The 139,594-nt window shown below is 44.0% G+C and overlaps 14 protein-coding genes, 1 non-coding gene and 2 pseudogenes across 24 annotated transcripts; 10 read left to right on the top strand and 7 right to left on the bottom strand.

The window, feature by feature from the left end:
• On the top strand, positions 13,390-18,194 carry LOC8085068 (sugar transporter ERD6-like 5). 3 transcript variants are annotated; one of them, XM_021456891.1, is made up of 18 exons: positions 13,390-13,690; positions 13,886-13,948; positions 14,043-14,132; positions 14,295-14,354; positions 14,482-14,547; positions 14,623-14,688; positions 14,770-14,845; positions 15,052-15,116; positions 16,199-16,291; positions 16,388-16,468; positions 16,549-16,633; positions 16,758-16,804; positions 16,882-16,944; positions 17,059-17,118; positions 17,208-17,261; positions 17,380-17,439; positions 17,537-17,651; positions 17,803-18,194. In XM_021456891.1, exons 1-18 carry the CDS (start codon positions 13,526-13,528, stop codon positions 17,940-17,942), a joined length of 1,449 nt encoding a protein of 482 aa, XP_021312566.1. In that variant the 5' UTR covers positions 13,390-13,525; the 3' UTR covers positions 17,943-18,194. The 3 variants fall into 3 exon arrangements, with proteins under 3 accessions (XP_021312566.1, XP_021312568.1, XP_021312567.1); XM_021456892.1 differs by having other exon boundaries at positions 13,557-13,690; positions 13,761-13,948; XM_021456893.1 differs by having other exon boundaries at positions 13,548-13,962.
• LOC110433890 lies at positions 18,409-19,987 on the top strand. Its single transcript, XM_021456897.1, has 3 exons — positions 18,409-19,089; positions 19,469-19,520; positions 19,677-19,987. The coding sequence occupies exons 1-3, from the start codon at positions 18,551-18,553 to the stop codon at positions 19,737-19,739; spliced, it is 654 nt and encodes a 217-aa protein (XP_021312572.1). The 5' UTR covers positions 18,409-18,550; the 3' UTR covers positions 19,740-19,987.
• TRNAI-UAU lies at positions 29,577-29,650 on the bottom strand. Its single transcript has one exon. It is a non-coding gene; the product is annotated as a tRNA-Ile (tRNA).
• Positions 31,620-33,172, top strand: LOC8085067 (GDSL esterase/lipase At1g33811). Its single transcript, XM_021456894.1, has 2 exons — positions 31,620-32,084; positions 32,175-33,172. The coding sequence occupies exons 1-2, from the start codon at positions 31,689-31,691 to the stop codon at positions 33,135-33,137; spliced, it is 1,359 nt and encodes a 452-aa protein (XP_021312569.1). The 5' UTR covers positions 31,620-31,688; the 3' UTR covers positions 33,138-33,172.
• LOC8085066 (transcription termination factor MTERF2, chloroplastic) lies at positions 33,130-34,370 on the bottom strand (the record flags this gene model as incomplete). The annotated part of the gene is made up of 1 exon (XM_002455316.2): positions 33,130-34,370. A coding segment is annotated over one exon (1,122 nt), but the record flags the coding sequence as incomplete, so codon positions are not given.
• LOC8072390 (probable uridine nucleosidase 2) lies at positions 36,025-39,122 on the bottom strand. The gene is made up of 9 exons (XM_002455315.2): positions 38,860-39,122; positions 38,616-38,731; positions 38,440-38,499; positions 38,123-38,308; positions 37,883-37,987; positions 37,517-37,613; positions 36,919-37,026; positions 36,665-36,800; positions 36,025-36,456 (listed from the first exon to the last, which is right to left on the bottom strand). Exons 1-9 carry the CDS (start codon positions 38,918-38,920, stop codon positions 36,345-36,347), a joined length of 981 nt encoding a protein of 326 aa, XP_002455360.1. The 5' UTR covers positions 38,921-39,122; the 3' UTR covers positions 36,025-36,344.
• LOC8072388 (2-alkenal reductase (NADP(+)-dependent)) lies at positions 49,067-50,598 on the top strand. Its single transcript, XM_002457510.2, has one exon. The coding sequence runs from the start codon at positions 49,316-49,318 to the stop codon at positions 50,396-50,398; it is 1,083 nt and encodes a 360-aa protein (XP_002457555.1). The 5' UTR covers positions 49,067-49,315; the 3' UTR covers positions 50,399-50,598.
• LOC8072387 (cysteine synthase) lies at positions 54,139-57,738 on the top strand. Its single transcript, XM_002457509.2, has 10 exons — positions 54,139-54,592; positions 54,866-54,975; positions 55,070-55,127; positions 55,423-55,686; positions 55,783-55,920; positions 56,006-56,057; positions 56,137-56,216; positions 56,546-56,605; positions 57,157-57,237; positions 57,358-57,738. Exons 1-10 carry the CDS (start codon positions 54,320-54,322, stop codon positions 57,448-57,450), a joined length of 1,209 nt encoding a protein of 402 aa, XP_002457554.1. The 5' UTR covers positions 54,139-54,319; the 3' UTR covers positions 57,451-57,738.
• On the top strand, positions 60,228-66,381 carry LOC8072386 (small G protein signaling modulator 1). Of its 3 annotated transcripts, none has more exons than XM_021456889.1 (12): positions 60,228-60,571; positions 60,666-60,992; positions 61,998-62,096; positions 62,448-62,551; positions 63,214-63,971; positions 64,055-64,177; positions 64,272-64,360; positions 64,473-64,658; positions 64,993-65,397; positions 65,492-65,575; positions 65,709-65,882; positions 66,003-66,381. In XM_021456889.1, the coding sequence occupies exons 2-11, from the start codon at positions 60,825-60,827 to the stop codon at positions 65,745-65,747; spliced, it is 2,055 nt and encodes a 684-aa protein (XP_021312564.1). In that variant the 5' UTR covers positions 60,228-60,571; positions 60,666-60,824; the 3' UTR covers positions 65,748-65,882; positions 66,003-66,381. The 3 variants fall into 3 exon arrangements, with proteins under 3 accessions (XP_021312564.1, XP_021312562.1, XP_021312563.1); XM_021456887.1 differs by having other exon boundaries at positions 64,458-64,658; XM_021456888.1 differs by having other exon boundaries at positions 60,246-60,571; positions 60,666-60,986; positions 64,458-64,658; positions 66,003-66,363.
• On the top strand, positions 69,242-73,986 carry LOC8085065 (protein AATF). 3 transcript variants are annotated; one of them, XM_021456895.1, is made up of 12 exons: positions 69,242-69,544; positions 70,359-70,526; positions 70,622-70,696; positions 70,814-70,924; positions 71,051-71,090; positions 71,183-71,246; positions 72,472-72,574; positions 72,669-72,764; positions 72,848-72,877; positions 73,136-73,235; positions 73,521-73,605; positions 73,705-73,986. In XM_021456895.1, the coding sequence occupies exons 2-12, from the start codon at positions 70,467-70,469 to the stop codon at positions 73,808-73,810; spliced, it is 870 nt and encodes a 289-aa protein (XP_021312570.1). In that variant the 5' UTR covers positions 69,242-69,544; positions 70,359-70,466; the 3' UTR covers positions 73,811-73,986. The 3 variants fall into 3 exon arrangements, with proteins under 3 accessions (XP_021312570.1, XP_021312571.1, XP_002457552.1); XM_021456896.1 differs by having other exon boundaries at positions 69,242-69,548; XM_002457507.2 differs by lacking the exon at positions 69,242-69,544 and adding an exon at positions 70,002-70,044.
• Positions 74,060-76,664, bottom strand: LOC8072385 (annotated as a pseudogene).
• Positions 81,606-85,097, bottom strand: LOC8155579 (annotated as a pseudogene).
• LOC8072383 lies at positions 92,291-97,550 on the top strand. Of its 3 annotated transcripts, none has more exons than XM_021457765.1 (8): positions 92,291-93,265; positions 93,975-94,066; positions 94,162-94,862; positions 96,018-96,088; positions 96,464-96,553; positions 96,642-96,818; positions 97,017-97,078; positions 97,202-97,550. In XM_021457765.1, the coding sequence occupies exons 1-8, from the start codon at positions 92,846-92,848 to the stop codon at positions 97,227-97,229; spliced, it is 1,641 nt and encodes a 546-aa protein (XP_021313440.1). In that variant the 5' UTR covers positions 92,291-92,845; the 3' UTR covers positions 97,230-97,550. The 3 variants fall into 3 exon arrangements, with proteins under 3 accessions (XP_021313440.1, XP_021313442.1, XP_021313441.1); XM_021457767.1 differs by having other exon boundaries at positions 97,017-97,097; positions 97,202-97,340; XM_021457766.1 differs by having other exon boundaries at positions 92,292-93,265; positions 97,017-97,124; positions 97,202-97,343.
• On the top strand, positions 99,109-100,975 carry LOC110433540 (40S ribosomal protein S5). The gene is made up of 4 exons (XM_021455894.1): positions 99,109-99,363; positions 99,466-99,737; positions 100,388-100,591; positions 100,685-100,975. Exons 1-4 carry the CDS (start codon positions 99,292-99,294, stop codon positions 100,737-100,739), a joined length of 603 nt encoding a protein of 200 aa, XP_021311569.1. The 5' UTR covers positions 99,109-99,291; the 3' UTR covers positions 100,740-100,975.
• LOC8085064 lies at positions 103,998-109,276 on the top strand. Its single transcript, XM_002457504.2, has 14 exons — positions 103,998-104,193; positions 104,703-104,779; positions 104,936-105,013; positions 105,095-105,173; positions 105,654-105,721; positions 105,932-106,033; positions 106,940-107,029; positions 107,107-107,181; positions 107,280-107,312; positions 107,391-107,471; positions 107,723-107,776; positions 107,875-107,931; positions 108,004-108,078; positions 108,799-109,276. The coding sequence occupies exons 1-14, from the start codon at positions 104,157-104,159 to the stop codon at positions 108,952-108,954; spliced, it is 1,062 nt and encodes a 353-aa protein (XP_002457549.1). The 5' UTR covers positions 103,998-104,156; the 3' UTR covers positions 108,955-109,276.
• Positions 114,914-116,322, bottom strand: LOC8085063 (probable sarcosine oxidase). The gene has a single exon (XM_002455313.2). It carries the CDS (start codon positions 116,320-116,322, stop codon positions 115,081-115,083), a length of 1,242 nt encoding a protein of 413 aa, XP_002455358.1. The 3' UTR covers positions 114,914-115,080.
• On the bottom strand, positions 121,289-128,910 carry LOC8085062 (gametogenetin). 2 transcript variants are annotated; one of them, XR_002451560.1, is made up of 2 exons: positions 124,983-128,910; positions 121,289-121,810 (listed from the first exon to the last, which is right to left on the bottom strand). XR_002451560.1 is itself a non-coding variant. In XM_002455312.2 (2 exons), exons 1-2 carry the CDS (start codon positions 128,855-128,857, stop codon positions 121,701-121,703), a joined length of 777 nt encoding a protein of 258 aa, XP_002455357.1. In that variant the 5' UTR covers positions 128,858-128,900; the 3' UTR covers positions 121,289-121,700. The 2 variants fall into 2 exon arrangements, 1 of the variants encoding a protein (XP_002455357.1); XM_002455312.2 differs by having other exon boundaries at positions 128,191-128,900.

Genomic DNA, 139,594 nt, shown 5'->3' with positions numbered 1-139,594 from the left:
GTGAATAGTTTTAAGAAATACTATGATGAGGTACTATCATAGTCTCATACTTGCTTGTAATAGTGCAGGTGCAAACCTAGACGATAGGTAATGATACTTTCAACTTGAGCCAATTAAAAGAAGAAAGACTTATGTAGGTTATGTTAGCGAAATACTGCGGTTTTGCAAAATGGTCGTCAGCTACCCCACTATATAGCCTTCATGATCCTTGATGAGTCTTTATTTTAAGTTTATGACGGGTAAGTCTAGCTGAGTACCTTCTCGTACTCAGGGTTCTATTCCCATGTTGTTTTGCAGATGGTCAAATGTACTATGGTTATTGCATCCTCTGTCTGTACCCAGCTATGGGTGATGACTAGACCAAGGGCGATGGTCACTCCGTCTCTTCTTTTGCTTTTGTGGGAATGACCGAACTATGGCACTGTATCAGACTTATCGTGTGTGTTGTAATTTCAAACTATGAAGCTTCCGCTACTTGAAGAACTTGGTTTGTAATAACTTTAAGCACTCCGATGTATTTTATGAATGTTGTAATCTAGATGTACTTGTGGATGGCGACCGCTAAACTTATTACGATCTTGGCTGTTATGTGATGTGTGGTTTGAAATCCATCGAGATTTCACGGACTACCGGGATTATATGGGCTTAAGCGTGATAGTTCGACTATGCAAATGGTCACTATTAGGCTTAATCTCTTATAATTTGGTCGGTTCTGTTACAGCTGGCATCGGAGCAAGGTTTAGCGAGTTACTGTTCATAAGTACATTCTAAACAAAATCTAAACCGGGCTAATGAAGGATTTTGGTAATTAATAAGGATCAAGGTGTTAAATTAAGTTTTGGAAAATTATCTAGTGTGCCATGGTCATATCCTTTATGCCCAGTTAAGGACTCTAAGGTGGCTAGTTAAGTACTGACTTGGGGGTTAATGCATCATATTTTCATTTCGTCGCTCATACGGCGTGCAAATAGTATGAGTGCCATTCATTTGAGTGGTAATGTATGGATCAATTCTTCCTCTACGCCATGGTAAGTGGGAGTTGTGAGAGCATGATCGGATACACTGCCGGTCTAGGGGAGTGTTGTCAGGTGCTGTGCCATGCGCACATGTTGGTGTGTCTTGGGAACAGTACCGCATGCTGGGAATTCCGTCCTGAGAGGCGATGCCGTCAATAGGGCGATGATGTGGGTAGTGGCACGTCACATGCATGGACGGGTGTCTGTGTATGTGAAGTGCATGGTTTTAAATTCTTGCTCTGCATGATCATATTGTGGGTGGGCTGAAATGAGTTTTCTGCAGGTACACTAACCCCGTTCTCGCTTAGAACGCTAGTTACGTTATGAGAGAACGTTGTGTGCCGCCGCATATACCGCTTAGTGTTAACCTTTGTTTCTAAGTTTGTGAGATCGTAAGCTCGTGCATACATCATGTTCATTTCATATCATTGCTTACTTTCCCCCTTAATTTAATCTGTCCCAATTCTAAATAAAATAATTAAAGGTAATCCTCACTCTTACCCACGGTATTCCATTTGCAGCAGATGGCACGCACTAGGCTCACCGCTCGCAAGTCCACTGGTGGGCGGGCCCCTCGCCGTCCGTTGGCAGCTAGGAGCTCGTGACATAAGAGCAAGTTCCTAGAGGAGTTTGGGATGCCCACTTTGCTTTGGAGGGTGCTCAGTTCGATGGGGTATCCCGAAGGAAGGGAGCCTCGCTACTATTGGGATAAGGAGCCGCTTGGTGATGAGACCCTGGTGGGGATCGAGGCAGTTGTCCCTACCAGTGGAGGAGACCCTGCTTGGGGCGGTTGGGTGTACGAGTCCCGAGGTGTCACGCCTTTCCACGGTGCCAGCAGGGCAGCTTTCGCAGTTCTGAGGGACCTCATGGAGAGGTTTCCACAGGAGCTGGCCCACACCTTCGCTGGGGTGTTTCCCCGGGGTGACCCTTACACTTCGGTGTGGGATCAGTCCGAGGTGAATGCTCTAGAGAGGAGTGCGGATGAGGACCAACACAGTGACAGTGCAGCTATGAGTGCCATGTACGCGTTGATGAAGACCTATGGAAGCCTGGAGCGTTGTTTGGGTCGCTTGTCCGGGTCTCTCCTCACCGTCCAGGATGAGAAGCGTCAGTTGCAGCGTGAGTTTGACTCTAAGGTTGAGAGGCTACAGGCAGAGTTGGCTCGTGTGACCAGAGAGAGAGACCAGGCAGTCCAGAAGAACAGTGAGCTGAGTCAGGACCTGCTTGCAGTGCGGGAGCAGAAGGACAGGGTGACTACTGCTCACAGGAACAGCGAGCGCATGCTAGTCCATGTGCTTGGACAGAGGAATGAAGCCTGGCACGAGGAGGACACTTTGAGAGCCCGACAGCTGGAGCTAGAGCAGCAGCTAGCTAATGCCGAGGAGTACAATGAGAACTTGCATGAGGAGATCCACCAGCTGCATAACCAGCTCCACCCTCACCACCTGCCTGGAGCAGCGGAGCTAGACTCTGAGGACGAGATGGACGCGGATCCCGAGATAGGAGCAGCTGCTAGTGGTGACGAGGATGAGGATGGCTCTGGCATGGACAGTGATCATAGCGACTAGATGCTAGGGCTCTAGAGCTAGTCTTTCCTCTTTTGTGATGTATGTTGCATGGCATGTCATGTACTTGTGGATCTGGGCTGTGCAAGACTTTATGAGTTGATGCTGAAAGTCCAGTGTATGTATGCTGGCAAGTTGGATGTACGCGAACCTTGTTGCGTGAATGTTAAGTAATCTGTTAGTGATGTTGTGCGTGGATGATGAGTTGTTGTGCCTTTGTTTATTGTGTGAATTTATTCCCTCAGTAAATTCAGTATGGCACGATTTTACACATTTTCTACCGGTTGATGGCAACTCCTAACGATTGCTTATCATTGGCGTATGCAGATGGTACAAACACGTGGCGGGGGTAACGGCAACCCGGGTCTTGGAGCAGGTACATCCGGAAATGGGGCTCAACAGAATGAGGACCGAGCGCCAACACCACCACCACCTCCCCCGTACACTGCGGATGTGTTTTTCGCGCAGTTTCTGGGAAGCCAACGCAACATGGAGCAGATGCAGCGCAACATGGAAGAAGCTTTGCGCAACATAGCTGACAATACCCGTCGTGGGGATAATCAGGGTGGCCGGGAGGTCAACCAGTACAGTTCGTTCAAGGACTTCATGGATACCAAGCCACCAATCTTTAAGGAGGCCTTGGAACCGCTCGAAGCAGATGAGTGGATCAACACCATGGAGCAGAAGTTTCGTCTTCTCCGAATGACAGAAGAACTCAAGGCTGAATATGCGGCACATCAGTTACAAGGACCCGCTGGGATTTGGTGGTCCCATCACCGTACCACCTACCCAGAAGGGACCCCAATCACTTGGAACCGCTTCACCACCGCTTTCCGGGGAAATTACATTCCTCCTGGTGTGGTTGAAATGAAGGTTGGGGAGTTCATGAGGCTGTCCCAAGGGACGAAGTCTGTGAAGGAGTATCTACACGCTTTCAACAATCTCGCTCGCTATGCCCCTGAGTTTGTAAACACGGAGGCTAAGAAGATTGCTAGTTTCCAGAGAGGTTTGAATCCAAAGATGCTGAAGACCATGGGTACAGGGGCCATGGCTACTTTCAATGCCTATATCAGCGACTGTCTGACCCAAGAGAACAATAACAACAACTACAGTGCATCCAAGTCTCGTAAGAGGGCTTTTGAAGCCGGATCATCTCAGTCCAGGGCACCAGTGGCAGGGCGACAGCAGTATCGTCCTCCTGCCCCGGGTGCTAGGTTCCGACCGCCGCAGAGAAGGAACACCGGGCATCCAACACAACAGAAGCCGTACAAGGTGGCGATAGCCCCTGCCAAGCCAAAGGCAATTCAAGCTGCAGCACCTGCCGCCAACAATGCGCCCAAGGGTCCATGCTATAACTGCCACAAGATGGGGCACTTTGCTAAGGAATGTCCCTACCCCAAAAGGCAGCAGCCAACCTATCCAGCTCGTGTGCACCATACCTCGATCGAGGAGATTCCGGAAGGAGAACCGGTAACAGCTGGTATGTTTCCTGTCAACCAACATCTTGCAGTTGTTTTGTTTGATTCTGGATCATCGCATTCATTCATGAGCCAAGCATTTGCACAAAAGCATGATCAGCCAGTTACTGAGTTAGGTTATGGCTATCGCATCAGCTCAGCTGGAGCCGATGTGTTGACTAATAAAACGGTAACAGGAGTTACCTTGGATATCAGTGGCCGGAGGTTCCGTGTAAATCTTGTGGTCATGCCAGGACTGGTTTTGGATGTCATCATTGGAATGAACAAGATGACTGATTGGGGCGCGGTTATAGATACCGGGAACAGAACTCTTTCCCTTAGAGACCCGCAAGAAAAGGGGGTGCTTCAGGTCAAGCTACCTAGACGGTTGGACTTCGCCAGTCTTTCATGTACAGTACAGGTAGTCCCTCTAGAACACATACCCGTGGTATGTGAGTTCCCTGATGTGTTTCCTGAGGATTTACCAGGACTTCCCCCAGATAGGGAGGTAGAGTTTGCAATCGAATTGATACCAGGTACAGCACCAATATCTAGAAGGCCGTATCGGATGCCCCCAAATGAACTCGCTGAGTTGAAGAATCAACTAAAAGAGTTGCTGGATAAAGGGTTCATCCGGCCAAGCTCGTCGGAATGGGGTTGTCCAGCGTTGTTTGTGAAAAAGAAGGATCAGTCGTTGCGCATGTGCGTGGACTATCGTCCACTCAATGCAGTGACAATCAAAAATAAGTATCCCTTGCCAAGGATTGATATCCTGTTTGATCAGTTATCCAAGGCAAGAGTGTTTTCTAAGATAGATTTGAGATCTGGGTATCACCAAATCAAGATTCGTCCGCAAGATATCCCGAAGACTGCTTTTTCCACCAGATATGGGTTGTATGAGTATCTTGTCATGTCCTTTGGGTTGACGAATGCTCCTGCATACTTTATGTATCTGATGAATTCAGTCTTTATGCCTGAATTGGATAAGTTTGTTGTGGTGTTTATCGATGATATCCTGGTGTATTCAGAAAATGAGCAAGATCACGCCGAACATCTGAGAATCGTGCTGACACGGTTACGAGAGCATCAGTTATATGCCAAGTTCAGCAAGTGTGAGTTCTGGTTAAAGAAAGTTCCTTTCCTAGGGCACATTCTGTCTGAAGAAGGAATTGCTGTGGATCCATCAAAAGTGCAGGAAGTCATGGACTGGAAGGCACCAACTTCGGTCTCGGAAGTTAGAAGTTTTCTTGGTCTGGCCGGGTATTATCGTCGTTATATACCTGACTTCTCCAAGATTGCTAAGCCAATGACAAGTTTGCTACAAAAGGACCATAAGTTTGTCTGGACGGAAGGGTGTGAGTTAGCCTTCCGCACCTTGCGAAAGTTGCTAACCACTGCTCCCGTTCTGGCACAACCTAATACAGAGAAGCCTTTTGATGTGTTTTGTGACGCATCGAAGAGTGGCCTCGGGTGTGTGTTGATGCAAGATGGCAGGGTGATAGCTTATGCTTCCCGACAGTTGAGAAAGCATGAAGTCAATTACCCAACGCACGACCTCGAGTTAGCAGCTGTGGTGCATGCTTTGAAGATTTGGAGACATTATCTGCTGGGAAATAAGTGTCACATTTATACCGATCATAAGAGCTTGAAGTACATCTTCACGCAGTCCGAGCTGAATATGAGGCAACGACGGTGGTTAGAGCTAATCAAGGACTATGACCTGGAAGTTCACTATCATCCAGGCAAGGCTAATGTAGTAGCAGATGCTCTAAGTCGTAAACCACACTGTCAAGTGGTTCAACCGTTGTTTGAAGATGGGTTCAATCTCATGCATCCTGAGGTCTTATGTCATATACAACTCAGTTGTTCACTCGAGAGTCAAGTCATTGAAGGTCAGAAAACAGACAAGGGTATCTTCCATATCAAAGAAAAGATCAAAGATGACCCAAAGACTCAGTTTCGGGTTGATGAGAAGGGGGTCTTGTGGTTTCAACAGCGGTTAGTGGTCCCGAAGGATCGGGAGTTGAAGAATCGCATCATGGATGAAGCCCATCTCTCTAAGCTTTCTATTCATCCTGGCAGCAGCAAAATGTATCAAGATCTAAAGCCCCACTTTTGGTGGACCAAGATGAAGAAAGAAATAGCCGCTTATGTGGCCCGTTGTGACACGTGTTGCAGAGTTAAGGCCATCCATATGAAACCTACAGGTCTGTTGCAACCGTTATCAGTTCCGGAGTGGAAATGGGAAGAGGTCAGTATGGACTTTATCACGGGCTTACCGACAACCAGGAAGGGGAATGACTCGATTTGGGTAATCATAGATCGATTGACCAAATCGGCCCATTTCATCCCTGTGAAGACTCGTTACCGACCTCCTGAGTATGCCGATATATATATGGCTGAGATTGTCAAGTTGCATGGTATTCCCAAGACAATCATATCAGATAGAGGACCGCAGTTCACCGCTCACTTCTGGGAGCGCATGCATAAGAGCTTGGGGACCAGTCTGATAAGAAGCACGGCGTATCATCCCCAGACTTCAGGTCAAACCGAGAGGCTAAATCAAGTGTTAGAAGATATGCTGAGGGCCTGTGTGCTATCATCCAGGGGATCGTGGGAATCATGGTTACCTCTGGCTGAGTTCTCATACAATAATAGTTATCAAGAGAGCATCAAGATGGCCCCGTTTGAAGCTTTGTATGGTCGAAGATGTAGAACTCCGTTAAACTGGGTTGAACCTGGTGAAAGAAGATACTATGGTATCGACTTTGTGAATGATGCCGAGAAAAAGGTGCATATCATACAGCAGCATATGCAAGCGGCACAGTCACGGCAAAAGAGTTATGCGGATAAGAGAAGAAGGCCACTTGAATTCAACATAGGTGACTATGTGTACCTCAAGGTTACGCCAATGAAGAAAGTTCAACGTTTCCGAGTTCGAAGCAAGCTTGCACCCAGATATGTGGGACCGTACCAAGTGCTAGAGAGGAAAGGCCCAGTGGCCTATAAGATTCAGTTACCTGAAGAGATGAGCTCGATCTTTCCGGTCTTCCATGTGTCGCAACTACGGAAATGTTTGAAAGTGCCTGAGCAAGGAATTGAACCTCGAGGGATCAAGATAAAAGCAGACCTAGAGTATAAAGAGCAGCCAGTGGGGATTGTGGATACCAAGGAGCGAGTAACCCGAAACAAAGTTGTCAGAACTTATAAAGTGGTGTGGAGTCATCATGACGATAGGGATGCCACTTGGGAAACAGAGGATTACTTAAAAACAGTTTATCCAAAATTTCACAAGAAATGGTTAGTAACCCAAAATATCGGGACGAGATTTCCCTAAGGGGGGAAGGGCTGTAACACCCTAGGTGTTAAGCATGCACTTAGTCTCATCAAAGTCATGCATAAGCACTCTCATCAATCATAAGCATCATGAGCATGTCATTCTTCTAAGAATATGATTTTATGTGCATCATTTCATAAGTTTTAAATATGTTAAAAATGTGGTGCTTGTTTCAAAAATTGTGAAATATTCAAACTAGGTTGGTTTATGTGTAAGAAGAATTAAGAACATTTTTGTGCAATTTTTGGAGCTATGGAAATTGAGAAATGGAATTTATACAAAATATCCAAAATAACTTTATTTAAAAACCTAGAACTAAGTTTTAATTTGTAATTCAAATTCTATTTAGAATTTGGTCTTACCTATTAAAGCAAAGTTGTAGAGCTTTTAGTTTGGCACCACTTTGCTTTTGGGTGAAAATGGTGAAAATGATTTGAAAATGGTCAAAATGCTTTTGGAAGAGGATTTAAGAAAAGAAAATTTAAAAAAAATGGAAAAGGGAAAAGGGGGCGCTAGCAGGCCGCGGCCTCGCTTCTGGCCCACTGGCCGAAGCCGGCTCGGCCCGCCCGCGCTCTCCCCTCCCCCTTCCCCGCGCTCGCGCCCGCGTCCGCGCGCGGACGGCCTCGCCGCGACGCCGTGGCGCGCCGGCAGGACTCGGCCGCCGCGTGGCGGGCATGCGGCAGCGAGGACGCGCCCCGGTCGCGCTCGCCTCCGCCCCCGCTCCCATTTGCGCCCCTCAGCTCCCTCTCTCTCGCTCTCTCGCCCTCGCCCCGCACGCGCAGAGCGCCGCCGTCGCCATTGGAGCCCGAGCTCCGCCTCGGCTGTTCCTCCCCCGTGCGTGCGCCATTCTTCAATTAGTTCTTCCCCGAGCTTCGCCCTCGCTCCGCCGTTGCGAAACGCTCATCTGAGCGCTCGGTAAGGCACGGTGAGCCCCGCTCGCCCTCGCTTTCTTCTCCGGCGAGAGCTCCGCCGCCGCACGCGTGGTCCGCGCGTCTCCATGCCTTCCGGTGCTGCGTAGTTGGCGCATCGTGTTCGCCTTGGCATCCGCGATGCTCGCAAGCCCCTCCAGCCACGCTCTACCGAGCCGGCGTCCCGTACCGACGACGAGTAGCGCCGCCGCTCCGCCATGGCCGGTGGCGAGCCTGCTCCGGTCCGTTTTAGGCCGCGCAAATGGGTGCCCTAGGTCTGCCGTGAGCCGTAGAGCGTGTAGAGCCGCTTGATTCGCCGAAAGGGGTCGCCGACGGTGAGCTCCGGCTCGCCGGAGCTCCTCCCCCTCTGCGCTCTGACCAGCGGGCCCGGCTGGCAGGCGGGTCCGCTCGTCAGCGGCCGCGGGTGCACTGCACCGGGTGCACCTAGCAGGTCTCGGGGTGGATTTGATTTGTTTTCAGAAAAATAATTTTCAGGAAATGATTTAAATGTTCAAAAATCCATATCTTGATGAATATAGCTCCAAAAATGGTGAAATAAATTTTGGTGTGTTCCTTATTTCCAGATCTATAGCCTAGTATGATTGCATGTCATGTTTGAGTAACTTTCCTGTAAGAATATAATTAATCCATGTTTTTCCTAAACTTGGAAAATGCATAGTAAATAAAATAGGGTTCAGAAAAATGTAAAACTTGTTTTGCTGGCTCTGCATGTGTGTTTAATCACTAAGAAAATATTGTTACATATTATTTGGTGTATAAATGAATTTAGGGTAATTTAAATGCTTGCATGGCAGTGCTTTATGATTTTTAATAATTAAATGGGTCATGCAATAAATCTGGAAAATTTTGTGGGTATTTCTTATGATATTAGATAAATTGTAAAAATGTGAAATCTGTTGTTTGACACTTATATCACAGTAGGGTGATTATACTTGCCTTATCCATTAATCTTGTGATTTTTGTGGCTCAAAATAAGTAACCAAAAATTATGAAAAATTTACAGTAGACTTTATGATTAGCTAGTAGTCTCCTGTAATTTTTCTGGAGTTTATTGATGAACAGAATTGCATGTGATTTTTAATGGGCTTAGAAATAAATAAAGAAAATTATGAATGGTTGTGTATGTAGGTTGAATGGACTAAGTTGGGTTTGGTGTATCTTTAAAGCATCATGTAGGTTGCTGATTTCATTTGAAAAAAAATAATTGTAGAAGAGAATGCAATAGATGCTTAATCCAAGTGCCTGTTCTTTGATGATGTTGCATACATTGTAATGAACATGACCAGGTGTATCATCCATGCATCATGTCATGGTCCTTTGGCACTTTCTCATACAAGCATCCACTCGGGCATCTCGCACTCCACTCATGAGCATATATGCATCATACAGGCTCGCAGGAGAACGAAGTGGGACCCGAGGAACCCGAGGAGATACAGGAGCAGGAACCTCCGGAAGCACAGGAAACCGGAGAGGAATTGCAAGAGTGTCCGGATCACCGACCCAGCACCTTGAGAAAGGCAAGCCCCGGAGCATTCTAAGTCTCCCTATTCTCGCTAACTCATATAAAGTGTTATACTTGTTCTACTGTATTGCATATTAAGTGATAGGAGTTGCCTGATACCGTTGCTGCATATGTACTCCTTGTTATCCCTACTCGTTTATCTACCTTGTCCTATGTAGATAGGCGCGGAGTCTATGCTTAGCTTGCTTAGTCCGGTAGAAGTCGGGTGATGTCCTGTCACCTGCGAGATATAGGTGTATACCTGCTTGATTAAGCAGTGGTTGCTTGGGGAAAGAAATAACCAAGTGTGAAATGTAATTGGAGACCGGGCAGGGTCTTTTGGTGGGTTGCCCATAGAGCCCCTGCCTGTGTCGATTAAGGACCGATCGTTGACGGCCCTCTTGTCATGTTGAACGCATGTCCCACATTTAGCTGGAAGGATAAGTCGTTCCGACCGCGAAGCCTGAGCACTATCCGGGCCGGGAATCGGCCCGATGTACGCGCTGTATTGGTGATGGTTGAGGAGAACGACGAGGGCGCGGCGCGCAACCTTGGTATACCTTGGATACCTCGGTCGCCGGAACGGTCCTCGGGTACGGGCGGTGCCTGTCGAACCCGCGAATTGGTCCTGGATAGTGCAACACGGTGACCTGTAGCTCACTTGATCAGTGAGTGTGGTTTGTGTGGGGAATAAATTCGCCAGCTGGTTAGAAATCGATTCGAATCGCCATCGCTCCTGGATAGTGAGCACTTGACATGAGCCCTGTCCTCGTAGTAAGGACTATGGAACACTTGGGTTATAATGGTGAATAGTTTTAAGAAATACTATGATGAGGTACTATCATAGTCTCATACTTGCTTGTAATAGTGCAGGTGCAAACCTAGACGATAGGTAATGATACTTTCAACTTGAGCCAATTAAAAGAAGAAAGACTTATGTAGGTTATGTTAGCGAAATACTACGGTTTTGCAAAATGGTCGTCAGCTACCCCACTATATAGCCTTCATGATCCTTGATGAGTCTTTATTTTAAGTTTATGACGGGTAAGTCTAGCTGAGTACCTTCTCGTACTCAGGGTTCTATTCCCATGTTGTTTTGCAGATGGTCAAATGTACTATGGTTATTGCATCCTCTGTCTGTACCCAGCTATGGGTGATGACTAGACCAAGGGCGATGGTCACTCCGTCTCTTCTTTTGCTTTTGTGGGAATGACCGAACTATGGCACTGTATCAGACTTATCGTGTGTGTTGTAATTTCAAACTATGAAGCTTCCGCTACTTGAAGAACTTGGTTTGTAATAACTTTAAGCACTCCGATGTATTTTATGAATGTTGTAATCTAGATGTACTTGTGGATGGCGACCGCTAAACTTATTACGATCTTGGCTGTTATGTGATGTGTGGTTTGAAATCCATCGAGATTTCACGGACTACCGGGATTATATGGGCTTAAGCGTGATAGTTCGACTATGCAAATGGTCACTATTAGGCTTAATCTCTTATAATTTGGTCGGTTCTGTTACAGCTACCATATGCAACATTCGAATAGAACACATGCAAACATATGTGTAGAACATCTACAATATCAAATAAACACAATTGCAACATGCATTCGGAAAACACAAATGAAACATTACCGCTGAAATATCTGAAACACTCGAAACATACTACTGCAACATGACTCTTAAACGATTGCAACATATGCAACAAGTGCAACATCCCCCGATCTACTTTTGCAACATCCGTATGATTCAACTTCCACATGTCTCTGAAGCGATTGAAACAATTGAAACATAGAATTGCAACATGGAGAGAGAGAGAGAGCTTGACGTGGGGAGCACCATGGCCACCAGGATAGGGGGAGCTCGGGTCACAGAGTGTGAGAGATGATGCCACCAGGACTAGGGAGGATGCCGAGCGAGGGTGGGGAAGAGTGCCGCGCTAGGTTCAGCGGCTTCTGGTGGGAGAGGATGCCACGCCAGGGGAGGATGTTGTGCTAGGGGAGGGTGCTGGGGGAGAGGGAGGACGGCAGGGGAGACAGTGGGGCGAGGGAAGGACGCCGCGCCTTGACTCGTTGGGGGTGGAGGGCGCCGCGCTTGGGGTGGGGAAGGGCATCGCACGCATCAGCGAGGGTGGAAGGGCAACATGCGTGGGCAGAGTGTGGGAGAGGGCATCGCACCAGGCTGGGTTGAATCCTCTGGAGTTCGAGGAAGGAAGGCGGCGGCTGTTATTTTAAGAGGAAGAGTAGAGTCAAGTGGATAAGGATGCACCGCATGCGGATGGAGCACGTTCATCAGAAAAGAAAAGGGGCAGAGTGGGCGCGCGGTCCGTCCGGCGTGGACGGACGCCCGTCCTCAATCATTACCGTACTTTTTTCACCGATGGATACTTTTTTCACCGATAGACTATTTGGAAATTGAAGTTCTCTCTTATAGGATAAAAGTCTTCCTGTGCTACCCCTAGAGAGGGATTATCTTAACGAAGGACAATTTAGCTAGGATGAATTGAACTGGTAATCAAAAGTTTTTTTTCTGTGAATGCAATAAAATAATTAAGCACTTTTTTCTATTACTACCATGACAAGACTATTTTGGAACATTGTTCATATACCTTTTTCTCCTACTTCACCTCACAGCCCATCAGCATTGAGTGAGCTAATATACCATGTCTCTTACTCCACTTCATGGCAACATTAAGCTTATGCACCACACCTACACCCTCCCCATCACTCATCCCTCAACTTCTTCCACGTCTTTGGTTCCTTCCTTTAGCTTTCGCCTCCAACTCTTACAGTTCTATTGACTTTTTTTCCATAAAATTTATCACTGATATGACATGATTGTCATGATACCATCCAAAGTTATGATACCGAATGTTACATTTCAACGGTGCTACAGTGTCAATCTGTCTTCGCTATAGAAAGATTTCTATAATTTTGTTAAGAGCAATTTTAAGAGTCCCTCTATATCCTTCCTAATTGAAAGAAAACGCTATTTTGATAAAAAAAACTTCAACAACTTATTTGTTTAAACAAATATCAATATCTTTTATTCTAGATCTCTCGTTATCCAAAGATAAAGAATAAAAATAGCTCTCTAAAACCCACTTGACATATAAAAACATTTAAAGAATGAAAAAATAGAGAGCTGTTTTTGCTCAGATTAGTTTTCAAATGACGATCTAGAGAATGAGTTTAGAAAGGACTATCAGATGGTATGATCCTGACGAAATGACAAGTCATGGATGGTCCCATCTGCATTAAAATTATGGCGACTAATAAACTAGCCCGTAACTGCGCAATTAGCCCTTTCGCATCGATGAACGAAATAAAAAATGACAGAAAGGACAAGAGAGGAAGAAACGTACTCCCTCCGTCCGAAAATAAGTAGCGTTTTCGCTTTCCAAGAAATAACTTTAACTAAATATATAATAAAATATATTAATATTTATAATATATAATTAATATTATTGAAAGATCTTTAAGTCTATTTTTTTAACAAATTTATTTAGAGATATAAATGTTGCACAAGTTAAACGTGTGGCACGAAAACCTAAAACGATAGGACGGAGGGAGTACGAGCGTCTGCACATGTCAGTACATCGGTCACTAGTGGACTGCACCGATCCACGCCGGTCGTCGGTCGTCCTCGTCAGCTCAGCTCGAGAGAAACACTAGCCGACGGAGTGGAGAAGGAGAACCCAGGCCGGCCGCCGGCCCGATGGAGCACGAGGATCAAGAAGCGCAGAAGCCTCTCCTGGTCACCGCGCCCGGGAGAAGCGGTGATGGCTGTGCGTCCGGCGCCGCCTCGTCCTCCTCTTCGATTGCGGTGGTGGTCGCCAGCACCGCCGTCGCCGTCGCCGGATCCTTCGAGTTCGGCATCTCGGTAATCAAGCCCTTCTTCCTCTGTAGTGTCTGCTACAGCATGCTTCAAATTTCCTGCCTGTATGGAATAGATAACCAAGCTAGAAGACAATTAAGACCCCAAGAACTGGTGGTATATTCTGGCAACTGGCGAATCGTCAGCAGTTGGCTTGGCCGGGCAAGTTAATTTCGATTTTCGAGTTCTTGCATCCTGCAGGTCGGCTACTCGTCGCCTTCTCAGCCTGGCATCATGCGTGACCTCAACCTCTCCTTAGCAGAGGTACCCACCCTCCTGTAAGGCTGTAAAAGATTTGACAGAAAAGGACACGAGGTCCTGTTCGTCCGCAACTGACACAAATCTTGCTCGTATGCAGTACTCTCTCTTTGGCTCGATACTAACCATTGGAGCAATGCTAGGAGCTATTGTCAGTGGTACCGTGGCAGACCGAGTTGGTCGAAGAAGTGTTAGTGTTAATCTACTTTTTCTCTTTGAAAATAGTTCCCATAATGTGCACCTACGGCTACACAAGAAAGGAAATCACTTGTTCACTTTCCACTGGGCACTGGGCAGTGGACATTGACTGCCACAATATCGCCAAACTTTTCTTGTTTGCTGCCACATGCAGGCAATGGCGATATCAGATCTTCTCTGCATTCTTGGATATCTCTTGATAACCTTTTCCCAGGTCTTCTTCCCCTCCGCCCCTCTATTAGTGTATTTCAACATTAGTGGGCCATCAACTTTTGAGAAATGATATCTTCTGAGTTCACTTAATAAATCCTATAGTGCGATTTACGTGTATTCTCCCGTAGAATTTCTGGTGGCTTGACATTGGAAGGTTCTCAATTGGATGTGGAATTGGCCTTCTTTCATATGTGGTGATTATAATAACCTACTCTTTTGTGTTATCCCTTTCAAACGGATTTGGTCTGAATCTTGTAGCATCTGAACAGGTTCCAGTCTATATATCAGAGATAACACCAAAGAATCTTAGAGGAGGATTCGCAACTGTAAACCAGGTACTGTGCATGATCAAGGGAGAGTTCATTGCTGAATGTTCATAGCTTTATCTTAACAAAACAGCTTGCCTATTTATGCAGTTTATGATATGTTGTGGGGCATCACTTGCTTATGTTCTGGGAACTTTTATCACCTGGCGGACTTTGGCAATCATTGGTAAGAAAGTTTCTTGGGTACATCATTCGACCATTCCTAAATAAAACGAGTATAGATTTTAGGTGTGCATTAATGAGGAGCAGATATTGCACCAATTTTAGCTGACCCCTTTTTTCTTAACTATATCTACTTCAAAATTCATGCACAAGGGTACCAAGAGATTCAATGCATGTCATTGCATACAGATTTTAACTTTCCTATTGTAGGAGTGGCGCCATGTTTGCTGCAGTTGGTTGGCCTTCTTGTGACTCCTGAGTCCCCAAGATGGCTGGTTAGTAGCTTATCTGAAGTACTAATACTTGATGATCTTTTTTTTGGTTACATAATCATCCAAGTTTAGAACACTTCCCTTATTAGAAGTTTAGAACTAAAGATGACATTGCAAACTGAAATCATACATTTCTTAATAACGTCATGGAGATACAGTCATGTGAATATCATACAAGGATCATAAGAGCAACTCCAAGAGACTTGCTATTTGCTTCCGCATATTCCGATTTGGATATTTTGATGTAAAACATGCTTCCAACAGATTGTCTATCCCGTTGTCTAAAAATAGCCACTAGCTCCCTCGTTTTTCGCTCGGCAAAGAAAGCTAGCGGGCTCACTCGCCAAATGTCATGGGCATAAAGAGGGGCGCCGTAGGGCGCAAGTGTCCTAGTTGGGCCTTAAGCCCATTAGTGTCTCTTAGTTATTTGTCTATAGGAATAGTACCATATTGTCTAGGCACAAGAGGTGTTAGTCCTATGTACCTTTTATATTCAGCCCATGGGGCACAATGGAAAGCAAGCAATGAATTATGAAGAAACAATTCTAGTCTCCCTCAATCTCTCAAGCTCTTGGCAAAGCATAAGGCCTAGTTATCCCAAATACACCTCGTTCATAACACCAAACCATGCGTGAATTGTGCGGCAGGGTCCTCTGGACGGATGAGCAGCAGCCGTGACCATCGGTTTCCTCGTATAGTCGTATGGACGGAAGATAGGATGATGATAGCCTTTTGTTTTGTGATGAGTGGGCCCTTAGCAATTTTTAACTAGACTGTTGGAGTAGTCCAATTTTTTGGGTGGCCTTTTATTTTACAAAATAGCTAAATCATTAAGTTTAGAATATGTTTTTTGCTAATCTCTTGGAGATGCTCTAAGGGAGCAGATTTTGACATATAAATATTTAGCTTTTGGACTAAATTTAGAATCAGTTTTGAACTTATGATAAGATATGCATCTGGACTAAACAATGGAAAAGGGTAAAACCATCTCCTCTTCTGACCATATATCATTAGATAGAACACACAACTTCATAACATGGAAATCAGAACAATACCTGACGCAGATCATGTATGATGTATCTCAGGCTAGGTTCGGCCACCCAGGTGCATTTGAGGCAGCATTACAGAAGCTAAGGGGAAAAGCGACTGATATCTCTGACGAAGCAACAGAAATCAAAGTATGGAGTGCTTGACAGCTTGAGAATAAAAATAAGCATTCAACTTAATCATGCATTAAAGAAACATCTTGATAATTCTCTAATATTAGTATTCAGGATTTTACAGAAAAGCTTCAGCAATTACCAGAGTCGAAAATGTTCGACCTGTTTCGGAAGGACTATATTCGTGCTGTTACAGTAAGTATCTTTAATATGCCTTTCTTCCTATTAGGACATGTCTCTCTTGTTGTTTCGTGATGGATCAGGTCTGCGTTCAGGTTGGAGTAGGGTTAATGGTCCTTCAACAGTTTGGGGGAGTGAATGCCATTTGCTTTTATGCCAGTGAAATATTTGTTTCAGCCGGTAATGAAGAATGACTTATTTCCTTAGCTCGCATAAATTTGTTTTGGTCCTGACAAGAGATTTTTTTACAATGGATCGCCCTTGAATACTATGCTAATTACTAAGTGCCCATGCTACAAATCAGGTTTCTCATCAGGAAATACAGGAATGCTCGCTATGGTTGCTGTTCAGGTCTCTTCAACAAGACCCTAGTCTACTCATGTGCTTTTTACTGAATGTAGGTGTATAATTTGAGTACTGATCTGCAGATTCCGATGACCGGACTAGGAGTACTTCTAATGGACAAAGCTGGACGGAGGCCACTTTTGATGGTAAACAAAAGATATTCAGAGTTAAAAATTTCTCTAGTAATATAATGATATACAGTTGTCCTGATAGTGATGAATTATGACCACGGTGATAAAATGTATTCTACAATATTTCAGGTATCTGCAGCTGGAACATGCCTGGGTTGCCTACTAGTCGGTTTGTCATTCTTAGCTAAGGTCTGGTGCGATTTCATCCTGATAAGAAGATCAACAACTTCCCATTTGTCAGAACAATAAGTGTTAATTTTTTTTTCTTCGTGGAACAGGAACATCACTGGGGAAAGGATCTGAACTTAGTGCTGGCTTTGGCAGGCATTCTGGTACATTACTATTTCTTGTCTACTTTCCTCTAATACCTTCAGAGCTCTCACGCACTTTTGCTCGCGTATGCACACACACAAACTATTGTTCTGATGATTTTTATCATTTGCAAACCAGATTTTTGGCGGATCTTTTTCACTGGGTATGGGTGGAATACCATGGGTTATAATGTCAGAGGTACTTTCCTGCCATAAGTAAAGACAAAGGATATTACGGTCCAAAACAAAATTTTGAGAACAGGCAGATTCAAAGTATACTTGAATTGGACATGCAGATCTTTCCTATAAACATGAAAGGAGCAGCAGGAAGCCTTGTGACACTCGTCAGCTGGCTTGGTTCGTGGATTGTCTCATACGCCTTCAACTTCCTCTTGGTGTGGAACTCCTATGGTAAGTCAAGGCGCACCAAGTGGAATAGGATTTTGGTCAGAGTGTAGCATACTAGCACCCACATAAACATTGATGCCGGCAGTTTCATGACTCTGCAGCAACTTCTGAATTCTGATGATAGATATTTGTGTGTGGCTTGGACGGAATGCAGGCACATTCTTCATCTTTGCAAGCATCTGTGGGCTCACAGTTGTGTTTGTAGAGCGGCTGGTGCCAGAAACCAAAGGAAGAACCCTAGAGGAGATCCAAGCATCCATGAACTCATCCTTAACGCCCCCCTTTCACTTATGATTTGCTTGTCTAGTTTACATAGCCAAATACCTGGACGGGATGCGCATGTAAAGCTTCAGTGGTTATGTGGTTATTGTTTGTACACATACAAGTTTGTATATCAAAAACATATGCAGTGTAATAGATATTTCTCTCGCTCCCTAAACCATGAATTAGAATTCATACACAAAGTTCTGGTTCCATCAGTTTGTGGATCCTGCGTGACACTGATTGTCGATTTATACATTGATGTGGTATAGGCGTACAAAATTATATCCATGTGTACAGAAAAAGAAATTGTGTTTTCCCTTGTACCAGTTTGCTGCTTCTGTGTGTATCTGAAGATGACAGTATTTACTACAAGTTCAGTCATGTTTGGAAATTACTACATGCTACTCTGGAATGGAGGACAGGAACGGCCAAGGCACAGTGAATGAACAGGTACATAAGTGCAAAACGCCTGGCACAGGAATTTGTATGTGGAGAATTTGTGCAGCAAAGAAAATGCGCTGATATAGAGAAATGGAGGGACTCGAAAGAAAATCCGTGCAGCGTGACAAGTAGCAACGGGAAGAGATAAGGTTCTTGGCACCAACAGAGGCTGGGCGTGCAGCGTGCACGCTTGGACGATGCCGCTCCAGCATGGCCCTCGACTTCGAATGGCCGCAGCCTCCGGCGCGGCTCGTCGTCCCCGCAGTCGTCTCCCCGGCCGACCTACAAGCCTCCCGTGCGGCGGCAGCAGGACAAGGACGACGGCGCTGGTTCTTGTAGCCGCAACGACAAGAGAAGGGGCGAAGACGACGGCGGCAGTGGCCACGGCCACGGCGGCGGACGTGGTGAGGGCGTTCTACGACGGCGTGAACCGGCGGGACCTGGCGGCGGTGGAGCCGCTCATCGCGGAGGGCTGCGTGTACGAGGACCTGGTGTTCCCGCGGCCCTTCGTGGGGCGGGAGCGGATCATCGGCTTCTTCGGCGAGTTCATGGGCACCATCAGCCCCGACCTCCAGTTCGTCATCGACGACATCTCCGCCGACGACTCCGCCGCCGTCGGGGTCACCTGGCACCTGGAGTGGAGGGGGAAGCCGTTTCCTTTCAGCAGGGGATGCAGCTTCTACCGCTTGCTCGCCGGCTCGGAGTCGGAGTCGGAGCAGCAGCCGCTGCAGATTGTGTACGAACAACAGCTCCATCTATCTGCTCCCTCCTCTCATTTTGCAGTACTGAATTTGTTGACTCAAAACAACTTCTACATTCAAATCGATATTTGTGATATTGACAAGGCATTGTTTAGTTCACCCCAAAACCAAAAAGTTTTCAAGATTTCCCGTGACATCGAATCTTTCGACATATGCATAAATCATTAAGTATAGACGAAAATAAAAACTAATTGCATAGTTTACCTGTAAATCGCGAGACGAATCTTTTGATCCTAGTTAGTCCATAATTGGACAATATTTGCCACAAACAAACGAAAATGCTAGGGTAGCGAAAACTAAAATCTTTTCGTATCTAAACAAGACCAAGAATCTCATGATCGATCTTTTGATCAGGTATGGCCGAGACTGCGTGGAGCCTGCCGCCAAGCCTGGGGATTTGGCACTGGTACGTAGAACTCGGGCATGATTGACTGTTCCTACGCACATGTTTACAGTTTGCGGCTGCAGTTCTGCAATTGCATCATCGTCATCGCTCAGCTTGTGTATATTCAGTAGTACGTTTCATGGCGGCCGGAGCTAGGAATGAAAGTTTTCATTGCAGGTGATCATCAGGGGAGTGACATGGATCCTTGAACGATTTCCAAGCCTTGCAAGCAGGTTCTGATGACCTTTTATGAGCACAACCGCGAAGGCGCCAACTGAGGCAATAGCTACAGGCTAGGCTACGCAGCTTGTTCAAAATGTCCGGTGAGAGCAAGCGTGTATAATGTTGAGTAGTACTCGTTCTAAATTATAAAAGGTGTGTTGATTTTCGAGATGCATTATTTTAACTATGTACTTAGATACATAGTGTATATTTAAATATTTAAAAAAGGGTACATATAAAAAAAAAGCCAAATCACCTTTTAATTATGAATGCAGGGAGTAATAATTTGTATATCATAGATGTCTAGGGTGCAGCGAGCTATCATTTGTTTTTTTTAACAAAAAAAAATGGCTCTTATGACTACTCCAGCTTGTGAGCAATGTTGAATAATGGACAGATCATATAACGGGTTTAGGGGTCAAAACAGATGCAATAAATCACGTCCCATTTTCTACTTTTTTTTGTCCCGTTCGTTTATGTATTTAAGGCCTTGTTTAGTTTACAAAAATTTCTGAGTTTGCCCAAAAAGCTGACATGTCAGGTTTTAGGGCCAAAACCTGCCATCCGCCAAATTCTGTATTCTCCTGCTCACTTGCCCAAAAATTTTGGGTTTGCATTTAATGCTTCCCATGCAAACAGGTCCATGCACATGCACATGGCTCATAGCAAACTGTGTATACAATCAACAAACACCAAAATTGTTACATTACACAAAACTGTTACCATTACACAAAACTGTTACAATATAAACACCAATCCAGCACATAGTCTACACAGTGCGATACGTTCTAATGTTTACAATAATGAATCACCTGTAATCATCATAAAAAATACTCTGAAATACACGCACATCAAACAAAACTGATAAAATACAACACCAATTCTTGAACACAAGAAAATTTCAAGAATGGTGAACCAAAGCACACGCAATGGACTCACGAAATGCATTCATGAGCTGTGAGTCATCTTCCACTACTTTTGGCTCTGGCTGATCCTCAAATGCTTCTTCTGGCACAAAGTTCTCATCACGGTCACACCTAGCAAAGTGTCTATCCTGTATGCCACTTGTCCTTATGAAATTATGTAAAGCACAACATGCTACTATGATTCGGCTTTGTTTCTCAGTTGAGTAACTAGGGATTTCACGTAACATCCGCCACTTCATTTTGAGCACTCCGAAAGCCCTTTCTATGACATTCCTAAGGCTCGAATGTGCATAATTGAAGGTTTCCTCTTTACCTTCAGGCTGAGGTCCCTCTCGGTACTCCTGCAGATGATACTTTGTTCCCTTGTATGGAGCTAGGTACCCCAGCCGGTTAGCATAGCCAGAGTCCACCAGATAATACTTCCCTGCCAAAAAGTATCTTACATTAGCCTCTACTATAGACCCAAAAACAAAACCATCACCAACACTACATTTGCGTACCTGTAGGAGGGTGCGGAAACAGATCCCCGAACCTTGATATTGCATCCTTGAACACTGTCATGTCATGTGCTGACCCAGGCCATCCAGACATCACGAATGTGAACCGCATATCAAAGTCACAAGCAGCCATGACATTTTGTGTGGTCATCCCCTTTCGGCAAAGGTGCTGCTGTAAGGTCCAAATGGCTAGAGGGGGGTGAATAGCCTATTTAAATTTTCTACAAACTTCAACTAGACAAATTGATTAGTAAAACAAAAGCGAAGCTATTCTATCACTAGCACAACTAAGTTATGCAAGCCACCTAAACAAGTCTAGTACAAGGCTAAACACTAAAGCACTACAACAAGAGAAGACTAGTTACACTCCTAAACAAGAAGACTAAACTAAACAAGCTAAACAACTAGCAAGGTAAACAAGTGAGTAAAGGAGAGGAGAGTGATTGTTATACCAACGTTGTAGAGTAGAGATATAACCAATCAATCACTCACAATTACAAGAGAATCCTCGGCAAGAGATGACACAAGATTTTTACCGAGGTTCACTTGCTTCCCGGCAAGCTACTCCTCGTTGTGGCGATACACCCACTTGATGGATCACGAGCTAATTGGCAATCCAAAGCCAAACCCTCAGCGGGTGCCGCACATCCACTCACAAGATGGGGATCCTCCAAGCCACGAACAATCCACTAGAGTAGCCAATTGCGATCTCCCGCGGGGAAGGCTCAAGAACCCCTCACAAAACACTTGGCGAGGCTCGAAACAATCTCCAATCACGAGCTCAACACCACCGCTGCTCTAAGCCGTCTAGGGCGTTGGGAAACACCCAAGAGTAACAAGAAATCCGCAGCAAACTCAAGAATCAAGTGCCACTAAATGCAACTCTCAAAGCAATGCACTTGAATCTCACTCAATCTCACTAGGATGAGCAATCTAGCAAGGAGATGAGTGGAGGGAGTATTCTCTAGCTCAATGTATGTCTCAAGTAATCAAATGTGCAAGAGTTGGCCTCCCAAAGCCGGCCACCTTCTATTTATAGGCCCCTCAAAGAAACTAGCCGTTGGCTGTTTTCACTGGGCTGAAAACGGGGGCACCGGACGCTACTAAGTGAGCACCGGACGCTCGACCCCCTACGTCCGGTGCACTGGAGTTGGACACGTGTCCTCTTTGAAACTCGCGTGTCAGATCCTAACGGCTACCTGCAACACACCGGACGCTCTGCAAGTCCACACCGGACGCGTCCGGTGCACACCGGACTCATGCGCAGAGAGTTTGTCAAACTCGCAACCTCACCGGACGCTGGGCACCGGACGGTCCGGTGCTCACCGGACTCGTGCGCAGAGAGGGTTGCAAAAACCCCTCACACCGGACGCTTACCACCGGACGCTCTCAGAGTGCGTCCGGTGCTTCACCCTAGCAGGGTCAAGCACACCGGACGCTGAGGTCAGCGTCCGGTGCCTCCGCACTCAGCGTCCGGTGAGTGTTTCTCAGTGAGAAACACTTCCGCTACTTCTCCAAATTTCCCACCGGCACAATAGAAAATATACACTCATTTTTCTCAAAAGCGCCGAATCCCGCCTCGCAAGCTCGGCGGGAGGGAGAGAGGAACCCACACCCCTCTCAACCCTAGGAACTCCACCTCCTTTGTAAAAGTGCTAACACCAACAAGTGTCCACCACCAAAGTGCCAGTGTGTTAGCTTTTCACAAACATTTTCACCAAAGGAGTTAAGTTAGCACTTTACTAGATCCTAATGCATATGCTCAAGATATGGACCTAGTAGCACTTGATTCGAGAGATGACCGTGATTTCCCCTCTTGATAGTCGGCTATCTATCCTAAACCCGGTCAATCACTTCTCTACTCATCTTAGACCGGCAAAAGTAAAACCCTATGTTTATACCTTTGCCTTTATAACTTTGCTCCTTGTATATCACCATGATCTTCACTCATGCTTCATCCCTTTGTGATCATGTGGCCACCTTTCCATGCCACCATGCACCTTCATCACATGTGTTGCTATGCCTAACTCGAATCACTTAAACACAAGGCATTAGCAGCTTGGTGTCATTAATTACCAAAACCAAACTTGGGCTTTCAGCTGCACAAACTTTTCTTGAGGCACCACGCAAGGGACATGGGTGCCATCTATAGCACCTATGCAGTCCTTAAAGTAGGGATAGAACCTAGGTTGCTCAAGTCTAGGATGAATTGTTGCGAATTGTGGGTCCACAGGCTTAATAATGTCTGCTGCTAGCATCACTAGGGAATTCAAAACTCTGTTGAACATGGCGCATACAGTTGCCATGGACCTCTCAAATCTGTCCTCAGCTTGCCTAACAGACTGAGGTGCCCCAACCATCCAAAGAAAGAGCCCTAGCGCCTCAATGGAAGTGGACTTTCTAGTTGATTTCAGTCCATACGATTGTACCAGCACATCATGCAATTTATGGAACATGCTTGGGTTCATTCTAAACATGTTATAGCATTGCTTCCTATTACCAAGTTTGGTGTGAACCCACTCCAACCCAGTCATGGTTGGCTGCCTGTACTCACTCCTACTCAAGTGCTTGTCTATGTGCATTGCATACTGGTACATACCTTGTACAAACTTCTCCTCCTCATCATCCTCCATCAACTCATAAAACATCCAATCCAGTTCGTCATCGCCTTTTTGCACCCATTTCTTAGTACCAGGTGAAATGAGATTTGCCTGTGTACAGAAATAAGCACTGGTTTAAATAATTCACTGACACATGCCAGTTCAAATAATTCACATCGCACACTGCACTGGAAACAAATACTTCAAATATGAAACATCACAAATATAGTTTGAACTTCTGAGTTCGACAGCACACACTTAGTTCATACATACTTATTTGCTCACTACTGAAACATAGTTCAACTTCAGAAGATAACAGAAACGAAAAAACGGGGTCTAGTGGTCCACCCCGGCTGCACGCTCCAGTAGTAGAATTCTTTCGTCATGGCCAAGTAAGAGAAAGAACTTCATTTCGTTCTCGTTTTGGATTACGTTGTGCAGCCCAGCAAATAAAGTTTTGGTTTGGGCACTGACACCCATCTCCTCCGTTGCTATCTTCACAACTGCCTGCACATAGTCATCCTTATCCTTTCTGTACTCCACCATGGACTTCATGACGGAAACCTTTTCATGGAAGATGTCGTTGTGGGTCTACATTTGGTTGTCCATGGTCCGCACTGCAACACTTTTAGTCTTCTTGCTTGGGCTACATGCTGTTGTGATGTTGCTGCTTGTCCTCTTCGTCCCACTGCTTGGTGGTGTCACCTGGCACTCAGGGTCATCGGCCCTCTCGTCGTCGTCGCAGCTTTCAGTGAGGTCCACAGGGGAACTGTTGGCCGCAATAAAAGCCAACGAACCGTCCGCCGTGTTCCTAGTGAACATCATGTCCATCTCATCCAAGTAACAAGGCAGACCTTTCTTGAACTTCTTCAAATCCGAGTGGCCCTGCAATATGAATGCACTACTGTTAAAGTGTTGTATGAAGTATTGGTGATAAATACTTTGTACAAATGAACGAACTGACCTCTGTATTTTTTTCCCACCAAGCATCAGTAGCAATGACAGTACCGTCTTCCTTACGACCTAAGCCAGAGCCGTACCGCAGGGTGTTACAGAACTTCCACTGGGTCTTCAGCTGCCTAATCCTACTAGAAATCTGGTCCCTATCATGGAGCAACCCTGTGGCAGCATGGTACCTCTGGAGGAGGTCCTTCCACCCCGTTTTATTCATAACCCCCCTGACACAGTTGCCAATCCCAATTTGCTGACACCAAAGCTCACAGAAAATTTTGGTGTTTTCAGTCGACCAATTTGCCTTGCTTTTTGAAGCCTAAATCAGTGTTAGCAACAAAGGGATACGTTTACATTGCATGACTCAGTACAAAACTGCTATCTTTATGATTTGCAAGCACAAGTAGTTCAGAATGTGTTGCAGAGCAGGAAGTAGGACGAAACTATACCGGTAGAAAGTCGCCGTCAGCTGAGGCTCCATGGGCCCGACCGGCTCGCTGGGTGCGACCCGTACCTCGGCGGTATGATGGGCTGCTTGATGCAGGACGTAGCGTGGTTGACCACGACGGATGGCGAGGCGGACATGGCGGGCTGAAGGCTCGTCCTATGTCGCCGGACGGCTGTTGACCGGCCGCCCCGGATCTGGCCGGAGGAGGAGACCACGACCGAGAGAATGGGGAGTTGGGCCCACCACCGACGCTTGCAGGAGGCCTGAAGGCACCGTCGTGTGAGACGGTGCGTCCGGGAACGCGAATCGGAGGGGGAAAAGCGCCGGCCATGTTGTACTCACCGGGATAGTTGCTGGTGTACGAAGGGCCGCCAGACCATCCCTCGCCTCCGTTGATGTCCAAGCTGTCCAACCCTAGCCGGGGGTTGGTGACGTGGCTGGACCCCGCTCCTGTGGAGAAATGGCGAGGAGGACCGCCTGCGAACCAAGCCGCATCGGCCGCGGGGAACGCGGTTTCGCGCTCGTCTTCGTTGTTGCCGTCGTCGAAGTCGTCTCCGCGGTGGCCGTCCATGGCGGATAGCGCGCTGTGGGAGTGGATCCGGCCGCCTGGGGCACGGGGACCGCCGGATCTGCGCTGCCGGGTACTTGGGAGGGGGAAGGTGGCGGGCGGCGGACGGCAGAAGCGGATGGAGAGGGCGGCTACGGCGGAGGGTGCGTGCCGAGTGGGACTAGGGTTCCACTGGATGCGGATGCCGGGCACGGATAAGGGCGGCGGTCACGGGCGAATCCGAGGCGACGGCGGTGGCAGGCCGAATTTTTTGGGCTACAGTGTTTAGGCCGACTTTTCGCGGCCCGTTTAGTTCCAAAAGGCCGAAACCCAAAATTTTTTGCTTTCGGCCCAAAATTTTTGTAATCTGAACCAGGCCTAAGTAAAAGTATGAGAACATGACGGGAACAGGATAGTGGATTTTCTGTCTATTTTTGTGGAATTCTGTTTTCGTCTGACGTAAACTTGTATTTATCTCGTTTTCAATCTACACAAATCTATAATTCTTATAAAGCTAAACCCCACCAGATGAATTCTCTCTTCATGCAAGGTGTCCACATCATTCCCCACTAAATGACCAACAAAATATTCTATCTCTTCATGCAAGGTGTCCACGTCATTCCCCACTAAGTCCATGTCATCCTATATTAATTACAAAAAATGATCATGTCATCTATATCATGTGAAATACTTTAAATCTTTAATCTATTAACATACAAGTCATGTACATACACTATTTGTTTCATCACCAATTAATTCCTCTATAATGTAACCAAATATTAGTTTTTGTTCTATTAGCTTAGCAATTTTTTACTAGATCTAATACAATAAAATACATGCAAGTGAAATTCATATGTATACGTACATAATAGACTAAATATCGTATAGTAATGCTATATATATAATGATTTATTTTAAAAAATCCCGCAGCAACGCGCGGAGAATTCACCTAGTATACCTAACAATTAATTACATGTCATTATGCTATTCACCAATTAACACAAACGGCATGCTAGTGAATATTAAATCGATCACTTCATACGTGTATATTGTTGGTTGACTTCTTACTTAGGCACTTGAGAACACTTGTTTAGATGAAAAAACTTGGACATCGTAGCACTTTCATTTGTATCACTACTACACAACTATTAACCGTGGCGAGCACTTTATATTTACCGCAGCGGGCATTGGCGTCCGCCACGAATGAAAGGTCACGGTTAATCGTGGCCTCACCGTGGCGGGCGCCTGTGCCCGCTGTAGAAAATAGAATTACCGCAGCGGGCAACATAAGGTGTCCGCTGCGGTTAATCCCATTAACCGCAGCGGACATCTTATGTTGCCCATCGCGGTTAATCCCATTAACCGCAACGGGCACCTTATGTTGCCCGTCGTGGTTAATGATTTAAAAAACAAAAAAAACTGGACAGGCCCACCGAGCCCATCCAGGGGCCCGACGAGCCCATCCAGGCTGTTGCCGCCGCCAAGCAAACTCTAGCGCCGCCGGTTAGGGTCGTCGCCGTCGTCATCCATGGATCCACTCTAATCCACCTTCTCACACCGGAACCAAACGGCCCCCACATAGGAGGGAGAGCCACGACCCCCGCCGCCACCGGAGATGGGCGTGACCGGCCTCCACCTCCCAGATCTGGCTCGTGGTGGCTCCTTCACCAAATCTGGAAAGAGAGAAGGAAGAACATTGAGATGAGTGAAAAAGAAGGGAGACGAGAGGAAGGGAAAACCCCCCCCCCCCGAATTTCAACAGGAACGGAATAGATGGCAAACAAGAGGACTGGGTACTACTGAGTAGGGTATGGTGTAGGGTAAAGAGACAGATCGGGAGGGCGCGAGCGGCGGTGACGACTGGGTACACACCTAGATGTTCATAGCCTTCTTGTTTGTCTCCAGCTAGTTGCCTGCAAGCAAACACAGAAACGAAATCGATGGACGGAGTTAGATCAGATGAGGATTGGATGGTGAGGTGAGCAAAGGAGGAGGGGAATCGGGGTAGGGATGGATGGGGATAGACGTGCCTTTGGAGGCCTTATTCTTCTCGGTGTTCATCTCCTCCTGCTCCTCCTTGGTGCCCTTGTTGTTCCTGCGAGAGAAGAGAGAAGAGTCGAGTCGTGGGTGGGCAAGGAAGGAAGGAAGGAAGGGACTAGGCTGCTTCTCTCTTTCCAGCGGTTCATTTAAAGTGCTCCTCCGACCTTCATCCACTTAAAATAATTTACTGTGACAGGCATGATAAGATGCCCGCCGCGGTAAATCGATTTACCGCAGCGGGCAAAAGTGTCCGTCATGGTTCATTAAAAGTGTCCGCTGCGGTAAATCGTACGATTTACCGCAGCGGGCAAAGAAACACGCCCGCCACGGAGTGAACAGTAGCAACGTCACGGAAGTTCATTTCTGTAGTAGTGTATTTAACAATTCTTATTCAACCATGGACTAATTAAGCTCAAAAAAATTATCTTGCAAATTACAGGTAAACTGTGTAATTAGTTTTTTTTTATATTTAATGCTCCATGCATATACCGCAAGATTCGCTATGATAGAAAATCTTGAAAAGTTTTTTGATTTTGGGTGCAACTTCTTTTTTTATGTGTATTTGTCTATATATTTCCGTATGTCTGTATAACCTGATTCTATTTTGTTTTGTCGAACATGATTCTATTATCATAGTGAGGATAAGATATTTCTCACCAGTTTACATCTATTTTTATTCATCTCTGTCTAGGTTGCATCGATCATTTTTTTTCCAAAAAAAATGGGTCTTAGCTTGACTACTCCAGCTTGTGAGTGAACAGACGGTGTTAGCTTTGACTACTTGAGCGAACAGACTAAAAAGATTAGAGAGAATTTCTTGTTAGCCATTATAAAAGATCGCAATTTCTTACGATCACTGAAAAAGTTCACCAGACTTCAGCGTAACTGTTCTAATTTGTTTTTTACCCTCGATGTCACTGTCGTTAAATTGGGCTCTAACGATGCCAACTGTAGGTGTGAAAAGTCAAAAATACTCTTAGGTCTAAATATGTCCTTAATCTTTTTGACCATCTTAACGACTTTAAATAAAAACTCAAAACTAGAAAATTATCTATCTCATCGAGATCTACAATTCCCATACAAAAATTATCTTTTGTTTAATTCCAAAAAAAATATGATTAATATATCTTAGAAAGATCATACCTCTTTTTGTGGAGTTTTGAGTTTTTCCATTTGAAGTCGTTAAGATACTAAAAAAATAATGGTATAGTTAGATCTAAAGGTATTTTTAACTTTTCACACCTGCAATTTGATGTCGTTAGAGCCTAATCTTATGGTAGAGGCATGGAGGGCAAAAAAAATTTTGGAGTAGTGGCGCTAAAGTCTAGCAAACTTTTTCGGTGGTTCAATTAGGATCTTTTTTAATGGCTTATAAGAAATTCTCAAAAAATATGATCTTGTGAGCTGGCAGGCTAAAAAGGATGACAACGCAGCTTGTGGGGCAGACAAAAAGGCAGAAAAAACAAGCAAAATCTTGTGAGCTGACAGACTAGACGATCAACAATGCAGCTTGTGGGACAGACCAAAGTACAAAAAAAATTGTGAGCAGGCAGACTGAAAAGATGACAACGCAAAATAGCACAATGCAAGCTTAATAGCACAATGCAAGCTTGTGAGTTGACAGAAAAAAGTGGAAAAAAAAAATAAAAACGCAACTTGTTAGTGGACAGACAAAAATGCACAAAAAAAATAGCACAATGCAAGCTTGTGAGTTGACAAAAATAGCACAATGCAAGCTTGTGAGTTGACAGAAAAAAGTGCCAAAAAAATAAATTGTGAGTTGACAAAAATAGCACAATGCAAGCTTGTGAGTTGACAGAAAAAAGTGCCAAAAAAATAAAAAAAATGCTCCCGGCGGGGCTCGAACCCGCGACCTTCGGCTCATAAGACCAACGCTCTAACCAACTGAGCTACGGGAGCTGCTCCTACTAAACCTTTACTGTAATCTTTTTATGGTAAAAGCTAATTTCATATACAATATCAAGATGGTCGAATAACATGCGGCAAAACATTTACCCACTCACAAGCGTACCCGTGGGTGCTTGGCTGGTATCGAGTAGGCCTTGGTTATATTAAAGACAGATCAAATAATAAAATTACAGTGACATGAAATAATGCAAATAAGTCAATTTCACGTACATACTGTTTACTAAGACAATATACAGTAGCTCACAAGCCACCATAACTATAAATTCATAATTCAGTCATGCTCATACAAATAACACAAAACAACTTACATAAGAACTAAAGTAACAAACTAATAGCTTCCACAATCATTTTATTCAGCCATCCATTAAAAAATATGATTTTTAGAGTTCGATATGCTATGCATTTGCTACAAATTACATATTAATTGAGCTAGTCGACATATATATATATATATATATATATATATATTCTTAAATTACAAATACCCATCGGGTACCCGTAGGTAAGATTTGGTACTCGCATCTTTGTGGATACCCAACCATCATGTAGTTGTGGTTAAGTTTTCATGTTTATACCCACACCTATCAAATATGAAACATGTGAGTAGCCACACATATCGGGTGCGAAATCCACGGGTACATGTGGCATCCTAATATCTACACCTTCTATTGGCAGTAGTCTATACTCTATACCTAGCTGGTTTTTTTAGATGCGAGAATTACATGATACAATTTCCATCTATAATTCAAATTGACTACCTGGTACTCTCTCTATTCTAAAATACAAGGACTTTGGAATTCAATAAACAAGTCCCTAAACTGACCTAACTAGAAGCCATAGAATTTTCAGTATAATGTTATTAACTAAAGGCTCCAAAGGAACCTTCATGTTAATCCTCACATTTCACAACAATAAAATATTTTTTGACCTTTAATTTGGTACACTCTGATCATTAGTACTAATAATCAACATTATATCTATTCTGATTTATAAAAAATACCCACAACTGCTATTATAAGAATACATAAAGTAAACATTTACATTTTCATAATTGCCCACTTTGTTATTTTATCTAAATTATTAATGATCCACCTTTGTCACTCTAAAAGGTAATTTAAAATAGCGTCTTATTTTTTTTATAATTACCACCTCTGTCATTTTGAAATAGAATGCAAAGTGTTCCCTACATTACTCACATACATATGTCATTATTAAAGATATAATATTGAGAGAACTACAATAATTTATGACATCAAACGAGTATATTGTAACAATATAATTAATGAACAATCTAATTACATTTATTTGATATCATAAATGTTATTATTTTATTATATAAATTTAGTTAAATCTAAGATATTTTGACTCTTTAATAAAACATGATAATTTATAATTTGGTACAGAGAGAGTACTATGTATGACTTTTGTCTTGTTAAAAATATGCTTATCATTTACGAATGGCGGGATCACCGGTTCCCATTCAAATCAGCATTTTGCAACACCAACCAACTCTACTTTACATAGGCACAGACAAATGTAATGGAGACAAAGCTAGCAACGGCATTGGAGGCACGTATACCGTATTACCGATACCATGCACAGTAGACAGTACACGGTTCACCTGAGTCCTGACCACAATGCATCCATCCAAGCAAGTTACTACTACAACTAACTTATTGCTACTATGCATGAATCCGTGAGCCGTTAACCACCACCGGTATCGCGTCCAACAAGCAAAGCTACGCCTGTGTGTATCCCCTGTTTTTTCAGCTGTTTCTACCAGCTTTCTGAACCATTCCCTGTGACAAAGAGCTATCCGATCCGATCCATCAACGGTTCACGAGCTATCTGTTCAACTTCCAACCCACCCGCCTACCTGTTGGGAGCAGTAACTCTCTAGCGATCGAGCCAGCTATAAATACCCGATCGATCGCGATGAGAGCATGCATGCATATGCACGTGTAGCAGTCGACGATCGAGGTTCAGAGGTTGCACATCACAGGTCGCCGGTCGCCGGAGAGGAGATAAGATGGACGACTACGGGAGGCTGGCGCTCGCCGTGGCGGTGGTGGCAGCTGTGGCGGGCACGAGCGGCGGCGCGGCGGCGTGGGGCTGGCAGCAGCAGCAGCCGCCGCTGGCGCCGTGCATGTACGTCTTCGGCGACTCGCTGGTGGACAACGGCAACAACAACGACATCCTGAGCCTGGCCCGTGCCAACTACCGCCCCTACGGCATCGACTTCCACGAGGGCCCGCCGGGGCGCTTCACCAACGGCCGCACCATGGTCGACTTCCTCTCCGACATGCTCCGCCTCCGCCCGCCGCTCCTCCCGCCCTACGCCACGGCGAGGCCCGAGGACCTCCCCCGCGGCGTCAACTTCGCGTCGGGGGCCTCCGGCATCCTCCCCGAGACAGGAAACAACCTGGTCAGTGTGCAAGCACACGAGCTGTTGCAATGCATTTCTGTATAGCTGATCATCAATCAAGAGCTTGATGATGCTTGTGGCAATGGGCAGGGCGGGCACTACCCGTTGTCGGAGCAGGTGGACCACTTCCGGGCGGCGGTGAGCGACATGGGGAACACGTCGGAGTTCCGCGGCAACGCCACGAAGGTGGCGGCGCACCTGGGCCGCTGCATCTTCTTCGTCGGCATGGGCAGCAACGACTACCTCAACAACTACTTCATGCCGGACTACTACGACACCGCGCGCAGGTACAGCCCGCGCGACTACGCCGCGCTGCTCCTCCAGGGCTACTCCGACCAGCTCACCCAGCTCTACGGCCTCGGCGCCCGCAAGTTTGTCGTCGCCGGCGTCGGCCTGATCGGCTGCATCCCTTACGAGCTCGCTAGGATGGACGACGACCACGGACCGTCGTCTCGGCCTAGCAATCAGTCCGCCGTTTCTAGCCAAGACATTGCTATATCCATTGGCATCGGCGGTGGTGGCGGCGGCGGCGGTATCGGCATCGGCGGCGGTAGAGTTGGCGGGAGATTACCGTCGACGATGCCATTACCATACACAGACGGAGACGGTGGCAACGGCAACGGCAACGGCAACGGCAATACAAACCCAGCGCCTAACAACGGCGGCGGGTGCAACGAGACGATCAACAGCGCGATCGACATCTACAACAGGGGGCTTCTGGCCATGGTGAAGCGCTTCAACAGCCGCGGGGGGCTGCGCGGGGCCAAGTTCGTCTTCCTCGACGCCGTGCAGAGCGGCAAGGACCTGGTGGCGAACGCCGCCGCGCACGGGTTCACGGTGCTGGACCGGGGCTGCTGCGGCGTGGGCCGGAACAACGGGCAGATCACGTGCCTGCCCCTGCAGCGGCCGTGCGACGACCGGAGCAAGTACATGTTCTGGGACGCCTTCCACCCCACGGAGGCGGTCCACAGGATCTACGCCGCCAAGGCCTTCAGCTCCAACTCCACCGCCGAAGTTTACCCCATCAACGTCAGCCAGCTCGCCGCCATTTGAACAATCCAATAATTCCGTCTTTTTTTTTCATCTTTTATAGTCAACTGCATCAGATCTTCCATCTGCCACTGTGTCTCTCAGGGCAGGCTTTCAGTCATCATTATTATATTACTATAGTAATCTGTGCGGGCCCATGCGAAACTTTGCTACTTTATTTGACAAATGAAATAATGTTAGCATACACATGACATAATGCCGCGGCACTAGCCTCTTCTCCAGGCTCAGTGTCAACAGGACAGGCCTTTCAACAATGTACTGTGGCTCCATCGCAGCCTCATTGACTAGGAACTCAATCTTGCGGAGAAGAATCTCGTCAGACAATCCTATTATAGCTGGCATCTTGGACACTGCAGTGGAAACCTCAGACTCAGAACAACCGAGAGTCCTGTTAAAGAACTCAAGCTTGGCAGCAACCTTCTCTTTGGGATTATTGGCACTAGCAGCCACCGCGTGCCTAAACATGCGCGAAGTGGGAGACACCCCAAGTTGTTCTGCCCGTAGCAAAAATTCTTTCACGCGTTCTGCGTTGAAGGTAAGCACCCACGCGCTGGTTGAACACAACTGAACAATATTTGGAACACCCCACTGACGAAGCAAAGCTATGTTAGGCTTGATTAAGTTCTCAAGGCTCGAATTGAAGAGGCGGTTGTTCCTCTTTAGGACCACCAGGACCTGCTCAAACGAGCCGTAGAAGGAGATGAAGAACTGAAGCTTGGGAACGACGTCGCTGCGGCAGATAGCATGTGGGCCGACCAGGAGGAAGCGAGCGATTTGCTGAGTAGAAAGGCCGGCGCGGTCTCGGAGAGCAAGAAGGCGGGGCGAGATTCTCTTCACCGAAGCGCGGAGGAGCAGCGGGTAAGCTGAGACGACGGCGGCGATGTCGGCGCGGGAGAGACCGGCGCCGGAGAGCAGGGCGACGATGGCATCGGGGTTGGAGGCGGCGGAGATGAAGCGGGAGTGTGAGATCTTGGATAACTGGTGGAACGCCTTCTTGGACACCTCACGGGCTTGGGCTGGTGCGATGCCGCAGGCGGCGACAAGGTAGTCCTCGAGCGAGAACGCCGCAGTGGCCGCGGAATTGGAGGTGCAGAGGCGGCGGCACGCTTGGGGGTGGATGTGGATGGGGGAGGGAAGCGGGGAGGCTGCGCTGAGCAGAGGGAGGAGGCGGTTCCTGAGGCGCAGAATGGCGGCGGCGGACGGGCCGCGGACGGCGCATTGGTCGTCGGCCGCCGGTTAAGGCCTTGTTTAGTTTAATTTTTTTTTTTAAGAAATCTACACTTTCGTTTGGCCCTGTTTAGTTCCTAAAAATTTTGTAAAATTTTTCAGATTCTCCGTCACATCAAATCTTTAGACGCATGCATGAAATATTAAATATAGACGAAAATAAAAACTAATTACACAGTTTAATCGGAATTGACGAGACGAATCTTTTAAGTCTAGTTAGTATGTGATTGGATAATATTTGTCAAATACAAACGAAAGTAGTACTATTTCTATTTTAAAAAAAAATTGAACTAAGGAGACAACTCTTTTTTTATGTCAAAAAGATTTTTTTTTGGTTTTGCTCCGCATATATGTGTCTGTGACTGGACTGGATAGCAGGCCGGGCTACTGCTCGCTCAGTGTGGGGCTGTGGGCTCAGGCCTTGTTGATACACCCAAAAATCTAAAATTTTACAAAATTCTCCATCACATCGAATCTTGCGACATATACATGGAGTATTAAATATAGATAAAAATAAAAACTAATTACACAGTTTGTCTGTAAATGGCGAGACGAATTTTTTAAGCCTAGTTACTCCATGATTGAACAATGTTTGTCAAATAAAAACGAAAGTGCTACAGTATCAAAATCCAAAAAGTTTTTGGATCTAAACAACCCCTCAGAAGAAAGACTAAGGCCTTGTTTAGTTTCCAAAATTTTTCAAGATTTCCCGTCACATCGAATCTTGCGGCACATGCATGAAGCATTAAATATAGACGAAAACAAAAACTAATTACGCAGTTTACCTGTAAATCGCGAGACGAATCTTTTGATCCTAGTTAGTCTACGATTAGATAATATTTATCACAAACAAACAAAAGTGCTACAGTAGCAAAATCCAAAATTTTTCCCAAACTAAACAAGGCCTAATACTCCCTACGGAACAAATAGAGTATATATTATCCAAAGTAACGTCATTTACTAGGACAATTGATTTTCTGACCGTACTCCCTTCGTATAGGATAAGTTGGGCCTTGTTTCATCCTAAAAACTAAAAACTTTTTAAAATTCCCTGCATATGCATAAAGCATTAAATATAGATAAAAATGAAAACTAATTACACAGTTTGCTTTTAAATCGCGAGACGAATCTTTTAAGTCTAGTTACTTCATGATTGTACAATATTTGTCAAATAAAAATGAAAGTGCTACAGTGTCAAAATCCAAAACCTTTTTAGATCTAAACAAGGCCTCGTTTAAGATAGTGACATGGTCTCCAAAACACAACTTTGATCTCTAATTTTTATATAAATATTTAGGAAAAATGATATACGTATATTTTATAAAAGTGTTTTTCAAGACAAATCTATTCATTCATATAATTTTCACATTTGCAAACTTAACAATTTAAAAATTATTGATGATTTATATTCTTAATGTTTGATCCAAATCTTATCTAAAATGACTTCTAAATTCTATATCCTATATGGAAAGAATACAATAACATCGTGCAACACTTGACGGAACAATATCTGGCATCAGGTGGCTAAATTAATTTAATTAATAACTTAGGCCCTGTTTAGTTACAGAAAATTTTGCAAAATAGCTACGGTAGCATTTTCATTTGTATTTGACAATTATTGTTCAATCATAGACTAACTAGGCTTAAAAGTTAAGATCTGATATGACGGAGAATCTTGAAAAATTCTTTGAAGTGTTGCACCATGTTAATTTCACTCTGTTCTCTCAGAAGCATGCGCGACGTATTACTAGTATGACTGTATGACATTGTCGAACTGGCCATGTGCCGATTATCGAGCATATAAACTGTACATAAACACCAAGGCACGCACATAACCACATAAGTGGATAGCTAGCGTGCAATGCATCCTTTTGTTTTGGTGACAATGCGGACCAAATTTCTAGTGAGGTATGCACATCCAAGTTCCAACCTTTCTCTGCAAATAGCCTTAATCCCCGTGCTGCCAATCAGCTGATATTGCTCCTAGTCATCGGTCATCAACCTCTGCATCATCAGCTCTACCACGGCAGGAGCATCGACGGTGACAGCGACCTTCACGGTGGGCATGCCAGTCCAGGCTGTGATCTCTCCGTACCTGCAAACACACTCGGGATGTTCAGTGCATGACTGAATTCTACTGTACCTCATTCTACTAAGAGCCAATCGTATACCATGCCAAAGTGAACTCACAAGCGTTAGAACTTAAGAATGCATCACATTCAAGGGTGCTATAGAACTATAGAGAGGGGCTACTGCTACTGTTTCAGCAACATGGCTGTCCTTGAGACAGAGAGTGGCCTGACCTTTTCTTGGTGTTATCAAAAACAGTAAGGCCCTTTGTGATTCCAACTGTCTGTACCCTCACGACACCTTCTGTGTAAGTCAATAGCGATGGATTCACAGCAGCAATAAGCGTTGTTGGATCATGAAGATACACTCCTGTAAGCAGTTCAATGTGAAGTCAAGTCACATGGTTGCACAGCTTCTGATCTGTCCCCACTAAGTATTTTGACAGGACAATTTTTAACTTCCTTGGATGATACTAATGTGTACAAACCTTTTATGAAGTAGGCATCCTTGTGGTAATCAAAATAAATGCCCATTATCTTGCATAAGTAGCGGGCATATTTGCTCTCACACTGTTCAAGCTTCTCCCGGTCAGCATCTGCAATAAAAGGGGATGTGTGTCAAAGCAACAAAGAAATTGTTCAAAATCTTGATAACTTATTATTTGGATAAATTTGATCTAATCCATTTGCAAATCAATCACAAGTCACATCGTACTGCAGAAGAACCGAAGATCAATGTGCAGTGCACCATGCCTGCAAAATTGGTCTTTTGATATGGTAATATTGCGAAGGCCTTTTTTTATGAATGCATTGCAATTGACCAATGAGAAGTAGGTTATAAAAGAAAAATTATATCAGTATATGCAAAATCGTAAACCACAAATGTAATAACACAACAAGTTGTCGCTGTTTTCAGCTCTGATTGCATGATGGTCATAGTGGAGTAAGATGGAATTAGAAGGTACACGTAGCATGTTAGATCCATAATGCTTGTACTTGTATGCTCTGATACTCATTAATCTGATCTTCTTGATGCAGCATACATCCTTTGCAGAAAGAATATAACCCCTAAAGCAGCAGAATTACCTGTTAGAACTACTTGATGGGTTACATTTAGTCCCACAGCCAAAATATCAGCACCGCAGGTGAACACAATATCTGCCGCGTCGGGATCCCCAAAGATCTGTGAATAAACATGAACCCATTATTGACGACTCAAGCAAAGTGATACACTGTTTAAGCATCACCCAATGTAGAGGGAAGTTTATTTTTCTCTGAATTCATTAGGGGGGGGGGGGGGGGGGCATGATGGTGCAACTCCAATTAAAAAAGTGCTACTGCATCATTGTCTCGATAGTGGTACCTAGCTCATTGCAGAGCTCGAGTGAAACTACTTTACATGATAACTAAGGACTACAGAATGTATCACAGAAATTAAGAGAGAAGCCTCACGTTTGCCTCAGCTGCAGGGTTCACATTTCCATTGACTGAATACGCACCGCCAAGAATAATAATCTGCCCTATCTTCTTCGGGAATGAAGGGTCAAGCTCGACTGCCTGGGTAACCAGAGATTGCGAAAAAAAAAAATCAACTAAAAGAAGGCAGACAAGCTAGATCACAAGAGATACACGTGACGTGATGTATGTACTGCATTGGTTAACCAAAGCGAAGGAGATGAGAGGAGAGCAGACCAGAGCAAGGTTGGTAAGTGGACCGAGGGCGACGACGGTAACTTGTCCAGGGTACAGATTTGCCTGCTCAACCAGGAAGGCAGCAGCCGACTGATCTACAGGCTTGGTAGCCGGTGGAGGGAAGTCCTGGTTTCCCAGGCCGTCTGAACCGTGGACGAAGCTTGCGATCCTCAGCTTGGTGGCTTTCTGTGCTCAGTGTACACGGGGGGAAAGGAAAAGGAACAGTACTTCAGATGACACGGTAAACAAACAAACAAAGTTGACAACTGAACATCGATTCAGCGTGGAAACAGGAACGAAGAGATGGTGACAGCTACCTTGATTGTTACATGGGATCCCTCTGCCACGGGGATGTCTGTCCTTCCAACAGCCTCCAACTGAATCACGCAGATCAGATGCAAACATGAGCCGTGGAACACAGGCCAACAGGGTGTCGGTGGGGGAAGAGAGGAAGGCAGGCCGCAGGCGGCAGGCGGCACCAGCAGCAGCGTACCAGGTGGAGCGCGTTCCGGGTGGCGAGGGCGGTGTGGACGTTGCCGAAGGTAGTGGTGAGGCCCAGCACCTCCAGCTCCGGCGACCGCAGTGCCACGAAGATGGCCATCGCGTCGTCTGCTCCGTCGAAATAGTACTGGTTCGGTTAGTGGACTGCGATCCGAACGCAACAACAACAGGGACAAGAAGAAGCACTGTCGATCTACAGCCAAGACGAGGATTGCAATCCAAGGATGGATACCTACCAATTCCGGGGTCGGTGTCGATGATTACCTTCTTCTTCGTCGTCCCCTCGACCGCCGCCATGGATGCCACACAGATTTCGATCCCACCCGGCTACCCAAGCGGAACAACCCAATCCAACCCGACAAATGCTACAGCCTACAGAGACGACTCCGACGAGAGGGTTGCAACTTGGAAGCCTGGAACGGGAACAGGGTGTCCCCACGAATCTGGATAGGATCCCTAGTGGAGCACGGGACTTGCCTTGTTTAGTTGAGACGAATTTAAACCTAATTAATTTATTATTAGCATATGTAAGTTACTGTAGCACTTAAAAGTTAATTATGAACTAATTAGATTTAAAAAAAAATTATTTTATAATTTTTAACTAAATTATGTAATTATTTTATTTTTTATTTATATTTAATATTCTATGTACACATCCAAATATTTGATACGGTGGGTGAACATTTTTTGGGCCCAAACTGTGGCCTTGTTTGGAGTAAGGCCTTGTTTACTTAGGCCTTGTTTAGTTCACCCCAAAAAGCAAAAAGTTTTCAAGATTCCTCGTCACATCGAATCTTGCGGCACATGCATGAAGCATTAAATATAGACAAAAACAAAAACTAATTACAAAGTTTAGCTGGAAATCACGAGACGAATCTTTTGATCCTAGTTAGTTCATATTTAGATAATATTTGTCACAAACAAACGAAAGTGCTACAGTACCGAAATCCGAAATCTTTTCGGAACTAAACAAGGCCTTACACTCAAAAACTCAAAATTTTTAAGATTCTCATCACATCAAATCTTTAAACGCATGTATGGAGTATTAAATATAAATGAAAATAAAAACTAATTGCACAGTTTGATCAGAATTGATGAGACGAATATTTTGAGCCTAATTAATCTATAATTAAACAATAATTACTATAAATAAATGAAAATGTTATAGTGTTGCAAAACTTTTTCTTTCACGAACTAAATAAACAAGGCCAAAAATAGGAGGTGGAACAAAACATACGCTGACGGTGACAGGCTGAGAAGTACTCCTAGCCTCGTAGGAGAAGCCTTGAGCGGTGCACGGATCGAGACGCATCACCACACTGCCCGCGCGAGCGATAAAACAATTCTGGACCCGATCGGTCCAAACGGATTTGCCAAAAAAAAAAAAGCTGTCACCTTTCTGTCCAAAGTTTTTCGGCAGGACACAAGTTTGTTAGAGCATCTCCAAATGTTATGGAAAAAACTTACTTGCCAAATCTTATAATTTGGCAAGTTGTTAAAATATATGGCAAGTCTAAATTTATGGCATCTCCAATGGTTTGGCATATGAGCTTGGCAAAACTAAAAAAGTAGGCTCATTTCCAACCTCCGTCAACTGATTCCAGTCGGACGTTTCACCTGGGCGCCCGATCGACATCACTCCTCGCCTGGCCGCCGCGACTCCTCGCCTGGCGAGGCCGCGACTTCGCCGCACGCCGCCACACATCTCCAAGGCACGCGCGGCCATCTCCGGCCAACGTCGAGCCAGCGACGTGCATGCTCGACGTACTCCGTACTGGTTGTGTTTAGATTAACCACGCCGCCTCCGAACCAAGTCCACTCGTGGCTCGCTCCACACCAGCGCACGTGACACGTATGCCGTGTGTGCTCGGCCTAGCACTGGTTCAGAAGTTACACGCGTCCTGCTCTTCTCTTCTTCCCATCCCACGCTTCTCTGCTGCCTGGCAGTGGCAGATCTGCAGCACGGTGAAGTTTCCATCTGCGCGCGGGAGAGGAGGCGGGGTCGGGATTTCGGGCGATGGCAACGCGATGGCAAGTCCCCCAACGCGCGTAAATATCCGCGTGAAGGACCGGTGGATGCCAAGTTCGGAAAATATGCCAACCTATATGCCAAACTGTTGTATCTAGATTTTTTCTAATTTTGTCAAAAAACAAAGATGGCAAGTGCTTTTAGGGAACTCTTGGAGATGCTCTTAAAGCTTATTTGCTAAATTTGTCAGCTACTTAGTAATATTTTGTCCAATAAATCAATAAATAGTCAGCCAAATAAATAGACTGAACCATTTTTTTTAATAAAAAGCTAAAAGTTCTATATATAAAGGATGACAACCTAGCAAATCAGTCCATTATGGGCCTGATTATTCCTCACATTAGGTCTTGTTTAGTTGGTGGTAAAAAAATTTTAGATATCACATCAAATATTTGGTTGGATGTCGGAAGAAGTATTTAGATACTAATAAAAAACTAATTATATACTCACTCCATATTAAAAAAACTAGACGTTCTGTACTCGTAATGTGAAATCACGCTTTCTGGTATGTGTCTCGCCATTAATGACTCGAACGGACGAAGCACTCCAAGCGAAAAACTGCCAGGAATCGAATCCACCACCTCAAAGCCAATGACTCAGTCCTCGATGCACTAGCCATCTCGACTACAGAACGTCAGGTTTTTTTAGATATGAAGGAAGTAACTTACCTTGAAACTGCGAGACAAATTTATTAAGTCTAATGAATTCATCATTAGCACATGTAGATTACTGTAGCACTTAAGGCTAATTATAGACTAACTATATTTAAAAGATTCATCTCGTGACTTATAACCAAATTACTTCCTCCATACCTAGATTAAATGTCGTTTTAGACTAGTGATCTAATTTCGCAATAGATGTCGTCCTAGCTGCTGAGGAATCTCTAAGGACGCGATTGCCCCTCGCGCATGCCTCCGTCGGCGCCTCGCCTTGAAACCAGCCCTAGTAACCAATAGACCAAAGAATCTTTTATGTCTAAGATACACCCGCACCTCTATTTAATAAGGGCAAAACCGGAAGATTACCCTTAATTAATGACTCCTTGGTAAGCACAATTATGTTCTAAACGTCATGTATTTCTAGTATGGAGAGAATATGTAATTAGTTTATTTTTTAATTATATTTAATACTTTATACATGTGCCTAAACATTTGATGTGATGGGTGAAAACTTTTTGGATGGAGAACTAAACAAGGCCTTAGTATTACAATTTTCTGTTGTTTTATTTGTCCGGTTAGAAAACTATAATGTTGTGCATGTGATTGCGATTAGTTTTTATTTATATAAATATCTAAACTATGGTCTTGTTTAGTTCACCCTAAAAACTAAAAACTTTTTAAGATTCTTTGTCATATCAAATCTTGTGGTATATGTATGGAGCATTAAATATAGTTGAAAACAAAAACTAATTGCATAGTTTGTCTGTAAATCGCGAGACGAATCTTTTAAATCTAGTTACACTATGATTGAACAATATTTGTCAAATAAAAATGAAAGTGTTACAATATCAAAATCAAAAACTTTTTGAATCTAAATAAGGCCTATGTCTTGTGGTATAAAGTTGGTATAGGAGTAACTGAGTAGGAGGAAGAGTGAATAGGTGGATATGTAGGATTTGATTATATCGTGGGACGCAGACTGAACTTATTTTGAGGATAGTGCTCTCTTATATATAGGCTTGTGCACGTAACTAAAGAGGGGCGAACTATGTATCTAACCGTCTGGTATGCTCCGCCACAACACGCTCAATTTAGATTTAGGGTAAGTTTCCTTAAAACTTCCATAGGTTTATTTGAGCACTAGATATTTACCAATTCTCATCATGTTGCATCCCTCTTGAGTCTTGACAGTAGACATGCCTATAAACTCAAGTTTAATTTAAAAAACAAAATCCAAATCGCTTAAGCTTCAAGTCTTCACATACGCTATTTCTTTTTATTTCATCTTCACAAGAGTTGCAGATGACTTGTCTTCATCACCTCGAGGAATGCCAACTTGAGCATGAAACTTCAGCTATTTTCCACACATGTAAATTCACGTTATAGTTTCAAGTCACTCCTTCATATGGTCCAACAATTATTTGATTCTCCTCAAGGCATGGCTCCTCATAGCTTGATTGGTGCTTTGACTAAATATGAGTACTCTCTTTTTTACCTTAGCCATGATGCGTCAGCACATGCTTGCCCTTCACCTATGCTAAATACCTCGAAGCTCGTTCCTTTCTATCTTCGCTTTTATCAAAGTCATCTTCAAGTCACATGCTTTCTTGAATCAACAATAGGCATACATTTGGAATCCATTTCATGAAACCTATTTTTACTTTTTTTTTATTTGGTAAGGAAGCTCTCTAGATAAGACCATCCCGTAGTCTTGACCTTATGTCTCATATCTTATCACAATGTGAAATATTCCCCTTGTTTGTCATCTTGTTAAGCCTTTGATACATTCAACAAAGCTAACTCAAATATGTATGGTACGATCAAATTCTTGCTTAGCACTTAGCAAACACTTGTAAGACCTTTGGTCGCATTGTCATTCAATTCATCAAAATCTACTAAAGGGCCAGATGTACTTTCAGGAATATAAGCTAGGGGCTACTACATTATATTCTTATAGAAGAAGAAAAAGTGTTGCATGAAGAAGAAGAAGAAGAAGAAGAAGAAGAAGAAGAAGAAGAAGAAGAAGAAAATGTTCCAAGGGAAGACAACTTCTATTGTTATAAGTGGTGCATAGTTGGAGTGAGCAAGGAGAGCCAAGAAAGTGCATCCAATTTTATTCTCCTTAACTTCTTTATTTAGTTGATAAGAGCATGTCTAAAAGTCTTTCTAAAACTTATTCTCTGTAACCATCATTTAGAGAGTCAATTGAATAAAAATTATTTTCTATATCTTTTCATCTTTCAACAACTTTTCTATATCTTGGATGCACTCTAGAAAGTCAATCTTTTAGCTAGTGAGAATTTCATAATAGAATATTGTTAATTTTATTTGGACATCCAATTAGAAAAGCTATTTGAGTGCATTTTCATCCCTCAAAATCTCTATTCCTAACAATCAAGAAGGATATGAGTCTCTTAGAGTTGCTCTAAGAGTCACCTAAGGGCTCCAAAATCATTACCGATTTTTTGTGCTAGTGGTACTTGAATTCAAGCACAACCCATTTTACCTTAAATTCAACATATTTTGCATTTCAAAAGAATAGGGATTCAAATTGGCTATATTTGCATCTTACTTAAGGGCTCGTTCGTTTTGGCCCGGAACGGCTGGGATCGTGGCCTGATCCACCCGGATCGAATAGGTCCGTTTTAAAACCAGGCCAAATCAAGAATGGCCGTTCGGTTAGAAATGGCCCAGAATACAAACCGGCCAATCCGGGCCTTTTCCCCCCCATTTTGGCCCGGAACAGAGACGGGACCTCTTAGGTCCGGAATCTATCCTCGCGACGCAGGCTGACAAAGAAGCGAGCAGCAAGCGACGGCATGGCGCATCTGAGTTCTGAGGAACACGACGGCGCGGCACAAGGCGGCGGCGACACGACGACTGCTTCCCATCGAAGGTCCTCGCTCTCCGCCACCTTCTCACCGGTAAGGCATCGCCCTTGTCTTCCTCGCTCTCGTCTCTCTCGGTGCTAGGGTTCTCGTCGGCGCTAGGGTTCTTTTTTTTGAAAGGGCGCTAGGGTTCTTGTTCTTGAGAAACACCGAAAGTTTGCCCAGGAGCGGGTCTGTGGCGAGGCCGGGATAGCGGTGGCGCAGCTCTATCCCAGATTCGTCTCCTAGCATGATGTCGACGGGCGACGGGACCTGGCATGTGGATGTGGTCCCAGCTCTATCCACGGCGCAGCGCGGGCGCACGTCTCCCCTCCCCCAGCACGCACGTGGACGGGAGAGACGGTCCAGGGGCAGCCAAGCAGGCATGCCGCACGAGTGCGTTCCTGATTTACACTATTAACATATGTCACTCCTCACTTGATGTCCACAACAAGGAGGCACGCCATCTAGCAGCTGCTTACCTTTTGTCAATTGTCTGTTGAGCCTAGTTGATAAGACTTCTTTTTAGTTTATCCTAAGGAGAAGCACACTTGAGCTGTGCGCCTCATGCTAGCCTACGGAATAACACCACGTGCCTAGGGCCTTTAGGTTTGTTAATGCTCATGGATTTGTGTAAAGTATGAATTACTACTAGTATATAAGCTAGCGTGGCTGATGTCATGTATCTGTTTATAAAATAAAATTCAGTGGACAATGAATTCAGTTTTCTTGAGCTTTTCTTATTTGGATAATAAGACAATATATGACTGCATTATTAATACTTCTATTGACTAGGGAGAATGGAAGAGCAAATTGAGCAGTAATATTAAATTTTTAGTCTAATGTTTTTAGTCATTTAGAGAAACTGCTATTTCATTTTCAAATTCATAACCCCAACCAGAGCAATTTCTCCAATTATCCAACTTGAGAATGACAAGCTGGGTACAAGCTAGCAGACGCCATTTATTTTATATATCTAGATTGAGTTTAGGTTCAGTGTTCTTAATATTTCTATGCATCTATGCACCTCTATCATAGTTCTCACTGTTTCTCGTACAGTAATGCAGTGGTATATGTTCAGAGTTTAATACTGTCCATTAGAAATCCAAGACATATTGAGTGCTTTTGTTCTATACCTAAGTTAGCTCTGTACCAATGTATTGGATGCTTGAGATAATTTTTAGGCTTTACAACCATGCTAGCTGATATATATGTCCTTGGGAGTAAGAGGCAGCGATGGGCCTAATGCTCAGTGCAATCACTATATATTTCTTTTATTAAGGCACTGAAGATGTTCTGCAAACTTTTGCAGGTACTGGTACCCACCTGATTATTCATACCAACAGGCAAGCAATCTAGTCTCCATTTCATCTCCTCGCCTTCAATGTCATTTTTGTTCCTTTTGCAATAATTGGCATTATGATATGAATTAGTGGCTAAATCACATTGTTTACTTGCCATGATCTGAAACTTCTCATCTTTGAATACATGAAACCTGAAAATGTCTGCATGATAGGGCCTTTGTTTATTGGTCATCAAACTCATCATGCATTTTGTACCATGTAGTACCCTTTCAGATTCTTTTTAGAGAGGTTACATTCCATGTTGATGCTTGGTAGAAAAAAAATCTCACTCGTTTCAAGGTTGTTTTCCATTCTGTGACGATTCTCAAGATTTGCTTGGTTTCTGCAGGCACAAGAGGCACATGACTTTGACAGTTCTTGAAAGTTATTGTTGGGAGCTGCTATTTTGCTTCATACAATCATGAAGAATGAGTATTTCAACACTAAAATTGCAATGGAAGACTAGAATGTGTTCTTTCTTGATTTTTGTATTCAACGGAGTTTTGATTTGGTTATTGTTATCTTTGGTTTTGTAATTTATGTTTTAGATCTAAGAACCATTTTCATGTTTAAACATGGTATTAGCACTTTGGGTCTGAGTATCGTGCACTTTTTTTTGAAAAAAATGAGTGACCATGCACATGTATGCGCTTGTGAGCTGGTGATCAGACCATGCAATCCCTGGTTTAATTCCAGGTCAAACCGAATGTAGTTTTTGAAGAGGTGGATTGGAGGAAAGGAGTGGATTCAATCCAGAAGTGGTTCCAGTGACTGACCTGGATTCATTGGATCCTGGCCTAGATCGAATGTTGGTCTGGCACCAATACGGTGCTGCCGAACGAGGCCTAAGCGATTTGGCCTTCCTAAAGATTCTGAAAAAAAAATCTAGGAAAGTTCGTCCAAACTCACTAATTGTACCATACTAGTTTAGCAAATTAATTGGGACACACGTGCTGTGGTAAAAGTTCAAGCTGCTTCACAAAGCAAAGCATTCACGTCTAATAATCCTTTAGGCCTTGGTGGATTGGAGTGGAACTTGAACTAAATTCCACCTCAATCCACAGCAACACACATGGATTGAAGTAAATACGACAACATCCAAACAAGACCTTAATGTGAATTTAAATTCAAATGCATCCGAAAGATGACCCAAAATTTCATGGATACAAATTTAGATGCTCGTGCATGCTTCATGACATGCTTAGAATATCTGGGCCGCGAGCCCGTGACAGAAAGCGCAGCTAGTAGGCACTACAATATGGTTAGGGCCTTAGTGGGGAGACGGGCCTGCTTCTTTTGAGTATCCAATGAAGTACGTATATACGAGTATCATCAACTACTCTACTCACAGTGAATATTTCATCTTCGGAAAACTGGACCCTGCTCAAGGTAGAAGCGGTGACAGGACATGTTTGGATAATCTTTCGCAATTTTAATTTGGAAAACTTGTAAAGTATGTAAGATACTCTCTCCATCCAAAATTAAGTGTTGTTTTTAGGTTTCGTGTCATAAATTTGACTCAATCCGTAAAAAATACGCGCAATATTTATATCTCCAAATAAATTTAGTAAAAAACTAGATTTAAATATTTTTCCAATAATATTAATTATGTGACATAAATATTAATATTTTTAATACATATTTAATTAAAGTAATTTTTCGGAAAGTGAAAACGACCGTTATTTAGAAAAGGAGTTAAACAAAACCACGTTACTGGGCCTATGGCATAGACGCGTACAGCACTACTAGGCGTTGTTTAGTTTCCAAAATTTTTCAAGATTCTTCGTCACATCAAATCTTGCGGCACATGTACGAAGTATTGAATATAGATAAAAAAGATAACTAATTGCACAGTTTACATGTAATTTAGAAGATGAATCTTTTGAGCCTAGTTAGTTTATAATTAGACAATATTTATCAAATAAAAACGAAAGTGCTACAGTAGCAAAACCCAAAAAATTTTCGCGAACTAAACAAGGCCTAAGGCCTTGTTTGCCGAAAAGAAATTTTTTCAGCCAGTGTAGCAGTTTCGTTTGTTTGTGGTAAATATTGTTTAATTATGGATTAACTAAGCTCAAAAGATTCATCTCGCGATTTACAGACAAATTGTGTAATTAATTTTTTGTTTTTGACTATATTAATGCTCCATGCATATATTCGATATGATGGAGAATTTTGAAAAAAAATTTGGTTTTTGGGTGAAATAAACAAGAGCATCTCCAACAACTCCTCAAATCCACTTGGTATTCTTATTATTTTGGCAAAAACACAAAAACACTTCTCCAACAACTTGGTAAATCCACTTGATATATTTGTCAACTGCGTAAACACCGTCCCCGCGCGCGTATCTATCCGCGCGCGGAGGAACTTGCTATCGCACGTGAAAGGAGAACGTGGACGCCATGAGGGAGGCGGTGTGCTAGGAGTTCTCCGCGCTGCCGGCGGAGGACAAGGCTGGGCTCTACTCCGAGGACACCGGGAAGGCGACGCGGATCTACTCCAGCACCATGTTCGACACGAGCACTGAGAAGTCTGGCGCGACTGCCTCCGCCTCGCCTGCTCCTTCCCCGACGTCGGTGACAGCCCCCGCGGCTGGCCTGACAAGCCGGCGAGGCTCCGGGAGGTCGTGGAGCGGTTCACGGTGCAGACGCGCGGTCTCGAGATGCAGATCCTCCGCCTCCTCTGTGAGGGCCTCGGCCTTCGCCCTGACTACCTCAACTGGGACATCAGTAGCGGCGACGTCATGCTCTGCGACGTCTCCGCCACCGCCGTCATGGCGCTGGTCTTCGACGTGCCATCGGGCAGCTCCAAGTGCCTGACCGAGGAACTCCGCCGCCGCGCGGTCAGCCACGCGTCGTACCGCGTGGTGGCGGAGTCTACTTCAGCGGCCGACCGGAGGATCTTGGTGCGCGTGACGGGTCCGCGCGGTGAGGAGCTCTACGTGGCGGAGGGCGGGGAACGCGGGGAGTTCAGGTTCGAGGCGGCGGAGGACGGTGAGCACACCGCCTGCTTTTGGTCACCCCGCTACGAGCGCGGCGCCATTGTCTCCGTCGACGTGCAGGAGGCGGCCGTCATTGGAGCCAAGAGGCGGGCGCGGCAGCTGGGCGAGCTGAGCATGCCGGCGGCGGCGTTGGACTTCCGCACGGTGGTCGGATGACAGGCGGGTCTCATCTGTCATCCTCTATTTTTACCAAGCGAGAATAGCAACTTGTTGAAGAAAAGTCTTTTTTTTGACTTGCCAAATGAAATAGCAACATGCTAAAACTCAAGATTTAGCAAGTGATTTTTATCAAGTTGTTGGAGATGCTCTATGATCCACATTTCCAAATGAAGTATTATTTCAGTGTGCCAGTGCAACATTCGAAACAAAAACAAGTGTGTATATAAAAAACGAGCATGGCCATTGGCCACTCATTTGTGTTTGGAGAAAATATCGCTCCAAAACCAACAACGTGAGACACAAACAGCACGTGAAGCGTGCTGGCCATTGTCGTTGTCGTTGAGGCGCCAAGCGGACCCACACCCCTCCCACCAACCGCCGATGCCCCGCGCGGCGGCGTCCGCAGGCTGCAGGCCGCCGTCGGCAGCCCTTCAATAAATTCACGATCACCGATCACATTCGCAAATCGCAATCACCGTCACGCCTACGCGGCATCAATCTACTGCCACTAGCACTATACTACTATACTCTCAACTCAAGTCTCCTCCTCCCCATCGGAGCAGAGAGCATAGCAGAGACGCACGCAGAAGGAGAAGGGGGGATCGAGATCGATTTCGAGCACAAGCAGGCCCCGATGGCGACGACGACGGCGACGGCGACGAACCGGCGGGTGATCCTCAAGGAGTACGTGGAGGGGTACCCTCGGGAGGAGCACATGGAGCTGCTCCCCGGCTCCTCGGTGCCGCTCCGCCTGACGGGGACCGAGCCGGCGGGCTCCGTCCTCGTCCGGAACCTCTACCTCTCCTGCGACCCCTACATGCGGCCCAAGATGTCGCGCCCGCTGCGTGAGTCCTACACGGCGGCGTTCGTCCCGGGCGACGCCATCACGGGCTACGGCGTGTCGCGCGTGCTCGACTCCTCCGACCCGCGCTTCGCGCCGGGGGACCTCGTCTGGGGCATCACCGGCTGGGAGGACTACAGCGTCGTGACCCCGCCCGTCTCCAAGTTCCTCGCCAAGATCTCCCACCACGGCGAGGGCGTGCCGCTGTCCTACTACACCGGCATCCTCGGCATGCCGGGGCTCACCGCCTACGTGGGCTTCCACGAGATCTGCGCGCCGAAGAAAGGCGAGACCGTGTTCGTGTCCGCGGCCTCGGGCGCCGTCGGCCAGCTGGTGGGACAGTTCGCGAGGCTCGCCGGGTGCCACGTCGTCGGCAGCGCCGGGTCCAAGGAGAAGGTGGAGCTGCTCAAGACCAAGTTCGGCTTCCACGACGCCTTCAACTACAAGGAGGAGCCCGACCTCGGCGCCGCGCTGAAGCGCTGCTTCCCGGACGGGATCGACATCTACTTCGAGAACGTCGGGGGCGCCATGCTCGACGCCGTCCTGCTCAACATGCGCGTGCACGGCCGGATCGCCGTCTGCGGCTTCATCTCGCAGTACAACCTGGCGGACGGGGAGAAGGACGCCGTGCGCAACCTGGCCGCCGTCATTGCCAAGCGACTCCGCCTGCAGGGGTTCATCGAGCCCGACCACAAGCACCTGTACCCGCAGTACGAGGCGTGGGTGCTGCCTTACATCAGGGACGGCACGCTCGCCTACGTCGAGGACGTCGCCGAGGGGCTCGAGAACGCGCCCAAGGCACTCATCGGACTCTTCCACGGACGCAACGTCGGGAAGCAGCTCGTCCGCGTCGCCGACGACGAGTCGGCGGCGTGAAACCGGCGGCTCGATTCAATTGGACCAATCGATCGATGTGTCACTACTGCGTGTTCAAATTTTCCCCTTTCTTCCATGAATAAGTAATTGTGGCAATCGATGCTTTTGTTTGAAAAAAAAACGTGGCTCATTTGGGCCGTGTTTAGTTTCTCAAGTGAAAAATTTCACGATAATATAGTACTTTTGTTTGTTTATGATAATTATTATCTAACTATGGACTAACTAGGCTCAAACGATTCGTCTCGTAAATTCTAACCAAGGTCTTGTTTAGTTCACCCCGAAAATCAAAAAGTTTTCAAGATTCCTCGTCATATCGAATCTTGCGGCACATGCATGAAGCATTAAATATAGATGAAAATAAAACCTAATTACACAGTTTGCCTGTAAATCGTGAGACGAATCTTTGGACTCTAGTGAGTCTATGATTGGACAATATTTGTCACAAACAAATGAAAGTGCTACCGTAGCAAAATCTAAAAAAAATTGCATCTAAACAAAGCCCAAATTATGCAATTAGTTTTTTATTTTTGTCTATATTTAATACTCTATGCATGCGTTTAAAGATTTGATGTGACAGTAAATCTTGAAAAATTTTAGATTTTGGGGTGGAATTAAACAAGTCCTTGAATAATTTGGCGAAGATTGCAGGAAAGGTGGGGATTTGCCGATTTGGCGGTGGGCCGGGGTTGATTGATTAGCGGAGTAAACATAGTGGGAGATTGCTGGCGTGTTTGGCGTGGTGCGGCTGGTAGAAACGTTTCGATCAGAGTCAGATTCCATTCGGGCCTTGTTCAGTTTGCAAAATTTTTTTGTTTTTTACGACTGTAGCACTTTCGTTTGTATGTGACAAATATTATCCAATTACAGAGTAACTAGGCTCAAAAGATTTGTCTCGTAAATTACAGACAAACTGTGTAATTAGTTTTTATTTTCGTCTATATTTAATGCTCCATGCATGTGTACAAAGATCCGATGTGATAGGGAATCTTGAAAATTTTTGGGAACTAAATAAGGCCTCAGAAACGTTTAGCATGTGTTTGGATTGGGCGTGGATGTGGGTTGGAGCGGCCTAGACCCGGTTTTCATAAAGGCCTTGTTTAGTTATGAAAAGTTTTTTTATTTGACTACTATAGTTTTTTATTTGTGTTTGTTAATAATTGTTTAGTCATAGATTAACTACGCTCAAAATATCCGTTCGTAAATTACAGACAAACTGTGCAATTAATTTTTATCTTTGTCTAAATTTAATGTTTCATGCATGTGTTCAAAGATTTGATGTGATGGTGAATCTTAAAAAAACTTCTAAATTTTAGGGTGAACTAAACAAGACCAAAAAATACTTCTTTTAGATGCGGGTTGCCTCGTTCCGCCAAAACAAGTGAATAGGGTCGACCCACTTGGGGGCTCATCACATACGCGGAAACGAAGGGACAAAGGTGCAGCATCGGTGGTGGCCGCAAAGACGCAGCGGCGCTCGCTACGCGGCGCCAACACCGATAATTGTGGGGCTCATAGCAGCAGCAGGCAATTGCATCCCCGACTCCTTGGCGGCGTAAGAGTACTCCTAATGTAGAAACTATCATAGTTCTATAAACATTAATTATAATGTTAACTAAGCATTTTGTTGAGGTGATAAGATAGTTATTGAAGAGAAAGAACAAAAGTTATAGAGACTGGATCTAAGTTAGAAACCATGTCTATACGAAATCCAATATATGAAATGATATAATTGGTTGAGAATGGAGAGAAAATGAATGTGATTGGCTAAAAATTTATTCTGTAGGAACTATCAATTGGGACCATGGTTTCTATATATAGTATCTATAAAAATTAATAGGTGTATAAACTGCATGTAGTTTGACTAAGGGAAGCTCCCCGGCTTTCCTCCCATCGGTGGCGCAGGGCCAGTGGGCTGGCGACGCGGGGCCTCCTCCCATGGGCAGCGTAAAGGACGAGCGAGCGACGCGGGGCGAGGTGTGGTGTCAAGCGACACAGAGAAGGAAGAAGAAGAAGATGATGATGGGCTGACAGATGGTCCCCATGTGACATTTCTCATCATTTGCTCTTGAACCAAACAAGGTACTGGATTGGATCTATCCCTATCAACCAAACAGAAGATAGGTTCAACCCAATCTTAAAAAAACTAGGTCAGGTCTAACCTATCCTACATGGTCCCAGAACTAAACACATGCTTATAAAACCGTCAGCGCTCTCTAATTCCACAGTTGTGCATGATGGAGTGTGATGACTATCGTTTTGAATTGATCGAAAATGGAGTGCTCCTTAAGCTATTGTAGCCCATGGTAAACCTTAAGTCCTTGACAAAAGGAAAATTAAGCTCCTAATTCTGAGCAAAGTTGTTCTCTTGTGTGATGTATATTATAATCAATTAATCATTATTGTCTCTAACTCGTATGAGAAGTAAAATCCAGAAATTTATGCTGAATCCCATTATAAACTCCCTTTCAAAAAAACACTTCTTTTGTCAATGCTAGCCGAACAATAAAAATGGATGAATCTAAGGCAATTGCATCCTACCAAAGAAGGTTTCATCTAGTCACAGTGTGTTGTATGAACAAAATTCATATAATGGTTTGGTCGATATTAATTTTTTAGTCTTTTTACCAATGTCAGAATAAGAACAAACTTATCTATATATACACTATGTACCTAGAAAAGCCAAAACAACTTACAATTTGAAATTAAGCGAATATCTTAATTTTTCTCTGTCTTATCATCAAATTGGTGTCAAGTTTCAGCATAGCAATCAATTTGTGTAATTGGTAATGCTTCCAAACAATTTATGCATTTTTTTTGGTTCTCGTTGGATTTTCAGTAACAATTGCGATTACATATGATTCTGTCATCTGATAGCCGAGTGCCGAAGGTCCAGGGAGTCAGCATCCGAGAAATACGAAATGAATTATACACCCGTTGTCCGTTGATGCTTTTATGCAAATGCATGTATGTACCGAACTTGACAACGATATCATGTCCTCATCCTTCTCTCTTTCCTTGAACGATGTCACGGCTGCTCCTTGCAAGTGGGATGGATCTTTGTTTGCAAATATTAGAAATTATCAAAAAAAAAAAAAAGGTTTGGATCAAAGATTTCCAGTGTACGTGTGCAAGTGGGATGGACCTTTGTTTTCATAGGAGCGAGGACCCAGGGCGAGGGTTGTCACTTGTGTGGGCTAAGAAATCACCGTCCGAATACAATGAACCTTCGAGAAGCGGATCGGGAAAAAATATTAAAAAAATCGCCAAAAAATAGCTTAACGTATGAGGACTTGTGAAAGAAACGCAGAAAGGTACCCCTGATGAAGAAAGGGGAAGTAATAAAAGATGAAAACAGGAGCAACTGAAACAGACAAATAAATGAGACTTTTTTTTAACAAAGAAAAGGTTCGAACGGCAGGCAAATTATCCTTTTGCGAAAATATGTGCAGCGCGATGGGGCTATGAAAGAGCCATGGATGGATTTAGTCTGGATCAAGTTTGTTATACAGTACAACGATTACAAAAAGCTGAATAATTTCAATTCTGAAACGGCCATGAATTTGCGCTTTTCTTTTGTGTTGAGCAGAGGCCATGAATTTGCTGACAAACAGTCGTCTCCTCCCCAATTTTTTTTCGGTTCCAACTTCCAAGAAAGATACGAGCTGGAATGGGGCCCACCGGCGCGTGCTAGGGATATTTGTGCTCGGCCGGTCGCTAGCCCAAAGGGCAGGGCCATTTTGACTTGTGACCCCATAACGAAACGCTGCAGCCACTCCACTCGGCCCACACCCACTCCGCCAGCCACTCTACCAGCGGATCCACCCCATGTGCAGCGGCGAGCCTCTACCAGCCAGCCTACTCGGGACCTCGTAGTCGCAGTAGCCCCCGAATCACGCGCACCTTTACCGCACGCCGAGAAGGATGTCGTCGTGGTCGTCGCCCTCAGCCGCCGCCGCCGCCAACACGGGCGCCCGATTCGGCCCCTTCCCTTGCCGAGCGCTGCGGCTCGCGCCGTATCCGTCGCTCGCCCGGGGAGCCCCCGCCTCGCCGCCGCTCGTCCTCAGGTCCCACCCCCACCCGGGCGGCCGTGGCCATGGCCTCCTCGCGCGCACCGGCGGCTCCTCTCCCTCCTCGCGGTGCCGCGCCGTCGCCGCCGAGGTCGAGGGCCTCAACATCGCCGACAACGTCACCCAGGTCACACACACACAGCCTTGGGCGCGTGCCTACCGTACCGTTTGGTTCATGGTCCATTCCTTCGTTTCCGTAGCATATTGGGTAGCTGCTTAGGTGGTGGGATTACATATGTTAGGACTTATTAAGTAAGAGCAGGCAGTGGGACTGCGAGGATCCTGTTTTCTTGCTGATGGCGCTGCTTTGATCAATAGACGCCACACACGTAGTAGCAATAAGAAGGGTACTACATCAACATTTTTTTTTTTGTTCTGACGATTGACTGTCCAATCGCAGCTCATCGGCAAGACACCAATGGTGTATCTCAACAACGTCGTCAAGGGCTCGGTCGCCAATGTTGCTGCTAAGCTCGAGATTATGGAGCCCTGTTGTAGTGTCAAGGACAGGTATCCTTTGTCTTCCTCTCCTTCAATTGGCAAGGAGATAGGAGATTGGCCTTTTGGTTATAGCTAAACACTTCCAAACCCCGTTTGGTTTCAGGATAGGGTACAGTATGATAAATGATGCTGAAGAGAGGGGCTTGATTACTCCTGGAAAGGTGATTTGTAAGCATAGACACATTTTGGCTTCATTCACATATTTCCTTGCTTAGTTATACTGATATGAGTATAATTGTCAAAGTAATTTAATAATTTATACTCATAACTGAAACAAGAGTACTGACCAAATTTGAGGACACGTGCCCAATGTGGAATTGGTGCATAGAGCTAGCCGCAGGTGCCTTAGTGATGTTTCTGACCAGTGTTGAAGATAAAATCATGACAAACAGCGTCTCATTCTGCCTTTCCTTGTACCCTGGATGACTTGTTTCCCTGTCCCATGTTTCTGCGCAGAGTGTTTTGGTGGAAGCAACAAGTGGAAATACAGGCATCGGTCTTGCCTTTATTGCTGCATCCAAAGGATATAAGTTGATATTAACAATGCCTTCATCAATGAGCATGGAGAGAAGAGTCCTACTCAGAGCATTTGGTGCCGAACTTGTCCTTACTGATGCTGCAAAAGGGATGAAAGGGGCCGTAGATAAGGCTACAGAGATTTTAAATAAGACACCTAACTCTTACATGCTTCAACAGTTTGATAACCCTGCCAACCCTAAGGTAATGGAGAGAACCAAACCGTGTGGCTCTACCTATATGTGCACTCTGTTTCTAACCTACCTGCCCATTGTCTGTCTTCATATTTTTTTCAAACAGGTACATTATGAGACTACCGGTCCAGAGATCTGGGAGGATTCAAAGGGGAAGGTAGATATATTCATTGGTGGAATTGGAACAGGGGGGACAATATCTGGTGCTGGCCGTTTCTTAAAGGAGAAAAATCCTGGAATTAAGGTTTCTTTACATTTCGCTCAACAAAATCTCCTCTGTTATATGTGCTTTGTAGTCCTTATCACTATATATGGTCACCTGTATTTAGGTTATTGGTATTGAGCCTTCTGAAAGTAACATACTCTCCGGTGGAAAACCTGGTATGTTTGTGAGTCCTTTTGTACCTGTCAAACTTTTGGTCCTTTCCTTACAAGTTGTAACTGTTATCCACTTTTGTAGGTCCACATAAGATTCAGGGAATTGGCGCAGGGTTTGTTCCAAGGAACTTGGATAGCGATATTCTTGATGAAGTAATTGAGGTATGAGCTTAAACCAGTGTTATATTTGTTGAGTATAATCTGACATTTTTAACACAAAAGAATGAAACAAAGTCAATTGTCTTGTCAAAATGAACTTACCTGTTTCTGCTATTGCACTGTATCTGCATATGCCATAGAACAGTATTTATTAAAGTATATTCACCTAAGCTACATAACTACATTGGTATGGTTCTTTCCTTGGAGTAGGGTAACAATCCTATCATTTCACTCTGCCTTGTACAGAAAAGTTGTGTGGATTGTTACAGTTACAGGGTTATGTTTGTTCCTCTTTATTTCTACTAGTTTGTGCCTTATTGTTTATGTTGCAGATATCAAGTGATGAAGCTGTTGAGACAGCAAAACAGCTGGCTGTTCAGGAAGGATTACTGGTATCATAATTTGAAATTTTGCTTCTCTTTGTATTGTGCCTAGGACATTGTTTTGACATATCATTGTTTTTTGAGACATCGTCCCTGATTTGCAAGCATTCATATTTTTAGTGCTGGCAGGTCATGAGGCAAGACAAGCCTGCTAATGTCCTCCTTTTCCCCCTTGTGTTTCTATTTAAGTGCATGCACTCAGCTTCTCAAATATGTGGATAGAATCAATTTGGGGGCACCATTTTTTAGCCTTACCTTATGTATTTATTAAAAAATAGTATTTTTAGTGGCTAACTTGTTCAAACCTGATATTTTGTTCTTAAGACCAGAGGGTTTTCCTGTCATTTTTCACTGTTATATTAAAAGTAAACACAAGTAGAACAGTGGGAATTAGCTAGCAAGATCTGTGACAGTATATGAACTTAGGAACTAACAAAGCCATCTTCAAGGAATGTTGCGCTTGGTAGTTTTGTTTGATGTACAGCCAAGAGCATCGATTTTTCTTTTGAAATGAAACTGAGAATTCTTGTGCCGTATAAAGATGAGTGAATACTGTGTAGGTGGGAATCTCCTCTGGAGCAGCTGCCGCCGCTGCCATAAAGGTTGCCAAAAGACCAGAAAATGCTGGAAAGCTGATAGTGGCAAGTGCAGAAATGCCCTCTCTTCTATAACCCTTTTGTGAATACTGTTACATTACATGAAATATGGATGTTGAGTGCACCCAGATTATTGATTTATATTCTCATATCATTTTGGTTCAGGTTGTGTTTCCGAGCTTTGGCGAGAGGTACCTTTCAACTGTCCTCTATCAGTCCATAAGAGAAGAATGCGAAAACATGCAGCCTGAGCCATGAGGAAGCCGTCACTTTAAACAGCATAATAAATGTTTCTAAAATAAGATGTGTGGCCAGCATCGGTGTGCTCCACTTGATATCATTTGGCCATGCCCACGCTATCCTTTTGGCTCTATGACCGGAACTATACAGGCGTGTGAGAAATATCCATGACTCTCCCAACTGCTTTCCACACTTCTTAATTGTCTATACGATTCAAGCTGATTTGATTGGTATTTGTAAACAATTTGTCCTTGAATCTTTGAAGTCAAACAAAGTCAGTTGGCCGAATCAGCTGGATTTGTTATACACGTTATTTTTTTTTTCTGGGGGGGGGGGGGGGGGGGGGGGGTGCGTGTCGCTATCACAGCATTATGCATCTCAAACAAGTGTCAAATGATGCAATAAGGATGATGTATCTCAGCGTTATGCATCTGATTTTTTTTTTTGACAAGTTTGCATCTGAATGTTGGCATATGGCAAGCACGACAAAGCGTGACGGAAGGTAACAGCTAGTGTGCAATCGTGTGCATGTCCATTTCTGCGCATTTTTCCCCCTTGTGATAATGGTGACATGGAGGCTGAACTGCTGCTGAAGTGTCGTTTCTTCTGTTGAATGATGTAACGTGGAAAAAAAATCCAGAATGTTATGGGTATGCCTTTACCTGGCTGAGATGCAACACATGTGAAGTCTTTTATGTGAGCTTGGAAATATGTACGATCCGGATACTCATGTCATGGTGCTTGGATTTCTGTTGTTTTCCCATGTATGTACTAATATATATGTATATAATAGCACATTGAATTTTGCTTTGCACATACATTCATGTTTATGGCATGGGCCAAAAGTCAACAAAATCTGAGTAGTATCTGACTATTGCTGGCTCAGTGGCTCACCAAGCGTTTGTGGTGGTCAATTTGATGTGTGCCCATGGCAAACTGTAGGAGAAGAACAAACGGATTAACGCGCTAAGAACATGCAGCTTGTTATTAACACATTAGCTATTTACCACAAAGTCAGAACTGAGCGTGGCCGGCAGACAATTGGAAAGCATATATGATTAGCCCAATCTCAAGGAAGGTGGCATGGACATTAAGTAGAGTGTCATTCAAATAAAAAAAGTAATTTGCAACAATATATTAATAAAAAAGAAGATAAGAGTTTTAGGAAGACGAAAACAAACCAACGATGATTCTCAACCGTTGGAAAAAGCAGATAAAATCGGCATTGAGCCACTTGGCGTGCGTTTGATTCGATGAATATCCTTAGATGGGAGATGGCATTCCATGGATAGACATTGTTTGATTCGCGGATAAGTTGGATAAGCTTGTCTATGTTTTCTAATCCCTATAATTAGTAAACAGTTAAGGATTATTAGTATACTATATTGTTGCTTAGTAATTATGATGGCAAGATCAATGTTGATAAGTGTTAATTGATTAGTTCATATTTTGCATGCCAATTAGGATAATAGTAATTAACATATTTTATTTGCTATTAGCGACTATCATGACAGAATTAGTGTTAGTGCATATTATTAGTGTATAATTAGCCGATATTTTTAAATAATATAAATATTAGTCAAATATTCTCATTCTATCCACTCTCATCCATCTAACCAAACAGAAAAATGGCTTGCCCTATCCATTGAACCAACAAGAAGCATGGATATCCATCCCAAAAACATATTCCACCCACCCCTTGTTTCTGTCATGATCCGATGTAGCTTGTGATTACTTCTCACACATATCATGTTTGTTTGTCGATATGGAATTTCAAATATAAAAGATGAGTATATTTGATAAAAAAATCTTTACTTGTCATTATGAGTTTTATGACCATGTTCTAATATGCTAATGCGTAGAATAACATAGAATGGTTATATAGTGTACATTTCATATTTAATCACAACACCTAAAAAAGGATCAAATGTTTAAAAACAATAAAACAAAGTTAAATGTTGATGGAGGCTATTTCATGCCCATAATCTTAAACTGATTAAAGTGTAAGGTCTTGTTTGATGCCGTTTTGGCTTCGGCTTCGCCAGTAGCTCTAATGTTGTAGCTGGAGGAGCCACACCAAACATGCACACAAGAAAAACGTGTTTTGGTGTCGAGTAGAGGAGCCACATGGACACGAGAAAAAACATTTTTCTAGGTGTTAAGTAGAGATACCAAAGCTATTTAGATGTACGAGTGTGGAGCTATATTTTGGTGATTCGGCCTTGGACAAGTTAGGCTCCAATGTGCCAAACAGGCTCTAACACGGTCACGTCTTTGAAAACAAAAATAAGGGATTTTACTAAATTTTAGGTGCTAAATTTTAGTTTTATTTCAAGCGATGTTATTGCATAAAGTTATAGTTTTTAGTTTGTTACATTTCCCGAACACAATCTATATTCTTTTTGGTTCCGAGAATAAAAAAACCCGTTAGACAAAATCATAAGCCCGATAAAATCTATATGCGTTGGCACAAAGATAATTTAACAATGAACAATTATTTCTATAGTCAGACTATGCCAAAAAATTTGATATGGTATGACACAAAAACAAACAATAAATTACAAAAGTAACAATTTACTTATACTAATTAGTAATATTGTTACCAAAGGCTATCTTAAAATTTAGACACGGAGTACACGAGAAGTGCAGAAATAAACCTTACCGACAGCGACAAGTCCCCAGCGAGAATGGCAAGTGAACCACGCGCTCGGACGGACCAGCCAAACCAAACTCGCCGAACCGTACCATACGTGCTGCGTGGTGGATCTGCTCGTCATGCGGTATTGCATTAGGGACAAAACCGGAATTCTGCAAGTCCGAGGGGACTCAGTCGACTTGACGCGAGAGGGTTTTCCCCTCCTCCTCCTCCGTCTTCTCTCTCCTCCCGCGATTCTATTAGTACTATACTACGCCGCTAATAATCAGTCGTGCGGCATCGTCGGCGACCTTGCCGCCGGCGACGCGGTTACACAACTAACCCGGGGCTTTTGAGCTACAGCCTTCTCTCGTGGCTTGTGGGGGAGGGCATATCCCCTTCCTCCCTCCCTCTTCGTCGTCGCTGCCCTCTGCTGCGACTGGACTGGCGTGGAGTGGAGATCCATCCACCCGCACTTGCCACGATCTCTTCCTTCCCGTGCCGGTAACCGCTCCCCGAGGTTACTTGGACGGATTGCTCTGGGGGACTGGCTTTCTTTCTGGCAGCCTAATTTAAATCTTCCTCTCTCACCATTCAGTTGGTCGCGGATTTGCTTGCTCTGGTGCGTGCGCCGCCCGGCAACCCAATCCTGGTTGGGTTCGATTTGCTTCGCCTTCGTTCGTCTTCAGCGCTTGAGATCAGTTTAACCGGCGCGGTTTGGTTGTCCGAAGGCTTCTAGAGTCCAAGTGGGACCCCCATGCCCCAAGTGAAGTCCGGCTACGATGGCGCCGGCGGGGACTACATTAAGTGGATGTGCGGCGCCGCCGGCGGGCGTCCGGGCGGCGCCATGACCCACCTCCAGCGCGGCGTCGGCTCCCTCGTTCGTGACATCGGCGACCCCTGCCTCAACCCCTCCCCAGTTAAGGTTGCTATTGGCCCTTATAGTAAATCACTTCTGCTGTTTAATACTACTAGTATACTACGACTACTACCTATTGTTTGATAGGTATTGATACTCCATGCCGGTGCCGATGCGAATGTATCTCTTGCTCCCTTGTCAGTGGCTGCTTGTGTGATGATCATTCTTATAAAGGAATGGATTGATGACATTCCCATAATGGCACTAATCACATTTTGCATAGTGATAGCTCAATGTTACTATTTGGTAATCACTGTCAACAGGGGCGAAGCCACGTTGTGTTACCGTGGTGCACTGGCACCAGGGTGCACCAAAAATTTGTTAGTAAATTCACTAATACTCACCATGTAATATGAGAAAAATTCATTTGTTGCTTGAGTGGTGCACCACCATAACATTGATGATAGCCTCGCCCCTGTCTGTCAATGTTATAGATGCGCCTAGAGTAGTAGAGTTTGCAGTCTTCTTTTTGTTGTTGAGTTAATGCGTGTATTGCCTATATTTAGTATTTTCCGATGACACTATTGAGACAGCATGCCTTGTTTACTATAGCATTTGTGCTGCTTGTAGAGCCACCGGTCACTTACAAAGTTTATTGTGGCATAAGATCTGTGGCAGTGTAAAATCTTCCCTAAATTCTCATTGCTATTTAGGATGCTGTAAATGTTCTCCCATTCATCTGTAACCCCAAATGGACTCTGTTGTGGGAACAACGTTGCACTCCCATTGTCCCTTTATTAAATAACATATTTGAATATGAATTCCAATTTTTCAAGGAGGGCACATCCTGAACACAACTACTAATCTTGAATCAGAAAGCTGAGGATGGCAACACTATCCACCATCCAATTAAATTACAACCTAGTGAACTACAACCATAATAAAAGAATGGTCACATCAATTTGGCTACAAGAGTACATGAAACTATTAGCAAGTAGCAACACATGTCACTTCATATTAACTTCTCTCCTGCACTACTGACAACCTTTTCTTCTATCTGCAACTGTACAGGGAAACAGAATGCTCAAACCAGAAAGATGGCACGCATGTTTTGACAGTGATGGGAAGGCTATATGTTTCCGTAAAGCCCTTAAATTCATTGTCTTAGGAGTGAGTTAACTATATACTTGTTATTTCAGGAACTTACCTTTTCATGTTCTTTTTGTTGTTTTCGGCCTTCAAGCTTTAGACTCGCACATACTAGTATCAGCTCTATAGCTAGGGTCATTTTTTGCTTTCTCTGGGTCATTTGGTCAACTCAACTAATTTAATTGAACTAATCTGGATTTAAAGGCAAGGAAATGGGAATATGGGATAAAATTGAACTAATAAATTGACTCAAATCTACCAATTGGTGTTGCCATTTGCATCAGCGGATTTTTGTTATCAGCAAAAGGATGAATTATGAAAATGCATGAAGATGGCCGTGTAATAAGTTCTATCTCCATTAATGATGTGCAGGGCGTGGATCCTTCTATTCGAGCAGAAGTTTGGGAATTTCTTATTGGCTGCTATGCCTTAAGTAGCACGTCGGAGTATAGGGGAAAACTAAGAGCTGCTCGAAGGTTTGAAGTTTTTCTTTTCTTTTTTCGTAATACGATTTTCTAATTTTGTTTTCTAAAAAGAATCCTGTGGTAGGCATCAGTCTGGTTACTTTTTTATTGGTAAATAAACTGCTGTAGCTAAAGTTCCCTAGCCTCTTCATTTTTATGTTCACCTATATATGAAATATAAGCTTTAGTGCCAAATTAGTGTTCGCCTTACATTTACAGTTAACGCAGAACATAGGAAACTGTAGTAAAAAAAATGAGTTACCATGCTTGCATGGTCTCTGGATTATGTCTTGACCCTTTGAACTGGTTTCCAAGATAGTCCCATTTTGCACATATTTCTCCTTCCATTTTCCTTAATACTACCTCATGTGCACACTCTTTAGGGGATAAAGTGGTTTTTTATCAATCCACCCTGTTTGTTTTCTTGAAACTGTAGATTGTCCTTCTGACTTCTGTGACCCTTTTGATGTAACTCTCTCAACTCTATTTTATTCATATTCTTTGCTATTGTCCTAATGTTTTCGGAACACTTCCCTTTCTCTCGGCCCCACTTTTGATTAGTATTATTGATTTTAACCTTGGGGGCTAGTGTTTTCCTTTGTGGTTCTACACCTGTGTGCATTATTGGAAATCTTGAAGGCTCTAACTTTATGCCTTCTTTCCTTTCTATCTAGGGAGAAATATCGTTATTTAATTAAGCAATGCCAGAGCATGCATACAAGCATCGGTACAGGTGAGCTTGCATACTCTGTTGGATCAAAGCTGATGGATGTCAGGACCTTGCCCAAAGAAACTGAAGCTGGAGAAGTCAGCACAAGTCAGCAAGCTGAACATCAAGTGCCTTGCAGTTCAGCAGAAAATTCGAATTCGATTTATGGGTCTGGTGGCACAACTCAGCCTCAGAAAAGGAAAATTTGTAGTAAATCAGCTGAAACAGTTGGTTTCAATGAACATAATGATAGCTCTAGATGTTCTGGAGATTATGATGACATTGGTGAACCAAGGTATGACAGTGAGGCCTTCATCGATTTTCCTTCCCTAACTGGTACAAACTTGTTCGCAAATGGTGATGGGGATAGCAATGGAGTTGAAGAAAATCATTGCAGTTTCTTGGTTCCTGAAGATAGGATAAGGCCTCGTGATGAACGCATGCACAGCTTCCAGATCAATAATAACATAGATCTCATAATAGAGTCAAATACATTATCCAGTGATATATTTCGACCTAGCAGCAGTGACTCAGCCATCTTTCACTCGGATGCGTATAAGCATGATAGATGGTTAGACAATACTAGCTATAGTAAAGAAATTACAGATTCCTTGAGGATATCTGATGCACCAGAAGCAGATTTAGTTGATGGAACCAAATCAAATGGTTCAATAGCTGACAAAGATAGAGTCTCTGAATGGCTTTGGACACTGCATCGAATTGGTATGTTTATATTCTTTTCACACAATTGCAGTGGTCTCTTCTGATTGTATTTTAATTAGGGATAAAAAAAACTTTTGATGCAGTGGTTGATGTGGTGAGAACAGATAGCCACCTTGATTTCTATGGAGAATCAAGGAATATGGCTAGAATGTCTGATATACTTGCTGTTTATGCATGGGTTGATCCTTCCACTGGGTACTGTCAAGGTTTGCATATTTCAAGGAGCCTTATTTTGTACTATCATTTGATTATTCTTGATGTATCTAAAATTCTAATTCTAAATACATAAATGAATTATAGGTATGAGTGATCTGCTGTCACCTTTTGTTGTCATATACGAGGATGATGCGGATGCCTTTTGGTGCTTTGAGATGCTACTGAGAAGGATGGTAACTTGCATCTGACATGAATTACAGTATAATGTCCATTTATTTGGTCTTCACATTAGTATAATCATGATGGATTATGTAAATCTCTGCTGCTCAGCGTGAAAATTTCCAGATGGAGGGGCCAACAGGAGTTATGAAGCAATTGCAAGCATTGTGGAAGATCATGGAACTGACAGATGTTGAATTATTTGAACATTTGTCAGCAATTGGTGCTGAAAGCCTTCATTTTGCTTTTCGGATGCTGCTAGTGCTTTTTCGTCGAGAGCTGTCTTTTGAGGAATCACTTTTGATGTGGGAGGTCTGGATCTTCAAGATATCTGTCTTATTTTGGACATTTTGTGGTGAACTAGTTGTCGCATGGAGTAGATGAAATATGGTGAATCTTTAATTGTAGTTTTGTACTTAAAATCTTCAAAAGGCCTAAATAGTTCACTAAGAAGATAGCTTTGTAGCAATATAGCTACAGTAATTTACTTGAACTACATAACGTGAAGATATTGTATGTGAGTAATATATTTGGTACCACACATAGCCACAATGAAATGGCCTTTTAAAATGGCTATTTTATTTCAATGCTTATATTATTGAATCAGAATCTTGTTATGTTAGACAACTGGTGTTCTTGTCTTCAGATGATGTGGGCTGCTGATTTTGATGAAGAAGCAGTCAGGCGTTTAGAAGAGAACTGTCTAGAACCATTGCTAGTAGATCTGAGCAATGGCTTGTCATGTGAAGTCAAAGAAGTGCATCGGACCAACAGTTCCACAAGAAGAAAACCCAAGACCAGGAAATCCCATCTTAGAAATGGTGAAATATGTGGAGCTTGCCACCCTGGAATGAAATCCAGTACAAGAAATCATCTCTGTGGCTTGTCAGGTGCTACAATATGGGCAAGGCCTCAGATGCCACATCCAAGTGCAAATGTGCTACCAAAGAGTGGAGATTACGAACTGCCTATATTCTGTGTGGCGGCAATCTTGATAATCAATCGCCACAAGATAATAAGAGGGACTCGCTCAATAGATGATGCAATCAAGGCAAGTTCCAACTGCTAATTACTCCATTTTATTTAAGTTATTGCCTTTGTGTAATGGCTAGTTATAGTTATTTATTTTCATGGGTTTCCTTTAGATGTTCAATGATAATGTGCTCAAAATAAATGTAAAAAGATGCGTACGCTTGGCCATCAAGCTGAGGAAGAAGTACTTGTACAAGGTAATTTCTTTTTTTATTATATATATACATACATTTAGTAGCTTTTCATTCGTTTAGTTCTTTCTTCCAAACATCTGTGCTGTCCGCTTTAAGGTTGGTTTCTGAGTGTTCTACCTCCATCTTTTAAGTGCAGTCATTGAAAGGAGGCTCTAGTGATGATAAAGAAAGTTGAAGAGCCTGCATTTCCCATGTAGGGAAAAAAAAACTAGATATTTCTCCATCATGCATTGCTATCTAGGTGTGGTGGAGCAGTATTGACCTGAAGTCTGGTACATCTCCAAGATCCGGCAGTATTCAGGATTGCAAGGTATGCTGTGCATCCTCTCACCTTGTCAGACTGGCTGGCCAGGCAATGGTTCCGCTATAGGTGGGACTGGGAGTATATGGGATGGCAGATGGTTGACGTATCTGTTTTGCCTTGTTTCAGGAAATCTGTACATATTATACTTGAAAACAACAGATGAAGCTGTGGAAGTAAAGAAAAGAGATCAATTCCACCGAATGTCTGTATTTCTGGTGTTGTCATTGTTTTTACTGTTCCCATTTGGCAGGGTCCCATACTCCCATGTCCTCTATGATTTTGTATTTATCGATCTCGAGGTTTGAGTGGGGTGTAGCCTGTTCATGGCATGCCAACCACGCCTAATAAGAATGAAAAGAAAGAGGTAGATTTGTACACAATATGAGCGGAGCAATGCATTCTTTGGAGCAAGACACGTGTTGAAACGGTGATGTTTTTCCAACCTTTGTATATAAACCCAAATGAGCCATTTTCTTCTGGCATGCGATCCTATCGATGTTTTAAACAGAACTACCTTCCCTTTGGTGTTGGTGTCAGTCCAGTGAGATGTGCACAGAATGATGCCGCAAAATTAGTTGAGCATACACGAAGTGTTTTTTTTTTTGTTTTTTGAGGGGAGATTTTTTGAGCATCGCGAAGTGAGTGTGCCATCCACAGAATTTGTTTCGCGCGGTCTTTCGGCAAGGCCCAAAGCCTTCTATTGTTCAAAGGAAAAAGTCCATTTTTTCCTTTTTCAACTTATACGAAAGTCCATTTTTCTTCATGAATTCTAAAATCGGTAAATCATCTTCCTTAATTTTTAAAACCATGTGTTTTACTTCCCTAGCCTGGTTGTAAGCGGTTTTCAAGGTGGTTTTGTCTTTTGTTTTTTTATTTATTTTGGCTATATCTTTGAAAAATCATAGTAAATCACAAAAAAATTATAAAATAGACAATTCAATTTTGTTGAACTCCACATGAGTAGATCTATATGGTGTACATATAACATAGTATGCTTTAATATAAAGTTTTCGCTGTAAATTTTGATATATTCTTTTATGTAATTAATTGAAATAATTCATAATTGCAGTTTCTATGATCTAATTGTGGTAAAAATTTTATGGTGACCTAATTATTGTATGCTTGAACTGTAGTAAAAAATTTATACTAATTAGATAATGCATAACTTAGTTATAGGTTTATTTAGATTTAACAAGCATAAAACCATAAATAGTTCTATAACTAAATTATACATGATCCAATAAGTATGAAACTTTTACTACAATTCAAGCATACAATAATTAGGCCACAATAAAAATTTTATCACAATTAGATCACAAAAATTGTAGTTATGAATTATTCTAATTAATTACAGAAAATAATAGATCAAAATCAACAATAAAAACTTTGTACTAAAGCATACCATATTATATACTCATTGTGTAGATCTACTCATGTGGAGTCTAATAAAATTGAATTTTCTATTTTATGATTTTTCAATTATTTGGCCAAAATAAATAAAAAAGAAGATAAAACCGCTTATACATCGGGCCACGAAGGTAAAATGCACGGTTTTAAAAAGTTGAGTGGGATAGTTTGCCCGATTTTAGAGTGGACTTTCACAAAAGTTGAGAAAAAAAATACTTTTTCCTTCCCAAACGCTCTAGGCATGTTGGCTCGCTCGATGGAGGGGAGGGAGGGTTTGCTAGGCCTCTAGCCCGTGTTTTTCCCCCTCTTCTGTCCTGCAGACACCGCCGCGGCCTCTACTTCGATGAACTCACAGTCATCGTCTATGGGCCGACCCAGCACTAGGGCAAGGCTCTAGTCGTGGCCTAAGTAAGCAGGGAGCAATTCTTCAATTTTTTGGCCCATCAGACATAAGCCCAACAAAGTAGTCAAGCCAAGGGAGGGAATAGGGCAGCGCTCGCTCGTGAGGAGTCGCGCCGCCTCGCTCGCGTCTCTGTCACGTCGCTCCACGCCTTCGTGCTGTTACCTCATCCTAGGTATAAAAAACCGAGAACCAAACCAAAAGTATCGAAAATGAATTTTTCGTACCTTGTTCAGTTCTTAATTTTCAGGAACCGAAATTACCGAGGTACATTCGGTACTATACCTCGGGGAACCGAATTTACCAAAATGTACTGAGTTTGAGTATAGTTATATTATTAATAGCACTATTTTAGGCCTTGTTTAGTTCACCCTCAAAACCAAAAAGTTTTCAAGATTCCCCATCACATCGAATCTTGTAGCACTTGCATGAAGCATTAAATATAGACGAAAACAAAAATTAATTACACAGTTTAGGTGTAAATCACGAGACGAATCTTTTGATCCTAGTTAGTCTATAATTGAATAATATTTGTCACAAACAAACGAAAGTGCTACAGTAGTGAAATCCAAAAAAATCTTGTAGACAACATGCAAAACAACATTTGTCTATTATATTTTATATATACGGTACTCTACTCATATAATCTTGTAGACTTGTATATGTATGTATTAGACACTACTATTCTCTACAAAAATCATTTCAAAATTACTCCCTCCATTCCAAATTGTAAGTCGTTTGACTTTTTTTATCCCAAGTTTGATCAACTCGTCTTATTTAAAAAATTTGTGCAAATATAGTCAAATTTAAGTCATTCTTGAAAAACTTTTATTAATAAACCAATACACAACAAAAAAAAAATGATATTTTGTATAAAACTTTGAATAAGACGAGTAGTCAAATTTGATATTAAAAAAGGCAAACGACTTACAATTTGGAATGAATTGAGTAGTTTTTAAACATGCTATTTAATTAAATGTTCATATGACCAATTCAGTATTTTTCAGTAAATATCAAATTTAGTCGGTACCGATTTTCCGAGAACCTGAATTCCTATAAGAACTGAATGCCCAAGGTGACCGTGGTCTGCCAGCGCCGCCAGGTGCGTCGCCCATCGCCCCCACCGACCTCCGCTCTGCGCTCCGCCCCTCGCCGGCCGCCCGCCGCCCGCAGTGGAGGCCACCCTGACCTGACCGGCACAGGAGAGTTCTGCGAGCAGCCCAACGACCGCTCGCCCTCCTCGCCAAGGTGAGCACCAGCCGTAGTAAGCCCGTAACTCACCAAGAGGCTCGAGCTAGCCGGATTAGTTTATGGGTCTCTGACTCTTCCCTGCGGCCGCGGCATGTGTAGCAGCCGCCCGCCTGGCGCCTGCCTTCGCACCGGCGATGAGCTCCGGCAGGCAGGCAGTAGCAGCCGTGGTGGACGCGGGGAAGTGATCGTCACGAGAGCGAAATAGCCCGGGGCCAGCCCAAGAAAAGTCAGTTACCCCTCTTCAGTTTAGCCCAGCTGCGGCGCATATGAATGAGGTCTCCTTCAGCCCAGCCCAGACCAGCCCGACCCGGCCGTTCCACCCTAACAGAGGCAGGCGTCGCAGCGCGCTCCCGACTCCCGAGCGAGTAGCGACGACGGCGCCTGCGTCTTCCGTGGCGGCGCCCCTACCCCTCGAACCCGTCCGGCCGACCTCGCCTCCTCGGCTAGCTACCTAGCCGCCGTGCCCACCAGCGTCCACTGGTCAGCAGGCGCCCAGCCCTCAGCCGGCCAGGCGGTAGGCTCCTAGCCCCCAAGCGACCGCAGTGCCCCCTGCAGGCTGCGGCCTAGCCCTTGCCCGGTTGCCCCCTGCTGCTGCACAGTGAGCCAGACAGTGAGTATGTTTTACTGATTAGTGATTATTATCATCGCATCAAAGCCTATTCTGATTGATGAATGCCAATTGTTGTTTTTCTAAAAATTGCACTGTAATAATATTTCATACCGTAGGGTATTGGGTATATATGATCTCTTGGCTTCTTTATTTGGTCCACAAATGTTGTTCTGCATGTTGTTGCTAACATTTTCAATCAATGTCACTAGTTGTGCCCTTTATTATTATTATTATTATCTGTTATTATATTTTAGTTTTTCTGTAGTAAGATAGATGTCTTGGGACTAAAAGGCTTTGTTGTTGTTGTAGTAAGATAAGATGTCTAGCCTTTAATTGTTTATAATTCAACCTCCCTTGTCTCATTTCTGGGTCCACCACTCCACGGTAAATCGACTATGAGCCGGCTGCAAGTCAGCCATAGTCCAATCGTCTGGTCACTTGGTCTCATTGTTTGTGGGGGGGGGGGGGGGGGAGGGGAAGAGCCAGCAGAACTACAGCAGGTGACCCTGACCTTTGCTGTCTGAGTGTTTGGCTTATTGGAAATCTGGAAAAAAAATGCACGGCAATTTTACTGTTTCTTCTACGTTGCTAGTGCTACTGCTTTTGGAATTTTAGTATGCCTCATTATTTTCTTAAAAAAGACAAAAATGTATTGCTGTCGTGGGTTTTTTTTTGAGAAAATAATGTACCCACATATTTTCATCTTTCTGATAACATTACTTATATCTGTATCCATGCTACATAGGCGAATACTGGTTTTGTTTTAACTCTGAAGTCTCAATGATTTTACTGTTTTGTTTTGTTTTTGCAACAGGCAAGCTTTGTTTCTTTCCATTCAGTAGCGTGGAGATCAAACTAGCCAAGGGCAGCCCAAATTTGGGGATTTTTCAAGTGAATCCCCCTGTATAGAGATAGTTCGAAGATGATGAACCAGCACAGAGAGGAGGATGCCTTGAGAGGTCAAGCAGTCAAAAACCAGAAGGTGCTGACCCACCTTTGCATCTTGGTATTATCATGTGATACATATATCGAATCCAATCAAAATTCTTACCTTTGTTTGATTTATGCTCCCTCAAGGCGATATGGGACAAGACCCTGGAAATGAGATTCTTGCTGCAGAAGGGATTTTCCACTTCCAACAAGTTGCCCCAGGTTGTAGCAAGCATATCCCTAGGTTCTTCACAATTGTTCCCCTTTTGATGCAGGATTGTGGCTTATTTGATTAGTTGAATTCTAAAGTCCAGTTTGTTCTCTATTGTGCTGTTGCAGGAACCCATCAGAACAAGGTTTTGCAATCATGATAAGCAGATAGAGCAAGCCTATGATGATCTGTTGAATTCATCAAAGCAGACTTTGAGCAGCATGATGGAGCTGCAGGAGGTTCAGTTAGTTGCACATATTGTTTTCATTTCACTCCTATGATTTCTCAATATGATCGAAGTGTTTCTTCTGCAAATAATGATTGAAATGTGTCTCATTGTACTCAACCTCTAAAATTACCTATAGGCTTTGCTCGAGAGTAATCAGGCTACAAAGGGTGCCAATGGTATTGCTACTCTCCATACTGTTCTTGTTCTACTGTAAAAACTATGGCATACCATCTACATGTTCATAACACAACTCTTTACTTGATGCCAGAAATTCCTTCTGCCGCAAATGGAGACAATGACGAGTGGTCAGAAGTACAGAGATTGCAGACAAGGTAAATTTTTCTTTAGAAATAACTAACAAACCATTAGTACTTGAAAAAAAAACTCAGCCAGGGGGAGGAACATCCCCTGATTTTGTTCTTAAGAAGGTTGTGGCAGCCTTCGAACTGGTGACTGGGCCACGAGGGTTTCTTTGACCCTTGGACTTCAATGGTCTAATCAGTGTAACTTAGGAGAAGTTGGCTTAGCGCTTGAAAAGCACTGCAGTACACTAAGCATTTGTTTATTTACAGTTGCCTACATCTCTACCATTTGAAGTAACTACTTTGTGATAATCACTTGAGTATGAGTACTTGAAATGCTTATCACATCTTGGCAATCGCATTTCTTTTATGTGTAACTGAAGTCTGCTCTAGCTTCCTAATAGGGTTTGTTTTTATTTATTTTTATACAGAAACCACTCTGAGATAGCCACAATGTAGTAAAAGTTGCAGCTAAGTTACTCAAAACACCCATGCAAAAAAGAGAAGAAAAAAATGAACTTGTATATTCATTTTGTTAAATACCTTATGATTTGGCGATAGATTCTGTTTCCATCTTGCCAGTAGACCATAGGTCATTCTATGAGTCTCAGCCATCAAATTGCAGCGCCAGTTGCCACAAATCCAGTTTCATATGAAGGTATTGGCTGTGCAACAAGCTAATTGCTGCTCTCTGCCCAATATGTTATACAATTGAGTCAGAGGTTGCATCCAAGGTATACTTGTTTGTATGCCTTTCTTTGCCAAGCCTGGTAGCAGGAAAGGCATGTAACAAAGATCTTGCTTGAAAATTAGAATACAAAGTAACTTAAGTGTAAAGGATAATAGTTGATGGAATCCTTTTTTTTTAATTCTCACTTAACTCCTTATGTTTGTAGTAGATGGGAAGAAGGCTAGTTAATCACATAAGAGATGCTAATAGAGTAACATGACATCTTTTATTAAGGTGCTTGGAATTATTAATTGTCTTGAATTTTGCATTGTGCTAACATCCTTCTAGAAAGCTGGCTCTGCAACATTGGATTCAATGACTTGCAAATATATGATGTAGGACACGTGGAGAGAAAACTACAATTAGATCTAAGGGTACATTGCCATAACATGAAGATTCTGAGAGTTATATGGATGCTCTAGACCTTTCATCTTGCATTTGCACATATGCTGCTTGGTGTTGGTACTTGGTTTTATGTGCTCATACAAAATGAACTCTGAGTGTGGTAAATTATTTTGTGTACAGGATAACAACATTCAGAAATACTGAGATAGATAAATGGCAGAGGAAAATACAGGTGACAACAGGTGCTGCTGCACTTAAAGGAAAGCTACATGCATTTAATCAGGTTGCCTGAATACTTATTTAGCTACTTTGTGTAATTTGTTACTATTAAACAAGTCAATATCTAAAGCTCAACTCTTCCCCTTGTATGAAAACAGAACATTAGTGACCAAGTTGCTGGTTACATGAGAGATCCAAGCCGGATGATTAACAGGATGTACTTGTCCAACTCTGCTGTTAGTGTATTTGGAAAGGTACTTTAGATGCATTTATCATAAAGGGCCACCAGTCATATTTGTGCACCTGGCTAACTAAAGTCTTGCCATTCATATTTCAGGATGTGGGAGAACCCAGAACAGCTGAGGAGGTTTGAGCATTTATTACATTGTTCTCTTGAAAATATTTCAAACTTTATTTGGTCTCCTTCAGTCTACTGAAGTGTAACAGCCTGTAGTTAATTGAAGCTCATTTCTTCCACTGAGATGAATTTCCCATTTTTATCATAACCTTGGTTATTTATCTGCCACACTAACATTGATATCAGCATGCTTTTATTTATGCATTTAGAGGATATAATGCGGACTACACTTCCTGGGCTTATTTCATCGCCTTTGCTGTAACTTAGGGGCACATTATGGAAGGTGATCCTGAACTTATTGACGATTCTGAGTTTTATCAACAACTTCTCAAGGAGTTTCTTGAGTCATGTGATAGAGGGGCCTCAGGTTTGTTCATTTTCAGCTATATTGCACTTATTATTATTTTCACATAGGTCTTCCCACATTCGAATTTGCTGTCTTTTGAAAAATTGCATTAAATTTATCTGTTTATGTATATATATCTCAACATGCATATTGAAACCTGGTTCATCTAACAGAAGATACATGTTTCAAGAATATTCAAATTCTAATTGTATATTCATAAACTATTACCATTCTAAGATTTGTAAGAAATGTACATGTTTCTACTTTCGCCTTGAGCATCCATCAAATACCATTTATTGTATGCAGAGTCGGCACTTTATGCCCTAAAAAAGCAGCAGGTTAAAAAGAGAAAGCTTGTTGATCGTCGTGCTTCAAAGAGCAGAAAGATACGGTGCGATCTCTATCCTCTGCTTTGGTGACGTCTGAAAATTTTCCAACAACTTTCCTTTTGGTAATTGTGCTCATTTCTGTTATGTGTTTTTTTTTTCAGGTATCATGTCCATGAGAAGATTACTAATTTCATGGCCCCAGAGCCCATGGTTGTTCCTCCAATGGCCCCGAAGTTGTTTGAGAATTTATTTGGCAATGGCAACTAGAATCAACTTAAGCTTGGATTCAAATGTCACATTACTTGGTGCAGCTTTTTTGTACTTTTATAAATTGCAGTAGGTATGATGTCACTAGACTTGGGACTGAGTTGAAAGTTTTGATGGCCTCGTCAGTTTTGTGCGTAGAGTAAAACAGAAATTATACTTCGATTTGGGCTTGATGAGTGCCATGGGCCGGTGGACCCGCAGAGAGAGATCCTACGAAAATTGTTACAAAAATTTTGGAAGCAGCACATCTTCTAGAAATCTTATCTAGATGTTCAAGAAGGTTTACAGCAAAATTTATGATCGTGCACACGTTGTCAGCCAATCGCTCCAGCACCCAAAGCTTGAGCTTGATAAACAGGCAGCTTCATGGGAGCTTCCTGAGCTTGACCTGCGCGCCGTGCTCTGGCTGCAGCAAGACGACGGGGAACGGCGCGTGCGAGTAGGACGGGGAGAGCTCGAACACGAAGCTCCCCAGGATCATGGCGAGCCCTATCTTTGCCTCCAGCAGCGCGAAGGTCTGGCCGATGCAGGTCCGAGGACCCCAGCCGAACGGGAAGAACGCCGGCGGCGCGTCCCCGCCGGACGCCGCCGCCCTGGCGATCCCCTCCGCGAACCTCTCCGGCCTGAACTCGTCGGCGTCCGGCCCCCAGACGTCCTTGTCGTGGTGGATGCTCAGCAGCGGCAGCATCAGCATCACGCCCGCCGGGTACCTGACGCCCCCGAGCTCCATGGGCTTGTACGTCCGCCGGTGCAACGCCGGCAGCGGCGTGTAGAGCCGCAGCACTTCGTACAGCACCATGGTCACCTGCAGATGCGATTTGGGATTTACGATCACGATCACATTTCACAAAAACGAATCAATCAAGATTCAGAGCCTGCGATGCAAAAATGAAGGGTGTGTTTCTACGATTTTGAGCCGGCTGAGGCCGTCGTAGTCCGGCACTGATCTGCAGCCGCCGCCGAAGACGCGGAGCACCTCCTCCCTGGCACGGTCCTGCCACTCCTGGTGCATGGCGAGCACCACCATGGTCCACGTGAGCAGCACCGACGTGGTCTCCATGCCGGCGAAGTAGAACAGCTTGCATTCCCCAATGATGTCGTCGGTCGACATGCCGCCGCCGCCACCGCCGCCGGAGTTCGTCCCGCCTTCGCCTTCGCCACTGAACTGCTCCATGTTGGACTCCAGCAGCAGGCCAAGAAGGTCGTCGCTCGTCGCCTTCCCTGCTCTCAGCGAGCTCTCCCTCGTCGCGATCATCCCTCTCAGGATCCCTTCGATCTCCGCCGCGATCCGCTTCATTCGCCGGTTCACCCTTGTAGGCAGCATCCTACACTCACGGAAATTGCAATTTTGCAGTACATCGATCAATTCCCCGTGGCAATTAGCAAGCAAATCAATCAAAATGGGGTTTGATCAGAGAGAGAGAGAGAGAGAGAGAGAGAGAGAGAGAGAGAGAGAGAGAGAGAGAGAGAGAGCACGACGATCAAAGGATGAACACTGACATGTAACCAGGGATGTGTATCTTGTTGGCGACGAGCATGGCGAGGTGCACCTGCTCCTCCTGGAGCTCGAAGATCCTCCTGCCTTCCAGGTAGCTGCTGCCGAAGGCGACGCGGGAGATGACGTCCCCAGTCAGCCTCTGCATCTCCGGCCAGACATCCACCTCGCATGGCTCGCCGTCGTCGGCCGCGGCCACCAAACCCTCCCATCTGCTCACCATGTCGGCGCAGCACGACGCAAAGGCCGGGAGCATGCGCTGCAAGAATCGATCGAAAAGCTCAACATTAGTTGACTTTTCAGACAAGCGAACATGCTCTGACGACCTGATGTATGCATGCCTCGGGGACAGGGGTTTAGTTGACTGGTTGAGACCTTGAGCTTGTCGAGATGGAAGGCGGGGTTGATGAATGATGATCCTCCGGTGCTTGGCCCACTTGCTACCCTGGTGGGTGCTCACGCCGTGGTGCAGCAGCCGCGTGAGCTGCCCGAAGCCGGCCTTCTCGAAGTGGCCGAACTTGTTGGACAGGACCTGGCGCACCAGCTCCGGCTCGGTGACGATCACCCTCGGCGTCGGGCCGAACCAGGTCACCGAGGTCTTGCCTGCCAGTCATGATCATGATCGAGACATGAGAGTGAAACACAGACCGTTGGTTCCTTGCCGTGGTAAGACCGGCAAGCTATGGCCTTATTTACACCCAAAAAGTTTTTAGATTTTGACACGGTAGCATTTTCGTTTTTATTTGTCAAATATTATCTAATCATGAAGTAATTAGACTTAAAAAATTCGTCTCGCGATTTACAGGCTGTGCAATTAGTTTTTGTTTTAATAATATAGTTGGAAGATTGTCTAATGCATGTGCCGTAAGATTTGATGCGATAAGAAATCTTGAAAAGTTTTTAATTTTTTTGGTGGAAGGCCTAAGGCGCCGAACTAAACAAGGCTAGGTCGACAGTTACTGTCAACGATAACGCAACGCGACGAAGAGTGAGAGAGAAGTTACCGTGCTCGTTCATGGCGTGGTGGACGAGCGGCATGGCCCTGGGCACGACGGCGTGGCAGCCCGGCGGCAGCGGCGGCCTGGACCTGGCCTCGCGGGCGAGCCGGTCGGACAGCGGCGCGTCGCCGGACAGCGGGCGGTACGCCGTGCCACGGAGGCCCTGCGCCCGCAGCGCCCGTTCAAGGCGCCGTGGCCTCAGCCACGCCCACTCCGCCGCGCGCGCGGCGCACCACGCGACGACGGCGACGGCCGCCGCGCACAGCGGCGGCAGCAGCAGCTGCTGCTGCACGTTCCACGGGGATGGAGCCTCGCCGAGCAATCCCACTGGCACGCTCGTCGCCATGGCTCGGCTCCGAAGAAAACTAGGCTCGTCACTCTCTGGACTGCTGTGCGGCGGAAGGGGAGATCGAACGCCAAGAGCTGCTCGCCATCGCCGCCGTCTTATAGAGGCAGAGGAGGGCGTGTAGTCTTCCTGCTGGCGCGTGACGACTAATCTTTGCTCCGTGAGAAAGGGACAGAATAAAAGCAGAGCGGCATGAGCATGAACTGTACGGGGAAAGTAAAATGTGCCCTCAAGAACATGTGTGTTTTAGAACATTGATCATTAGATTTACATTGAAACATGTACGTGCATATTTCTTAATGTAAATCTATACTAAGATGTATGCACACACGCTTCTTAATGTAAATCAAATGATCTATGCTAAGAGCACATGCTCTCAAGGGGAAAAAAGCGTCTTTGATCTGTATGTCACACTTGCAGGTCATATATACTACCAGCTCCATTTTTTCAAAAAAATATATATATATATACTACCAGCTCCGTCTAGAAAATATACATTTTTTCGAGAAATATATCACTGTAGATTTAGATTGAGCCAAACCTCTTTAATTTTATAAAAGAATATTAATAAAGTTTTATGGCTCCAAATAGATTTATTATGAAAATATGTTTTATAGTTAATGATATTTATTTAAGGACATAAGTGTTTATATGACTTCTAAAAACAAGATATGTAGTCTGTTTTTTTTTTGTAATTTTAACTCTGCGCTTCGTTTAGTGTTCAGACAAAGAATGTAGGCATCTCGCACTAAACTAAGTCATAAAATTACAGAAAAAAGACATTTCAAAAAAGAAATGAATGAATTTAGTAGAAAAGTATTCTTTTTTCTTAATGTTAAAAAATGAGAAAATTCTTTTTTATTTCCAAAGTTCAAGGCTAAGAGAATCAGATCTATTTTCTCTTCAGTGGACATCTTCATATAGAATTTGTTAAAATAAAACAAGTGGGTTATAAAAAAACTCTTTTTTATCTATAAAGCAAAAAAATATTATTCTATTTTAAGATGGAGAGAGTGAGTATCTATAAGTGTCTCCCAGAAAGTTACTCTTTAAATTATCATTTAGAAACCATCAAAATAAAAAACCTTTTATATATCTTTTCATCAACCAATAGCTTGTCTATATCTTGTACGGACTATAGAAAACCAGTCTTGTACTTTATCTTCTCCCAACAAGAAATCTAGAATGGATGATAGCTATATATTCACAAATCTAATTAGGCTGCTCGAGAGTATTTTTTATATAGATATTAAAAAACCCTATGAGTTGTTTCTAATATTATACACCAGCATGAGTAGAATTGAAGACCAGCCGCCGACGAGGCCTATGTCTGCCTCCACGAATTCACCACCACCGATACAATTCGAGGCCGACAAGGGGAAAGGGACTCACTAGTCACTACTACGCCCGTGGACCGTTGGACCAGCGGTGAATGGATGATACCCTCGGAGATTCTGAAAACGTGTGATGTCCTACGCAATTCTCTTGCATACATTTGGAAGTAGTGCATCTTTTAGAAATCGTATCTAGAAGTCCAGGAACAAGCATTCTCAAATTTGATACTCTTCATCTGTGGATTTATAACGTGATACACCCTCTGATTCAGATTATATGGCGCACATGTATGTTAAGATTCAAACTTTACATTTTTATAATAATTTAGTCAATAACATTTTAACTATTATAATATAACCTTGACATGTTTAGATTTGTATTATCAAATGGTCATATATAATACTCTTTCTATCTCTGAATACATAAATTTGTAGCTCAAGAATTTATCTACAAATAGATCAATCTCTATGAGGCTGAACAGTCCGTCAACCCATTTATTTTCTTTGAAATCTCCTCGTATTTACTGCACCCTCCTATCTCTCAATTCAGTGTTGAGTTTTTGCAGTTGGATGTGTAGTAAATACTTCCTCCATCCCAAATTGTAAGTCACTCCAAGAATCTTGGAGAATCAAAACATCCCAAATTTAACCAAATTTGTATGGTAGGATAATAACATTTATGATATCAATTAAGTATTATTAGGTTCTTCATTAATTATATTTTCGTAGTATATCTATTTGATGTTACAAAATTTTATAATTTTTTTTATAATTTTAGTCAAACTTAAGATGCTTTGACTTTCTAAAATTTTTGAAATGACTTATAATTTGGGATAGAAGGAGTAATATAATTAATTTGTTACAGGAACAATCATTGATCCGTGTGCAACTACTCCACTTTATGAAGGGTAGTATGTTCCTTTCTCTTTAGTACTAATCTGTCCTAATAAACTTGCTTTTTTTATACTAGGCAAATTCATTAATCATTACCTAAGAGCATCTTCAACAGTTATGCAATTGAAATTTGTCATTTGTTGGAGTTTGCCAAGTCCCTAAACGTTTTGCCAAAGAAAAAATAAGTTCATCTCCAAGTGTTTGGCATTTTTGACTTGCCATTTACCAAAGACCCAACTATTTTTGTCCGGGAATCTTTCATCTTCGCAGGAAATTCTCTCGCGCATCGCGCGGGCGTTTTCTTTTTCGTGCACAATTCCTTCGCCCGTCGCCGCCAATTCTCTCGCGCGTCGCGCGGCCGTGTTCATCGATCGAGGCAACAGTCCCAGGTTCGTCCGTGTTCGCCCGCGCGATGAAAGAAGGCGGCGCGCGGGGGAAAGAAAAGAGTCGCGCACGGGGAGGACACGTCTCGTGAGAAACTATCGCGACATGGGGAGTACGGATACGACAAGGAGTTCAAGATTCTCGGGATATCAAAATTGTCAAGCCATTGTGCCTATGCAAAAATACCAAGTTTGGTCCATCAAATGCCAAGTTTGCCAAAATGCATAAGTCAAATGCAAAACTGTTGGAGAGCAATTTTTAAGATTTTTAGCAAATTTCAAAAATGCAAAGTCCAATTGCATAACTGTTGGAGATGCTCTAACAAATCGTTATCGACGATTACACAAATGTCATCAGGTATAGAGAAGAAAAGGATCTCCTCACCCTCAGGAGATAACCCAATTTAGGCAGCTCGAGAGTGGCCTCATTACATGATGGCCAATTTTGCCGTAAGGCACTGTAATTGGCCACTACACAACACACCGCGCTGATTATTTTATTATTTTTTCAGATTTTATGAGAGAGATCAGGTTGGTGAAATGTCTTCTTTGCCCTTGTCTTCAACCTCCAGCCCTTTGCTGATATTTGCCATAACACACTGCTGCCGCCAATTCATCCATTTCCTCCTCCAATCTTTTTTTTGTCAAAAAAAAAAAGTAGCTCGTGAGTGGCCTCATTACATGATGGCCAATTTTGCCGTAGGGCACTAGAAAAAGCTATAATTGGCCACTACACAGTGCATTTTAGTTCTTTATCGAGACACACCGCGTCAATTATTTTATTAATTTTTCTGATTTTAGGAGAGAAGGTTGGTGAAATGTCTTCTTTGCCCTTGTCTTCAACCTCCAGCCCTTTGCTGATATTTGCCGTAACACACTGCTGCCGCCAATTGCCATAACACACTGCTGCCGCCAATTCATCCATTTCCTCCTCCAACCACCCGCCCGCCTACACCATTGGTTCTCCATGTGGTTCTTGCCAGTGGAAAAATAGCTACGGTGGCTTGCTACATGCACAACAACGACGCCTCCTTTGGCTGAACAGAGCAAACAAGAGAGATGGAAAGTGGTGTGATGCTTCTTGACGTGATTCTCACCTCCATGCTATGGAAAATATCGGCAAAGTGTTGGAGGTTGAAGACGGGGACAAAGAAAACAATTCACCAACTTTCTCTCTCCTACAATCTGAGAAATTAATAAAATAATCAGCATGGTGTGTCTCGGCAAAGAACCACAAATTTATAATGGTACCTAGCATATTTCGCAGTTTGCGGTGTGCAGTAGCCAATTATAGTTTTTTTCTAGTGTCCTACAATAAAATTGGCCTTACATGATCTATCCACATGAACACACTCAAAACTCATAACATTTGAGCTTGAAAGGAACTTTATCTCCTCGACTAGGTGGCCAACAGCAGAACTATCATATGCTTTTTGAATTCAGAGCTCTCACTTTTTTCATGTGCATCAGTTTCCAGGATGATATGTCCAATGCCCAGATCAATAGCAGTTTGCATCCCCTATAGACAGGCGACTAGCTCAGCTTGGAAGGCATTCAACAGGTTGTTGATCTTGGCTCTTCCCACCATTACCACATCACCATCTTTGTCTCGAATCAGAAAGCCCCAGCTACCGACTTTTTCAGTTGGGTGGAAAGATCCATCACAATTGATCTTCAGCACATCTTCTGGTGGTCTTACCCACCTCTGTCTGCGTTGCTCCGTCCGGCCCAGGCCACTAGTGACTTGCTGCACATTCTCATACGTACATAACTCAATGCAACGGCCTATCACTGCGGCTGGCCTCCGACGCCCCTCCTCTCAGATACTGAGAGTAATAACCATAAAGTCTCTCTTTGGTTCTCACTGTTTTAGAATCCATTCCACAACACCGCAAGTGTCAGGGATAGCAGCTAGTGTTTCATGTTCATTTTCCAAATTCAGAATTCGCCATATTTGCTTTACCAACTTGCATTTGAAAAAGAGGAGACCTCCATCTTCAGTCATTTGCCCACACATCGGGCATCTTGTGTCAATCAGCATCCCCCGTCGAGATAAATTGTACCTTAATGGTTGGCTGTTATGAGTAAACTGCCACAAAAAGTGTTTGATTTTATTTGGACATTTCAATTTCCAGATTTCTTTCCAAACACCTTTCCTATCGTTAGTGCTGCCACCTTGTCCTCCGTTTCTACTTTGAGATGTAAGCTGCTTATCGAAATGCCAGGCTAGGGTATTAGCTCTCTACCTATGGACCGGCAAGGCAAGGATCACTTCGGCATCCTCATCCTAGAAAATATCCCTCACAAATGTTGTTATTAAATAATTTCTACAAATTTAGTCAATCTTATGGAAGTTTAACCGGCACGAATACCATGGTCACATTTTAGGACCGAATAAGTTTACAGCTAAATTTATGTGATCGCGCCGCAAGTGCACATATATAGAAGCATTGTCAGCCTTTCACCGGGGTTCTACGGCCTTCATGAGTACAGTTCGCGAGAGAAGCATGCCACACAGACACAACATACATGGGCTCACGCACGATGACGCAACTGAGAAAAAACTAGCAGAATAGACCATGGCTTAGCCTGAAGCTTGAGCTTGATCAACAGGCAGCTCATGGGAGCTTCCTGAGCTTGACCTGCGCGCCGTGCTCTGGCTGGACCAAGGCGACGTGGACCGGCGCGTGCGCGTACGACGGAGAGAGCTCGAACGCGAACTTCCCCAGGATCATGGCGAGCCCTATCTTGGCCTCCAGCAGCGCGAAGGTCTGGCCGATGCAGCTCCGAGGTCCCCAGCCGAACGGGAAGAACGCCGGCGGCGCGTCCCCGCCGGACGACGCCGCCCTGGCGATTCCCTCCGCGAACCTGTCCGGCCTGAACTCGTCGGCGTCAGGCCCCCAAACGTCCTTGTCGTGGTGGATGCTCAGCAGCGGCAGCGTCAGTATCACGCCCGCCGGGTACCTGACACCCCCGAGCTCCATGGGCTTGTATGTCCGCCGGTGCAACGCCGACACCGGCATGTAGAGCCGCAGCACCTCGTACAACACCATGGTCACCTGGAAATGGCGATCGATCGCGATTAAGATTACCATCACATTCCACAGATGAATCAAAGATTCAGAGCCTGCTATGCAAAAATTGACGAAGGTGTTACGATTTTGAGGCGGCTGAGGCCGTCGTAGTCCGGCACTGATCTGCAGGCGCCGCCGAAGACGCGGAGCACCTCCTCCCTGGCACGGTCCTGCCACTCCTGGTGCATGGCGAGCACCACCATGGTCCACGTGAGGAGCACCGCCGTGGTCCCCATTCCGGCGAAGTAGAACAACTTGCACTCCCCAATGATGTCGTCGGTCGACATGCCGCCGCCGCCGCCGCCGGAGCCCCTGAACGCTCCATGTTGGACTCCAGCAGCAGGCCAAGAAGGTCATCGCTCGTCTCCTTGCCTGCTCTCAGCGAGCTCTCCCTCGTGGCGATCATCCCTCTCAGGATCCCTTCGATCTCCGCCGCGATCCGCTTCATCCGCCGGTTCACCCTTGTAGGCAGCATCCTACACGCAAGAAAATTTCAAAAAAATTTTGCATCAATTTTCCGTGGCAATTAACAAGCAAATTGATTAAAATGCGGTTTGATCAGAGCTAGAGAGCGAACTGACATGTAACCAGGGATGTGTATCTTGTTGGCGACGAGCATGGCGAGGTGCACCTGCTCCTCCTGGAGCTCGAAGATCCTCCTGCCTTCCAGGTAGCTGCTGCCGAAGGCGACGCGCGAGATGACGTCCCCGGTCAGCCTCTGCATCTCCGGCCAGACGTCCACCTCGCATGGCTCGCCGTCGTCGGCCGCGGCCACCAAACCCTCCCATCTGCTCACCAGGTCGGCGCAGCACGACGCAAAGGCCGGCAGCATGCGCTGCAATGCAAGAGAGAATCGATCGAAAAGCTTGGATCGGATCCATCAACAGCATGATCGAGAAGCTATGATATATATACAAGTTGACGTGATCGATGCATGATATATATATATATATATATATATATATATATATATATATATATATAGATGAGATCCATAACTTTGCTGACGGTCTGCCACGTGGACTCTCGGCAAAGAGTGTTTTGCGAAACAAAAATAAAAAAAGGAGAAACTGTTGTCGACTGTTATTCAATCATCTGTTGGCAAAGCAAGCGCCAGATTACGGTAGTTGTTAGCTTTGCTGAGTGCTGACGTAGGACTCGACAAAGGCTTTGCCGATGACCTTTGATGTGGCACTCGGAAAAGATTTCTTTGTCGCAAGCTCTTTGCCGATAGCGCTTTGCCAAATGTGATCATCGATAAAGCCTTTACCGACAGCTAAACCATCCTTTGCCGAGTGCTTCGAGCACTTGGCAAAGTAGCTCAAATCCTGTAGTGAGAGATATATACGAGACCTTGAGCTTGTGGAGATGGAAGGCAGGGTTGATGATCCTCCGGTGCTTGGCCCACTTGCTACCCTCGTGGATGCTGAGGCCGTAGTGCAGCAGTCGCGTGACCTGCCCGAAGCCGTCGGCCCTCTCGAAGTGGCCGAACTTGTTGGACAGGACCTGGCGCACCAGGTCTGGCTTGGTGATGATCACCCTCGGCGTCGGCCCGAACCAGGTGACTGAGTTCTTGCCTGCCCAGTGCCAAGGCCAGGCGTTAATTAGTTGTCAATCCACAGTAGATGAGTCATGATCATGATCAAGACATGAGAGTGAAACAGATTTTTTTTTTAAAAAAATAATAACTATAGATATGTTTTGATATAGTTAATATATATCTTAGAAAAAACATATCTTTTTTGCAATATTGAATGAAAATAATTTTTATATAAAAATTATAGATTCCGACAAGATGTATAACTTTTTAGTTTTGGGTTTTTCTATTTAAAGTCATTAAAATGCTAAAAAAAATAATGATATATTTAAGTCTAAGGGTATTTTTGACTTTTCACACCGAATGTTTGACACTGTTCGAGCCTAATCTAACGGCAGTGGCAGGAGGGTAAAAAAATTTTAGTGCGGTGATGCTGAAGTCTATGGAACTTTTTTTACTTGCTCACAAGAAATCGTGATCTTTTACTGTGGCACATGAAATTCCCTCTTCGTTGGAATCATGATCTTTGAGAGTGGCCACGCCAAGCTAATAATAATAAAGGAGATCGACAGTTACAGTCAACGTGACGAGAGAGAGAGAGAGAGAGAGAGAGAGAGAGAGAGAGAGATTACCGTGCTCGTTCATGGTGTGGTGGACGAGCGGCATGGCCCTGGGCACGATGGCGTGGCAGCCCGGCGGCAGGGGGGCCCTAGACCTCGCCTCGCTGGCGAGCCGGTACGACAGCGGCGCGTCGCCGGCCAGCGGGCGGTACGCCGTGCCACGGATGCCCTGCGCCCGCAGCGCCCGTTCTAGGCGCCGCGGCCTCAGCCACGCCCACTCCGCCGCGCGCGCGGCGCACCACGCGACGATGGCGACGGCGAGGACCGCCGCGCACAGCGGCGGCAGCAGCTGCTGCTGCGCGGCCTTCTTCCACGGGTGGGAAGAAGAAGCCTCGCCGAGCAACCCCACTAGCATGCTTGCCGCCATGGCTATGGCTTGGCTAGCCTGCCCAACACTGAAAAAGAAAAACTGAAGCTCGTGACTTTTGGACTGCTATGCAGCGGAAGGGGGAGACCGATCGAACGGCGAGAGCTGCTGTGCTCGCCATCGCCATCGCCGTCGTCTTACATAGGAGTGTGTTTGGTTAGTTGGGAGTCAGCGGGAAGACGGATGTAGGGAACATCGAATATCTCCAAAATCTGGGGGACAGAGACATCCCACCTCAACGGCGGCGCGTCTTCGCGTTCTCGTCGTCGGTGATGTCGAGGAGCGCGGTTCTTTTTCGCGTCCAGCTCACAACCGGGGCTAGAAGAGTTTGTTGCAGCTTTCAAAAGACCGTTACAAGAGGCCATCCTGTCTGAAGCACCTAAGGCCTACGTCACGAGGCGTGACCGTGCTCGTCAACGGTCCGATCAAGAGCTGGTGCCCAAGCGAAGCGCGAGACTTGCGGCCAAGAGCAAGAGCAGGCTGACGAAACCAGAAGCTCAAGCAAGGAAAGTAATGATGAAAAAGGCAGGGATTGACGTCCATACAGAGCTGCCCGACGAGGCCAGTTTTGATGAGTTCCAGGAAGCCTTCAAGTTGCCGCTACCTATTGTCACCAGGGAGGCATTGGACACGCTCATTCACGGCCGGAAGCAGCGGGCTGTGCCCCGTTAGCGCCGCCTGAGCCTCAGGTGCTGAGTCGCTACCACTAACGACTTTATGTTAGCAAACAATGTACTCATTTGGAATGTCCGCGGGCTGAATTCGCGGGCACGTCGCGATGTAGTTCGTGAGTTCGTTGTGCAAGAGCGTGTGTCGGTCCTTTGTCTTGTGGAGACAAAGATTTCTGTACTGCAACCTCGCATGTTATCTGATTTAATGCAGAGTGTGTTTGACTATGTCTGCTTACCTTCGGTGGGGGCCGCTGGTGGCATTTTCGTGGCATGGCGTCGTGACGCCTGGACGGGCTCTGATCAGGTTTGCCAGCGCTATTCAGTTTCTGTTAACCTGAAGGCAGAAGGCCAAGCAACACCGACTTGGACGCTGGCCGTAGTCTATGGCCCTGTGGATGACAACTTGAAAGCAGATTTCCTCAGGGAGTTGCAGGAGGTTCATGCTCAAAGCCTGGGTGCACTACTGCTTTGTGGGGACTTTAACTTGATTTATCAAGCAGCTGACAAGAATAATGATCGACTAAATCTAAGAATCATGCGTCGTTTCCAGAGAACACTGGATGACTTGGCAGTCGAGGAACTCTACCTGAATGGGAGGTTATTCACCTGGAGCAATGAACGTCGCCATCCAACCATGGAACGTATTGATCGGGCTTTTGCTACGGTTCCGTGGCTGGATCTATACTCTTCCCATCATCTTAGAGCGCTCTCGACTGATAGCTCTGACCACACGCCCCTACTTCTTCAACTGTGTACTGAACCTTGGGCCAAACCCAGATTCCGTTTTGAACCGTTCTGGGTTAAAATGGAAGGCTTCCAAGAGGTCGTTGCTCAAGCATGGGAGCGCCAGGCGCCCAACGTTGACGCGTGCCGTCTTCTGGACATCAAGTTCAGGCGGACCGCTAGAGCACTTCAGAGTTGGAGTATGACCAAAGTGGGCAGTGTACGTTCCCAACTTTACATGAGCAGAGAGATCATTGCCCAGTTGGACAAGGCCCAGGAAGGCAGAACTCTTACTGAAGAAGAGATAGCATGGCGTCGGGAGCTCAAAGGCCGCTGCCTTGGTCTAGCGTCATTGGCACGCACTATTGCTCGACACCGCTCACGCATCAGATACCTGGAGGAAGGGGATGCGAATACAAAGTTTTTCCACCTTCAGGCCTGTCACAGAAAGAGGAAAAGTTATATCCCGGCATTTCAGCTTAATGGGACCTGGGTTTCCGCTGAAGTGGAGAAAGAGGAGATTGTTTTCAATTACTTCAAAGGGATCCTTGGGACACCTTTCCAGCGCTTGCACTCGCTTCAGTTCAACGAGCTGCTGCCGACGGTTAACCTGAGTGGTATAGATGCTTGTTTTTCAGAGGAGGAAATCTGGGCAGCTGTAACTGACCTGCCTTCTGATCGTGCACCGGGACCCGATGGTTTCAGTGGAATTTTCTACAAGATGACCTGGGGTACAATCAAACAGGATATCATCAATGCATTCAATGCACTTTGGTCTCTGGATGGCAGAAGCTTCCATCATCTAAATGGTGCCCTCATGATCCTGCTACAGAAGAAACAGCAGCCAACATTGGTGACGGACTACAGGCCCATAAGTCTCATACATAGCTTCAGTAAATTGTTCACCAAGTGCCTTGCCAGGCGTCTAGCCCCAAAACTGGATAGTATTGTGTCCTCCAACCAAACTGCTTTCATCAAAGGACGCTCTATTCATGACAACTTCAGGGCTGTGCAGCTGGCATGTCGCTGGCTTTATGCTAAAAAAGTTGATGCTGTTCTGCTAAAAGTAGACATTGCGAAGGCCTTCGATTCTGTAGCTTGGCCTTTCCTGCTCGAAGCTCTCCAGCACATTGGGTTCCCGCGAAGGTGGATTGACTGGATCTCTTTGCTCCTATCCACCTCCAGCACCAAGGTAGTCCTCAACGGACGACCAGGGAACAGGATCACACACGCCAGGGGTCTGAGGCAAGGCGATCCAATTTCTCCAATGTTATTTGTCATCGTCATGGAAAGCCTAAACTCCCTGTTCAAGGAAGCGGACCGCCGAGGGGTACTGTCGCCACTGCATGGGAGGACGATCTCTAGTCGTACGTCAATGTACGCCGATGATGTTGTTCTACTGGTTGCCCCCACCCGAGAAGATTTTCAAAGCATACAACAGATTCTGCAGTTATTTGCTGGAGCTTCGGGGCTAATTACCAACGTCAACAAATGTGTTGTGTCGCCTATCCACTGCACTAGCGATCAGTTGGCTGAAGTGCAGGAAGTCTTCCCTTGTGTTCCAGCGACGTTCCCATGCAGATACCTTGGTATCCCACTGTCCATAGGCAGGCTTCGTCGTGCGGAAGAACAAGCAATTATCGACAGAGTGGCCGCTAGAATCCCAACTTGGAAGTCTGGTCTGCTAAACCATGCTGGGCGTAGCTGCTTGTCAAGGTGACCTTGTCTGCCATTCCAGTGCATGTCAGTATAGCTTGCTGCCTCTCGGCCTGGGGGATCAGACAGATTGACAAAAGGCGAAGGGCCTTTCTCTGGGCAGGATCGGACTCAGTTCTTGGTGGTCGTTGCAAGGTAGCTTGGCCAATTGTTTGCAGGCCTACCAGCCTGGGAGGCCTGGGCATCCTGGACCTACGCTATTTTGGTTTCGCCCTACGCCTTCGGTGGGAATGGTTAAGGAGGGTTGATCCGGGGCGTCCATGGGCTCGGCTGCCATACTGAAAAGAGAAGACAATCTCGACGATGGCAGACATCAGTATGACAGTGGTTCTTGGTGATGGTGCAACCACCTTACTCTGGACCGATACCTGGGCGCCTGTTGGACCTTTCTGCAGGTTTGCTCCAGACCTTTTCGCAGCAGTTAGTCGAACCGGCAAGAAAAGATCTGTGAAGGAGGGACTTATGTCCAACCGCTGGACAAGGGATGTTCAGGGTGCACTGACCGTGCAGGTCCTATGTCAGTTCCTGCGGATTTGGAACATTCTGAGGGAGGTGGTGCTCATTGATTCACAGGCTGATAGGTTCGTCTGGAGATGGTCTCCAGACGGGAGATATACAGCCTCATCGACATACCGTGCTTTTTTCAATGGCTCCACGTCGCTGCCTGGGGCAAAGGAGCTGTGGTGCACTAAGGCCCCGCCAAAGGTTAAATTCTTCTTCTGGACAGCTCTACATCGAAGACTATGGACCGCAGAGCGTCGCAAGAGACATGGCCTCCAGGACAATGATGATTGTGCTCTATGTGGCCAGGCATCGGAATCCGTCGAACACCTACTGCTGGGATGTGTTTTCACAAGGGAGGTTTGGACCATTTTGCTGAATCCAGTTGGTCTTGCTGCTCTCGTGCCTTCAGGTGATGAACCTCTGGCAGAGTGGTGGTTGGCGCAGCGTGCCAAGGTTGATCTTCGCTGCAGACCGACGTTTGACTGCTTCATGTTGCTGCTTTGTTGGGGAATTTGGAAGGAAAGGAACAAACGTACTTTCAATGCCCAAAACTCAACGGTGATCATGGTGACCCAAGAAATTGCAGCTGAAGCGGAGGACTGGGTTCAAGCGGGTTTCTCTTGTATCTCTCTCCTAACCCCCTTCTGGTCGCGTGAGTTGGTTACCGAGTAATAGTTTAATTTGCACCGTCTTCCTGGTGCTTAGGTGGCTGTGTGCTCTCTTCGTTTGGCGCCTCGCCATCTGTTTTGAGCTCTAAGTTGTACTAAGTACCAACCTTGCTCCCCCTCTTAATGAAATACAGGCTGCTGCAGCCTTGTTCGCGAAAAAAAAAGGGCCTTCCCGGTGAACAGCTCGCCACGGTAGCCGAAGCAGCTCCGTCCGAGAGCGAAGATCCACGGCGAGGCGGTGTACTGCGACCGCGATCTCATCATCATCTCCCTCGCGCCAGCGGTGCTCGGAGAAGGAGACCATCGCCAAGCCTAAGATGCTAATCATCAAGGGGAAGAGCACGGCGGGGAAGCTGCATGCTCAACCTACGGGAGGTGTGCACACACGTTGTGTGAGGCGCTCGGCTTCACGGTGACCGTGGCGAAGGCCGGCGCTGACGCGCGTGGGTTCGCCGAGAGGGGTGAACGTGGCCGACGTGCTTCTCCCAGTGCATGGCGCTAGGCTCATCACGAACCAGATCTTCCTGCCCATGGGTGTCGTGCTTGTGCAGATTTTGCTGTGAGGAAGATGGGCTGGATGGCGACCAACTTCTATGGGCAGCCGGCGCGGGACATGTGTGGCTCGAGTATGTGGAGTACCATGTCTCATCGGAGGAGGTTCAGAGTGAGCGAAGCGAAGGTCTAGGACACGGCGAGGCGAGCGCGGCGAGGGGAATCGGTCTGACGGAGGAGACTAGGACTTCGACGTCATGCATTCTTGTACACATACATAACTGACAGTGGGCCGGGCCCTTATACGCGGCAGGTGGAGAAAATGGCATTAATAGGAGAGAGATAAAATTATACTGAATAGATGAATTGTAATGATGTTTCTTCAAACTTGGAGAATTGTAATGGCCTGGATAAGGCTAGTAAAACAAAAAGAAAAAACATGAAAGGTATTAGAGAATGACACGTGGGGTCCAAGTATGTCAGAGGGCTCGCGTAGGGAAGGAGGGTAAAGTTGAGCACGCAGCCCGTAGCCCGATGGCCCAAGCCGAAGCATGGTTTTTTGGATCGGCCCAAGCACGACATAGCCCGGTGTTGTGCGGGCTCAGGCAGACACGGCCCCATGCATATGTGTTATTAGAATCCAACCTAAATCGACCAAAGTGTGGTTTCGTGTGTATTCTCTCCTGTCTCTTTGCCTCCCATATGTGTTATCATAATCTAGCTTATTTACCAACTAAATGATTTCATGAAGTGATTTTGATTCACCACCTAAAACATTTTTTGAGATACATTAGATCTCAAATGTTTAAACAATAATCTAGATCCCTACCAAATGCATCCTAAATTGGACACATGGTGGCCCTATGTGTGTGCCGATGTGAAATTATGGGTTTTAATTTCACGTTGGTTGTTGATTTAGGTTAAACCAACAACAAACTTCTAGATATTAATAGCCCCAGTCTAGGGTTAACTCCTTTACATGAACCAATGATGAAAGCATAAAACATATGTGGGTAGGTAGGAATGTGTGGTTCATAATGTAAAGTGGACATGAGTCTTTGGACTAAGCATGATGTAGGACTTTTACCTCTTGCTAAGAGTATGAATCTAGGTAAATCTTACATCCAGTCGGCTTCTTGGAGGGGCTAGCCTCACATGCGTGGGGATGTGCTAACTTGCCCCTCGTAGCGGGTCTCTGTCAAATCATGGGAGCCAGAGGACAAGAAAGATTCCCCATGACTTATTTCCATCGATTGGGTTCATCAAGATCATGTGGATTGATTCACTCGGATCCAAAGAGTCTGAGTGGATGGTCGATGAACATGCTAAGAACACCAAACAAAACAAGAGCCTTGGCACCTCCAAGGCTTCCTCTGTCGACTCTAGGCTCGTTAAGAAAGCTCTAGAGTTTTGCTTGGAGAAGATGGCAAGATCCTCAAGGCTTTTGACAAGATAATAACCCCATTGGTCAGGTATGTTTGTTCCTTGCTTTGAGTTTGGGAAGCGCACCTTAGGTGGTCTCCTTAATTGTAGCCCCCGAGCCTCTAACTGATACGTGGAGCCGATCATAGGGTGCATTGGTTTGGTTTAGGTGTCTTGATTCGTTAATCAACTGAGTTTAAAGGCATATTCCATGCGAAAGTCTGATTTTACCGGCACGCCCTGCTTAGAACTCTTCAACCCTAGGGAAGAGAATCAGACGTTACTTGCTGAGGTTGCAAAATTGAAATGCCAAATAGATGAAGCTCGATGTGAGCTAGAAGAACACTCTTTCTAAAATTGACCCATTATAGGTTCAAATCTAGAGTGGGATTATTCCCAAATAGCTGCCCTATAAGGCAAGGAGGCTATATATTGCACACTGGAGTAGGAGAAAAGCCACTAGTAACTCTTCCTTTGAAAGTAGGAGAAACAGGCTCAAGGTCGTTTAGCATCCTTCTATCGAGGAGGAGACAAGTGGTTAGGTCATGCTCTAACTAACAATGTTGCGATTTCTCAAAATGTAGAATAGAATAAAAAACCAAAGTTATATGACACTTGCTATTGCTACCCTACATGATAAATTTGGAATATGTATAGAAGTTTCTGTAGAATACGTAAAATTTACGTAGAAAAATGTATATAGCCGCAATTGCGATAGAGAAGTGCACGATATAGCAAACTATGCTTGCCTAAGCTGTGGCATGGCAATGGTTAGCCTCTTGGTCTTCAATCATGAACCAAACATACCCAGGATAGCAGGGTTGTACTGTAGGATTCAAAAACCTGATTGAAACGTAATTTTTTTTATTCCTGTATTTTTCATGTGAAATCGAACTAATTCATGTAAAATTGCTGCACAATTTCTAGAAATTCCATGTGTTTCAAACATGCCCTTATTCGGCTGTTGTGTGTGAGAATTTCATGTGGCAAAATACTAGATATTGCAGTATTCATCTTAAATTTCTATAGAATTTACAAAGGCAAAAGGAGCTGAAACTCTACTATATACCTCCAAATCACTCGCAAAACTGCTAGTACTTTCTAACAGCTTAGCTTCGTATCGAATCCTACCTGTCAACCACTTTTCTCTAATAAAAAAATGAAAATAAACAAAGGAGGAGGTTGAGCTGGCTGACAACGGCTCGTATCTACTCTGAGATCGTGTATTATTTTACAATACATCAGTAATGTTTTGTTGAGTTGAGGTTGAGCAAGCTGTCTGAAACTCTGCTCAAGGAACCTGGTGGAGTCTTCTTCTCTTCTCTGTCCTTCCGCCCCACCACCACCAGCTCCAGCCTCCAGCCAGCCGGCGGAGAAAAGCAGGGGATTGGACCCTCGGAGCTTGCACCTGGCAGCCCAGAGCACAGCAAGGCAAAGCACCCGATTCGATTCCTAGGCACCCGGCTTTTCCATCCATGTCTTCCTTGCTTGACCAATCTCGATTGCCCGCCTCAGCTCCTTTCCCTCTTCTCCTGGCTTCTCTCGCCCTTTCCGGCGGTTGGAGGACCAGAAGCTGAGCTAGCCGCCCGCCTTCCGGACGCTGATGTGATTGACCCGGTCGGTTGATTGGGAATTTTAGCATCGCGATACCTCCAGCAGCGGTCCAGCGGTCCAGCCCAAGGCTCCAGCACGGCAGTTGGTTGAGTCACCGTCCGCCATTCTGTTAGCAGCTTCCGCTGCCGGCCGATCTTGCCGCGCCAGCAGCAGAAAAGGCCGGCGTTTTCTTCAGCCATGGCGTGCGCGGCGGCGCACATGTTCGTCTACAACGCCACTCTCTGCGCCTGCGACCCCGGGTACTTCCTCTTCACCAACTCCACCGGCGGCAGCAACGGAAGCAGCACCAGCACCAGCTGCGTGTCATTGCCCCGCGGCGGCGACGGGTTCGGCGACTGGCAGGTCGGGTCCGTTGGCGCGTCCAAGAACCAGAGCTTCTACTTCCTGACCCCGGTCCTCTCCCTCGACGTCGTCCGCCGCCTCACCCAGTCCCAGGCCGTCCTCCTCTGGGTGGCGCTCGCCACGCTGCTCTCCTGGTTCGCCTTCTGCGCCGCCGCCAGGTTCGCCGGCCAGGACCCCGCCCGCCACAAGAAGCTCTTCGGCGCCCGGTTCTGGGTCAGCCGCCTCGACTGCATCTTCGACAACAACCACTATGCGGTCTGTGCCCTTAAAACCTACTCCAACATCTTACTGATTTCCTTCCATGCTTCTCACATTCTTCATCGCAAAAATTCTATCTCTAATCAATTTATCTCGACTCAATTAGTGAACAGTTAACCTTGCAATTTCACTCGTTTCCCCTCCTCTCTGCTGCTGCTTATTCTTTCCGATCCCAAAAACACCCAATTGTAGGTTAGCTTTTCCCGTTTCTTAATTCTCCGCTTCGCTTGGTTTGCTTCGCCGCCGCGTTTCGGATTATAAAATCCATCTGTGATTGCTTCGCCACTTTGTACTTGTACACGTTTTTTTTTACGCCTTGGGTTGCTTCGTTTCCATGGGATTGCTATCCTTGGATTTCTTGGAATTTCCCTTCCTTTCTGAGTCAACTTGACCTATCCATATCTCGTCTTGCCTTTGACGTTCACATGTCTGTGAATTAGTGAATATATGACCCTGCTTTACCTTTCTTCGAACCATACACGTGCATTACATTACACCTTTCTCCTTACCATACGTGCATTACATTACACTACATGAATGAAACTGAAAATATCTTGCCAGTTGAATGAACAAAAAGACCCTCGTAATCCTGTCGTAATTGAACATGACCACATCAAACGGGACATTAATTTGCCCATTGTCCCACAAAATCCCTATCTTCTTTTCTTCCCTGAAAGTTGCATTGTTGTACCCTCTTGAATTCCAGAATGATCAACAAGTACTGAGGAAAAGAAAAACAGAGCTGGGGGGCATGTTCTCGGTGGCTACCGTGATACTCTTCCTTGGATTAGCCACAGTGTAAGCAACCTCATTATATATTATTCTCTGTATGTATTGGAATTAGCTGCTCCATTAATAAAGCTCATGGATTACTCTCTGCTTGATTGTTGCAGTCTGCTGTATCAAGCCATCCACAGGCGTAACGCCGAAGTACATCGAGTGAAACCAGCTAATGCTCCGGATTTGCTGGATTTTGTGAATGATCTTGAGTTTCACATAACAACTATCTCAAGCATGTCTTGCGCCCAAGTAGTGGCACCTTCTACAATAGCAATGGGAACCCCTGGGTTTATGGACTTCAGGGTGCTGCCTCTGTCGACACTCTTGACCTACACTTGCCAGAACACGAGCGAGGGGCCATCAATTACACTGAAGTGCAATGGCTGCCGAATCCCTCCAAGAGACCACTATGTATCCTGGCAGTTTGTTGACCTGCCAAGGCAACCGGCTGCTGCTATTGGCTTCCAGTTTAATTTGACTGCAAAGGAACATGGAGATGATAAAGATATGAGCTTTGTGAGTGGTACTTTAAGCTCTGATAATTACGTTGATGCCAAGCTGAAAACATTCAGAGGGCCAGATTCCAATGTGCTCAAAATTCAATTGTTTCCTCAAATATACAACAACCATCGTGGCTTGAAGCTCTTGCAGCCGCTTGTCCAGGACTTCACTCAAGGTTCTACCTTATCAGATTTGAGCAGCTTGAATGCTTCCTTGCAAAACCCTAGAGATGGAGTGATAAATACTACACTCTACATAAGTTATCTTTCTGACTATATCGTGGAGATCAGCAATGAAAATGTGCTTGGCCCAGGTGAGCATCTCATGAAACCAAGCAAAGTTATTTTGGTTACAGACTATGGAGCAGCAAACTTTTTTTTTCTCATTGACCACTTACAGATAATGATATCGATATAATTACACAGATAATATTACTAAGATGGAGTTTGGTTCCCCTGTCCGGTAACGTAAATAGTAAAGGAAACAAATCACGGGGGGAGTGGCGGGAGGATCTTAATTCCTAGATTTGTTTGGTTGCACACAGTAATGGGAACATATCACAAGAGCAACTGAACAATTCGCAGAGGGGCGGTATTGGCCGTGAATGGATCAATGTCTGATTGCGGGGTATCTTATAACGGTCTGGGATGAAACAAACAGCCATATCACAATCGGATCTCCACTGTAATCTTGATGATGTTACATTTTGCTGAACAAAACGTCACCTAAATACCCATGAGTAGTGTCATTTGAATAGATAAATATTTAGACATTTAGGTCTGTATAAACTTCAGAGGGATTGGATTGTTTAGATTTAGGCCTTGTTTAGATCCAAAACCTTTTTGGATTTGGACATTGTAGCACTTTCGTCTGTATTTGGTAATTATTATCCAATCATGGACTAATTAGGCTCAAAAGATTCGTCTCACAAATCACAGGCAAACTGTGCAATTAGTTATTTTTTATTAATAATTAATGCTTCATGCATGTGCCGCAAGATTCAATGTGATGGGGAATCTTGAAAGTTTTTGGATTTTGAGTAGAACTAAACAAGGCCTTGGATCATAAAATGGGATGTGAATTTACTGTTTCGTGTATTTAGTTCATATATTTATAGTGAAGCGTGCAGGAAATTTCGTTCCGAATTGTTATAGTAGAGTAATAATGCATAGCTTTCTGAGATTAACTCAATCAAAAACCAGGTACAACAACTCATCTTGCATTGTTGCTTCAGTTGTGAAAGTATTTAATCCAGAAGCATGTTTTAGGTCATTTTGGTAGGTTGATTTCCTGTGTGCATGAAAATTAAAACAACCAAAAAGCATAAATGAAGCAATAGACCACACCTTTGATGTTTGGCCAATAGAATTCACTACAAGTCATACGAGTTATGAAATTGAACTTGAGCTAATAATCTTTGTACTTCCACTTTACATTTCTCACATCTAATGGTAGTTTTTATCTGCAGTCAGTATACTTGCGAGTATTGGTGGCCTGTATGCCTTCAGTGTAGCAATTTTTCTCTGCCTCATGGCTCAAGTAAGTCATGTTACCTGTATTTATGGTTATGTCATGTCAATACTTTTCCATTGTTTTCATTTGTGGAACTCTTTCTACAGCCATGTTACTTGTTAGGTTTTTTTGTTTTTGTTTTTTTGTTTTGTTTTGTTTTTGTTTTTTGTTTTGTTTTTTTTTTTTGGCAAATGAAAGCCTAAAACTTCAATATCTGATTGCTTTAAATCCCAGTTTACCATTTACTGGTCCACTTCAGATTCATAAATACAACTATTTGGTATTGTCATTTACAGTCACTACACGGAACTTTTGACCCTTTGTGACACTGAAACTAAAGAATTACTTTGTACACTGATTTAGTGTGCAGCTGCTTGTGTAATTGACAAGTTTACTTTTCAGTGTGAAGGCAGGATAAAGAAGCTCCGAGACGAGGATACCAGAATGCTCAATATTCTTAGCAAACAACGTGCTCAACGAAATTGGAACAAGGTAAAGCACATCTTGACCCAAAGATGACTACCATATCCATCCATATGTCTCCTTGATCAATAAGCTCTAGTAATTTCACTGCTAACAGGTTCGGAAGTTTGTCATGTACACCTGGGGTCCAAGCAACTTGGATCCAACAGATAGAAGTGGCAAGTGGCCTGAAGGCTCGGTGATGGATTCCCTCCATGGATCCTTCCACAAGAGAAGAAAACCAATTAGAAGAGGAGCCTCAAATGGGAGCAAACCTAATAAGCCTGGTGACATGGTATATTATTTCTTGTTCTTCAGAAGATCCTCGCATATCTCATATCTGATATTTAGTGAATTAGTGCTGTAGAGTATGTTTATACCATAATACGTACTTTGTGCAGCTTAGGATGTTTGTTTCTTCATCCATTTGTTTTGCTAAATGCTGCTTGTGCTATACTTGGTTAAAATTCTGACAAATAAATTTTGTGCAAAGGTACCACATCATGCAGTTGAAATTGAAAGAGTTGGGGAGATACAGCAGTCAAGCAATTCTAGGTAGCCTTGATGGATGGAGGTTCTGGACGTGATGGTTCATTGCAATGTAGTATTGTCAACTCATATGCTAGTCAAGGTCATTAATTTGCATAATCCTGAATGAGACCTTTTATGCTGCTGCAGCACTGCCAGCACCTGTGACTATGATTGACGGTTGCAACAGGACCATACTCCCGGCGCGGAGCTGTCTATATGAAGAGTGTAGGTAGAGGCAATTGGCTAAAATTGTACAGGTTCGGTTTGCAGGGTCGTAGCAACAGGGTTCACAGACGTGTTTGAATCGGTATGATGAGAGGTGACTGGGGAGTTCCATTGATGGTTTAAGCTGGAGCCAGCTTCTGAAGTCCGGTCAGGTGTCTATGTGTGTTACCACTTTTTGGTTTCATTTCATGAGAAGGGATTGGTATTCTTTCCTTGAATTGTACATGGTGGTACTCATGAATGGATTTGATTGGAGCCCTTGTTCATTTCACCTCCTTTGATGCCAAATTTCAATTTGAAAATGAGGAAGAAACAAGGAAAGACTGCTATTATTCTTGGGAAAGTTCGCTACAGGGCATGCACAATGAGTTAGTTTTGCTGGAGACAAAAAAAAAAGAAAAAAAAATTTCTATACGTTACAAATTTTGACGGTGGACTCTAGTCTCTAGTAGCATTTTTTTTACAAAAATTATAGTATCCACCAGCAAATTGCATTTTTTTTGTCTCGCAGCAGAACAACTTCGTTTTGCATATCCTGTGGCAAATTTTCCTTTGTTTTTTTGCATATACAATGAATTCGCTCGTCTGTAAAGTTATGGTTGAAATTACTGTTGGCTGATTTGTTATGAGAGAAAAACACCGCTAGCTGGAAGAAAAATACGGTTGATAAGACAAGTGAACGGGTATGCCGCTTTAGCTTTGCTTAACAATGTTATTTGGCTTAATTGCGAAATATTTTACCACTCCCAAACGTGACGAAGCCAAATATCCGTTCCTTACTCTATAGGAGTATAATTAATGCCTATCCATCATGTTATGTACCGAATAATTATTCCACTCTTAAGTGTGTCAACCCTGTGTGTGTCAATAATATGTTAGACCATATGAGTCACTGACATGTGGGCCAGAAATGGTAAATCTGCAAGAATCCACCCATAACGATGGCATGTGGTGACAAATAACTAAAAAACCCGTTATGTACTTAATAAAACATTAAATTGCTGAATACCTGTTTGCTTGGCTAAAATTTGGTTTATGTTGATGTAGATACTAAGATGTTGTGAAAGAAAAACGTTATTTCTTCGCTGAAAAATATTGCTGAAGTAATGCCGTGAGTATCTTTAATAATTTAATGAATGCTGAGCAATTGACGTTTGGAGTATTTCGAATATTTGTGCTTATGAATGTTTCTTAATAATTTTCGTGTTTTCATTGACGATATTCTTTTCCTTCTTGTTTGCAAATGATATATGGAAGTCACTTCTTCACAATACATGTCAGAATTTAGGGCCTATTTGGTACAGCTCACAACATTGTGAGCTGTTTTATTTGCCAAACACTTATTTCCAAAACAGCTTTATGGGTGAAGCTATTTTTCTCCTTCTCTCACAAATACATAAGTTGGATGAAGCTGGAAAAAAGTAGCTTATTGCAACTTCTCCCTCATTTCTCTCTCAACTATGTATGAAGTAGTTGGTGAAGCTATTTTGCCAAACACTTTTTCCAAAACAGCTCAGCTTCATCTAGAAAGTCACTCATGAAGCTATTTTCTAAAAAACAGCTTTACCAGTGAAGTTGAGCTGTGCCAAACAAGCCCTTCGTTCTTGTCCATACTTCATAGAACTTTTCATGCACCGCGCTTTGTTTTTGCGCCATTTGGATTGCGAAGAAAAGAACGTTTTTTTCTTTAGGAACCTGAAAACCAGGAAAGCCCAGCCCAGTTAGGATACCTTGTTTTATCAAGGAAAAGACAGAATGGGCCCAAAGGCCTAAGGACCGAACCCGATCCGCTTATGGGACGTCATGGACCGACCATCAGTGACCGTCCAGCAGCAGATGAGCGGCAGCCGTCGGATCAGAAACCCTAGCCCCGGAGGCTCTCCCCTATTAAAACCCACCTCGCACCCCGCGAGCGGAGCCTTGTCTAGGGTTTCCTCGCTCCCAGCCGCCGCCGCTTACCCCTCGCGCACGCGCAGACGCCGCCGCAGCACATCGCTCTCTCGATCTCAGCCATGGCGGACGTAGAGCAGCAGCAGCAGGACGTGGTGAAGCTCTTCAACCGCTGGACCTTCGAGGATGTCCAGGTATGCTAATGGCTCTTCGCATCTCCGCTTCGATTCTTTAGCCCTGCTGCTTCTGCTGCTGCTAGCAGTGGATTGAACTTGAATGAATGGGAAAATCTGCAGGTCAACGACATCTCGCTGAACGACTACCTGGCGGTGTCTGCGACGAAGCACGCGACGTTCCTGCCGCACACCGCTGGCCGCTACTCCAAGAAGCGGTTCCGCAAGGCGCAGTGCCCCATCGTAGAGCGCCTCACCAACTCCCTCATGATGCACGGTCGCAACAACGGCAAGAAGGTCATGGCCGTCCGCATCATCAAGCACACCCTTGAGATCATCCACCTGCTCACTGACGCCAATCCCATCCAGGTGGTCGTTGACGCGATCATCAACAGGTACTGTCTTAGCCCCCCTGTCCTCGCTCCCAATTCTCTGTAGTCGACCTGTCAGGCTAAGGCTAATAACATCTTAGAGTTATTAAGCTTAGAAATGCGGAATTTTTGTTCGTGAATCCTGAGTTTTCCTGTGTAATTTAACTAATTGCTATTAAATTCATTTATAATCCTCCCTTTAGAAAGGGAGTGTTCTTTGAAAGGGCTATGGCATCAAATCTACAAATTAGTTCCGTTCTGCTTCTAGCTGCTCTTATACATCTAATAGCATGATCTTGGATAAATGCCCGGCTGTTGAAATTTAAAATAAATGCAGTTCTCCATTATATTAGACTGCTGCTGTACATGTTCGATCTTTGAAGCTGTGATTGCTAGTTGATCATTATGGTATCACACCAAACTGTTTCCAATTCCAATCAAAATGTGAATTTTTGTCTGGTGTATTATCTAAGAGGACTTTTATGCGTGTCCATGGTTTTTTAGCAGCTCGTTAATTATTATTTTATATTATATATCAAGAATGCTCCATTTTGTTGTTTACACCGTGCCAGCCAAAATGATGTGCTTTTAGATGTCAAAACTATAGCTAACTATTGTTTACATGTTCTTGAGATGTCAAACTGATGTGATGTGCTGCTGCTATTGTTTTGCAGTGGGCCTCGTGAGGATGCCACCCGTATTGGGTCTGCTGGTGTTGTGAGGAGGCAGGCTGTGGATATCTCACCCCTCAGGAGGGTGAACCAGGCCATCTACCTCCTCACCACTGGTGCCAGGGAGAGCGCTTTCAGGAACATCAAAACCATTGCTGAGTGCCTTGCAGATGAGCTGATCAATGCTGCCAAGGGCTCTTCAAACAGGTATGTGTTGTCTGGTTACATTTGGGTTGCCTCTTTCCTATCTGTTAAAGTGTTTATGTGAAATTTTGCTCATTCATGCAATTCTTGTTACAGTTATGCCATCAAGAAGAAGGATGAGATTGAGCGTGTTGCCAAGGCCAACCGTTGAGTGGAGCTTGTATCCTGGTGCACTTGCACTGGAACTATTATGCCGCTGGCAGTCGTATTAGTTCTTGTTTTTGCCAATGTTTAAGACTTTTTGAGACCTATATCTGTGGTTTTGGTTTCAGTGAACAATGAAAATTACTGAGATATGTAGTTGTTTGGGGACAGAAATGCGAGGTGCCTGTTTTATTGAACCCCAGCTCTTTTGTCGTTCGTATTCTATATTGTTTTTATTATGCATGCACACTGAAATGATTCTGCTTGTGAATTGTGAGTGCTGTGCTGGTGTCAAGCCGTTGGCTAGCGATGTTACCGATGTATTTTTTGTGTGATGTAGACATCACCGGTTCTATGTTTTAAGTCTAATCTGGTTCAGGCAATTGATGATATTGGTAAAACTTGAACTCATTTTTAGAACTAGTTTTTCAATCAAAATATTTAGGGTGTTTTTCTTTTAGAAATTGAACAACATATCTGAGGCTAAATCCAGTTATCAAAAATCATTCTTCACACACTAAAGACCATGTGTCATTTTTGCCTGTCTGATTGTATCTTGAAATCATGTTGGCTATTAAAAATTGACATTTGGAGTCATTTTCTGTGATGCATGCAGCTTGACATCGTTGTCATTGCATTTTGTATTTTTTGTACCTGAAAACAATAAAGTGTTCCATTATGCAAAATGATAAATCAAAATCCAAATTTTTTTAACTATAAGAGAGGAACTAACACTCCTGTGATAAAAGCGTTCAGTGGCACAAGGAAAACATCACATGAAAAGGCAGATCCCTAACCACGGGAGGATCAGCGTGTGCTGAGTGCCTCGTGCTACTATAATCGAATCACATGTGCATGGCAACGTCCTGGTCGCATCTGTTCTACGCTAGTGTTGTGGTTGCCTCCCCAATATTTTGCATGCCATCATCTCGTCTTCCCATTCACGACCGTGGCTTATCTTCCTTCGTAGGTTTCCACATGCTCCTCTGCCTCATTGGACTTATAAGGTCTTGTTTGGTTTGTCCTGCCTTGTTTGGTTTGTCCTCTTAAACTTTAATTGCTCCTAAATAGTTTAGTCCTTTTTAATCACACCACAATGACTAGAGAGGACTAAAGACCATTTAGTCCCATTTAGTCATAAAAAGTGACTACATGAGACTAAAATTAGGAGGTGCTAGGTGAAACAAATACACTCTAAAACCAGTATCATGTTGTCGTTGTTGCCATCAATCCTCTATGTAGCAACCCCACACAGGTGAGAAAGTTAACTATGCCCTTAACGGCGTGTGCCCAGTGCCCTTGCATTGCTAACCATTGGATTCACACTGGGATTGGTGCAAATCCAACTGTTTGCAATGTGAGAGCATATGCCCTTAAGATAAAAAAACTGTGTTCCAAACAGGGCTCGTTGATGAGATCACATGTCTTGTGGGGCCAGATTGAAGCTAGCCTTGGTGAGGGTCCTCCACTCCCATCACCAAAGTTGATTCTATCCTTACACTCTAACATAGTTTTACTAGGCGGCGCATAGGCGCGATTATGCGTTGTGCGAGGGGTACCCGCCTCGCCTAGTGGGGTAGGCGACATCTGGCCACTGGGCGCCGCCGAGGCGGTCGTGGAGCTGGGCGAGCCGCGAAATTTCGCCCCCGCGGGCTGATGGCGCAACGCAAAGGCGGATGACGCGGCCTTTTGCGCGCGCGCGCAGATGGCTTCGGTCGTGGAAAATCACGCGAAATCCCCACCGCCACCTCCGTCCTCCTGCTCCACCGTCGGCTGCTACCCCGCCCCAAGGTCAGTCCCCCCTGCTCATCTTCCCCCCTGTCGGCAACTCCTCCCCTGCTCATCTTCCCTCCGCCGCTGGCAGCTCCTCCTCCCCTGCTCCTCTTCCACTACCCTCCCATGTTCCTCCCGACGCCTAGGAAAACACCTAGAACGCCTAAGCGCAATTACTCCTGCCTAGGCGCTAGGGCGGAGGGTCACCGCCTAGAATCCGCCTAGCGCCTAGCTGAACCTTGCTCTCTAACTGCTCCATTCCCTCCCCATTGACAAGGCCATTGACCATTACAACATTGGGGTCAATCCCAACAAGGTCGCAACTTCCATTCGAGGCTATCAATTCTCCTTGCTACCCCACATCCACTTTGCTATTGTTGCGTGTCGCTTGACCCAATTGGATCCATGTGACCAAGTTATTATCCTCGAGAATGGTGGATGGGCTCAATGGGATGACCCATGAAGTCAATGCCATGCACATCTTCAACCTTTGGGTCTTACTTGGGATTTTGGTGTCCCACACCTATATGGCTATATCTACTATCTCTTCCTTTGGGTACCTCTATTGAGATTTTTGAGTTAGTGCTTAATAGTTGACAAGCTACTTCAATGCCTAGTTTAGTGATGAAGCTCTAAGGGTAGAGATAAGCTGATAAGGGTTTCCAACTCCATGACACATGACCTCTTATGAAAATCGCGGATAGTGTCTTTAAAAAAAGTCCATACACACTTCCTATATTTTTTATTATACTAATAATAAACAAAATTCACTATGTTCTGACATTTGATGTCTATTTTTTAAGTCTATGTTATTGTTGCGAAACAATACATGTTTTTATTTATTTATTTATTTATTTATTAACAACTAGCACGTTAATAATGAAAATGGCTTTATCTTTAGTGAGATTATACGAGCAAAATACGTCACTACTACAGAAGCCTGTATAGTAAGGCCTTGTTTAATTGGAGATTTTTTTTTTGGCTTTGACTATTATAGCACTTTCGTTTATATTTGGTAATTATTGTCCAATTATGGACTAGTTAGGCTCAAAAGATTGGTCTTGCAAATTACAAGTAATCTATATAATTAGTTATTTCTTTTATCTATATTTAATGTTTCATTCATGCGTCCAAAGATTTGATATGACAGAAAATCTTGAATTTGTTTGAAACTAAACAAGGCCTAAAGTTGCAAGTCCATGTTTTTTCTTTCTTGCTTTCCAAGACAATGGTCAGTTTTTTCGGTCATGTGTCCGCCGTGTCCATTGCCCCGCCATGCACATCACAGTAGCACGAGGGATTCCGTTTTCCATCTGGTGAGCGCGCAGGGTCCACGACTCCACACACGTTCCTTCCTGTCTCTCGCTCGTCTCGATCAGCACCCCCCACAGCCGCATCGCATCGTGCCCGTCCATCCACGCAGCAACGGCGAAGTCCCGACGCAACCGAGCGGGCCGGCTCGAGCCCGACCAGCCAACCAGCTGAACCCGCACTGTCGCACGAACCCTAGCTAGCCGTCCCTGCCCCCCTTCCCCTTTTCGGAGCTGCTGGATTCACCCCCCACCTCTCCCTCGCGGGTCCCGGGCCGGCGCGGACGCAAGGCAAAGGCAAAGGCGGCGGAGGTGGCGCTGCAGTCCACCAGTGAGCGGCCATGGTGCTTGGCAAGGTCGCCATCGTCATCGGCTCAGGTACGCTTCCACCCGTCCTGCTCTCCGCACGGGGTCCCTGCCCGCTCCCCTTCCTTCGCCCTGATCTTCGATTTTCGAGGGCGGGGCGGGGCGGGGGCCGTGGCGCGGATTCTTGTACCCTCTTCTAGGGTTCTTCCGTTTCTCCCTTGCTCTAGCTCCCCGACCACGCGACGCGTGCTGTCCCTTTGCGGGGGGATGGGGGCAATCGAGCCGATTGAATTGCTACCCACCTCAGATTAAGCTAGTGTAGACCACTCTAGTGTACTGCATCGACATGGTCTCTCCAGTTAATTAGTTTGTGGTTGCTACCTGCATGCTACACGAGCTAGCAATCACCCACCTTAGATTGAATACGTTATGGTTCTGTTTTTGTATCGATTTGCAAATGACTAGACTAGCAGTCCCTGAATTATCGCAATGAAGCATTAGATTATTCAGTTGCTGTTGCCGCTAGTTTGAGTGCTTAATTAATTGTTACACCATGTCACCATCACGCCTCCTCTTTGCAGGAATCGTCGGATCAGTACTCACAGGCGGTGAGTCTGGCCTTCCCGACTTCAGGGATGCAATCTCTGGTGCTTTCAAGGTCTCATCACCCCCCCTGCTCTATCTCTCTGCATGCCTCCTCTTTTAAGTTTTTATTTAGGCATCAAGCTTTCTTCCTCCCCTCCTTACAGCCAGTATCATTAATTTGTTATAAGCTAGTTTTACCTCACCACCTATTTTATCCTCTTGTCTTTAGTTCTTGACCAAGGGTGCAAAGCAAGGCAAGGATGGGCCATCGACCAGCAGTCCACATACTGCTCAGTTGTTGACCCAGGTTTTTGTGCATGCCAATTTCTTCTTCTATCTTTTAACACCAATTGAATGTATCTGCTACTCATGAGCTCAAGTGTTTCAGGTCAATCATCTCAGAGAGGAGCTTCAGATGTTGTCTAAATCAAATCATGTTGCTATTGTCACTGTTGATGGTAGACCTGGTTAGTGCTTTCTGTGATTCGCTATTGTGTTTCTTACAAGTTAACCTATACTGTGCTTTATCTTCTACGTGCTATGATCTTTTACCTGCTGGCCTTCATCTGAAAACCGTTCATCAAAGAAAAAAAAAGTCTTTGTTCATCCTGCTGTTTTCGAAGGTCCTGTTTGGTTCAGCTGTAGGCTGTAGCTAATAGAAAGCTGCTATAAAAAAACACTCTAGCTGATCTAAACAGCCCAGCTTGAACTATCCAACCACCCTGCTCATAAAATGCTATTAGCTGGTCCCTCCCTTATTGCAGCTAATAAAAAGTTTAGAGGATCAAAACAGGCCCTAGCTCATTAGGAATTGGAACATGATCATAGATGATTTTTTCCACAGAGTGCTTGGTGGTTTATTTTATTTTAAGAGTAGTTCAAATTTTTATCCTTTAATTTTCAAGTACAACTTTTGTACTGATGATAGCAAAATTTTCATGTTGCAGGCCCTGGTGCATATGGTATAACAGCTGTTGTTATTGGAGCTATTGGCTATTTATTCATAAGATGGAAGGTACATCTTTCGTTTTTAATTTGTTGAAAGAACAATATGCTCAGAAAGTATATTAATCAAATCTATATTAGATTGTACTGCTGTCAGCAAGTTCTCTTTTTTACCATTTTAGTGAATGGTTATACACTAAACTGTGCGAATGCTATTAGTACTGTACCATTTGATGTTTGGCCAATGTCAATTCCACCAGAGCTAACGTTATGATTACAGGGGTGGAAACTTTCTGATATGATGTTTGTGACAAAGCGTGGGTTATCAGATGCTTGCAATGTAGTGGGGAAACAAGTGGATCAGGTTTCAGAAAGTGTTAATGTAAGTTTCTTCTTCCATCTTTCACTGTGGTGTTACTATTAGACCTTCAGGTTCTCATATGCGTGTTGCAGTGATTCACATATCTTATGCTGCCCCCTTAAGGCCAATGTTTGTTTGATCTGAGATGGGAGGGATTCAAGGGGGTAGAGGGCGATTTTGACTTGTAGCGGATTGAATCCCTGTAAATCCCCTCCAACCCCCTTGGTTTTGGGATCAAACAAACAAGCCCTAAAATAAGTACTACTAAGGTTCTATATAAATTTCTAAAATTTGTTAACTTTCTTCATTTGTTCATCCAAACATAAACATACACCTCATTAGATTAAAGGCTGTTTGATTAGAACATCAAAGGACCTACAATTCGCAACAGAACCGTTGTTACGATGGTTGTTTCCTATATCATTATGATTCTATACCTGATATTTTATTCCTGCTGTGTCCATATATGTGGCACTTTTGACCAGTGAACTAAAGGACATAGTAAGTTGGCCGTTACACCCTCTTCATTAAACAAGGTAGCAAACTATGGGGGATTGGTAGGCTTACGTGATAATTTTGGGGAAATGTGCCTTCAAGAGAGCAAGTATTTAGCGAAAGTTTTGGCCAAAAGTATCAAGTACGTAGAAATAGAGTGAGTATGCTTATGTACGGTTTTGTTTTTGAATTATCTATATGTGCATATACCAATCATACTTTTTAATATAGATGAATTACTTTCAAGTGCCTATACCATATTTTGACTGGAAAGAGGAAAAAAATGACCCAATAAGAAGAAAAAAAAAGATTCCTAGGCTTCACCAGATATGACTCGTCATTAGATTAATTTATTTTGATGGCAGCATCTAGGTGTTCTGACTCTTACTATTGCATCTGGTAATCTACTTATGTGAAATTTTTTCATATCAGGTTGCAAAGAGACATCTTGCCGGAAGGATTGATCGTGTAGATTGTAGTTTAGATGAATGCCGAGAAATTACAGAAGCCACAAGGGAAGAGGTTTAAAGCTTACCATATGCTTTGCTTTTATCAAGATCTGGTGTAATTTAGTGGAGACTGACAAAATTATTTCATAGGTTACAATCATCCATGGAGATCTAAGTGCCTTCCAGAAGGAAATGGAAACAGTTCATCTTGTAGTTCGTAGTTTGGTAGGTACATTGTACCATGGTTATTTCTCCCTTTCTGTTCAAGATGAACTGATTCACTCGTAGTGCTAACTACAAACTGATTACCTGTTGTGTTGCAGGAGACAAAGCTTGGGCGCCTAGCTTATACTCAAGTAGACATTTACATCACTGACTCATTTTTCTCCCAGCGACTCAAATTATGTTTCTAATCTCATACTGAAATGTCTTAGGACCGGACAACACGAGGAATATATGACTTGTGTGAGTTCACTAAAAAATTGGATCAGAGCCCGAAAGCTGATATTCGCCAGGCAAGTCAACATGTATACCTGATTCACTGCTTATGAATTTGCTGTGAACATTATCATGTTGAGCCTATGACCTGTGAGAAGTTTGAACCTTGCTCCTCTTGTAATTTCCTAGGGCACAACTTTGTTTGTAAACGAAAATGTAGGTGCACATTGTTGCACAGATTTCAGAGTGACACCAACTTGATGCATTTTATGGAATTTGGCAACTATCTTGTTTCATCCTTGCTGATTGTTATTCATATGATTTTCAGGTTACATCATCAACTCCTCGTCCTGCTATTGAATCCTCAGAGAGAATTGTTAGGGTAAATTATTGAGATACGCATTTTCGAGAAAAAAAATTGAGATACCTTACATTTTTTAAAATTTGGATCTTCACTAATTGAACTTTTTTCCCCCACAGGCTGCTTCTTTGCCCCCGGCTATGGAAACAGAGTCTCCTAGAATAGAGGCATCTAAGGTCAGGTTTGATTTCTTGTTTGAGAATACAATTGACCTGTCTTGTTCCATCTGATATAATTTGCTTTTGTAGGTTGTGCGCTCATCTACAATCATGTCAGCATCAGGACTTAGTTTGCTAGCTGGAACTACAATACCACCTAAAAGAGTAAGACACTGATCAACTAAGGTGCTTTGTGATTTAAAATTAGTTTTGTTCATGATTTGTTCTGTCTAATGATCACTGTGCACATTGATAAGACAATTAATATGTTTGCTGTCTATGCATATGCTGCTTACAGCAGGTAAATAGTTTTGTTACATATACTCGATGGATGGAACATATTGAAGACAACTGAGTGGCGGGTGTCATATATTGTGATAATATATTTTGTTTCTCATTTCTTCTGTTCTGAAATAAGTGTATATATTGTTGTCACCTTCGTGCCTCTCTGTAGCATATTAACTTTGAGCTTTGGTTCTGCTGTGTTGCCACATACTTTGGAGTAGTGTAGTAGTTTTATTTTCACTTTGCGCTTTACATTCCAATAAAAAAAATGGTAAAATCTAGTAATATATAACATTCTGAAACCAGTACATATTGGTTTAAGTATTCATAAAGAAGCACAATAATAGCTTTAATAAAAAATGTACTGTTTGACTGTTGTCTGTTGTTGAACTTTGACCCTATCTACCTTTCACCTAGTTGGACAAGTATAATCTGTTCACAATGTTTACTTGTAGAGTGTGTGTGTGCGATCTGATGGTATTAGTTTGCATTCATGCAGCGATGTAATTAAGAGTTGCAATTTATTTTGTTAATCTTAAACCATGATTTGCCTATACTCAGTTTGCAGCATAAGTTATTAGTAACTCCTTACATATGCAGGATCAACCGGGTGCTTTCAGCAGAGCAAGTTCAATGAAGGAAGGACCCTCTGAATTATCGAGTGGTGTGCAAAATTCAGCAGAACCAAGCCCCAGGAGATCTGGCGCTTCAACCCTGTTTGGAGGGCTTGGGTTTCTAAGGAGCTACACCAGCTGAGACGTACGTGCTCAGATAGGTGACTTTTTTTTTATCCGAAGAGACCATCAGCTTGAGCTGTATATGTAGGCATAGTAGAAAACAGGGCAGTTGCCAAAAGGACGGCTCCCTTTTCCTATTGGGAATTGCGAATTTTTGTAGGAACTAATACTTTGCAGAGCAATGCCTCGATGCCAAGATGCACACTTTAAATTATACTGCTAAGTTAGATGCTGGAAGAGAAACATCCTGCCCGGGGAAGGGTTGTATATTGCAGTGGATTGTACTACTAGAATACATGTTGGGAAGGAACAGTTGCAACTTAAGTTTGTGCTTTTGGCCCTGTTTGGTTCCACTTACCTGGATCCCTCTTGTAAGTTGAGCAAGATTATGAGATAAGCCATGATACATATAATCAGAGTTGAGTGTTTGGCTGGGGCGGCGGTGGAGGGAGCTGGCTGTGGGGAGGGAAGGGGAGCCAGCGGAGCTTGGTGGAGCTGGAGAGCTGGCGGCAGGGATGGAGCGCATTGGAGGGAGGAAGAAGCTGAGCGTACGGGAGCGAAGCGGGTTCTAAAATCTCCAAATCCTGGGCGAGAGCTCGTGTTTCTAACCGCTGTTGAGCTAATCGCTGTTGTGGGATGGGAATTGAACGTGAACGCTGCTTCTGCGATGGAGGCCGTCGCGGGCGGTTTGGCGGGGTTATTCTGCTCTACTCGCTTAGAAGGAAGCAAACGGCTGAACCAAACAGGGCCTGGATTCTTACTGGCTGTCTGATGCTTGGATATCATGTATGCAGCATTGTTGTGGCAGCTGCTGGCTGCAGCCATGTCTGGCATTCTGGATCCAGTCATGGTTGGATTTCCACCCAGAGATACGGACACGGACTTCCTTTGCTGAATTGCACGCTGTAACTTAGGCCTTGTTTAGTTCCACCTAAAAACTCGAAATTTTCCAAGATTCTTCGTCACATCAAATGTTTGAATGCATGCATGAAGCATTAAATATAAACGAAAACAAAAACTAATTATACAGTTTATCTGTAATTTACGAGACAAATCTTTTGAGTCAAGTTAGTCCATGATTGGACAATGTTTGTCAAATACAAACGAAAATGCTACAGTAGCGAAAACCAATTTTTTTTCTGAAACTGAACACCTTAGTGAACGCATGAGCATTGCGCATGAAAAACGGATGGGACAATTCCCGTAGTGTCCTGTCATGTTTTCCTCGTTTGTCTTTCTTGTTTTAGTATTTTACAGAAAAATACTCCCTCCATTCCAAATTATAAGTAGTTTTGATATTTTTGGTAGATCTACTTTTGCTAAGAATCAAGATATATAATAATATGTCTATATACATAGCAAAATGGATGAACTAAAAAGGTCAAAGCTACTTTTGATTTGGAATGGAGGGAGTATATAGTAACAATATGGGAACTAGGATGGGATTCACTGGGACTGGAAATAGGATAGGAGTTTTTCTGTCCCTACTTATGGCATCCTGTTTTCATTCGTCATTCGGGATGATTCTGTTTTCATACTGTTTTTAGTTTTTAGCTTTAACTAGGATGAGCCCAGCAGAATTTCAAAACAGCTGGAATGATTTGAAAAAATGGTGTGCAACATCTATATAAAATGATGGTAAGTCAAAGGCTAATCCAAAGAAATATAAAGTGGTCAACTTTGACTAACAAAATGAAAACTTATAAATTTGTAGGTATTAGATCCTAAGAATCTGAGATAGTAAGATTTTAGAAAATAAAACACCTTGCATGTTGATGATTCTTTAAAATATGAAAGATTGGGAACACATTAGTTAGAGCCACACTTTGATAGGGTATCGTATGGTTATCAGAATTCTTAGCATTTGTGATTGCATCATGTATATCAACTTCAATTTGTTGGTGCTTTTTTACAATTCTCACGTTATATATTGTATAGGAAATAATTTTTCAATTTTTTAGCTGCATTTTGCATCTTGCATGTGGCAGTGAATGGTGAGTTTCTTGAAGCTCGGGATCACATGGGTTATCTTGGCCAATTATATTAAATTTAAACATGGATTTTATTTACTGGCCTTCCTCTTGGTTTTGGTTTGATTTGTGTCCTGAGCATGCCAATACTATTTGTTGATTTGACTGCAACCGTTGAAAAAAGATCAATTAATGGTAGTTGTACGACAACACTAATATTGAATTGATTACAATAATTGAAATCAACAAGCAGAAGTTGTACCAAAAGAATTTATTTTATTAAAAAAAGAATGTGTACTGTAGTAGTAATCAGATTAGTTGACTTACAAGTTTCTATACATGAAGAATATGTTGTTGGAGCATGCATTTTTGCTGCCAAAACTTGACCAAATGTACCATCATATCCAAGTTGTACAAAAACGAAAAAAATGGCCAAGTGGGAAAGTGAGTACATTTTTTGTAGACCAACTGCAAGAACATTTTTGAACTATATTTCGAATGGATAAAATTACTTGTCCCACATGTATAAGCTACCATATAATTTGAAGGAAATACTACACACGAAACTAGAGTCGGAGCCAGGGGGCTAGCAGGGGCCGTGCCCTCCCCCTAACGCAGTACAAAAAAATTTAATACCCCTATAAATATTCATTTTGCAGCATAATAATGCATCAAATTAGCTATTTTCATATTAATCTTGTGTTTTTTATTTATAAATACTAACTACATATGTAAAAACATTTTAAAAATTGTTGAGAAATACGTTTAGGCGTATATTTATCACATAGACATGTCATCATATTTGCCCAGCCCCCTATTAAAACTAGGATCAATACGATTGGTTTACTAATTGGTGACTGCTTTAACAACAACCAAGGAATATATGTTCATGAGTCCTTTGCTCGTGTCTCTCCGAGTGATGCATATCACTTCCACTATGCCCACTACAAGGGTTAATGAAACAAAATGAGAAGTTGTGCGCTAATGCATCTGTGCTCTTTCGAGATATGTTGTTATACTAACCATTGTAGCCTTAGAGTCAATAAAACTCATGTGTTGGACAGTTGCTAAGCATACAAAATTAAAAAAAACAAGGCTTAATGGAGACATAAAAAATAACAATATGACATGAACATAATACACTAATAAAGCTCAACTAACGAAGAACATCAAATTTGCATCATAGATTCACGCAATTAGCGTACCAAAAAATGGAGTCACTATGTTAATTAGATCATCAAGCTCTACAATTTAATTCAATGCATGAATAACGTGAATTTCAAAATAGCTGGAATGATTTGAAAAATCGTTTGCAATGATAATTCCAAATTTGAAACTCATAAGAAAAAAAAATGACATCTATATATCTAGTGATGGTAAGTCGAGAGGCCAATCTAAAGAAATAAAAACTGGTCAACTTTCACTTGCAAAATTTAAAGTTGTAGGTATTGGAGCCTAAGAATTTCAGACAGGAAGATTTTAGGAAAAAAACACCATGCTTGTTGATGATTTTTTAAAATATGAAAGATCGGGAACACATTTGTTAGTGCCACACTTTGATAGGGCATTGTGTGGTTGTTAGAATTCTTAGCATTTGTGATTTCATGTACATCAACTTTATTTTGTTGGTGCTTCTTTCAATTCCCACGTTATATATTGTGTAGAAAATGATGGTTCAATTTTTTTAGCTGCATTTCGCATCTTGCTTGTGGCAGTGAATGATGAATTTCCTGAAGCTTGGGATCACATGTGTTATCTAGGGCAATTATATTAAATCTGAACGTGGATTTTATTTGTTGGCCTCCCTCTTGGTTTTTGTTTGATTCTTGTCCTGTGCATGCTAATACTATTCGTTGACTTAGACTGCATCGCTGAAAAGTCAATCAATGGTTATTGTACGACAACACTAATACCGAATTGATTGCAATAATTGAAATCCAAACACAGAAGTTGTACCAAAAGAATTTATTTTCTTGAAAAAAAGCTGTGTACTGTAGTAGGAGTTAGTTTTGTTGACTTACAAGTTTCTAAATATTATAACATTATACCTAGACATGGGAAATATGTTGTTTGAGCATGCAGTTTTGCTATCAAAACTTGACCAAACGTACCATCTTATCCAAGTTGTACAAAAACGGAAGAGTGGCCAAGTGGGAAAGTGAGTACAATTTTTTCTAGATCAACTACAAGAACCTTTTTGAACCATATTTCAGATGGATAAAATTACATGTTCGACATGTATAGGCTACCATATAATTTGGGGAAAATATTACACACGAAACATATCCATAAAACAACTAGGTGTGAGCTACTTAAGTCTACACGATGGAGCCGATAGTCAATTCTTTTCTACACATGAACTTTTATCAACAAAATGGTGTTTGATCCTTAATTTTTTTTCTCATGGTGTCTGCAAAAGTTGTTAGGGTTTGGGTGGGGTGTTTGAGGGCAAAGTTGGTGTGTTCGAATTTAAGTGTCCATTTAAATAAATGAATAATTGTCGACTATGTTTACACGACTACGGCTTGAGAGAGGCTTCACATAAGGGGGAGTGTTGAACCACAAGTGAATTATCTAAATATTTCTTCCATTTTATGATTTTGATAATTGATGCCTAAGGAATCTCCACATCTAGCGCGATATTGAGTTAGATGTGAATCGTTTGTCTTTTCCTATAACTCTATGATTTTTAGTTGTACTAAATAGTGCACCCTTGATAATAACATTGTTAACCACCACATGGTTGGATGTACTTTAATTTCTTTGTTCTATTTGGCTAACTGCTAGTGGGCATTGAAAGGTGGCTCTCATGGTTCCTTCTGCCGCCAAGTCTAAACTAGTTGGTGTCTCTATAAATACCCCCTTCCCATTGTTTCCATGGACATCACACAAAGATAGCTTATAAACAATATCTATTTATAGTCGTGCCGGTGATAAGAGCAACCAACAATATGGCGGGTGCAAAGCTCCTTGTCTTTGTCCTTGTTGTTGCTGCCGCAATGAACGTCCCATCCTGGGCACAAGGTGGCTTCGGTGATGTTGGTAGTAACATCGGTGGTGGATTTGTGAGTAGGATTGGGAATGCTGCTGGAGGAGCCAACAATGAGGTTAGGATTGCCACTACTGGACATGGCAATGGTGCGGGCAGTGCCAAAGGTGGAATCGACCAAGGGAGTAGGAGTGGTGGCAGTGACTCAACTAGTGGTCCAAGCAACAAGCACGGTGAACCTAGCTATATAGCATAGTTGCACCACACGTATGCTGAAGTGTGGAGACGACCTACCACACACAAGTATATCAATATATGTATGATAGGCTGATCTCAAGGTTGTCCCAACAACTCTAATAGAATAAGTATGATTAGCCAAAATATATCTATGCATATAGCAATGCCAGTAAATAAATTTTTGAATGGTTGTATGAAGCATCACCTACTGCTAAAGAAAATATGTAACATGCATGTTTATTTCTTGGCTTGGTGGTTTTGTCCCGAATGAATTGTCATCTACTTATATCATCCGAAGATGCAGTAACATTGTTGAGTTGTTCAGATTCACTAGATTAGGAGAACATATATATTGCAGTGCACAGATGTGTCTTTGTCAAGTAAGGTTGACAAATTTCAACTGTGGTGTATGTTAGGTGTTTTGTGATAATAACGTTTACGATACCAACTAAGTATCATTAGGTTCTTTATTAACTATTTTCATAGTATATCTATTTAATGTATAAATCTTGTAATTTTTTCTGTAATTTTGGTCAAATTTGAGATGTTTTGACTCTTTAATATTTTTGGAGTTGGTTATAATTTGAGATCATGAGGGAGTATTTCCCAACAGTAAGCTGTTTTTTTTTGCTAAACACTTATTTCCAAAACAGCTTCATGGGTGAAGTTGTTTTTCCTCTCCTCTCACAAAGACATGAGTTGGGATGAAGCTAAAAAAAAAGTAGCTTATTGCAGCTCTCTCCCTCATTTCTCTCTCTCAACTATACATGAAGTAGTTGGTGAAGCTATTTTACCAAATAATTTTTCCAAAACAGCTCAGCTTTATGCATTCATCTAGAAAGTTGCTCATAAAGCTATTTTCTAAAAAAACAATTTTACTAGTGAAGTTGAGCTGTACCAAACAAGCCCTCACTAAGTGACGAATATAATGACCCACAATTCCAGTTCACTAATTCTTGGCGTTTCCCAAGGGGTTACCCTCGAACCGGTTGATCCTGAAGCTGCCGAGCTCCACGCCGGCCTCCGTCGCGGTCCTCTCCTCGCCATAGATGGCCATCTCAGCCAGGATCCTCCCCACCGCCGGCGCCATCTTGAACCCGTGCCCTGAGAACCCAGCCCCGACCACGACGTCGTTCCCGAACTCGCCGCCGAGGAAGTCGATAACGAAGTCTTTGTCTGGCGTCATGGAGTACATGCACGACACCCTGGAGACCGGCCCGCCGGCGGTGTCCACGTGGTCGGGCAGGAACTCGTCGATCCACCGGGCAACCCGCTCCGCCACGCCACCGCCACCGTGCGCCCAGTCGCGGCTGTCGGGGTCGCACGGCGGGCCACCGTCGTAGTTGATCTTGATCAGGCCCGGCAGCTCCAGCGACGGCGTGCCGTACACGTGCGGGTCGCCGTAGCTGGAGAACGTCGGGAAACCGGACTCCGCCGCGAGGTCCCGCTCGCGGCCGGCCTTGATGCGCCAGTACAGGACCGTCGTGTGCAGCGGCTGGATGGGGAGTTCCAGGCCGGCGATGGACCTGACCAGCTTGCTCGCCCACGCGCCTACCGTCACCACGCACTTGGCGCCGTGGAACTCGGCGCCGGCGCTCGTCGCCACCACGACGCCTCCCCCATCCTCCTCGGGTGCCTTCCTGACGCCGACGACCTCCGTCTTGTCCCTGACCACGGCGCCCTTCTTGACGGCGAGCGCCTGGAACATGGCCACCGCCTTGGTCGCGTTCAGGACGCCGCCGCCGTGCTCGCTCACCGCGGTCACCCACCCGTCGGGGACCCGGAACGCGCCGCCCCACCTCCGCGTCAGGTCCGCCTCCTCCGCGCCGGCGCTCCTGATGGCGGCGAGCAGCGAGGCGCTGGTGCGTGGCCCCATGGAGAGCTGCGGCGCCGGGGTCAGCACGCTGTAGCCCGACTCGGCCTCGGCCTCCGCCCAGAGGCGGCGCGCGAGGCGGACCATCGGCGGGTACTGCGCCTTCGGGTAGGCGTCGCGGATGGTGCGGGACTCGCCGTGCGAGGAGCCCAGGTGGTGCAGCAGGTCGAAGCGCTCCAGGAGCAGGACCCGCGCGCCGCGGGACGCCGCCGCGTGCGCCGTGCAGCTGCCCATGATGCCCGCGCCCACCACGATGACGTCGAAGTCGAAGCGGTGGCCGGCGGCAGCGGCCTCGGGGCCTGCGTTCGCGGTGGCCATGGCGCGCACGAACGAGTTCGATCGGCGGCTTCTTGGCGCACGGTGACGGTGAAGTGACAACTGACAAGGCGAGTGTTGTGCCACCTGCAAGAGTGATTTTATAGGCGAGCCTGCGACATGGGAGTTGGTTCTTGGTTGGTGTGCAAGTGCATCGTTGCCAAATTGTGACTTGCAATTGCAAGCGGTGGTCCTCAGAGCAATTATAAATAATACTCCTGCAGTAAGATTGAGCGGATTGTCTTGTGCCATTTGGGATAAAGTATTTTTTTTTTCTTTACCTGATGCTGTGATTATTCCTTCGAGAACTTAGCATTTCAATGTGAGTGGCTACGAAATGCTAAATTCGAAATATACACACTGTTCGTTCTAGTTTTAGTTTTTCTGGGTACATTTCTTTTCCTATATGTATCTACATGATGCATATCAATATATTACGAGAGCTACGTATGTAGAAAAGTAATAGTTGATTTCTTGCAAACACAGCTGTAGAAATTTTAAGTTGCAAATTTGGGTTATCACTTTGAAGCAAATTGAAAAAGAAAACTTTGCATCCATAAATCAATTTTAATGTTACAATACATTCTTATTTTTAAAGACAAGATATATAGAAGGACTGTTGGGTAGCTCTCGACACGTCAGAAAATATAAAGCTCGGTAAAAACACGTGTATATGCAAGTACTTATCTTCTACGAAATCTTTTTCACAGTGAATGAAAGGACTAATCATTTAAAATTTCTGATAGAACACATATCGAATAAGTATAACGCTAGAGTTAGGTTTCAATGTGAGATGTGAGCAACTGAAAACAACATTTATTTTTAAATTTGAAGGCATCCATCAATCATGACTTTGACCGTAATATAAATTTATTGGAATGGCAATCAAGAATCACACCATTGCAGCCGGTGACTTTTGTACTCCCTCCATCCTAATTTATAAGTCATTTCAAGAATCTTGGAGAATCAAAACATCTTAAATTTTTTTCCAAGAATCAATTCATGGTTTTATATTGCTAATACAATGAAAGACGATGTGACAGGCCTAGCATCTGAGTTGCAAGTTCGCCTCATTACAAAGTCAGGATCTCGAAAATACGAGGAAGGAACCAATACTTTGTCCATTAGCTGGTTAGATGGAACAGATTAGGACACTGCTAAACTATAGTAATGAAGAACTACACCAGATCAATGATGCTAATCGCCAAGTCCAACCAATACGCCAGAATCAAATTATACACATGATTGTACATTGTCGTTCATGCACTTGACACCGGCTTGTAATTTAGGGCATGTTTGGTACAGCTCACAACAGCTTCATGAGCTGTTGTGAGCTGTTTTTTTTGTCAAATACTTATTTACAAAACAGCTTTATGGGTGAAGCTGTTTTTCTACTCCTCTCACAAAGACATAAGTTGGATGAAGCTGGGAAAAAGTAGCTTATTGCAGCTTCTCCCTCATTTCTCTCTCTCAACTATGCATGAAGTAGTTGGTGAAGCTATTTTGCCAAACACTTTCTCCAAAACAGCTCAGCTTCATCTAGAAAGTCACTCATGAAGCTATTTTATAGAAAAACAACTTTACTAGAGTGAAGTTGAGCTGTGCCCAAACAAACCCTTAGTGCTCTATATTGCCGTATTGCTTGCTTAAGTCATTGCTTACGAGATGATCAAATCTGGACACCTCATTTTCCCAGAAAGATACTACTGAGACTAGGGGTACTTGTGTGAGCATAATCGGCTCTCTTAGCTTTTCCAGCAATAGCTTATTTACTAAGAGCAAATTCATTCCTTCGTCGTATCATAAGTCATGATCTTGGGATGAAATAAAATACTCCTTTCCTCCCCCCCAAAAAAAAGTATCATAAGTCATCTCATACAAATTCATGTATCATTTTTATGATACGGAGGAGGAATGAAGTGAGGAAAAAAAGGTCGTCCATAGATCTTATACAGAGCCATGTAGATTTTTTTTTGAAGAAGAGAACAGATAAAAGAAAGAAGTCAATGTTTCGTCAGGCGCGGGGAGGACCAGGGTTCGGGGATTCGTGAGGCGCGGGAGCGGTTCAGGTCGGGTTCGGGGATTCGTCCGTGTCTGGTAGTTTGCAAGTTCTTATCATGATGTTTGGATTGTGCACTCGAATTACTGTTTTTTCAAGTTTGAGAAACACTCTAGCTAGATTGTAAATACAGCCATATTTGATCCTGACTGCATCCAGTTCAAGATGAACTTCTCTCATCTTTGTCCACTACAGACTCCACCATGCACTATTTTCCGGCAAGCTACCCTAGTATTTCTTGCGTTTGAACAGCTTAACCAGATAGCGAATGAAGGAGGAGAAATAATTAACGGACTAATTTGCCTTGTATGATTTTGTTTGTCTTCTTTATTTTCAGAAAACAATCCGGACAATCTTTCTTCCAGAAAAAAAAAAGAAAAACAAAAAACAAACCGAACAATAATTGTCTTTGTGAATCAGATTTACAGCTTTTCTCTCGCGAGATGAAGACCTGTAGTAATACGTGTTGCCGTCTTCACCATTCCGCAGTCCATTCCATCCCCGTATCCGTCTCCGGCGCCGTCAAGATTTCCCCGGCCGGACCAACCCACGTACACACCGCCACGAGATTCCGGTGCAGTGGGTGCTGCTCCGCAGGGGCGGACAAGGATGGGCCAAAAACTAGAGCCATTATATAGACATCAATACAAATTGTGCTTAGTTATAAGAAAAGCAGTAATTTGTTCATTGTGATTAAAGGCTAAGGCTGTCTCCAATAGGAGACCCATTTGGGAACCCAAACCCAAAATGAGTCTCCAACACAATACATATAGCCTCCAACAGAGTATCCATACAGAAAACCTATTTTGGATATCAGGAGAGGCATAACCCAAATTTGGGTATCCTCTCTCCTTGAGACCTATTTGCAGAGAGTGTTGTCTTTTAGGTCTTGTTGTTGGAGAAGACTAAAAATAGATATGGAACCTTTTACCTGTAGCGCTACCCAAAGGACAAATGGGTATTGTATTTTGGGTAACAATTGTTGGAGATAGTCTAAGGGCGTCCGCAATGGCTCTCAATGGCAATTTGCAAATAGCTAGCTTAAGAAGTCGCTAGCTATTAGGAAAGTCACTAGCTATTGTGGAGAGTATTGTGAGAGAGTTATTTCTAAAAGATTGTGCTAGATTAGCTATTTATGAGTCGCTAGCTATTAGGAAGTCGCTAGCTATTTGCATCTCTCTCCTCGATAGCCAATAATAGTGCTACTTTTTTATTATTTTTATACATCATATTGCTAGCTATTTGTAAATTGCTATTGACTAGCTATTTGATAACCATTGTGGATGACCTAAAGCCCACACACACCCCGATTCAGACACCAGACTGCGATCCGTGCCGCAGTTCCGAGGCCGGGGAACCTAGAGGCTCCTAGCGTCAGCTCATCGAACCGAAACATCGATCCGACAGATATCCCACAAATAAGGGCCTGTTTAGATTGGGAACGAAAATTTTTTGGATGTCACATCGGATATGTCGGAAGGATGTCGGGAGGGGTTTTTACAGACTAATAAAAAAACAAATTACATAGCTCGTCAGGAAACTGCAAGACAAATTTATTAAGCATAATTAATCTATCATTAGCATATGTGGGTTACTGTAGCACTTAAGGCTAATCATGGAGTAACTAGGCTTAAAAGATTCGTCTCGCGATTCTCAACTAAACTGTGTTATTAGTTTACTTTTTTATCTACATTTAATGTTCCATGCATGTGTCTAAAGATTCGATGGGATGGATGAAAAATTTTTGGGTGGAGAACTAAACAGGGCCTAATTTTGCAGAGTCTAGAAGTGTGCAGCCTGCCACGCTGGCCCACGCTCATCTCACTCACATTAGCTATAAAGTGACACATGAAAATAACTTTTAACCAACTAAAAAATAATAACCGCTAAATCAAAGATCTAAATTAAATTTTAATTGCACCATTAGATTTCTTACAACAAATCCTTTAAAATAAAATCTCAAGTGAATATATTTCAATAAAATTTTATTAACAAACATTTATCATGTAAGGATAGAACATTTTATTTTATTAAACACATACGATGTTTTAGGTTCACAGAACAATGTTTCGTCTTTTATAAAAGCAATGTTTCATCTTCATAAAAACAATGTTCATATTTTTGTTCATGAAATTAGTATATTATAGTATACACAAAAATAAATAAATAAATAAATAAATAAATAAATAATAAAAAACATTACATATATATTACATAATAAAAACATCATAAAATACACTACAGAACATCACAAAAATTATACTATAAAACATTACACATATATTACGTGAACATCACTAAATACACCATAGATTAATATCGGTCCATGCAGCATGTAGATTTTTTAATTTTCCTTCATGTGTAATTAATATCGGTCCACTAAAAAGATTCAACCAGGCGTTTGTTATGCTTTAACCGCATACATGCATGGATACCACAAAAAATATCCAATAAACACCTTTATAATCAGCGCTAGACTAACGTGTTGCTTACCAAATATAAATGAAACAAAAAATAAAAAATAAAGAAGAAAATAAATATAAAATAATAAGAAAAGAAAATATAAAAAATTGAAGCACGAAAGAAGGAATAGAAAAATAAAGAAAGAAAATAAAAAGGGAAAAAAATAAAAAAGATAAAATAATAAAATAATATAAAAATAGAACATACGTAAACCTGAGTCTCGACCACACACTCCAGCTGTTCAACAATTTCCTCCTCCGCGCCAGTGACAGCAATGTGGTGGAACCAAAGGGGTTCCAAAGGGGAACTACAGATGTTCATAGCAGCATATATATAACACAAATAACTCGTATAAACACTAGCCTATATGCTATATGCTATAACCAATGGCAATATTCATCACTGCACCCAATTAGCTGATGATGCTGTATCAATCACGCACTCAACTCAAAATGAAAAACGTCAGACCAGCAGCGCCTGCTTGACAGCAAGTGTACCAAAACAACCAAGAAGACACATGTTACTTAGCACATACGCTGCTCTTGAAGCCTTCATAGATAAACTCAGGGATAAACTCATGGAAAATTCTCTTGCCCAGAAACTAGGGAACTACTACCAGGAAACCTCTGGTGACCATACAAGAAGTCGAAACACTGGTAACTAGTTGCCTGCTCTATCAGTGAATGCTACAACAAGGACATGCTATCCGACAATAGTTGCTGCAAGAGAAGGAACACTATAACACATGCATAGACGCTTCACCACTTCTAGCACTACATAATTCAACTGAAGGAATCCAACATCCTCACATTCTTGCGCCTGCATCGGTGGATGGCTCTTCTGCTCCCTACATAATTCTTCAGCTCAAGGAATCCAACATCCTCACATCATGCTTCTTGCGCCTGCAACGGTGATGGCTCTTCTGCTCCCCAAAGTTATTGTCACCATTGATTTTCATTTTATTCATATCTGCAATGCAGGGGAAAAAGAACCGTAATCAGGAAAGCTTCTAGGAGCACACAGATAAAGAGCATACATTGCAACATAAAAATATAAATCCAACAATAGCTGAGCATACATTACAACAAAAAAAAATATAAATCCAGAATCCAAGAACGTTTCTGGTAGTGGTAGCTGCAGGAAAACCAATACCATTATACGGGGGCCATGAGTATGGTAGCATGATCACAACTGCACCAGACAACTACCAATTTTAGAAATAAAAACTATCTTCAAACAGTTGACTGCAGGAAACATAAGGACTAGCCATCTATCCAAAATGGTGCAACCGTATGACAAGTTAATCTTTACAAAAGGACAACATTTCCAATTCTGAAAATATGGTCAAAATATATATTTTTTCTTTAAATCCTTAATCAAGAACTAATGTAGGAATTTTGGTTTTTTCTTAACTCTTACTCTAGTGTACAAACGCATTGAATTACCAAATGCAATAAGACATTAGACATGTATGGAACAACAGTATTTCACACTGAAAAAAAAAGGTGTTGCAATTGCAACAACCCTTCCAAGTCATGGAAAATGCACAATTGCTAGTTTGCTACCTTGTCACGTTAGGCTGACAATATCAAATCAGAGTTACATATGAGGACCTGGCCTCTGGGCAGGTGTGGAAGAATTTGTTTCTTGTTTCCAGTGTGGAGGCATAAATAATTTTTAGGTGTGGCACGGTTTATAAAGATCAAACATGTATAATGTAACTATACAAAGAGTCACTAGAACTTATATAAATATATGTGACTTTGTGTTCAGCAAATATAACTGAAATCCAAAAGTAAAGCATTGGCATTTAATATACCTCACTAAATGAAGATTAACTTATATAAATATATGACTTTGTGTTCAGCAAATATAACTGAAATCCAAAAGTAAAGCATTGGCATTTAATATACCTCACTAAATGAAGATTAACTTATATAAATACTCCCTCCGTATAGGATTTAGAAGTCGTTTTGGACAAGGCTTGGGTCAAACATTGGGAATATAAATCATCAATAACTTTTAAATTGTTGAGTTTGCAAATGTGAAAATTATATAAATAGATTTGTCTTGAAAAATACTTCCGTATATATCATTTTTTCCTAAGAATTTTTATAAAAAAAAGGTCAAAGTTGTGTTTTGGAGACCGTGTCGCTGTCCTAAATGACTTCTAAATCCTATATGGAGGGAGTATGACTTTGTGTTCAGCAAATATAATTGAAATCCAAAAGTAAAGCATTGGCATTTAATATACCTCACTAAATGAAGATTAACTTATATAAATATGACTTTGTGTTCAGCAAATATAATTGAAATCCAAAAGTAAAGCATTGACATTTAATATACCTCACTAAATGAAGATTACCTAGCAGGCCAGCACATATTATATATATTGTACTACATATATCTTATCTTTTCTACAGATTCTAGGTACGGCAGCTGCCAGAGCTTGCCAAATAGTTGGCTCCACCCATGCTTGTTCCCTCAAAATAAACTAGGAGTAAGGGAAAAATTAAATGTTTCCTCAAAGGGAGGTCAAACTTGATTGTTATGCCCTCCCATCTATACTAGGCATGGCATTATCATTCACTAGCCAAGCTACCTAGTGGAGGATCAGAAATGGAGTGAAGGGAGGGCTTAATAATGAAAGGCCAAAATCTTAGTAGCATTAAACTAAATGGTACAATAGATGTAACAAGGAAAGCAACCAATAATACCAATCTAAAATGCTCAAGTAACACTTATTAGAGTAGCTGTGGGTAGAAAATTACCAAAAAAAAATCTAACCCCAGTTGCTCGACACGTGAAATTGCTTTGTCAGCGACTTCCCAGCATTTAACCAATTCCAGAATATATTCAAACAAAAAATGGTAAGAAAACTGAAGACTCAAGGAACATTCCCAAACCCCTAACTGATGGATTAGCCAATTCAGTTATTTTCATTACGCCGCGCAAGGGAGGGAAGCTGCAGCTCCCAAGCCAAGCAAATTCCAGAGCTCAAAAATGAAACAACAGAATAATTTGGGAGGGAACAACAGAATCTCGCCACAAATAATAAAAGGATTAGCTAGTGCCCTGAACCCATGTCCCCTGACAATGTGTCAACTCCAGCGCATGCACCCTGCAGGCTGCAGCTGGAAAGCCAATGGCCTGCTTGGGGCCTCGACGCTGCGGTGCTGCCCATAGGGCCACTGGGGCACTGGCCACCAGACACATGGCACCTCACCTTACGGTATCTCAATGGGTGGGGTCTGGGAACAAGGGCACTGCCAGCTGCAACACGAAAAAGAAGAAGCGCCTACAAGGTGAAGACAAATCGAGGGAGCAAGAGTGACACAAGCCTTTGCATGGACGAGGGGCTGTGCACAAGCTGGGGCTGGGTGTCCTTAAATGGGCTAACATTACATGGAGGTATTAAGAGCTACTCAGACCGGAACCAGGCTACAGCCGCCACTTCCTCACACCCCCCACCCCCCACCCCCAAAAAAAAAAAATTGCCCAGGCCCTAGAGCCGACCCTGAAACTACATACCTAGATTTTGTTCATGGATTAACGAATTGTGCAAGAGCTTTATGCCTCTATTTGTCTCTGCCATTCTATGACTCGCTTCCTTATTGCATATGGTATCCCCACTCCCTTTGGCAGCATCTAGTAATTCGGAACTTAATTTGAAAGCCATATTTTGACCCGAGTGCTTTTGGGATGCTTCTAATAACCAACGAATGGCAAGTGCTCTTCCTTGTTTAGGTCTTATTTCGATAGCAACTTTCTACATCGATCCTTTTTTATCACGTCTTGTTTTTATTCCTATCTTGGGAGTTACTCTACGTATTGCCCCTTCTTCAGCCATGTGCTTGAACTTTGCTGTGCTGCTAGCCTGTACCATAGCACCACCAAAGCCAGTGTTCCAGGCATTAAACCATCAATTTCACACAATTACCCTTTCAGATCTTTGGCGCATGCATTAACTCGGTCCATTTTTTCTGAAGTTTCATGGTCTAGCAGCCTCAGCAGAGGCTATCTCCAAAACTAAATAAGCGGGCAAATAAAGTAAAAGAATTCATGAGGAATCAAACTGAACACAAAACCAAACTTATGGCACACTATTCTTTCAGATGAATCTGGCATTAATGGTACTTACTGTTATGATCCTTAGATCATTTGGAGATAACCATTGCCAAGAAGATGACCGGGCGAAGTCGGCGTGGAGGGAGACTAGAGTAATTTGGGGGAATTGGATTAAGTCTTCTTCATTGCCTGATTGAAAGGAGACACCATCCCATTCTAATATAGATGAGAGATTGAGAGGAGACTTGATCCCTAAGAAACTAATCTTTAGAAATAAGGAAATAACCTGATCTAATCTAATATCTTTCCTAATCCTTATCCCTTGCCATGAGAGGCAGGTGGACTGACCCTCTGGCCACCCATAACACTTCTCCCCCCATTATGAGCAGCTCACCCACGAGCTGCTGCAGACCTTCATTAGGAGGACTCGACTCATGGCTAAGCCTTTTGCATCTCGGCTTAGTTTTGTTATTTGAAACTAAAACACGAAATAAAGTTGGACTCTTTATAGGTGTCGTGTCCCCAATCAATGGTGAACACCATCCTGAGGCACAAGGAGGTAGAACACCAAAGCGGCTTCCATGGTGATGGACTGATGGTGCTCCAACTGTTGGAGGTTAGCGGCCATGTTCCCACAAGGGAACGGGAACGTGGAACAAGAACGGGTTGGGGTGTTATTCTACAACGTGGGATCATAAAATGTTCCCGAATCGGGAACGTGGATGTTCTCAGAACGACGTTCCCGGAATGAGGAACGTAGCCACGTTACGCGTTTCCGGCTCCTAAGTGTTGGAGGGCAGAGTTGCAACCTTTGGTGCTACTGGTTCCATTGAGGTGCAACATGGTCATCCCCCGCACTACAGACCGCCACACCAGGAGTTCATCAGACAACATCATTCCTCCTGGATCCCATGGGAATAGCCCAACAGTTGGCTTCATGTGGGCTGAGGAGTGGAGGATGTAGCAGCCCACTAGTACGCCAGGCCTGCCCAACAAAACCAAGGTGGGTGCCAGAACAGACGAGACGGCCGCCGCAATCCGCAATTCTTGACAAAGATTGAGCACCCTTGGTGCTTGCCATTGCATTGCGCTGGTTGATCGCTATGCAGGCTGCGATTCACCATGGCGCCCGGCTGAATGGCACGCACATCATCTGCAGTTCTGCACCATCCACCGGGCATGAAAACCTCGCCCTGCTGCCTGCAGGCGCACCGCTGCCTGCTCCTCTAATGATGGCCACGTGAGGGCTCTAGGGCAGACAGCCAGACGCTGCTCCCCACGGAGAGACTGCACCAGCCGGCGTGCCAGGAGTCCATGGGCTGCTGCCTGTAGGCATACTGCTGCCCGGCTCACGCTCCATCTTCGCGTCATTCCAATTGAGGAGACAGAAGACCAGTGCGGAGACATGATGGAAGTCCTCCGAGATGTGATGGCTCCCTCAGTGAGGGCACAGAAACCATCGGTAGCAGAAGCCATGGAATTGGATCGAAACCAAGCAATCTGATACCAGATGTTATGATCCTTAGATCATTTGGGGATAACCATTGCCAGGAAGATGGCCGGGCAAAGTCGGCATGGAGAGAGACTAGAGTAATTTTGGGGAATTGGATTAATTCTTCTTCACTGCATGATTGAAAGAAGACACTATTCCATCCTTTTATAGATGAGAGAATACTTGACCCCTAAGAAACTAATCTTTAGAAATAAGGAAGTAACATAATCTAATCTAATCTCTTTCCTAATCCTTATCCCTTGCCATGAGAAGCAGGTGGGCTGGCCCTCCATCACCCACAACACTTACCCTAAGGCAGCTCGCTACATGTTACTTGCAAAAAAATAGTAGATGAGATATGTCGAAAATTCAAATGTAGATGAGATTTCAAGCATATCGAAGCTAAATCTTGAAACAAATGGAAACATCGGCAAAATGTATCAACAAAAAGGCGCCTAACATAAGAAATACATATCAAAATGAACCAGAACCACATCACTGGATTACAACAACGGAGTATTTGGTCAGATTGCATAAACCATTAAATCCATTAGGAGTGTCCGTGCTACCAGTTTCAAACTGGGTCAGCTTTGGCCTGATTAAAATTGCAGTACCACAGGATCAGTCTCAGATATTTTGAGGGGAAGGGATCAAAATGTGCATGTTAAGAACATACCATGTACACGCCAACCTAAACAAAAAAATATTTTTGGGAATTCATTGTTTTGTTTACATTAGTCCAATCTGAAGCTCACAGATGTCAATACAAATCAAAAATAGGTGGAACATAAAAGAAGTATAGAGATACTATACATGTACTGACATGCATATAGAAAGCATGCCCCACACCAGACCAAATTATCTCAGGTAACACTATACTTTATCGTAAATATAAATCATTTTAGGCTTGACCCATGTCAAGTGTTTTTAGCTTTGACTATTTGTAGCTAAAAATCATATAGATTGACAAAATAACATTGCTATTACTACATGAAAAAAAAAATACTCCCATAATATATATACTCCGTCCCAGAATGATAAGCATATTTTGTAAAGGGAAAAGTGAAATTTTACAAACTTCAACCAACACTTAGTCAAGTTATATACAAGTTTAGGACATGAAACTTGCTTTTTTATATTTGCATTCAAAGTGCCTCTGAAATGATATTGATTATTTAGCAAATGACAACATCTTGGAAGAGAAATTAAGGGCAAATCAATTTTGTACAATTTTTCTCTGATCAAAATACGCTTCTCATTCCAGGACAGAGGGAGTAACTATTTATATTCGAAACACTATTTTTATAGATATTTCTAGTTAAAGTTCCATCTTGTAGGTCACATCAATGCCATGGAAAAAAAATATTTGTGATCTTATTATAAAAAATATGTTTTTGATCAGGAGTATAAAGGAATATTAATCAGGCATGGTCATTTTGTCAGACATACAACTACAAGCATATTCTATTGGGTAAACAAATGCATCTCCCCTAAAAACTGTTGACTCAACTAATCCACAGCAAATATTTATGGTCAGACATCACCACCAACGAGCGAGACTAACGTCACATTACTGGAACCAAGAACAGATGAGCTCAATGACCTAGAATTATTTGATCCCAAACAAGAAATATCCATCGACACCAGAATCTCAATCTACAAAGTTATCAAACGAAGCTGTTCCAACAAACATATTCTAAATCAAAGTGCACAAAGTAATGCTGCCAACAGTGCCAAAAGCTTAAAAGCAGTGACTATCCAAAGAATTGAATTCAAGGACGCTTATCACCTCCAATCACCCCGCCCCAGAACAGCTGCTGCTTCCCATCCTCTTCCTCTTCGTCGATCTCATCTCCGTAACCCAGCTCAACGTCGCCACGGTACCCAGGTTCGCTCCCGTACCCAGAATCGGCGGCCGCTGCCTCCGCTGCAGCGCCGCCACCGCTCCCGGCACCAACCCCACCAACGGGCGCTGGGCCGAACTCCGTCGCCATCGGCACGTCCCTCATCCGCATCTCCCCGACATCCGACGCCCACATCTCCCCGCTGGAGTCAGTGGCGCCGCCGCCACCGGCGCCGCACGTGAAATGGAAGTCGGAGCAAGTGCCGGATCTACGGCGGTCGCTGCTGCGGCCGGAGACGGACCGCGAGCCCGCACCGCGGCGGCGGCGCTTGCGGAGCCCGAACCAGCGGAAGGATCCGCCGCTACCGCCCCCCGAGGGGGCAGGCGTCGGAGTCTCCGCATCAGGGAGGCGGGCCGAGGAGGGGGGAGCGGTGGAGCGGTCCGAGAGACAGGGCTTCTTGTTGAAGGGGTGCCAGGAGGCGACGGCCTCGGAGAGGACGAGGTGCGGCGGCTGGTGCCGAAGCTGCGGGGCGCGCGGTGTCATCGGCGCCGGAGGTGGGGACGCATCGGGGTTTGGGTTGGGAAGTGGGCACGGTGGAGCGGCGGATCTCATTTCGCCCCGGAGGGAAGGAATGTTTGAGTTTTCTTTTCCCCTACTACTAAAATATCGGCTATCAAAAAATGCAAAAAGCAGAAAAAGATAAAATAGGAAACTTTTACTACTCCCTTTGGCGTGGGTCCAACTTCGACTTCAGCAACACTGTTTTCTAATGCACAATGGACAACACTACGGTTTGGCATACGTCCAAGTATGACTCCCAGCTGGAGCAGCAAAGAGTTTCTAAAACATATTTGACTGTATGTATTTATTCATTTATATTATAAATACTATCACCTAATTGGTTTCTATCCACCTCACATCTTACTCATTAGATGCTCTTTAGGCCGGTTTCAATGGGAGTTTCATTTGAGTTTCATTTACATTAAATAGGTTGCCACATAGGCTTTTTTGATGACATGGCAGTGAATTTAAGAAGAGAGAGAAGAAATGAGTTTCATTTAGATCAAACTCTCTTGGCACGGTTACCAACTCTATATGAGTCTTGGAATTAAATGCCTATGAAACTATGAAGTGAAACTCTCCATTGAGAGTGGGTGTTTCATCCAAGTTTCATTTCATTTCACATGACATGTTAGTCTTGGAAACAACGCCATGAAACTCTCCTATGAGACTGGCCTTACAAAACATATCTAATGCATGAAAACCATCCAACCAGGTCCATTTAGATTATTATTGTTGATATAGCCATTTACAAATAGTTGTTTGTGCACATGCAAAAAAGTTTTAAGTGGGTTTTGATGATATTGATTATACAACTAAGGAACTAATGACCTTTGTTAGGTGTTGACATCTAACTAATCATCATGGGCGCATGACATGCAAAAGGAGACCCAAAAAGACTCAAAATGAATGATTTGGAAGTTTTGGAAGCTCATTTGGACTGGTTTAAATTCACTAGTACATTGGGAATTTGGGATGACCCAAGTGCTCACAAAATCCATACCAATACACAAAAATTCTAGCCTAACATGTATAAGAGCTTACCATTCATATCTTATTGACTTGCATGGAACCGTGCCACGGAGCCTCCATGTGTTATGGGTGGAGTCTTCGCGCTTTGTCTCTCGATCGAGGGGTATTTGTTCTTTCTCCTCTCTCTCCCAACGAGCATCTTCCTCATTCATTCACTTCAACCGACTAGCATTCATTTTCTCTCCTCCATTGAAACTCTCAACCACCAAGCTCCAAATCTTAGTGATTCCTTGTGGTGATTGTCCTTGGGAGAGACTAGAGAAGATCAAGCTCCTTCCCATCCAAGCACTTCTGGTGAAACCCTAGTTGCGGGTGGTTTTCATTACTCTTGGAGTAAGGCTCCTAGCCGGCTAGAGGTTGCCTATGTAGCACTCCTAACTTTGTGAGGTGTTTCGAAAAGTTTGTATTACCCTGAGTGACTTAGTGGGGACCCTCTGAAAGCCCAAGTTTGGTTTTGGTAATTAATGACACCAAGTTGCTAATGCCTTGTGTTTAAGTGATTTGAGTTAGGCATAGCAACACATGTGATGAAGGTGCATGGTGGCATGGAAAGGTGGCCACATGATTACAAAAAAATGAAGCATGATGTGGAGATCATGATGATAGACGAGGAGCAAAGTTATCAAGGCAAAGGTATAAACATAGGGTTTTACTTTTGTCGGTCTAAGATAAGTAGAGAAGTGATTGACCAGGTTTAGGATAGATAGCCGACTATCAAGAGGGGAAATTACGGTCATCTCTCGAATCAAGTGCTACTAGGTCTACATCTTGAGCATATGCATTAGGATCTAGTAAAGTGCTAACTTAACTCCTTTGGGAAAATGTTTGTGAAAAGCTAACACACATGCACTTTGGTGGTGGACACTTGTTGGTGTTAGCACATTTGCAAAGGAGGTGTTTTTCCTAGGGTGGAGAGGGGTGTGGGTTCCTCTCTCCCTCCCGCCGAGCTTGCGAGGCGGGATTCGGCGCTTTTGAGAAAAATAAGTGTATATTTTCTATTGCGCCCATGGGAAATTTGGAGAAGTCGCGGGAGTGTTTTCTCTCTGAGAAACACTCACCGGACGCTGAAGTGCGGAGGCACCGGACGCTGGCCTCAGCGTCCGGTGTGCTTGACCCTGCTAGGGTTAAGCACCGGACGCACTCTGAGAGCGTCCGGTGGTAAGCGTCCGGTGTGAGGGGTTTTTGCAACCCTCTCTGCGCACGAGTGTAAGTGCAATCAAGCCTATTGTGGGTTTTGGCGTTGATGACCACCGAATTAGGGAACTAATGAGTTTTGCTGAGATGACAAGCAGGGAATATAACAAAGAGGTTGTTGAATACCATGGAGGATCCCCCATTTCTAAAGGATGGCTTTCCTAGCTCCAAAGGAGGTTTAATTCATTTTCGGTTTGAATTTGAGTATAGGAAAAGCCGTACTATAAAGAGGGACTCCAAGGTTGTGGACCAAATTGTGAACCAAAAGCTCAAAAGCTCATCAACATCCTCAGACCCAAGCCTAGCCAGCATATCTTTCTCTCTACACTTTGGTGTTTTTCAGGCTGGTTCAGGCAAGGGCGGCACTGCCGCCCTCTAAGGGCGGCACTGCCGCCCTACCCTGTGACAGTTGGAGAGCTGGGTATAAATACCCTTCCAGACCGTCTCAAACGGTAACCTGCTCATCTTCCTCGCTCCCAACCGTTGCAAACAGACCAGAGCTCACTTCTCTCTCCCTCCTTTGTTGCTCCTCAAGCCCCCAAGCCAATCCTTGATTCTAGCCATCAAAACTTGAGGGAAAAGGCAGCAAACTTCGATTGGAGAGCAGATCCATTGATTCCCAGCGTCAAAAAGAGCTTTTGGTTCACGTTTGGCCGGCAGCCTTGAGTTTGTTACTCTTGGAGCTTGCTCCTAGCCGGCTAGGCGTCGCCCTAGAGCTTGCCAACTTGTGTGGCAGCCAAGGGAAGGTTTGTAAGGTTACCCTTGCAGCTAATACATTCTTTACTCTTTGCAAGGGGTAAAATCCTTGCTTTGAGAACGAGGAGAAGGTAAGCCTGTGTGGCTAAGCCGGTCCTAGTGTGGGCACCTCAACAACGTGGAGTAGGCCAAGCCTTGTTGTGGCAACAGCTGAACCACGGTAAAAATCGTGTGTCTTGTGTGCTTTCACTTGTGTATGAGTTTGTGTTAGGATTTGAGGCCGATCTACTTGGTGGGGAGGCTCCAGCACATTCTAGCCACGTACCTGTGCTCTAACATCTTGCAGGAAGCTTGGAAATTTAGTCGATCTAAATTTCCCTGGGTAAACTTTGAATCAATTCAATTAAGCTTCTGTCTGTTTTTCTGTTGAGGCCGTCAGTGCCGCCCTGGGAGGGCCTCACTGCCGCCCTTGCCTGTGTGACTGATAAACTTTGCTGAAAAAGTTTGAACAGGCCTATTCACCCCCCCTCTAGGCCACTTCCTGTACATCCAGAGATCCTACAAGTGGTATCAGAGCCGAGTTGCTTCGTATACGCTTCACCGCGTGAAGTATGGAAGTTGCGGGAAGCTCGGGGGCAAAGGATAAGTCCATTCCAGCTGCACAAGCTGAGGATGTGCTGGTTGAGAGTGATAGCAGTGAGCTATCAGTCTCAACAGCCAGCAACTCCACCCTCAAGCCTGATGGTGGTATGACTACCGACCCCGAGAGAAGGCAAAGAAGGCAAGCAAGAAGAGAAGCTAAAGCAAAAAGAAAAGAAGATGAAAAGCTAGCTGCCAAGAAAAAGAGAAAAGAAGAAAGAAAAGCCAAACGAGAAGAGCGAGCCAAAAGAAGGGCAGCAAAGAAAGAAGAAGAGAAGAAGAAAGAAAAGGAGGTGTATGATGCATCATCAAGTGAGCTATCATCTAGTACGGATGATGGTGATGATGATGAATCATATAACCGCTCCAAGAAGGACAAGAAGGGCAAATCAACGAAGGAGGACAACAGCAACAAAAAGAAATACTCCGCTGTATCCTTTAACTATTCTTATTTGTCTAACCGAGACAAGAAGTGTCTTGTCAACGTGCCCGCTGGCAAGTTGCCTCATTTCGATGGGACCGACTTTGCTAAGTGGAAGCATTTGATGAGTCGCTATCTTGGAGCTCTTCACCCCGGTCTTTGGGATGTTGTTTGTGATGGATTTCAAGAACCTGCAGATCCAGAGAATCCAACAAATGAAGAAATGATTGTTGTCCACTTCAATAATCAAGCCACAAGCATTCTCCTTAGTGCTCTCAATGGAAATGAGTACAATCGGGTGATGAATGTGAATGTGGCCAAGCAGATTTGGGATACTTTGGTTTCAGCTCATGAAGGTGTTGACAAAGTGAGGAAGGCCAAAATTGATTTGATGATGGCCAAGCTCAATAGGTTTGTGATTATTGGTGATGAAGGGCCACAAGAAATGTTTGATAGGTTGATGGTGCTAGTTGGAAAAATTAGAGGCTATGGTGGTGACCTTGATGACCATAGAGTTGTGAAAGTAATGTTGGAAGCATACTCACCAAGGAATGAGACCGTGGTCACTCTCATTAGAGACAAGAAGAATTTCGAGCATTTCACCCCAAGTGATGTGCTTGGAAGATTGTTGACATTTGACATGCAAAGAGAAGAGGCTAATGAGAGAAGAAAGCTTGGCGAGCTGCAAGCCAAGTTAGAAGGCATGAAGGTCAATGATATAGCACTCAAGGCAAAGCAATCAAACAAGCAAGGTGGCTGCAGCAAATCCAAGAGCAGCAAGCAAGTATCAACAAGTCAGCCCAAGAAAGCAAAGCAAGTTCAAGAATGTGATCCATCTTCATCCTCTAGTGATAGTGATGGTGATGATGGTGATTATGAGAAGATAGATGATATTGCCCTCTTCATAAGCAAGCATAGACGGGGGCTGAAACAACATGGATTCAAGTTCACTCCAAGGAAGTTCCAAAACAAGAAGAAGAGATTGTGCTTTAACTGTGGCAGCACCGAGCATCTTGTTGCAGAATGTCCAGAGGCAAAGAAAAAGAAGGAACAAAGGCATGACAACAAGAGAAATTACAAGAGGGTTGGAGAAGCACACATCGGGCATGAATGAGACTCAACTCAAGAGACCTCAAGTGGAGATGAGAAGGTGGCTACCATGGCTGTCCTCAAATCAACATCTTCACCAAGGCTCTTCGACAACATGACCGATGATGAGCAAGATGGCAGCTCCCACATTTGTCTTATGGCAAAGGGTGGGAAGGTACAAACCAAATCCAAATCTTCTCCAATCCCCAAAGAAATCTCTAGTAGTGAACTAAGTGACTCCTCTAGTGATGATGACTCTAGTGATGATGAATTTAATGAAATGACTAAAAAGTGTGATCATAAAACTAAAGTCTACATCTCTAGGTTAATGAAGGAAGTACTAGATCTCAATAATGAAATTGATTTAAGAAATGATGACATCAAGCAGCAAGCTAAGAAAAATCTGGCTCAAATTAAAGAGATTGACTCATTGGAAAGTGAGGTGGCTGCACTAAAGAAAAGTATAAAGAAAGAAAAAGAAAGCCACACTCTCACAAAGAAGGAAGTAGATGCACTCAAGCAAAAGTATTATGGCTTAGATGAAAAGCATAAAGGTCTTGAGCAGCAATATAATCTTCTTTGGGAGAGTACCTCACAGTCCTCTAAGTCAAATGAGACTAGTACTCCCTCCATTAGTGAAAGTTGTGGAAAATGCAATAATCTTGACTTAAACATGTATTCCACAAATCTTGCAAACATGGAGGCTATGAAAAAGGAGATCACGAGGCTCACACATCTGTTGAACACCAAGTATGAGAACAAACCACAAGGTAAAGAAGTTCAGCAAAATAGGCCAAACTACAAGGATGGGAGAAATCCCAAAGTCAAGGATGGACTTGGCCACACAAAAGGAGGAAAGACAAATGGAAGAGACCTGGTGAATGGCATTGAGTGTGTTAAATTCACGAGCAAAGGTAAGGTTGGTGTAGAGCAGCCTGCACAGAAGGGAGCACAAAAGCAGCCCCGAGCCCACTGGCCAGCCAAGGGCGGCAGTGAGGCCCTGAAGGGCGGCAGTGCCGCCCTCCCCAGACAAGGGAAGGCTACCAACCTCAAACCTGAGCTTATGAAAGCACAAAAGAAGGTATGCCAGCCTCAGGGGGAGTCCCAGCAACCCAGAAAGCAGAACAGGGGGACTCCAAAGAAAAGTTTCTATCAACCAAAGGCAAAGACACAAAGCCCAATTGTGAATACTTCCTTTGTGTTGAAAAATAACAGCAAAGGGGAAGTGATTGCCAAATATGTTGGCAAGGGCAGAAATGTGTATCTTAACACTTCCATTTGGGTTCCTAAAATTTTTGTGACTAACATGCAAGGCCCCAAGAAAGATTGGGGACCTAAACCAAGGAACTAAACTTGTTTTGCAGGCATACTCCTCCGGTGGGTCAAGTTGGGTGCTTGACAGCGGCTGTACAAATCATATGACCGGAGAGAAGAGTATGTTCTCAACGTATTCCCCAACTACAAATTCAAAAGAATCTATCATATTTGGTGATAACTCCAAGGGGGAAGTTGTCGGTCTTGGTAAGGTTGCTATCACAACAAATTCTTCCATTTCAAATGTCTTGCATGTGGATCCGTTGGGATACAACTTGTTATCAGTTTCACAATTGTGTGAGGCTGGTTACAATTGTCTCTTTACGGAGAAAGGTGTGAAAGTCTTTAAGAGGGAGGATTCCTCTATTGTCTTTATGGGTCGCTTGAAGGGCAAGCTTTACCTAGTTGATTTCAACAAAGGTAAGGCCAAGCTTGAGACTTGTTTAATGGCAAAATCTAGCATGGGCTGGTTATGGCATCGCCGTCTAGCACATGTTGGCATGAGGAACTTGGCCAAACTCCAAAAGGACAACCACATCATTGGACTAACAAATGTTGAATTTGAGAAAGACAGGATATGTGGTGCTTGCCAAGCCGGGAAACAAGTAGGTGTACCACACCCACCAAAGAGTATCATGACGACCACTCAACCATTGGAGTTGATACATATGGACCTCTTTGGACCGGTCGCCTACCTAAGCATCGGGGGTAACAAATATGGATTAGTTATTGTTGATGATTATTCTCGCTTCACTTGGGTATTCTTTGTCTTTGAGAAATCTCAGGTACAAGAGAAAGTAAAGATCTTTGTGAGAAGAGCACAAAGAGAGTTTGGGCTGCCCATCAAGAAAATAAGAAGTGATAATGGCAGCGAGTTCAAAAACACCCAAGTTGAAGAATTTCTTGATGATGAAGGCATCAAGCATGAGTTTTCAACTCCATACACCCCGCAGCAAAATGGCGTGGTAGAGAGGAAGAATAGAACACTCATTGATATGGCAAGAACAATGCTTGATGAGTATAAGACTTCGGACCTATTTTGGTGCGAAGCAATCAACACCGCTTGCCATGCAATCAACCGCCTCTATCTACACAAGAAACTCAAGAAGACTTCATATGAGCTGCTAACCGGTAACAAACCAAAGGTGTCATACTTTAGAGTGTTTGGGTGCAAGTGTTTCATACTCATAAAAGGCCCAAAACCTCTAAGTTTGCACCTAAAGTTGATGAAGGCATTCTTCTTGGTTATGGATCAAATGAGCATGCCTACCGCATCTACAACAAAACCTCTGGTAGAGTTGAAGTTGCGGTAGATGTCTCATTTGATGAGTCTAACGGCTCTCAAGTAGAGCATATTGATGAAAGTGTTGCAGGAAAGGAGGATCCACCATGTGAGGCAATCAAGCAATTGGCTCTTGGTGACATAAGGCCACAAGAAGAAAAAGCCACTGCTCAGGAGGATCCCCAAGATGCTGCTGACAAGTCTTCCGCTGATGCACTCGATGCAAATGTGTCAGCCACACCTGCTGCTCAGCAACAGGGCGGCAGTGAGGCTGTCCAGGGCGGCAGTGCCGCCCCTCCCTCAGCAGTAGCAACTTCCTCAACACCTCAAGGGCTGGATCTTGCACCAGTTTTTGAGCTTGAAGCTGATGAAGAGTTAGATGAAGAACAAGACGGTGTTGAGCATCCAAGACTACGCCAAACAATTCAAAGAGATCATCCTGCCGACAACATCCTTGGAAGTCTTCGAAAGGGAGTGTTGACACGTTCACATTTAGCAAGTTTCTGTCAACATTTCTCTTTTGTGTCTTCCATTGAACCAGATAAGGTAGAGAAGGCGTTGGCGGATGAGGATTGGGTCTTGGCCATGCAAGAAGAGCTCAACAACTTCGAGAGGAACCAAGTGTGGACTCTCGTTGAAAGGCCCAATACCAATGTGATTGGCACCAAATGGGTCTTTCGCAACAAGCAAGATGAGAACGGCGTGGTGACAAGGAACAAGGCAAGATTGGTGGCTCAAGGTTACACTCAAGTAGAGGGCTTGGACTTTGAAGAGACCTTTGCACCAGTGGCAAGGCTTGAAGCAATTCGGATGCTTTTAGCCTTTGCTGCCCATCACGACTTCAAGCTGTTCCAAATGGATGTCAAGAGTGCATTCCTCAATGGCCCTATACAAGAGTTGGTGTATGTTGAGCAGCCACCAGGTTTTGAAGATCCCAAGTTTCCAAACCATGTCTATAAACTCCAAAAGGCACTCTATGGGCTTAAGCAAGCACCAAGAGCATGGTATGAATGCCTTAAGGATTTCTTGCTCAAGAAAGGCTTTGAAATAGGCAAAGCTGATTCTACTCTCTTTACTCGTAAAATTGGTAATGATATTTTTGTGTGCCAAATATATGTCGATGACATAATATTTGGTAGTACTAATCAAGTGTTTTGCGAGGAATTTAGTAGGATCATGACAAAGAGATTTGAGATGTCCATGATGGGTGAGCTGAAGTACTTCCTCGGGTTTCAAATCAAGCAATTGAAGGAAGGGACTTTCATAAGTCAAACCAAATACACCCTTGATATGCTGAAGAAGTTTGACATGGAGAAAGCGAAGCCTATCAACACTCCCATGCCAACTAATGGACATCTTGATCTTGATAATAAAGGGAAGGCCGTGGACATCAAGGTATACCGCTCCATGATCGGCTCTTTACTTTATCTGTGCGCATCTAGGCCTGATATTATGCTTAGTGTGTGCATGTGTGCTAGATTTCAAGCTAATCCGAAAGAATGTCACTTAATGGCTGTTAAGAGAATCTTGAGATATTTAGTACACACTCCTAACCTTGGCTTGTGGTATCCTAAGGGCTCCAAGTTCAATCTACTTGGCTATTCAGATTCTGATTATGCCGGTTGCAAAGTAGATAGAAAAAGCACTTCGGGGACATGTCAATTCCTTGGACGGTCCTTAGTGTCTTGGAGTTCTAAAAAGCAAAATTGTGTAGCCCTTTCCACAGCTGAGGCCGAGTATATTGCAGCCGGTGCATGCTGTGCTCAATTACTTTGGATGAGGCAAACCCTTCGTGATTTTGGATGTCAATTCACCAAAATCCCACTTTTGTGTGACAATGAAAGTGCCATAAAACTTGCAAACAACCCTGTAAGTCACTCAAGAACCAAGCACATAGACGTCCGACATCATTTCTTGAGAGACCACGAAGCCAAAGGAGATATCGAAATTCGCCATGTGAGCACCGAAAAGCAACTAGCCGATATCTTCACTAAGCCTCTAGACGAGACAAGGTTTTGTGCTTTGCGTAGTGAACTGAATATCTTGGATTCTCGTAACGTGGTTTGAACTCCAACACACACCTTGTTTGAAAAACTAGTATGCATAGGAGAAAATACTTGAAAATATTTAATTATGTCTTTCAAAAACTCTTAAAATTTGTCTCAAATATCATGACTATAGTTTGATTGTTTCCTTGTATCTAGTCATGGTGTTTGGGTTGTATGTGTTCATATCTAATGCAATAGAGAAAAGTTATTTTCTCTTAAATCCCTCTGCTGTCAAGGAGGGCGGCAGTGCCGCCCTAAGCGGTTCAGGCTAAATTGCCTTGGACTGGATCTCTCGGGCCCGCTTCTCTTTTCTTTCTCTGGTCGTGCCCGTGACCTTTCCTTCTCTTCCTCATTGCGCCGCAATCCCCCTCTCGGTCTCTCTCTCTCCCTCACGCAAGGTTCCAGGGAACCTCTTCCCTTCGGCCACCTCTCTGCCGTGAGGAAGAAGGAGAAAGGAGGAGGCCTCCTTGGTCATCTCCAGTGGTGCATTGGGGTGTGCTGCTCCCTCTCCAAGGAGGGACATTCTTCTCTCATCCCCTCAATCCAAGGAAGCAAAGCAAGGTGAAACCCTAACCTATCCCGATCTATGCAATGTCTATTTTTGGGCAAAAGTTTCAGTTTCTAGGGGATGGATGATGAACTAGGAAGAGGTTTAGTGGATGGATTTGAATGGATTTGATTTCTCTCGACGTATTGAAAGATGCCCTCCGGCAGTGCCGGAGCTTAAGGTCGGCAGTGCCGGCCTTGGCAACTGCTTCTCTGCAGTTTCAATGCATTGACGGGAAAGTAAATCGATTAAAGTTCATAGATTAAATCTATCCTAGTTCGTTTGTTCATCCTCTTTAAGCTCATGCCCATCTAGACTTAGTCTGCTTATGAACTGTCTTAGAGATTGTATGATGGACAGTGGTGCATATGTGTGTAAGTTGAATAAGAGATGAAGTGTAGAGTAGGGACTGCAGAAACTCTGCAGGGCGGCAGTGCCGCCCTCAGAGGACGGCAGTGCCGCCCTCACCTGACCAGCTTGGTTAGGGGGAGTTCCCACAGTCCATATTCTACACATCTCACTTGAT

This window comes from Sorghum bicolor, chromosome 3 (assembly GCF_000003195.3).
Source record: "Sorghum bicolor cultivar BTx623 chromosome 3, Sorghum_bicolor_NCBIv3, whole genome shotgun sequence".
NCBI lineage: Eukaryota > Viridiplantae > Streptophyta > Magnoliopsida > Poales > Poaceae > Sorghum > Sorghum bicolor.
The sequence above is the reverse complement of the archived record's forward strand: the minus strand, read 5'-3'. Positions and strand labels throughout refer to the sequence as shown.

Coding starts and splice junctions, on each gene's coding strand:
- LOC110433540 (XM_021455894.1), top strand. CDS start 99,292: ATGGCGGACGTAGAGCAGCAGCAGCAGGACGTGGTGAAGCTCTTCAAC. Junction 99,738..100,387: donor GTTGACGCGATCATCAACAG/GTACTGTCTTAG, acceptor ATTGTTTTGCAG/TGGGCCTCGTGAGGATGCCA. Junction 100,592..100,684: donor GCCAAGGGCTCTTCAAACAG/GTATGTGTTGTC, acceptor TTCTTGTTACAG/TTATGCCATCAAGAAGAAGG.
- LOC8085064 (XM_002457504.2), top strand. CDS start 104,157: ATGGTGCTTGGCAAGGTCGCCATCGTCATCGGCTCAG. Junction 104,780..104,935: donor CAATCTCTGGTGCTTTCAAG/GTCTCATCACCC, acceptor TCTTGTCTTTAG/TTCTTGACCAAGGGTGCAAA. Junction 106,034..106,939: donor AGGTTTCAGAAAGTGTTAAT/GTAAGTTTCTTC, acceptor TTTTCATATCAG/GTTGCAAAGAGACATCTTGC.
- LOC8072387 (XM_002457509.2), top strand. CDS start 54,320: ATGTCGTCGTGGTCGTCGCCCTCAGCCGCCGCCGCCGCCAACACGGGC. Junction 55,921..56,005: donor AGAAAAATCCTGGAATTAAG/GTTTCTTTACAT, acceptor ACCTGTATTTAG/GTTATTGGTATTGAGCCTTC. Junction 57,238..57,357: donor ATGCTGGAAAGCTGATAGTG/GCAAGTGCAGAA, acceptor ATTTTGGTTCAG/GTTGTGTTTCCGAGCTTTGG.
- LOC8085062 (XM_002455312.2), bottom strand. CDS start 128,857: ATGAGATCCGCCGCTCCACCGTGCCCACTTCCCAACCCAAACCCCGAT. Junction 121,811..128,190: donor CTGGGGCGGGGTGATTGGAG/GTGATAAGCGTC, acceptor CCTGCATTGCAG/ATATGAATAAAATGAAAATC.
- LOC8072386 (XM_021456887.1), top strand. CDS start 60,825: ATGCCCCAAGTGAAGTCCGGCTACGATGGCGCCGGCGGGGACTACATT. Junction 64,178..64,271: donor TTCCACTGGGTACTGTCAAG/GTTTGCATATTT, acceptor AATGAATTATAG/GTATGAGTGATCTGCTGTCA. Junction 64,361..64,457: donor AGATGCTACTGAGAAGGATG/GTAACTTGCATC, acceptor TCTGCTGCTCAG/CGTGAAAATTTCCAGATGGA.
- LOC8085067 (XM_021456894.1), top strand. CDS start 31,689: ATGGACGACTACGGGAGGCTGGCGCTCGCCGTGGCGGTGGTGGCAGCT. Junction 32,085..32,174: donor CCGAGACAGGAAACAACCTG/GTCAGTGTGCAA, acceptor GGCAATGGGCAG/GGCGGGCACTACCCGTTGTC.
- LOC8072388 (XM_002457510.2), top strand. CDS start 49,316: ATGGCGACGACGACGGCGACGGCGACGAACCGGCGGGTGATCCTCAAG.
- LOC8085065 (XM_021456895.1), top strand. CDS start 70,467: ATGATGAACCAGCACAGAGAGGAGGATGCCTTGAGAGGTCAAGCAGTC. Junction 71,247..72,471: donor GTACAGAGATTGCAGACAAG/GTAAATTTTTCT, acceptor TTTTGTGTACAG/GATAACAACATTCAGAAATA. Junction 72,878..73,135: donor AACCCAGAACAGCTGAGGAG/GTTTGAGCATTT, acceptor GCTGTAACTTAG/GGGCACATTATGGAAGGTGA.
- LOC8085063 (XM_002455313.2), bottom strand. CDS start 116,322: ATGGCCACCGCGAACGCAGGCCCCGAGGCCGCTGCCGCCGGCCACCGC.
- LOC8072390 (XM_002455315.2), bottom strand. CDS start 38,920: ATGGCGGCGGTCGAGGGGACGACGAAGAAGAAGGTAATCATCGACACC. Junction 37,988..38,122: donor CACTTACCAACCTTGCTCTG/GTCTGCTCTCCT, acceptor CTGGTTACCCAG/GCAGTCGAGCTTGACCCTTC. Junction 37,027..37,516: donor CCATCAAGTAGTTCTAACAG/GTAATTCTGCTG, acceptor CTTTTATTGCAG/ATGCTGACCGGGAGAAGCTT.
- LOC110433890 (XM_021456897.1), top strand. CDS start 18,551: ATGCCGCTCCAGCATGGCCCTCGACTTCGAATGGCCGCAGCCTCCGGC. Junction 19,090..19,468: donor CAGCAGCCGCTGCAGATTGT/GTACGAACAACA, acceptor TCTTTTGATCAG/GTATGGCCGAGACTGCGTGG. Junction 19,521..19,676: donor AGCCTGGGGATTTGGCACTG/GTACGTAGAACT, acceptor TTTTCATTGCAG/GTGATCATCAGGGGAGTGAC.
- LOC8072383 (XM_021457765.1), top strand. CDS start 92,846: ATGGCGTGCGCGGCGGCGCACATGTTCGTCTACAACGCCACTCTCTGC. Junction 94,863..96,017: donor TGAAAATGTGCTTGGCCCAG/GTGAGCATCTCA, acceptor TTTTATCTGCAG/TCAGTATACTTGCGAGTATT. Junction 96,819..97,016: donor CTAATAAGCCTGGTGACATG/GTATATTATTTC, acceptor TTTTGTGCAAAG/GTACCACATCATGCAGTTGA.
- LOC8085068 (XM_021456891.1), top strand. CDS start 13,526: ATGGAGCACGAGGATCAAGAAGCGCAGAAGCCTCTCCTGGTCACCGCG. Junction 14,133..14,294: donor ACCGAGTTGGTCGAAGAAGT/GTTAGTGTTAAT, acceptor TGCCACATGCAG/GCAATGGCGATATCAGATCT. Junction 16,805..16,881: donor TCGCTATGGTTGCTGTTCAG/GTCTCTTCAACA, acceptor ACTGATCTGCAG/ATTCCGATGACCGGACTAGG.